The sequence below is a fragment of the Bos indicus genome, chromosome 2, assembly GCF_029378745.1.
Source record: "Bos indicus isolate NIAB-ARS_2022 breed Sahiwal x Tharparkar chromosome 2, NIAB-ARS_B.indTharparkar_mat_pri_1.0, whole genome shotgun sequence".
Lineage (NCBI taxonomy): Eukaryota > Metazoa > Chordata > Mammalia > Artiodactyla > Bovidae > Bos > Bos indicus.
Window position 1 is genome coordinate 3,479,036 of NC_091761.1, and position 144,179 is coordinate 3,623,214.

Genomic DNA, 144,179 nt, shown 5'->3' on the forward strand with positions numbered 1-144,179 from the left:
TCCCCGTACCATTCCTCTGGGTCGTCCCAGTGCACCAGCCCCAAGCATCCAGTATTGTGCATCGACCTGGACTGGCAACTTATTTCACATATGGTATTATACATGTTTCAATGCCATTCTCCCAAGTCATCCCACCCTCTCCCTCTCTCTTCACAGAGCTAGAACAAATAATTTCACAATTTGTATGGAAATACAAAAAACCTGGAATAGTGAAAGCAATCTTGAGAAAGAAGAATGGAACTGGAGGAACCAACCTGCCTGACTTCAGGCTCTACTACAAAGCCACAGTTATCAAGACAGTATGGTACTGGCACAAAGACAGAAATACAGATCAAGGAACAAAATAGAAAGCCCAGAGATAAATCCACACACCTATGGACACCTTATCTTTGACAAAGGAGGCAAGAATATACAATGGAGAAAAGACAGTCTCTTTAACAAGTGGTGCTGGGAAAACTGGTCAATCACTTGTAAAAGAATGAAACTAGACCACTTTCTAACACCATACACAAAAATAAACTCAAAATGGATTAAAGATCTCAACGTAAGACCAGAAACTATAAAACTCCTAGAGGAGAACATAGGCAAAACACTCTCTGATATACATCACACCAGGATCCTCTATGACCCACCTCCCAGAATACTGGAAATAAAAGCAAAAATAAACAAATGGGAGGAGGGAGGAGGGTTCAGGATGGGGAACACATGTATACCTGTGGTGGATTCATTTTGATATTTGGCAAAATCAATAAAATTTAAAAATAAATAAATAAATAAAATATTTATCTCATTCTGTACTTCAAAATAAAAAAAATAAAATAAAATAAACAAATGGGACCCAATTAAACTTAAAAGCTTCTGCACAACAAAGGAAACTATAAGCAAGATGAAAAGGCAGCCTTCAGAATGGGAGAAAATAATAGCAAATGAAGCAACTGACAAACAACTAATCTCAAAAATATACAAGCAACTCCTACAGCTTAATTCCAGAAAAATAAATGACCCAATGAAAAAATGGGCCAAAGAACTAAATAGACATTTCTCCAAAGAAGACCTACAGAGGGCTAACAAACACGTGAAACATCACTCATTATCAGAGAAATGCAAATCAAAACCACTATGAGGTACCATTTCACGCCAGTCAGAATGGCTGCGATCCAAAAGTCTACAAGCAATAAATGTTGGAGTGGGTGTGGAGAAAAGGGAACCCTCTTACACTGTTGGTGGGAATGCAAACTAGTACAGCCACTATGGAGAACAGTGTGAAGATTCCTTAAAAAACTGGAAATAGAACTGCCTTATGATCCAGCAATCCCACTGCTGGGCATACACACTGAGGAAACCAGAAGGGAAAGAGACACGTGTACCCCAATGTTCATTGCAGCACTATTTATAATAGCCAGGACATGGAAGCAACCTAGATACCCATCAGCAGATGAATGGATAAGAAAGCAGTGGTACATATACACAATGGAGTGTTACTCAGCCATTAAAAAGAATACATTTGAATCAGTTCTAATGAGGTGGATGAAACTGGAGCCTATTATACAGACTGAAATAAGCCAGAAAGAAAAACACCAATACAGTATACTAATGCATATATATGGAATTTAGAAAGATGGTAACAATAACCCTGTGTACAAGACAGCAAAAGAGACACTGATGTGTAGAAAAGCTTTATATTTCAATGAGACCCAGTTTTACCATTTTTTTCTCTTAAGGACTATGCTCTTAATGTCAAATCTAAGAATTCTTTCCATGTCCTGGATTCCAAAGCTTTTCTCTTATGTTCTCTTATAAAATTTTTAGAGTTTTACGTTAGAATATATCATCCTTTTTTTTTTTTTTTTTTTTTTCTTTTTGACCATGTCATACAGCTTGTAGGATCTTAGTTCCTCAACCAGGGATTGGACTCAGGCCACTGCAGTGAAAGCATCAAGTCCTAACCACTGGACTACCTGGGAATTCCCTATATGATCCATTTTGAGTTACTTTTGTATAAGGTATAAGCAAGGTTGAGTTTTATTTATTTACTGCCCTTTGAATGCCTTATTCTTCAGCATCATTCTGTGCAAAGGCTGTCTTTCCTCCCTTGAATTGCTTTCAGACCTTTGTTGAAAACTAGTCATGAATGATGTCACAAAAGTTTGTGGAGTAATGAACTCTAAAGTTCCATCTCTCCACTATGATTAAGCAGGCAAAGACTGCCAGAGTTGACTTTCTCAGAACAATGGAATCTATAACAAAATTTACAACATCTAAATGGATGCTTAATGAAAAAAGAAGCCATTAAATTTTGGTAAGAGAGCATTCTGGACTTTAAACTTAAACTTCCACTCTTCCCCACTCCTCTGCTCCAGGACTTAGAAAAGAAGGAAGGAAGAGGTGAGGTCAGGAGGGTAAGGGGCAGGAAAAAGTTGTTAATTTCACTGAGGTGGCAAAATGTTTGAAGGAGAGACCCAGAGGTGAAAATAAGGGACTTTGAAATTAAAATTATAAGTTCAGTGATTGGTAAAGACAAAGTCAGGGTATGAGCCTAGGAGTGTATTTGTACTTTTCCCCTAGTCTGTAATCATACCAGCTTCACTTCCTTCCCTATTTAATGGGGCCTCATGCATGGACAGTGCCCTCAGCCCCTTTGGAACCCTGTCCTAATGCACCTTCCCTACGAAATCATTTCCAGGGCTGATCTCATGTTCCCCTCACCTCCACCCATGCTGCCAGGCTAACATGAAAACTTAAACCCATGACTCAGGTCTCAGTTTGGCTTACCAGTTATTCCACATGCTCCCAGGCCATTCCACTCTCTTTATCCACAGCAGCTCCTCTGACCTTCTCCATCACCTATCTTGATCTTACCAGATGGATGGTCCAACCTTCTCACTCATGTGTAAGAATTCCTGCAATACACATCCTGCTCAAAAGACAGATATATCTGATCTGGTCTTATTTTCTATCCAGTCTACTCCCCCAAAAATTACTCCTTAGAACATAGCATCTTTATAACTAAAGCCATATATTTTCACTATAGATATAGTGGTGTGGTGAAGCTGGGTTACTGGGGCAAGAAGTCATGGGATTGAGAGGCCCAGGAAATCCTGGCGGCCAGGCAGTAAGACAATGAGTGAGCGGGTTCTGGGCATGGAGAGGGTGGTGGTCACAGGTAAGAGTGGGGAGAAAGTGAGGGTCATTAGAGAAAACTAGGCTTATGACCATGAGCTTCACCTTGGGTGATGCAGGGCATGTGGGATTGGGAGCCCAGGGTTAGGGCCCCCATATGGATGTGAGAAGCTCCAGGAACTCTGACAGCTGGTGGAAAGAGTGATAGGAAGGAGATGAAAGGTTGTTGCTGAACCACAAAAGACCCTGGGATTCTTGGCCTCTGGAGGAGAAGAATTCAATCTCCTAGAGATGAGGCTTGATTGCTCAGAGCTTTTGTGTAATAAAGTTTTATTAAAGTATAAAGAGATAGTGAAAGCTTCTGACATAGACATCAGAAGGGGACAGAAAGAGTGCCCCCTTGCTAGTGTTAGCAATGAAGTTATATACCTTTTAATTAGTTATTACAATGAATCTAAAGAATGCCTGGAGATTGTAAAGACCTTACTAGACCCACTCCCATAATTTACATTTTAAGATTACAGGATTAGCCAGAAGGTTTTTTTCCAGAAACTGTCCTCAAGTAGGATACATTATTGTTATATAATCCTAAAGAATGTAGAGAGGAAAAAAGTTTTTCCTTTCCTCATCCTTGAGAATTCCAGACCCCTCTCTCCTTGGGGACCCCCGGACTTCTTATCAACCTGCCTAGGAATTGACTCTCTTATTCCCCCCTTTTCTTTTAGGAGAATTATGTTGCCAGGGAAAGGGGCATCTCATTTTCTTTCCATAACTACTTCCTGCTGTTGAGGGACGTGCTCTCTAAATTGTTGAGGCAATATATTCTCCTAACCTTCATACTGAGGGTCTCTGATCCAGGAGCCCCAAGTAATAGTTTGAGGAGGCTGTGGCACTCGTAGGAGCTTGGACAACCATTTGTAATTTAAAAGCTTTCAGACGGTTAGAAACAAACCCTGTTTTACAGTTACAGATGTAAGGTTATAGATGTAAGATGTAATAGTCATTAAACCAAGTTAAAACCTAATCAAAATTAAAAGTCATATTATGTCCATAGTAAAAGTATAAAGTGTTATACCAGTCCATTTTAGGGTTGTTAGATGTCATCAGTTTAAGAAGAGGCATCACATATGATTGTTGTTGAAGGTATTTGTAGACTTGGAGAAAGTCCTTTCTTTGAAGTGGAGATGTTTGCCATGGGAAGCCTTCCACGGATGAAGAGGGGAGTGCTGTGCAGACCCAGAAGTTAGACCGATTGTGGAATGCAGTGTAGGAATGAGCCCAGGACAGGAAGGCATTGCCTTGAGGGTCAAATGGCAGACTCAGGACTTTTGGCATCAGCAGAAGTAGACTCACATAGATTATCAGGTCCATCTGGAAAGAACAAAGTCAAAGCATAGAAAGTAAAGTTATAAAATGATGTCACTTAGTTCTGGTCAGGGTGCCACTTCTTAACTCGAGTGTGATGCACCCACAAATCAGTTCCTGGCACTTTGATAGCTGTGGGACAAGAAAGATTAACCTGGTAAGGGCCTTTCCAGAGGGGCTTAAGAGATTGGCCCCCAGATCCCAATGTTTTTATCAGGACCTCAGTTCCTGGCTCAAATAGAGGCTTGCTTGACACAGAGACTAGGTCAGTAATCACCTCCCAGAGTTGTATTAATGCCTGTTGAAAAGCTGAGAGCTGAGTTACATTAGTTAATTCCAAGGCTTTAGGAAAACTTTTCCATTGCTCAATGGAATTAGTAATCGTCCATCCATGGACTATAACCATCCTTTATCAGTAATCTTTGTTCCTCTTTTCTCATATCTTTCTAATTCTTCCTCAGTATATTGTGTGTTTTCCTGTTCCATAGGACCTGTCCAGATCAAGGACATTTGCAGTGAAGGGGTTTCAATAAGTGCTGCTTTTCTGGCTTAACAATCAGCCAGCTGATTATCTTCAGCTACTTTACTCCCATCCCTTCTGCGCCCTTTGCAATGCATAACAGCTACTTCTTTAGGACAATATATAACAGTTTAAAGTTTCTTGATCTCTCTGAAATGCTTAGTAGGTTCTCCTGTTGTCTTTATTTCTTTATACCCAAAATAGGAGTGTTGCATGGACTGTTACAGGGAATTAATAGACCCTGCTCCTTTAAATTCTCTATGATGGGTTTTAACCCACCCTTAACCTCAGGTTTCGGTGGATAGTGCTTCTTAATGTGGAAATAAATGCGGGTCTTTGAGCTTGACAACTATAGAAATAGCATTTTGTGCTCGACCCACAGATTTTCCATCAACCCACACTCTAGGATTTACGTTTGTCCGACCTAGATAGCATATTGAAAAGCAGAGACATTACTTTGCCAACAAAGGTCCATCTAGGCAAGGCTATGGTTTTTCCAGTAGTCATGTATGGATGTGAGAATTGGAATGTGAAGAAGGCTGAGCACCAAAGAATTGATGCTTTTGAACTGTGGTGTTGGAGAAGACTCTTGAGAGTCCCTTGGACTGCAAGGAGATCCAACCAGTCCATTTTAAAGGAGATCAGTCCTGGGTGTTCTTTGGAGGGAATGATGCTAAAGCTGAAGCTCCAGTACTTTGTCCACCTCATGCGAAGAGTTGACTCATTGTAAAAGATTCTGATGCTGGGAGGGATTGGGGTCAGGAGGAGAAGAAGAAGACAGAGGATGAGATGGCTGGATGGCATCACTGACTCGATGGACGTGAGTCTGAGTGAACTCCGGGTGTTGGTGATGGACAGAGAGGCCTGGTGTGCTGCGATTCATGGGGTCACAAAGAGTCAGACACGACTGAGCGACTGAACTGAACTGAACTGAATTAAGGGGAGAGAAAGGGAGGGCTCCATATTCATGAAAACAGAGGCATGGACTTTGCTCAGTATATCCCTTCCCAAAAGGGGTGAGGGAGACTCTGGCATGATCAGAAACTAGTGTGAAAATAGCACAGAGTCCCAGTTACAGCTTAAAGAAAAACTGAAGTAATACCTTTTGGCTCATCCAGACAGTCCTGCTACAGAAGCAGATCAGAAAGAAAGTGTGCCAGGGGCTTTAGTAAGCACAGAGTAAGTTGCCCCAGTATCTAAAAGGAAGTCGATGGATTGCTCCCCCCCCCCCCCCCCCCCCCCCCCCCCGCCTCCCACCACCACCACCACCACCAGTTATTAATACCCAGGGTTCCTCAGGTGTAATTAGGACAGGAGGTTGTGTGGGGAGCCCCGGGCACCTTCAGTCCTGATTGTCTTGAGAGTCTCTGACCCCTGAGACCTACGCCTCTGGGGGCAGTCTCTCCTCGAGTGTGGTCCCTTGCAGACCCGACATGGAGCTGGGGGCGGCTTAGATGCCTGAGGGAAATCCGGCTTAAGGTGCCCCTTCTTTCCACAGTAATAGCAAGCCCATCCCTTTTCACCTGGGTCCCTCTGGGCATTTTTCTCAGGCTGTTGAAGAACGGTTCTGACAGCCATTGTGAGGGCTTCCACCTGTTCCTTTGTCTTTTTCTGCCTTTCTTTCTTTTCCTCATATTCCCTACCATAATAGACTGTTTGAGCCAGTTGCAGCAGATTATCTAAAGACTGATTTGGTCCATACGCCTGTTTTAATAGCTTATGGGGGATATCTGGAGCCGACTGAGTGAGAAATCTGTCTTTTAAGATCACTCTCCCCTCTTCACTTCAGGGATCAATCTAGGTGAATCTGCAAAGGGCTTCTCTCAGTCTATCTAGGAATTTACTGGGAGTTTCCTTCTCCTCTTCTATGTTTGCCAATTTGGCATAGTTCAAAGTCTTAGCATGCACTTGCCTGAGTCCTTCAAGAGCACATCAACAAAATGACTCTGATCCCATCTTCCTTTAGCTGTGGTATAGTCCCAATCTTGTTCTATAGTTGGGGCCACCTGAATCCTACTGAAGAGGGCAGCTATCTCATCCTCCCTCTGTCCTACTGATTAATTACTAAGCCATTCATCTCCATAAGCAACAGCTCTCCCCTAAACTCGACTTTTTGAGTCAGGAGTCAGTGTTTGTCCCAAGATATACATCACATCCTCCCAAGTAAGGTCATAAAGCAGTCCTGTAAGGGCTTCTATGTACTTTTTGGAGCCTCTAAATAGTCTCAGATTCAATTGGTACTATTTGAATTTCTACCAAGATTGTGGCAACCCCTACTGGAAGGGTGCCCTGATTCTCAGCCTGTTCAGTTGGGAGCCCCTGATACAGTGGCAAAGTAGGAGGACAGGAAGGAGCTGAAGGTTTCACACCCAAATCTATACCCTTAGGACATAAGTCTGGCATATCTCAAAGAGAGAAAAAGGGCAACACATAGGCTACTTCTACCCACTTCCCTTGTTTTCTACAGAACCGGTCTAATTGTAAAACAGTATTATAATTAAAAGACCCTCCAACCGGCCACCGTTCGTCATCCTCCAGTGGATACTGTGGCCAAGCAGTATCACATAGGAAGATCAGGTGTGTTTTCTTTAAGCTCTGGGGATCAAATCTATCCCAGGTTTTCCAGCATACAGTTCAAAGTAGTGAGGCTGGAATTTTTAGCTCCCATCTGTAAGAGAGAAAAAAAAAAGCGCCAAGTGCCATCTGGAGGCGTCCCTCCCTGCTCTAGATGGGGGTGTAGACAGACTTTACATTGAAGCCTTCCTTCTCCAGTAGGACTTAGTCTGTCCCTTACCGATGCAGGCGTCATACTCGTCCCTCCCGGTTCTACCACCAAGATGGAATGGAGACGCACCATGGGTAGACCTGATGGCGTCCAGTTCCTCGCCTTTAAAATCTTGCTTGCCTCTGATGCCACCCGGAGTGCAATCAAAGTAACCTTCCCGGAATGCCTCCCAGGCTAAGACTGCTGGGGAAAACATTCATCACCTGATTGCCTGTGCACGACCCTGAGTATATTTCTGACCACAATAAGACTGGTATGAACATAAAACTGAGATGTTCCTTCCAAGTGTCACCACACCAGTATAAGCAATAGAAAAAGAGATGGTGAAGGGCTGTCCAGTGAGGAAAAAGTTATTTTTGTCCTCAAGTTATTAGGGCCAGTCTTCCAGTTTATTCCCACAGATTCCACAGAAAGAATCTAAAGAGCTGGGACAAAAGCCATTGGAAAGCCTCCTCTGGTCCACTAACAGCTAGCATTACCAAAGGAAGAAACTCATTGTACTTCCAATCTGAGTAACCTTTAACCTCAGAGATGCTCTTGGAGCTAGAGCTCTGTCTAGTTTCCGAACTTTCAACACCTAGCAAGGTTAGGCGCTTTCTGACTACCAATCCAAGTTTTGGACCTAAGTCACAGTACACAGTAACAGCATAGATCAAAAGTCCCTTGAAAGCCTATGATTCAACACATAGGTTAGTATTTCTAATTCCCAAGAAGTTATGAAATGGTCAATGAGACCTGAAAGTCTGACCAAGAAAGGAGAGTTCGGTCCACATGCTTTGCCCATTTCCTCGGTCCCTGAAGGAGACATTGTGTGCCTCTTGGCATTGGCAGGTCGGTATAAACCCCTGACAGGCTTCTGCCATAAACCATATGAGGTCACCGCAGAACAGCAGAGCAAGGCTCCTCACTTGCTTCATGCACGGCATGTCATTCATTCACACAAGCACACTGTAGAGTTAGTAAAGTACAGCAGAAAACATGTTCGCTAGGAGAACAAAGAGCTAGAGCTCCAAGCATCCTTACCTTGTCCTGAAGAATCCCTTATGAGCCCCCAAGATGAAAGGTTGTTGCTGAACCACAAAAGACCCTGGGATTCTTGGCCTCTGGAGGAGAATTCAATCTGGGTCCAGAGATGAGGCTTGATTTCTCAGAGCTTTTGTGCAATAAAGTTTTATTAAAGTATAAAGAAATAGAGAAAGCTTCTGACATAGACATCAGAAGGGGACAGGAAGAGTGCCCCCTTGCTAGTGTTAGCAATAGAGTTATATACCTTTTAATTAGTTATTACAATGAATCTAAAGAATGTCTGAAGGTTGTAAAGACCTTACTAGACCCACTCCCATAATATACATTTTAAGATTACAGGATTAGCCAGAAGGTTTTTTTTCCAGAAACTGTCCTCAAGCAGGATACATTATTGTTATATAATCCTAAAGAATGCAGAGGGGAAAAAAGGTTTTCCTTTTCTAATCTTTGGGAAGTCCAGACCCCTCTCTCCTTGGGGACCCCCAGACTTCTTATCAACCTGCCTAGGAATTGACTCTCTCAGAGCCAAGTCATCAGGGATGGTTGGAAGACAGGTGAGCTGACTGCAAGAAGGTTGATATGTCAGAAGACCATGGGTTTCCTCGCTGATGCCCAGGGAGGTGCCCAGGGAAGGACACTTCAGTTGGGCCCCATGGAGTCTCTATCGAGTCCAGGACAATGTCATTGTGTCCTGGATCTTCTACACCAAACTTTTCTGTCACTGTATTTGGGTCCTTTTCTCTTTCTCCACTTCTTTCCTTGTGTTACAGACCACCTGTCCCTTGAGTCACAGATCCCAATGGTCTCCATCATTGACCAAACCCTCTGCAAATCCTCATGTCTGGTGGCGATCTTTCTCAGATTTTATCCACACACATCCCACATATCCAAGGTGGAGCTCATGGTCACAAGCCAAGATGTGGTCACTGATGGCCCTCACCTTCTCCCACTTTTACCTGTGACCACCACTCCCTTCCTGCCCAGAATATGCTCCCTCACCATCTTACTGTCTGGCGTCCAGGATGTCTTGGCTTATCCTTCAGTCCCAGCCCAGACTCACACCTTCCATGGGACTTAACTGAGAGGAGGAGGCACTTCTAGCTACATGCTGGTGGGCATTGTATTGCATGTTTGCTTACAGTTGTCAACATCTCTCATCCCCAGAGGAGAGCTCCTGCAGGGTGCCACCAAGATGTACAGAATACTTCCAGAGATGGCTGGGGAAAGGAGAGAGGAAATAAAGGAAGGGGAAAAGGAAAAGAAAAAGGACGATGGGATGAGGGTTAAGAGGTAGGATGTAAGGAAGAGGAAGGGAGAGAGAAGTGGAGGAGAAGAGGGGGGTGGGGGAGAAGTGGGGAGACAGGGACCGATAGAGGGAGTGGAATGGGAAGGAGAAGGAAGCTTTCCTTCCTAATTGTTCTGGAACCTGGGTGCAAGGTGGACTGAGACCTGACTGTTCCTGGACCTCAGTCTCGTCTGCCCTGAGGACTCAGTCCATGCCCCAACCTGGAGTCACATCTCTCTGTAACCCTCTATTTGGCAGCATCAGGCCTTCCTTGCTGACTTCATACAAACCTGCACTCCCTTCAGAACAGGTTACCATTGTTGCTGCAATTCCTCTATGCTCTTGCCTATATTAGAACATATATACTGCTAAGGGCCTAGGAGGAGTTCCACCCATCTTAATATTCCAGAACTTCTTTTGGTGCTAAGACCCCAGCCACATGGCTGGGTGGCCTTGCATTGAAAGTCAGCAGGCAGTGGCAGTCCATCCTGCAACCTCACCTACAGCCAAGACACACTTGCCCCACCCCATCCTTGTGTGCTCAACCACAGGAGCACATCAGCCTCAGCTCTGAGCCCCAGCCCCATGCAGCCCCTCAGCTTTGCCTTCTGAAGAATCCTCTGACCCCATAACACCAGCCAAGCACAAGGAGGCCACACTTTGGTCAATGAGAGTCACTGGTACTACAATCATGGGGCACTGGGCATCCTCTAGGCAAACAGGCTAAACGTAGGTGAGCCAGGCAGGTGGCACCAGTTTCAAATCATACACCACCATAGCACCCTTCCTTCTCCAGAGTGATGGGTAGAAGAGAAGTCATGGCTCCTAGAACTGAGGCTATGAGAATCAGCTGAAAGGGGCCCAACACCTTCTTAGGGCAGTCCTGCCACATAGTTAGGGAGGAATGTCCCTGGGAGTAATATCACCAATGTTCAGACCCCAGATCCTGCCCCTTCCTGAGTTACCTAAGTGTGTGGCTTTATCTGTCTGTGCCTCAATCCTGCACCTATAAAGAGGATGACACTAGAACATACTCACCAAGTCATGCTGGAGGATGTGAATCCCTCAGAAGACCCATTTCTGGTGTAAACCCAACACATGTGGTGTGGACCCCTCTTTCTGTGCATCACCTCAAGGTAGGCCAGGGTCCCTTGCAGCTAAGAGCTCCCAGACTAGAACAGTACTCCAGGGGAAGTTGGCCAGTTCTCTCAAGCAAACTATTGATAGTATTATTTTACTAGAAGGGGACTTGCCCTAGGTAAGTGGGTACCAGATGGTCATCTGGGAGCTTAAAACAGAGATTCTGATTCTTCAGATCTGGAATGGGGCCTGGAAATCTGCATTTTAAAAGCCCACCAGCTGATCTTGATGTTCACCTAGGTTGAGGATTTAATGGCCAGATGACCTGTAAGAGGCTATGGCTCCATTCTTCAGGGCAGTCTCTCTCAGCACCAAGCACTGCTCTGACCCTGGAACACACACCTCATATTGGATCCCTACATTTCAGCAGTGTAATTGCCTCCTGGTTTGTATGAGAAGGGAGAGCTAAGAGCTGATGGTCTAGCTTCAGCAACATGAGCCCCTCCACAGGCCAGGCTCGCTTCCTCAGCAGCACTGTGGAAACCAAATTGGCCTCCTAGAGATTTGATGGCCTGGAAGAGAAGTCTCCCCAAGAAAGAATCATTCACTTCCCAGTCACTGTTCAGTCAGTGAAGTGAAGGTGTCCCATTTCCACTAACAGCTCACACTCTGGTCTTGCTGCCTCTGCCTGGCAAAAAGTTCTTGCTGATGAAGAGCCTCTAGCTAGCATAAATCTGAGATAGTGACAAGAACTTATTCTGCCCCAGGATTGGTTTCCTGGAAAAGTAATTGGCAGTAAAATTTGGGATAATCATTTCCTTTCTTTCCATCTGACATTTTTCAGAATCCCAGGATAATGTACAGAAGGGAGCCCCTCAGCTGCTACTTTTATTTCAAGCAAAGTGGAAATAAAAAAGATTCCCACTGCAGATGCAAACTTCAGTGTGCTTGTGCTGGTCAGATGGCCATGCCTCAGAGGACAAGAGGTACAGCAGGAAGAACCTTTACCTGGAATAGATGAGGTCTGGGTTCCCATCCTATCTTGGTGTTGCTGATTGCCTTTGGACTGATCATGTCCTTGCTAAGGATCCTGGATCCTCACAAGTAAAACAATAGTGTGGGAGGAGATGGTCTCTAGGCTTCCCAGACTCTAAAACTTATGGCTTGCAAACCACTGAACATTTTCTAAACCAAATAATGTGGCATGTGAAATCACTTTGTTGTAACTCATCCCACGTTGTAGGTAGCCAAGAGCTGTTCTGGTGTGATGAGAAGGAAACAGGTTCAGCATATGTCTACTGAATAGCTTCATCAAATAGATTACAGTGCTAGAAGCAGGAGTGCAGGGGTAGGTGGACCATAGTTATAAGTCAATATTATTTAGGATGCTTTTGCTAGCAAGAAACCCTACTGAAAATGAATTAAACGTTGAATGTAATTATTGTTTAAGAAGAGTCCTGGGTTATCTCAGCAATTCAAAATAAAAAATTCAGGCTTTTTCAATTTTCTTATTCCTCGTCATCTGGGTTGGTTATATTTCCCCTCATGACTACTAAGGGCAGCTGCCAGTGATCCAGGCATCATACTGCCACATCATGTGTCCTGAGAAGGAAACAGTGGAGGCTAAAGGTGGAGATTTAATGTCAGTCACCCCTAAAATGTGTCATCTTAATTTTCACTGGCATATACTACACAGGATTATTCATAGGCTCATTTGTCCCTGCCTCTTTCCACTAATCACAACTATAAGCCATGGAAATGATGCATGATAAACAAAGCATAACTCTGAAGGTGGAAGAGGAAGACAAGCTAGTTTGAGACCTTGGGGATGAAATAACAGCAGCAGGGTGTTTTACAACCTCCCACCCAAAGGATGAAGGCAACCCAGATCTATAGCCTAGCAACAGAGGGCAGCCCAGATAGTCTCATTCCTTACCAAGGTCAAATAGGAGTCATGCCAACAACATAAGGTAAGTCAACTCTCTAGTAAGGGGGATCAGGTTGGACACCCATCAGAAGTAAAGGGCCAACAGATGCACTCTATTTTCCCATTAGGCCTGGGATCCCCCTTTCCACTCAGAGATACTGAGGTGGATAATTGGACAGAGCCATCAAAACAGCTACAGCAGGTGGCCTGATCTAAGAAATCCCTTTGTCCCCTGGGACCCAAGACTCCTCCCACCACCCAGAGGCAAGGATCATGAAGGGCACTGGCAGAAGGATCCTACAATCCCACTCACTGACTGGGAGCCTAACCTGTAAAGATCACTCCATCCTTTAAGAAAAACCAACATGAAGCCATAGAAGATCTGCAACAGCACAAAAACCCATCAGTTCAGTTCAGTTGCTCAGTCATGTCTGACTCTTTGCAACACCATGGACTGCAGCACGTCAGGCCTCCCTGTCCATCACCAGCTCCCAGAGCTTGTTCAAACTCATGTCCAATGAGTTGGTGACGCTATACAATCATTTCATCATCTGTCACCCCCTTCACCCCTTGCCTTCAATCTTTCCCAGCATCAGGGTCTTTTCCAATGAGTTAGGTCCTCGCATCAGGTGGCCAAAGTATTGGAGTTTCAGCTTCAGCATCAGTCCTTCAAATGAATATTCAGGACTGATTTCCTTTAGGATTGACTAGTTGGATCTCCTTGCTGTCCAAGGGACTCTCAAGAGTCTTCTCCAACACCACAGTTCAAAAGCATCAATTCTTCAGTGCTCAGCTTCCTTATGGTCCATATCTCACATCCATACATGATTACTGGCAAAACCAAAGCTTTGACTAAATGGACCTTTGTTGGCAAAGTAATGTTCCTGCTTTTTAATATGCTATCTAGGTTGGTCATAACTTTCCTTCCAAGGAGCAAACATGAGCAAATTGAGCAAACATCTCAATGAACAAAAAAAAAAAAAAAAAATTCTGAATGCTCAAAAAAATGAGAAAACATCTTTTTGCTCAAAATTTGCTCAAAAATTAAAAGATGAGCAAACATCTTTTAATTCATGGCTGCAGTCACCATTTGCAGTGATTCTGGAGCTCAAGAAAATAAAGTCTGTCACTCTTTCCACTGTTTCCCCATCTACTTGCCATGAAGTGATGGGACTGGATAACATGACCTTTTTTTTTTTTTTTTTTTTAATATTGAGTTTTTCTTTATAAGAGCCCTGATTTTTTTTTATTCTTTTTTTTAAATTTTTATTTTATTTTTAAACTTTACAATATTGTATTAGTTTTGCCAAATATCGAAATGAATCCACCACAGGTATACCTGTGTTCCCCATCCTGAACCCTCTTCCCTCCTCCCTCCCCATACCCTCCCTCTGGGTCGTCCCAGTGCACCAGCCCCAAGCATCCAGTATCGTGCATCGAACCTGGACTGGCGACTCGTTTCATACATGATATTATACATGTTTCAATGCCATTCTCCCAAATCTCCCCACCCTCTCCCTCTCCCACAGAGTCCATAAGACTGATCTATACATCAGTGTCTCTTTTGCTGTCTCGTACACACCTATCCTTCTCAAACTCTTCCAGAAAATTGCAGAGGAAGGTAAACTTCCAAACTCATTCTATGAGGCCACCATCACCCTAATACCAAAACCTGACAAAGATCCCACAAAAAAAGAAAACTACAGGCCAATATCACTGATGAACATAGATGCAAAAATCCTTAACAAAATTCTAGCAATCAGAATCCAACAACACATTAAAAAGATCATACACCATGACCAAGTGGGCTTTATCCCAGGGATGCAAGGATTCTTTAATATTGAGTTTTAAGCCGACTTTTTCACTCTCCTCTTTCACTTTCATCAAGAAGCTCTGTAGTTCCCTTTTGCTTTCTGTCCTCAGGGTGGTGTCATCTGCATATCTGAAGTTATTGATATTTCTCCTAGAAATCTTGATTCCAGCCTATGATTCATCCAGCCTGACATTTTGCATGATGCACTCTGCATATAGTTAAATAAGCAGGGTGACAATATGCAGCCATGATGTACTCCTTTCCAAATTTTGAACCAGTCCATTTTTCCATGTCTGGTTTTAACTGTTGAACCCATCAGGCAAAAGTAATTCTGCCACAGCTTAGAAAATTGAACTGAAATTGAAGTTACAACCTATATGCTAAGCCTGAACAGTTGACTACTTGATAATAGCATAAAATTTAAATAATACCTGACACACTCCTGAAAATAGACAAAAGGTCCAAGAACAATAAAAAATCACCTGTATACCAAACCCCAGGCTTTCACAGTGGCTTAGTGATAAGGAGATGCATTGCAGGTTTTGTCCCTTGGTTGGGAAGATCTGGAGGAGGTCATGGAAACCCACTCCAGTGTTCTTGCTGGGAAATGTACCAAGGAGCCTGGCTGGCTACAGTCCATGGGATCGCAAAGAGTTGGGACAAAACTGAACTGAAGCAATTGAACACACATGCATGCACCAAAACCCAGGGCAATCACAACTTGACTGAGAAAAATAACTCATACTGATACTAAAAATATATCAAATGTGGGAATTACCTGCCAAGGATCTTAAAGCAATCATTATAAAAATATCTCAGCCTTTAGTTATAAATTCTCTTGGAAAAACAAAAAATAGGAAAAATAGATGTCATTAAAAGGAAGCAAATGGAGATTATTGTACTGAAAAACACAATAGCATAAATGAATGGGTTCAATGATAGAATAGAGATGATGGAGGTAAAGTCAGCAAACTTAGAGACAGATCAATAGAATTCACCCAATCTGAAGCACTGTGAAAGCCTAGACTTAAAAAAAAAAAAAGGGGGGGGGGGGCCACAGGGACCTTTGGAAAAACAACAAAATTCCCAATACTTTATTGTCAGAGTCCCAGAAGGAAAAAGGAGAAAGGCCTGAAAGAAATGACGTAATGGGTAACAGCATGCCAAATATGGTGAAACACACAAACCTAGAGATTCAACAAACTGATTAAATCCCAAACAGGATACAAGCAAAGAAATCCTTGCCAAGACACATCATAATTTAACCTAAAGACAAAGGAAATATCTTGACAGAAGTCAGAGAGAAATGGTGCATTGCATATGTGCATTACACACCAGTTTGAATGACAACAGATTTCTCATCTGAAATTATGGAGGCTGTGAAGAGATCACACACTGTTTTTCAAATGTTACCAGGAAAGAACTTTCAACCACAAGTCCTATAGCTGGTGAAATTATCCTTGAAAGATTGAAAGAGAAAGAAAAATATTTTCAGATGAAAGAAAACAAAGAATTTGCCACTAGTAGATGTACCTTTAAAAAGTAGCTAAAAGAAGTTTTTTCAAACAGAAAGAAAATTATGAAAGAAGGGGTTTTGGAACATCAGACAGGAAGAAGGATCAATGGAAAGAGCAGAAATAATATAGTACTTTTTTGTTTTTAAGTTTTATAACTCATATTTGATAACTGAAACAAAAAGTATAACACCATCTGACACCACAGATATGATATTTAGGTGAGGAAGGAAAACAGATCTAAAGGAAAGTGAGGTTTCCAGAGTTCCATTGATGTAGTAAAGTGTTGATACCATAGTCTATTGTATGTCACATGTGTAAATTCTGTGTGTGTGTGTGTGTGTGTGTGTGTATGTGTGCATGCTCAGTTGCTTAGTCACATTTGACTCTTCGTGATCTCATGGACTGAAGCCACCAAGCTCCTCTGTCCATGGAATTTTCCAGGCAAGAATACTGGAGTGAGTTGCCATTTCATACTCCAGGGCACCTTTCTGACTGAGGGACTGAATCTGCATCTCTTGCATCACCTTCATTAGCAGGCAGATTCTTTACCACTGTACGACCTGGGAAGCTTGCATATTATAATACTCAACCACTAAGAAAATTGTTCAAAGATATATCTCAAGAACATTATAAATAAATCAAATGTAGCCCTAAAAATACTTTCAAGTAGCCATTAGGAAGACATATACACAATGGAATATTATTCAGCCATTAAAAAGAATATATTTGAATCAGTTCTAACGAGGTGGGTGAAACTGGAGCCTATTATACAGAGCGAAGTAAGCCAGAAAGAAAAACACCAATACAGTATACTAATGCACATATATGGAATTTAGAAAGATGATAATGATAACCCTATATGTGAGACAGCAAGAGAGACACAGATGTATAGAACAGCCTTTTGGACTCTATGGGAGTGGGCAAGGGTGGGATGATTTGGGAGAATGGCATTGAAACATATATATTATCATATGTGAAACGAATCGCCAGTCCAGGTTTGATGCATGAGACAGGGTGCTAGGGGCTGGATGTACCAGGATGACACAGAGGGATGGGATGGGGATGGAAGTGGGAGGGGGGTTCAGGATGGGGAACACATGTACACCCGTGGTGGATTCATGTCAATGTGTGGCAAAAAAGTAATTAGCCACAATTAAAATAAATAAATTTATATTTAACAAAAAACAAAATATAAATAAAAATAATCCAAAATTTTAACATATTCAAAATCAATTTCTTTATATTCTAAAGGCATAAATATGCCTGAATGTTTTGCATAATTCTGCCAGAATTTTTCATGTAATGGGATCTGCCTACTGATACATCATGCTTATTACAAAGCACATGAAACAAGAAATGAAGACCAAAGAACTATTTTTTATTAAATTTTCCAAAGAATATATTAGAAAAAATGTTTTAAGACAGTGGAAAATAAAAAATGGTAAGGTTTTAAGCTTTGTTCTACAAAACAAGCAGAAAATAAATCCAGTATTATGAGAAATATGTGGTCCCCACATAATACAAACTGTATATTTTTTGTATAGTCTTAAAGCTGAAAATAAAGTCTTTAGGCATTTTTAAAACAGAAAAGAGAAACAGTAGTGAGAACATAGGAAACAAATAAAAACATAAATAATAAAATTACAGGTGTAAGCATCTTAATAATTAGTTTAAATGTAAATGACCTACTTAGGTGTATTCACACCAATCAAAATACAAAGATCTGCAGAATGAATGATACACATGACAGCTATATGCCTCTTACAGAAGACTCACTTGAAATCAATGACATAGGTAGGTTGAAATTAAAAGAATAGGAAACAATATATCATGTAAAAATTTTTAAATAAAGCAGAACAAGACTGGCTATATTAATCTGATAAAGCCAAATTCAAAACAAAATGAAATTCACTACGGACAAAATGAAACCTATATAATGGTAAAAGGGTCAGTCCACCAGAAACACACAACAATCCTAAATCTTAGTAAACTATAAAGCATAAAATATATTACTGGATAGAAATAATAGGAGAAATAAGCAAATACAATGCTAGACTTTAGGGAATTCCCTAGTAGTCTGGTGGTTAGCACTCTGCAACTTCTCTGTCAAGAGCTCTGGTTCAGTCTCTGGTTTGGGAACGAAGATCCCACAAATCATGTGTCATGGCCAGTGAAATCAAAACCTGACTTTAATTTTTAAAAAATAGAGACTTTAATAATTTTCAACAACTGATAGAATTAGTACAGAGAAATCATCAAAGATATAGCAGATATGAATAACACAAAGAAAGGGATCCAACTGACATAAAGAGTACTACATCCCAGAAAAGCAGAATATACATTTCTCCAAGTGCTTACAGAACTTTCACCAAGAAAAAAGACCATGAATTGAGCCATAAAACAAATAGCAACAAATTTAAAATAATATATACAATGTTCTGACCTCAATGGGATTATACAAAAAAAAAAAAAAATCAATAATAGCACTATCTACAATAGCCAAGACATGGAAACAATCTGATGTCCATTAACAGATAAATGGATAAAGAAGACGTGTTACACATATACAATGGAATATCACTCAGTCATAAGAAAGAATAAAACAATGCCATTCGTAGCAACATGGACAGACCTAGAGATCATCATACTAAATGAAATAAACCAGAAAGAAAAAAACAAATACCATTTGATATCACTTATATGCAGAATCTAAAATGTGATACAAATGAACTTATTTACAAAACAGAAACAGACTCACAGACATTAAAAAACAAACTTATGGTTACCAGAAGGGAAAAAGGGTAAGAGAAGGATAAATTAGGAGTTCTGGATTAACAGATGCAAACTACTATATATAAAGTAGATAAATAAAGACACCCTACTGTATAGCACAGGGAAATATGTTCAATATTCTGTAATAAACCATAATGAAAAAGAATACACACACACACACATATCTATACACACACATATATATAATCACTTTGCTGTACACCAGAAACCAACACAACATTGTAAAACAACTATACTTCAGTTAAAAAAAATTAAAGTAACAGAATAATCATAGGAAAAGCTCTAAACATGTGGAAATTAAGCAACAAACTTCTAAATGACACATGGGTCAATTAGGAAGTCTCAAAGGAAATAAAAATATACATAGGCTGAATGAAAGCTAAAACATAACATATAATACTGAGGTGCAGCTAAAGCAATAATGACAAAAATATATGACACTTACATACATGTAATTCTTTTGTTACAAAGGAGTAAAGGTCTCAGATGAATAATTCAAATTCCTATCTCAAGAAACTACTACAGAAAAGAAAAGAAAAATAAGCATAAAACAAATTTTTAAAAATGATAGCAGAAATCAGTGAAAATACAAATAGGAAAATATGATGAGAGGTCCCAAATCATCCCTAGTCTTAATGATTTACTGGAATACTCAAAATAGCCTTGTATTCACAGCTAAGATTTCTTAGAGTGAAACATCAACTGAAGGGAAAAATGCAGTGGTGAAGTTCAGGAGAGGCCAGGCACAAGCTTCCAAGTGTCGTCTCCCAGTTGAATCATACAGATTGAATTTAATTCCCTCAACAGTGAGATGTGACAAAGTGTGTGATATTTCGCCAACCATAGAAGCTCATTAGAGACCTACTGTCCCAGGTTTTCAGTGGGATCTTGACTACATAAACACCCTCTGCTGAGCACGCTCTCAAATTTCAGACTTCCAAAAGGAAAGCACATGTTCAACAAAACCACATTGTTTGTAAAATTTGGGCATAGGAAGCAATTTTTATCATATCTGAAAATAATGGGAGTCCTTCTGGAATCTAAGGGCCAATTCTGTAACTTCTAAATAAGCCTTTCAAAGAAAAGCAATCTCAAGCTTCCTATGTTAACTTATTCCGGGGGGGAAAAAAAAAAAAGGTAAAAAAACACAATACAGTATCAATGAAACAAAATGCTGTTTCTTTTTTTTAAATTAATACATTTCATAAGTCTGTAGATAGACTGAAAATAGGGAAGATATCAAACAATAGGAAAGCTAGCCTATAGGTAGAATAAAATGCCTTAACACTACAGATAATACAGTCAGTAATGGGTAATAAAAAAGGAAATACTCTGAGTAATTTCATGATCACTATTTTACAGCATAGAAGAAATGATCTACTTCCTTGAAAACCACAAATTAAAATTCAACTAAGGTGAAATAGATTTTCTAAATAATCATGTAAACATTGATTTTGCAATTGAGTTTTTAATTAAAGTCTCCAGAAAAGAGAAATCCCCACGTGCATATGGTTGTATTGAATTCTGCCTAATAATTAAACAGTTAATATAATTTTAATAGTTTTTTCTAAAAATTAAAGAGGAGGAAAGATTTCCTAACTCATTTTATGATAGTAACACCCTGATACAGAAACCAACCAAAGACAGTACCAAGAAAAAAGATACCATAGACCAATATCCCCTGAAAACTCTGACCCAACATTTTTAATGCAGTATTAGAAAACTGAATTCATCAATGCATTAGAATTATAAAGTATGACAAAGTGGAATTATTTTAGGAATACTTCACTTGTTCCATATTCAAAAATTAATATATTCCCCTTATCAACAAGCACAATAAAAATCATATATCAATTAAGACAGAAAAGGTATTTGACAAAATTCAACACTTATTCATTAAAAAGAAAAAAAAAAAACTCTGAGTAAATTAGTAATAGAGGGAAATTACCTCAAGGGATAAAGAACATCCACAACTGATTCTATAGCTTACCTCATACCTAGTAGCAAAAAGTTAAATCATTTTCCCCTAAGATCTTTTACAAAGCAAGGATGTTCTTCCATCAGGTTTGATAAACATAGTGCTAGAATTTCTAGTCATTGTCATGAAATGAGAAAAAGCAACAAAAGACACACAGATTGGGAAGAAAGAAATAAAATTATCTCTATTTGAAGACGACATGATTATCTCTCCCAAGAAATCCTTAAAAAGTGATAATCCAAAAAATATTTCAGAAAAGTTGCAAGATACAAATCAACACTCAAAAATCAATCACGTTTCTCCAGCAATGAGCAATGTTGAGCATCTTTTCATGTGTTTGTTGGCCATTTGTGTGTCTTCTTTGGATAAATGTCTGTTTAGGTCTTCTGTCTATTCTTTGATTGGGTTGTTTGCTTTTCTGATAGTGAGCTATTTGCATATTTTGGAGATTAATCCTTCATCATTGCTTTGTTTGCGGTTATTTTCTTCCATTCTGAGGATTATCTCCTCAATTGTTTATACTTCCCTTTGCTGTGCAAAAGCTTTTAAGTTTAATTAGAGCCTATTTGTTTATTTTTGTTTTTATTTCCATTACTCTCCAAAGTGGGTCAAAGAGGATCTTAAGTGATTTATGTCAAAGAATATTCTGCCCATGATTTCCTCTAAGAGTTTATAGTTGCTAGTCTTACATTTAGATCTTTAATCCATTTTGAGTTTATTTTTGTGTATGGTGTTAGGAAGTGTTCTAATTTTACCCTTTTAGACATGACTCTCCAGTCTTCCGAGTACCACGTATTGAAGAAGCTGTCTTTTCTCCACTGTATATTCTTACCTCCTTTGTTAAGGATAAGGTGCCCATAGATGCATGGGTTTATTTCTGGGCTTTCTATCTCATTTCATTGGTCTATATTTCTGTTTTGGGGCCAGTATCACACTGTCTTGATTACTTTAATTTTGTATTATAGTATGAAATCATGAAGGTTGATTCCTCCAGCTCTGTTTTTCTTTCCAATAAATGCTGGAGAGGATGTGGAGAAAAAAAGAATCCTCTTGCATTTTTGGTGGGAATGTAAATTGTACAGCCACTATGGAGAACCGTATGGATATTCTTTTAAAAATTAGAAATAAATCTTCCAAATGACCGAGTAATCCTATTACCGGACATACAACCAGTTCAGTTCAGTTCAGTTTAGTTGCTCAGTCGTGTCCAATTCTTTGCCACCCCATGAATCGCAGCATGCCAGGCCTCCCTGTACATCACCAACTCCCGGAGTTCACCCAGACTCACATCCATCGAGTCAGTGATGCCATCCAGCCATCTCATCCTCTGTCGTCCCCCTCTCCTCCTGCCCCCAAACCTTCCCAGCATCAAGGTCTTTTCCAATGAGTCAACTCTTCGCATGAGGTGGCCAAAGTACTGGAGTTTCAGCCTTAGCATCATTCCTTCCAAAGAAATCCCAGGGCTGATCTCCTTCAGAATGGACTGGTTGGATCTTGCAGTCCAAGGGACTCTCAAGAGTCTTCTCCAACACCAAGTTCAAAAGCATCAATTCTTCAGTGCTCAGCCTTCTTCACAGTCCAACTCTCACATCCATACATGACCACAGGAAAAACCGTAGCCTTGACTAGACAGACCTTTGTTGGCAAAGTAATGTCTCTGCTTTTGAATATGCTATCTAGGTTGGTCATAACTTTCCTTCCAAGGAGTAAGAGTCTTTTAATTTCATGGCTGCAGTCACAATCTGCAGTAATTTTGAAGCCCAAAAAAATAAAGTCTGACACTTTTTCCACTGTTTCCCCATCTATTTCCCATAAAGTGATGGGACCCGATGCCATGACCTTCATTTTCTGAATGTTGAGCTTTAAGCCAACTTTTTCACTCTCCACTTTCACTTTCATCAAGAGGCTTTTTAGTTCCTCTTCACTTTCTGCCGTAAGGGTAGTGTCATCTGCATATCTGAGGTTATTGATAATGGAAAAAGCAAGAGAGTTCCAGAAAAACATCTATTTCTGCTTTATTGACTATGCCAAAGCCTTTGATGTGTGGATCACAATAAACTGTGGAAAATTCTGAAAGAGATGGGAATACCAGACCACCTGATCTTCCTCTTGAGAAATTTGTATGCAAGTCAGGAAGTAACAGTTAGAACTGGACATGGAACAACAGACTGTTTCCAAATAGGAAAAGGAGTACTTCAAGGCTGTATATTGTCACCCTGCTTATTTAACTTATATGCAGAGTACATCATGAGAAATGCTGGACTGGAGGGAACACAAGCTGGAATCAAGATTGCCAGGAGAAATATCAATAACCTCAGATATACAACCAGAGAAAGGCATAATTCAAAAAGACACAAATACCCAAATATTCATAGCAGCACTATTTACAATAGCCAGGATATGAAAACAACCTAAATGTCCATTGATGAACCATCCTAGATGTCCATGTCCATCTATCCACTGATAGATGAATGGATATAGTCATTGTGGTACAATTACTATATTGTACCACAATGGAATATTACTCAGCCAAAAAAAGGAATGAATGTGAGTCAGTTGTAGTGAGGTGCATGAACCTGTTATATAGAGTGGAGTAGTCAGAGAAAAACAAACATTTTATATTAACATATATATATGGAATCTAGAAAAGTGGTACTGATGTACCAATATGCAGGGCAGGAATGGAGACCCAGATGTACAGAATGGACTTGTGGGGCAGAGTGGGGGGATTAGATGATAGGATGAATTGAGAAAGTAGAATTGACGTATATACACTACTTGAGCAAAAGAGATAGCTAGTGAGAAGTTGTTATATAATACAGGGAGCATGGCTTCATGCTCTCTGAGGACCTAGAGGGATGGGATGTGTGGTGGGGGTGAGAGGGAGGCTCAAGAGAAAGGGGATATATATATATACTTATGGCTGATTTGCATTGTTGTATGGCAGAAACCAACACAACTTTGTGAAGCAATTATCCTGCAATTAAAAATAAAAATGAAAAAATAAAAGAGAAGTAAGTTCAAATGTTTTGAAAAAATCAATCACATTCTTCTATACTAACACAAGATTTCACAAATAAAATCTTAAGCAATATTATTTATAATAACTCCAAAGAAAATAAAGTACTTAAGTATACATTTAACAAAATATGTATAGTGTCTGAAGGCTGAAAATTATGCAGTGCTTATGAAAGCAATCAAAGAACCCTTAAAGAAATGAGACAATATATAGCATTCATAGGTGGGAAGACAACACAGTGGAGGTATCAGTTCTCCACAAAATAATATGTAAGTTTAATGTAATTCCTATTAAAAATTCCATCAAGGACTTTTGAACACATGGATTAACTTGTTCTAAAATTTGTATGGAAAGGTTTAATACATAAAAGAGTGCCTCATCACACCATTTTCTTGCTTTCAAATTTCCCATACCCATGTAATCAAGTTCCCATGATAAATGCCCTCCATTTGAAATACCTTGCATGCACTGTTTCTTCTTTCCTTCCTGGATTTTGACTGATACAGCAGAGTAACAGCACATGCGTATGATAGAACATGGAGCCAGGATCATGGGGTCCAGCCCTCACCTTACAATCAAAGAAAAGGACAGCCAGGGAGACCAAGCATGTAGCACAAAATAGGACAAGGCATTAGCAGCCTAGCTAAAAATAGAGCTCAAGTTTTCTGACCCTCAGCCAGGCTGTTTTCACTCCACCTATCATCAAGTCTAAATTTCCGTAGCTATCCTCAGGAACACAATGTGATTATGGCCTGGATTTAGGAACAAAAGAACTCAGGGAATCCCAGCAAACCCTTCAGCACAGCAAAGTGGCCAGGGTTTTTCTGCATTCCTCTTCAGTAATTTGAGCTCCCACCTGGAAGGAATCCATGGTTCTCCAGTTAGACACTCATTCCTCAGAATTTCCCATGCAATTTTTGGTGAGGAACCAAAGTTAAGAGATTAGACATGAAAATGTGAGCTGAAAATTCAGAAATTCTAAACTCTGAATATTGACTTTTTGTATGGTCTCTTGGAAGCTATTTATTCTGTTTTTCCAATAACAGATACAAACATATCTTGGAAGATTTTAAGGACAGTGACTTGATTCTAATAAATGTGAGCTGAGGATTGAAGAGGTTGGTCATTTGTCAAAGTTCACAAGGTCAGTTGGAGTCAGAAGCAGGACCAGGACTCAGGTCACCTGATTCTCAGACAGATAGTAAAGAAAGTTGGGTAGAAATATTAGGGCCCATAGTGAAGGTTTGATGACTGAAGCAGAGAGCTGAAATGGTAGACTGCCTTCCGGTGGAGTGTGGGGTGCTGACGCATGTAGTGTGAGCTGAGAAATTGTGCCCAGCTACCCAGACCTGCTTCTGCTTGTGGCTGCTGAGATAGAACATCCCCAATAAGGACAAATGGGCCTGTCTTGAGCAGGTGACTGACAGCTGGAGGGCCCTATCACTCCTGTCTGGCTGACCATCCAGCTGGGTGACTGAGAATCCTCAGGCTTTTCCTCAGAGCCTTTGCTGCCTCCATCAGTCCTGGGCTACCTTCCCCAGATCCTCGCTTGTCTTTATTAGGAATCATCTTCTACTTGAGGACTCCAGAGAAAGGACAGGAATCCTCTCCCCAGGATTCCCCAAACCAGCCAGTCTCACTCCTGTATCTCTATTTCTATCTAGCTGAAATCTGTGTCCCCTTCTTTGTGAATTATTACATGGCAACAATCATGAAGTCATATACTTTTGCCCTTATAGTCTTGATCAATATGTGCTTTATATGAGGAAATAAGTATAGCACCAAGAATTGAGTCCCATTGTTTGTTTGTTCATTAGATTTAGTATGTGCTATGGGAAGGCTGGGCTTCCCTGGTAGCTCAGCTGAAACAGAATCTACCTGCAATGCAGACGACCCTCGCTTGATTCCTAGGGCTGAAAGATGCCCTGGAGAAAGGATAGTCTACCCACTCCAGTATTCATGGGCTTCCCTAGTGGCTCAGATGGTAAAGAATCTGCCTGCCATTCAGGAGACTTGGGTTCCATCCCTGGGTTGGGAAGATACCCTGGAGGAGGACATGGGAACCCACTCCAGTATTCTTGCCTAGAGAATCCCCATGGAAACAGAGGTGCCTGGAAGGTTACAGCTAAAAGAGTTGGACATGACTGAGCAACCCAAAGCAAAGCAAATGAGAAAGCTATAGTGCCTTTAGGGAACTCTCTATAGCCAGAGGCCCCACAGCCTGTCGTGACAGCAAGTATCACAAGGCATCACTGCTATAGTTTGCAATGTGAAATGTGGAGATTAACAGCAGCAGCATTGATGACATAAGGCTACATCTGCATGCCCTCCATGTGCAGGATCCCTGCTGTGTATTTGGCAGTGGCTTTTATCCCCTGTAGAACTCTACAGGTAGGTGTGGTTCTTGGCTCTTTTCTCAGAAGAAGACATCAAAGCCAAAAGAAGGTTCTTGCCCTGGCCGGACTCAAGGGCAGATGAAAGAGTACTGTTGGGAGCCCAGAGAGATGCCTCTAGAGCCTGCCTCTCTGTCACACAACAAAAGCCTGGTGTAAGGACACAAGGAAATGAACTCTTCCTCAAATGTCCAACAGCTCTGAAAGCTTAGGAAACTCTTACCTGCTGCCATGTTTCATCAAAATGGTTGCAAGAGCAATTAAGTTATGGACTCAGTTCATTCATTCAGTCATGTCCAACTCTTTGTGAACCCATGAACCACAGCACGCCAGGCCTCCCCATATGTCGACAACTCCCAGAGTCCACCCAAACTGATGTCCATTGTGTCAGTGATGCCATCCAACCATCTCACCCTCTGTCATCCCCTTCTTCTCCTACCCTCAATCTTTCCCAGTATCAGGGTCTTTCAAATGAGTCAGTTCTTTGCATCAGTTGGCCAAAATATTAGAGTTTCAGCTTCAACATCAGTCTTTCCAATGAACTCCCAGGATTGATCTCCTTTAGGATGGACTGGTTGGATCACCTTGCAGTCCAAGGGACTCTCAAGAGTCTTCTCCAACACCACAGTTCAAAAGCATCAATTATTCAGTGCTCAGCTTTCTTTATAGTCCAACTCTCACATCCATACATGACCACTGGAAAAACCATAGCCTTGACTAGGTGGACCTTTGTTGTCAAAGTAATGTCTCTGCTTTTTAATATTCTGTCTATGTTGGTCATAACTTTCCTTCCAAGGAGTAAGCATTTTTTAATTTCATGGCTGCAATCACCATCTTCAGTGATTTTGGAGGCCCCAAAATAAAGTCTGACACTATTTCCCCATCTATTTGCCATGAAGTGATGGGACCAGGTGCCATGATCTTAGTTTTCTGAATGTTGAGCTTTAAGCCAACTTTTTCACTCTCCTCTTTCACTTTCATCAAGAGACTCTTTAGTTCTTCTTCACTTTCTGCCATATGGGTGGTGTCATCTGCATATCTGAGGTTATTGATACTTCTCCCAGCAATCTTGATTCCAGCTTGTGCTTCCTCCAGCCCAGCATTTCACATGATGTAACTCTGCATATAAGTTAAATAAGCAGGGTGACAATATACAGCCTTGATGTACTCCTTTACCAATTTGGAAACAGTGTGTTGTTCTATGTCCAGTTCTAACTGTTGCTTCCTGACCTGCATATAGGTTTCTCAAGAGGCAGGTCAGGTGGTCTGGTATTCCCATCTCCTTCAGAATTTTCCACAGTTTCTTGTGATCTACACAGTCAAAGGCTTTGGCATAGTCAATAAAGCAGAATTAGATGTTTTTCTGGAACTCTCTTGCTTTTTCCATGATCCAGCAGATGTGGGCAATTTGATCTCTGGTTCCTCTGCCTTTTCTAAAACCAGCTTGAACATCTGGAAGTTCATGGTTCTCATATTGCTGCAGCCTGACTTGGAGAATTTTGAGCATTACTTTACTAGCGTGTGAGATGAGTGCAATTGTACAGTAGTTTGAGCATTCTTTGGCATTGCCTTTCTTTGGGATTGGAATGAAAACTGACCTTTTCTAGTCCTGTGGCCACTGCTGAGTTTTCCAAATTTGCTGACATATTGAATGCAGCACTTTCACAGCATCATCTTTCAGGATTTGAGCACTGGAATTCCATCACCTCCACTAGATTTGTTTTTAGTGATGCTTTGTAAGGCCCACTTGACTTTACACTCCAGGATGTATAGCTTTAGGTGAGTGTGAGTGATCACACCATCGTGATTATCTGGGTCTTGAAGATCTTTTTTTGTATAGTTCTTCTGTGTATTCTTACCACCTCTTCTTAATATCTTCTGCTTCTGTTAGGTCCATACCATTTCTGTCCTTTACTGAGCCCATCTTTGCATGAAATGTTCTCTTGGTATCTCTAATTTTCTTGAAGAGATCTCTAGTCTTTCCCATTCTGTTGTTTTCCTCTATTTCTTTGCACTGATCGCTGAGGAAGGCTTTCTTATCTCTCCTTGCTATTCTTTGGAACTCTGCATTCAGATGCTTATATCTTACCTTTTCTCCTTTGCTTTTCACTTCTCTTCTTTTCACAGCTATTTGTAAGGCCTCGTCAGACAACCATTTTGCTTTTTTGCATTTCTTTTCTTGGGGATGGTCTTGATTCCTTTCTCCTGTACAATAGACTGCTGATTAATTAAACCACCACCCTCTCCCCATGATTGTTACTGGTGTCATAGTTCAACCCTCCCTGTAGTTAGAAAGCACTCATCAGCAAACACAGGTTTGCATCCTCCATGATGTGATTTTCTCAGTGGATCAGCATCAAGTTCATTTACTGAAATGTCTCCTGGCAATTTATCCTGTGCTGCTTGCTGTGGCCTTTTATGCACTCCCAGCCAAAACAATTCAGCTTACATCACCAGTGGATCTTTTCCTCCCTGGATCCCATATATTCCTGGTTGTTGCTTTTCAAGAAAACATGAAATCATCATCATCGACAATGACAATTGTATCAAAGTGGACCCCGTGGTTGTTCCCACTCTTTTCTATGCATACAATGAATTTCTATTTCATTGCTGTATATTGTCACCCTGCTTATTTAACTTATATGCAGAGTACATTATGAGAAACGCTGGGCTGGAAAAAAACACAAGCTGGAATCAAGACTGCTGGGAGAAATATCAATAACCTCAGATATGCTGATGACACCACCCTTATGGCAGAAAGTGAAGAGGAACTCAAAAGCCTCTTGATGAAAGTGAAAGAGGAGAGTGAAAAAGTTGGCTTAAAGCTCAACATTCAGAAAACCAAGACAATGGCATCCGGTCCCATCACTTCATGGGAAATAGATGGGGAAACAGGGGAAACAGTGTCAGACTTTATTTTTTTGGGCTCCAAAATCACTGCAGATTGTGACTGCAGCCATGAAATTAATAGACGCTTACTCTTTGGAAGGAAAGTTATGACCAACTTAGAAAGCATATTGAAAAGCAGAGACATTACTTTGCCAACAAAAGTCCGTCTAGTCAAGGCTATGATTTTTCCTGTGGTTGTGTATGGATGTGAGAGTTGGACTGTGAAGAAAGCTGAGCGCTGAAGAATTGATGCTTTTGAACTGTGGTGTTGGAGAAGACTCTTGAGAGTCCCTTGGACTGCAAGGAGATCCAACCAGTCCATTCTGAAGGAGATCAGCCCTGGGTGTTCTTTGGAAGGTGAAAGAACTTTGGGAGGTGAAAGAACTAAAGCTGAAACTCCAGTACTTTGTCCACCTCATGCAAAGAGTTGACTCATTGGAAAAGACTCTGATGCTGGGAAAGATTAAAGGCAGGAGGAAAAGGGGACAGCAGAGGGTGAGATGGCTGGATGGCATCACCGACTCGATGGACATGAGTCTCAGTGAACTCCAGGAGATGGTGATGGACAGGGAGGCCTGGCATGCTGCGATTCATGGGGTCGCAAAGAGTCGGACACGACTGAGCAACTGAACTGAACTACCATTTGCCTGGGGCTCGTCTTTGATTTCCCATTTTTTGGGTATGTGTTTTAATCTCACTTAATACCATAACAAACCACTTGTGGAATCTATGTTCCTAACCAGAGATCAAATCTCAGGCCTTTGGAGTGGGAGCACTGACTCCAAGACTCTTGATTGCCAGAAAACCAACCCTAGGGAGTATGAAATAGTGAGAACTCACACAAAGGAAACCACCTGAATACAAGACCCGGCATCACCCATCCACCACTAGCACCATGTGCAGGACACCTCATTCAAAAAACAAAGACAAAAATACAACCCATTCATCAACAAACAGGATTACCACCTCACTCAGCCTTGCCCATCAGAGGAAAAACAAACAAACAACAACAACAAAAGAAAAAAAACAGCATAAATATCACCCTATACAAAGCTTACACAAACCACTGGACAAAGCTTAGGAGGGAAGAAACCAAAAGGAAGAAAAAATTCAGCCTTGAAGCCTGGGAAATGGAGACCTCAAACATAGTAAGTTTTAAGAAAAATAGTGAAAAGGCAGAGAAATACTGCACAAACGAAGGAACAAACAAGAAACACAGATGTCCAAAAAAATGAAGAGGACATAGGCAAGCTACCTGGAAAAGAATTCAGAATAATGATAGTAAAGATGATCAAAAACCCTGAAAACAGAATGGGGAGAATGCCAGAATCAATTTAAAAAGACCTAGAAGAATTAAAGAATAAACACAATTTCTGAAATTAAAAATACTCTAGAAGGAATCAATAGCAGAATAACTGAAGCTGAAGAATCAGTGAGCTGGAAGATAAAGTGGTGGAAATAAATTCTGAGGAGCAGAATAAAGTAAAAACAATGAAAAGAACTTATGATAGTCTCAGAGACCTCTGGGACAATATCATATGCACCAAAATTTGAATTATTAGAGTCCTAGAAGAAGAAGAGAAAAATAAAAGGCATGAGAAAATTTTTAAAGACATTTTAGTCGAAAATTTCCCCAATGTGCAAAATGAAATAATCAATCAAGTTCAAGAAGTGCAAAGAGTCCCATACAGGATAAATCCAGGGAGAAACATGCCAAGACACATATGAGTCAAACTAGCAAAGATTAAACACACACACAAAAAGAATATAAAAAACAGCAGGGAAAAGCAACAAGTAACATTCAAGGGAAACCCCATATGTTTAACAGTTGATCTTTCAGTAGAAACTCTGCAGGGCAGAAGGGAGTGGCAGGATATATTTAAAGTACTGAAAGGGAAAAATCTACACCCAAGATTACTCTACCTGGCAAGGATCTCATTCACAATTTCTGGAGAAATCAAAAGCTTTTCAAACAAGCAAATGTTAAGAGAATTCAGTAGTACCAAACCACCTTTACAACAATGTTCAGTTCAGTTCAGTTCAGTCATTCAGTCGTGTCCGATTCTCTGTGACCCCATGAATTGCAACACGCCAAGCCTCCCTGTCCATCACCAACACCCAGCGTTCACTCAAACTCATGTCCATTGGGTCAGTGATGTCATCCAGCCATCTCGTCCTCTGTTGTCCCCTTCTCCTCCTGCCCCCAATCCCTCCCAGCATCAAGGTCTTTTCCAATGAGTCAACTCTTCGCATGAAGTGGCCAAAGTATTGGAGTTTCAGCTTTAACTTCAGTCCTTCCAAAGAACACCCAGGACTGAACTCCTTTATTTTATTTTATTTTATTTTATTTTATTTTATTTTATTTTATTTTTAAACTTTACAAAATTGTATTAGTTTTGCCAAATGTCAAAATGAATCCGCCACAGGTATACATGTGTTCCCCATCCTGAACCCTCCTCCCTCCTCCCTCCCCATACCATCCCTCTGGGTCGTCCCAGTACACTAGCCCCAAGCATCCAGTATCGTGCATCGAACCTGGACTGGCAACTCATTTCAAACATATTATACATGTTTCAATGCCATTCTCCCAAATCTTCCCACCCTCTCCCTCTCCCATAGAGTCCATAAGACTGTTCTATACATCAGTGTCTCTTTTGCTGTCTCTTACACAGGGTTCCTTTAGAATGGACTGGTTGGATCTCCTTGCAGTCCAAGGGACTCTCAAGAGTTCTCCAACACCATAGTTCAAAAGCATCAATTCTTCAGTGCTCAGCTTTCTTCACAGTCCAACTCTCACATCCATACATGACCACTGGAAAAACCATAGCCTTGACTAGACGGACCTTTGTTGGCAAAGTAATGTCTCTGCTTTTCAATATGCTTTCTAGGTTGGTCATATTTTTTCTCCCAAGGAGTAAGCATCTTTTAATTTCATGGCTGCAGTCACCATCTGCAGTGATTTTGGAGCCCCAAAACATAAAGTCTGACACTGTTTTCACTGTTTCCCCATCTATTTGCCATGAAGTGATGGGACTGGATGCCATGATCTTAGTTTTCTGAATGTTGAGCTTTAAGACAACATTTTCACTCTCCACTTTCACTTTCATCAAGAGGCTTTTTAGTTCCTCTTCACTTTCTGCCATAAGGGTGGTGTCATCAGCATATCTGAGGTTATTGATATTTCTCCCGGCAATCTTGATTCCAGCTTGTGCTTTTTCCAGGCAAGGGTTTATGTTAAAGGGATTTATGTAGTCAAGAAATACAAGAGAGGAAAATTATCTACAAAATCAAACCCCAATCAACAAAACATCAGAAGGAATATATATATCAATAATTATATGTAAACAGATTAAATGTTCATCCAAAAGACACAGACTGGCTGAATGGATACAAAAACAAGATGCATATACTTGCTGCCTACAAGAAACCCACTTCAGACCTAGAGACACATATGGACTGAAATTGAGAGGATGGAAAAATATATTCCATGCAAATGGACGGCAAAAGAAAGCTGGAGTAGCAATCCTCATATCAGACAAAATATACCTTAAATAAATAATATTACAAGAAATAAGGAAGAGGACACTACATAATGGTCAAGGGATCAACCCAAGAGGAAGACATAACAATTGTAAATATCTGTGCACCCAACATATGAGCACCTCAATACATAAGACAAACACTAACAGACATAGAAGGAGAAACTGACATTAACACAACAATAGTCAGAGAGTTTAACACTTCACTCACTCCAGTGATCATCAAAACAGAAAATTAATAAGGAAACACAAGTGTTAAATGATACATTAGATGAGATGGATCTCATTGATATCTTTAGGACATTCCATCCAAATGCAGAATACACCTTTTTCCTCAAGTACACATGGAACATTCTCCAAGATAGACCATATCTTGTGTCACAAATCAAACCTCAGTAAATTTAAGAAGATTGAAATCATATCAAGCATCTTTTCTGACTACAATGCTATGAGACTAGCTATCAATTGCAAGAAAAAAACTGCAAAAAAAAAAAAAAACAGAAACATGTGGAGATTAAACAATACATTTCTAAATAACTAACAGGTTACTGAAGAAATCAAGAGGAAAATTTTTTTTTAATTCCTAGAAACAAATGACAGTGAAAATACAACACCTCAAAACTATGGCATACAGCAAAAGTAGTTCTAAGAGGGAAGTTTATAGCAGTACAATTCTACCTCAAGAAACAAGAAAACAACCTCACTTTATACCTAAAACAACTGGAAAAAGAAAAACGAAGACACCCCAAATCAGCAGAAGGAAAGAAATCATAAGGATCAGAGCAGAAATAAATGAAAAAGAAATGAAATAAACCATAGTAAAGATTAATAAGACTATAGGCTGGTTCTTTGAGATGATAAACAAAATTGACAAACCTTTAGCCAGACTCATCAAGAAAAAAAGTGAGAAGAATCAAATCAATAAAATCAGAAATGAAAAAGGAGAGTTTACAACAGGCAACACAGAAATACAAAGGATAACCTGGAAGAAATGGACAGATTCTTAGAAAGTTCAATCTTCCAAGACTGAACCAGGAAGAAATGGAAATTATGAACAACCCAATTACAAGCCCTGAAATTGAAGCTGTGATCAAAAATCTCCCAAAATCAAAAGCCAAGGATCAGATGGCTTCACAGGAGAATGCTGTCAAATATTCAAAGAAGAGTTAATGCCTATCTTTCTAAAACTCTTTCAAAAAATTTCACAGGAAGGAACCCATCCAAACTCAATCTACAAGGCCACCATCACCCTGATACCAAAACCAGACAAAGACAATAGACAAAAAAGGGAAACTACAGGCCAACATCACTGATGAAAATAGATGTGAAAATTCTCAACAAAATTTTAGCAAACAGAATCCAACAACACAATAAAAAGCACATATATCATGATCAAGTTGGGTTTATTTCAGGGATGCAAGGATTCTTCAATATAGGCAAATCAATTAATGTGATACATCATATTAACAAATTGAAGGATAAAAACTATATGAGCATCTCAATAGATGCATAAAGAGCTTTTGACAAAATTCAGCACCCATTTATGAGTAAACCTCTTCAAAAAATCAGCATAGGAGGAACCTTCCTCAACATAGTAAAGGCCATATATGATAAGCCCACAGCAAACAATATTCTCAATGGTGAAAAATGGAAATTACTCCCCCTAAGATCAGGAACAAGACAAGGGTGTCCACTTTCACCACTATTATTCAACATAGTTCTGAAAGTCCTAGCTACAGCATTCAGAGAAAAAAAGAAATAAAAGGAGTCCATATCAGAAAAGAAGAAGTAAAGTTCTCACTGTTTGCAGATTACATGATACTATATATAGAAAACCCTAAAGATAGTATCAGGAAATCACTAGAGCTAATCAGTGAATTTAGCAAAGTCCCAGGATACCAAATCAATACACAGAAATCACTTGCATTTCTACATAGTAACAATGAAAAATCAGAAAGAGCAATTAAGGAATCAATCCCATTCATCATCACAACAAAAAGGATTAAATATCTAGGAATAAACTTACCTAAGGAGACAGAAGACCTGTATATGGAAAATTATAAGACCTGATGGAAAAAATCAAAGATGACATAAACAGATATAGAGATATTCCATGTTCCTGGTTAGGAAGAATCAATATTGTGAATATGACTATACTACCAAATGCAATCTACAGATTCAGTGTGATCCCTATCAAATTGCCAATGGCATTTTTCACAGAACTATGACAAAAAAATTCACAATTCACCTGGAAATACAAAAGACTCCAAATAGCCAAAGTAGTCTTGAGAAAGAAGAATGGAGCTGGAGGAATCAACTTTCCCATCTTCAGTCATCAAGACAGTATGGTACTGGCACAGAAACAGAAATATAGACCAATGGAACAAAGTAGAAAGCCCATAAATAAACCCATGCACCAATGGGTACCATATTTTTGACAAAAGAGGCAATAATGTACAATGGGGCAAAGACAACTCTTCAATAAATGGTGCTGGGAAACTGGACAGCTACATGTAAAAGAATGAAATTAGAACACTTCCTAATACCATACACAAAGGTAAACTCAAAATGGATTAAAGACCTAAGTGTAAGACCAGAAACTATAAAATTCTTAGACAGAAACATAAGCAGAACATTCGATGACATAAATCAAAACAAGATCCTCTATGACCCACCTCCTAGAATAATGGAAATAAAAACAAAAGTAAACAAGTGGAACCTGATTAAACTTAAAAGCTTTTCAATAGCAAATGAAACTATAAGTAAGGTGAAAAGACAACCCTCAGAATGGGACAATATAATAGCAAATGAAACAACTGGCAAAGTATTAATTTCCAAAATATACAAGCAGCTCATACAACTCAATATCAGAAAAACAAACAATCCAATCAAAAAGTTGGGAAAAGACCTAAACAGACATTTATCCAAAGACATACAGATGGCTAACAAACATATGAAAAGATGCTCAACATCGCTCATTACTAGAGAAATGCAAATCAAAACCACAAGGAGATATCATCTCACACCAGTCAGAATGGCCATCATCAAAAAGCCTACAAACAATAAATGCTGGTGAGGGTGTGTTGAAAAGGGAATGCTCTTCCACTCTTTGTGGGAATGTAAACTGATACGGCCACTATGGAAAACAGTATGGAGATTCCTTTAAAAACTAGGAATAAGACCACCATATGACCCAGCAATCCCACTCTTAGGCATATATGCTGAGGAAACCAAAATTGGAAAAGGCACATGTACCCCATTGTTCACTGCAGCACTATTTACAGTAGCTAGAACATGGAAGCAACCTAGATGTCCACTGACAGATGAATGGATAAAGAATTGTGGTATATATACACAGTAAAACCAAAAGCTGGTTCTTTGAGAAGATAAATAATATTGACAACCCTTTAGCCAGACTCATCAAGAAAAAAAAGAGAGAAGAATCAAGTCAACAAAATTAGAAATGAAAAAGGAGAGGTATTACTCAGCCATTAAAAGGAATGCATTTGAGTCAGTTCTAATGAGGTGGATAAACACAGAGTGAAGTCAGTCAGAAAGAGAAAGATAAATATCACATACTAATGCATATATACGGAATCTAGAAAAATGGTTCAGTTCAGTTCAGTCACTCAGTCGTGTCCAACTCTTTGTGACCCCATGAACTGCCACACACTAGGCTTCTCTGTCCATAGAAAAATGGTACTGAAGAATTTATTTGCAAGGCAACAATGGAAAAACAAACATAGAGAATAGACTTATGGACATGGGGAGAAGGGAGGGAAGGGTAAGATGCATGAAGAGAGTAACGTGGAAACTTACATTACCATATGTAAAACAGATAGCCAATGGGAATTTGCTGTATGTCTCAGGAAACTCAAACAGGGGCTCTGTATCAACATAGAGGGGTGGGATGGGGAGGGAGATGGGAGGGAGTTTCAAAAGGGAGAGGATATATGTATACCTATGGCTGATTCATGTTGGTGTTTGACAGAAAACAACAAAATTCTGTAGAGCAATTATCCTTCAATTAAAAAATAAATAAATGTTAAAAAGATTCAAAAAAAAAAAAAAAACTACAGGGTAACTGACACAGCCAAAACTGTCCCCAGCAAAATGGAATGTGAGGTTACTGCAGTTATGACCAAGTTCGCATATGCAAGCAATGCCAACCACACCAGAACTGTTATCTCTTGGACACTGTACAGTACATCACATCTAATTGCATAAATGCTAAAAGGTGGAGGGGAAAATGTACATCTAGGGTTAATAAAGGATGATACACAACCTGTCAAAGACTCTCTTTTCTTTTGGTGAGGGCTTCATGCTATTTACAGGGGTCTGCATTCTCTCCATGCTCTTGTCTATCTCTCCCTTGGTCTGTAATGATCACTTTCCATCTTTGGGAGCCTTGTGTCTCCTGACTTGTTAATGCATTGCAGGATGCTGAGTCCAAGTAATGAAAAAGGCATAGCCATTAATGCATTGCATCCACCCTGTTTAGATGATCTCACCCTCAACTATCAATATTAGAGCCAAGCCAAGTCCAGGAGGCACCATTAAGAGTCCCTCAGCTTCATTCACTTCCAACCAAGAGGTAGAGTGATGCCCAGATCAGAGAGCTTCATCTTCTGAGACAGGAGTGAGATGTGGCAACAGGAGGCAGAGGTTGCTACCTCTGTCTTTGACCGCCTCATCCAACCAGAAGTTCTTTTTCCTTCCACGTGACCATTGTACAGCCTCAGTCCCAGAGGAGTGACTGTCCATGTGTGACAGTCTCTTTGCCACAAACAAGTTCAAGGTTAGCTGCAAGTATTTGTTAGCTGTAAATGTTTAAGCTTCAAATCTTTGTTAAGGGTTTCCTCTCTACCTGCTCTTCCTTCTATCTCTGTGTTGCCCCTCCTCCTCCTCACCTAACTCTCTAGAGAGCAGCAGAACCTAGTGGTCCATGGAGTCCCCAACCCAGGTCTCCTCATGCCTTGGCCTTTCACCTATGAGCTGGGCATTTTTAGCTGCACTCACATCCTGGATTTTCTAGGGTTGCAGAATTGATGTAAGTCACTGAGAATAGAGCTAAGGAAATGGTCAGTACAATGTAAGACTAACACTGTTATTAGCACATGTATTTGCTTAGTCAACACATGCAAATGCTCTAACTCTCAGTTCAAATGTCATTTTCCCAAGGAGACCCCCGGCTTCCCTGGACCAGACGAGCCCCTGAGATAAGTTCAAGCTATGTACTCTGAAGTATTTATCACTGTTTGCAATCGAGATTCCACTGTCTTAATTACTTAATCAATGCTTGTCTGCCCCCATGGGGCTGCAGGCCCATGAGGTCAGAGTTCAAGGAAGTTTTTGTTCATCATCACTTCTCCTGTGTCTTCTAGTACACAGTCTGGCATAGAGTGTGTTTACATTAAAGATTTGTTGCTTAAGTGGATGAATGATTAATAGATGCCATATCTATATGTTTTGTATTAAAATAAGTTTGTGGTTTCAGTGACTCAGGTAGGGGAAGATGTGAGCCCTGAGATAAGTAAAGACTCCAATGCAATGGAAGAGAAGCCAACAGAGACCCCTGCACACCTCGGTGCAGCCCACCTACCAGATTCTGTGGCTGCCGTTCTTAATGAGCTGAAGACAGAAGCTGCAGCACATAAGGGGAAAGCCTGTGGGTGCTAAGGAAGCCCCTCATTTCTGAATGCCCTCTTCCTCTTAGCCCACAGGTAAACTTGACCATAAAGTGAAGAATGACAGCAGGATCACCAGCAAGGTCACCTGCAAGGTCAGACTCCTCACCCTGTTACAGTCTGGACCTATGCTATTTGCTTCCCTGATAGCCTAGCAGCTAAAGAATCCACCTGCAGTGCAGGATAACAGGAGATGTGGGTTTGATCCCTGGGTTGGGAAGATTCCCTAGATGAGGAAGTGGAAACCTACTCCAGTATTCTTGCCTGGAGAATTCCATGGATAAAGGAGCCTGGTGGGCTACAGTCCACGGGGTCACAAAGAGTTGGACATGAACCAGTGGCTAAGCACTCACCCATGTCATTTGAAATTTCATACTCTGTCTTTATACTTTCTTTTAAAAATATAAATGCAATTTCTGCTTATTAAAAATACAGATAATACACAATTGCATACAATTTTTTTTTCTCCACAAAAACTCCAATTGGCTTCATGAACTTCTAGACCTTTCTAGCACATGCAAGTGTATAAAGCTGTATCTACCTGTGTGTTGGGGTCACCATCCTCCTATGATGCAACCTCCTGTTTGCTTCTTGCAGTGTCACATTGCTATCTCTTCGTCCAGGCACAGAGATCTAGCTCATTCTTTGCAGTGTGGCTTCTTCATTCTTGCTCATCCCCAGGGAACTCCCTGATTCCCCAATCCTAACTCTCTGCCTTTGTTCACACTGCTCTCCTATCCAGAACAAACACATCACCCACCATCCACCACAGCTCATACCTGGTGTAGTTCCTGAATCTCAGTGCAGACTCAGTGAGCAGACCCTTCCCAGAGATGAGTGGACAGTCCATGGTGGAGGCCTCCCTGTGTTCCTGCATCACTGCCCCTATCCTGTCCAGCAGGGCCACGCACCCCCTCTCCATATCCCCAGGATCGGGGCCTCACATGAGAAAAGAAAACCCCAGAGGAAGGAAGCGAAGCCAGCATGGGCATTGGAAAATCCTCAACACAAGGGAAGGAGCACACAGATTATGACTCAAATGCTGGTAAACAGGGACACCTGTGACACTGATCTGTTTAACATCTCTCTGCTCCTCCTCCCAGGCATCTACTTTTCACCCATCACAGAGGAGTCCCTTGTGCTGAGTGCCTGCCCAGCACTCCTGCACCTGGCATCACTGACCAGGCGTGGGGGAGCTGGAGGAACCAGGAGGGCTTCTGAGACGAGGTGTCCCACAGCGGCCACAAAGGGTCAATAGGATATTCCAAGCAGAGAAGGAGTGGGCAGTCACCTCCTAGCAAGAGGGGGCACAAAGTTCCGGCTGTGAAAGATGGTTAGCACAGGAGATCTAATGTGTAGCAATGTGGCTGTAGTTCACAAAGCCATATATACTTGAAGTTTGCTGCCAGGGTAGATTTTAAGTGTTCTCACCACACACCCAGAAAAAGAAGAAAATAGTAACTATGTGAGGTGACAGATGTGTGAATTAGCTTGAGTGGTGATCCTTTTACAGTGTATACCTATGTCAAAAGGGCTTCCCTGGTAGCTGACCTGGTAAAGAATCCTCCTGCAATGCAGGAGACTCTGGTTCAATTCCTGGGTCAGGAAGATCCCCTGGAGAAAGGATAGGCCACCACTCCAGTATTCATAGGCTTCCCTGGTGGCTCATATGGTAAAGAATCTACAATGTGGGAGAACTGGGTTCAGTCCCTGGGTTGGGAAGATCCCCTAGAGAAGGGCATGGCAACCCACTCCAGTATTCTTGCCTGTAGAGTCCCCATGGACAGAGAAGACTGATGGTCTACAGTCCATAAGGTCACAAAGAGTTGGACACAACTGAATAACTAAACACACAGCATAGCACCTATATCAAAACATCAAGTCGTCCACTTTCAGTTCAGTTCAGTGTCTCAGTTGTGTCCGACTCTTTGCGATCCCATGAATTGCAGCATGCCAGGCTTCCCTGTCCATCACCAACTCCAGGAGTCCACCCAAACCCATGTCCATTGAGTCAGTGATGCCATCCAACCATCTCATCCTCTGTCATCCCCTTCTCCTCCTGCCCTCAATCTTTCACAGCATCAGGGTCTTTTCCAATGAGTCAGCTCTTCACATCACGTGGCCAAAGTATTAGAGCTTCAGCTTGAGCATCAGTCCTTCCAATGAACACCCAGGACTGATCTCCTTGACTGGTTGAACCTCCTTGCAGTCCAAGGGACTCTCAAGAGTCTTTTCCAACACCACAGTTCAAAAGCATCAATTCTTCAGCGCTCAGCCCTCTTTATAGTCCAACTCTCACATCCATACATGACCACTGGAAAAACCATAGCCTTGACTAGACAGACCTTTGTTGACAAAGTAATGTCTCTGCTTTTCAATATGCTATCTAGGTTGGTCATAATTTTCCTTTCAAGGAGTAAGCATATTTTAATTTCATGGCTGAAATCACCATCTTCAGTGATTTTAGAGCCCAAAAAAATAGTCAGCCACTGTTTCCACTGTTTCCCCATCTATTTGCCATGAAGTGATGAGACCAGATGCCATGATCTTGGTTTTCTGAATGTTGAGCCTTAAGCCACCTTTTTCACTCTCCTCTTTCACTTTCATCAAGAGGCTATTCAGTTCTTCTTCACTTTCTGCCATAAGGGTGGTGTCATCTGCATATCTGAGGTTATTGATATTTCTCCTGGCAATCTTGATTCCAGCTTGTGCTTCATCTAGCCCAGTGTTTCTCATGATGTACTGTGCATAGAAGTTAAATAAGCAGGGTGACAATATACAGCCTTGACATACTCCTTTTCCTATTTGGAACCAGCCTGTTGTTCCATGTCCAGTTGTGTTGCTTCCTGACCTGCGTACAGGTTTCTCAAGAGGCAGGTCAGGTGGTCTGGTATTCTCACCTCTTTCAGAATTTTCCACAGTTTATTGTGATCCACACAGTCAAAGGCTTTGGCATAGTCAATAAAGCAGAAATAAGCATACACAATTTTTGTTTTCTTATTATACCTCATTAAAGATGGGAAAAAATAGAGAAGAAAAAATGTTTTAAAACCCTAAAGAAAGTCAACTCTATCTGTAAATTCACATCTAGCTAATTAAACTGTGCAGACCTGACTGGTACATCCATGTAGCATTAAATCTCACAAACACCATTTCATTTATGTCAGAGGACTATCACTGGCTTACTGAAACCTGCAAGCAAATAATTACCATAATTCCAAAAAAAATTTTTTAAAGCCAACACAGCACAGTGTCTTCTGCTCAGGTCACTTCAAGGGCAGGTGATGGCAGGAAGTGGGCCCTCGAGGCTATGGGCAAGGAGGGTGGCTGCTTTGGGAAAGTACAGAATCACAGAAGTGATCACACTTGCCTTCTTGAGAGGTGGCAGTGGAGAAGCGCAGGTGCAAAACCAAGACACTTAGAGGTCCTCATTCCACCTTCCTGAAGGGCAGAGGGGAATAGCACTTCAAGGCGGGTGGGGGCTGGTGAGCCTGGGCAGGGCTGGCTCAGGGCTTTAGTGGGGCCACTCACTGCCCAGGTGAGCCCCAAAAGTAACTTGCTGCGTGGCCAGTCCAAGGAAGCCCTTTCCAGACATCCAACCATCTTCCAGGAGAGCTGCTTCCTCTGGGTCCCTCCCATGAAACAGACAGGTAGTCACCCTCCACTTCCATCCCCCAGGAAGCAGAGAACATTGTCCAGCAAGGCACTTGTGTGGACGAGAGTGGGGAATACAGAAGCTCCTTCCTAGTTGGTGCTCTTTGTGATAGGAAAAGTGTGATTGTGCTTCTTGTTATTTTATTTCTCCAGGCTGCTCCTGGGGTGGGTGGGTGGCCCTGCATTTGAGGAAGGTGGTCTGCCCTTCTCTATGCCCATGTTGGAGACTGACTCAGGAGAAGAAAGAACAGGAGCCCTGCGTGCTCTTCCCCAGGGCACGGAGGGCTCAGTGTGACACATGGAAATATAAATAAGATGCTGTAATTTACTGGGAAACTGTGTCCCATAAACCCTACTGGTTTCCCCTAACTGCAGGCTCTGTAATTGTTGATGTGATTCCACAAATGTCCATCTTAAACAGCCAGTCCATTCTCCCCAAGAAGTCTACACTTAGAGGTGTCCAGACAGATGGGATTTTCTGTTCTAAACAAGCACCACAAACCCACTAAACAACCAAGCAACGTAGGTGTGTGTGTGGGTGGAGAGCTTGGGATTGGGCACTGGTATTTGGTGAGCCACTGCCCTGCATAAGTGTTCACCTGGACATTTCCACATAAGGCCTACTTTCCTAAGGTAATCACACAGTTCAGTAGCAACTCTGACCACATTTCAGTGTGGACCCAGGGCCCCTGGAGGCCTCAAGTGGGTCCTGACCCCCTCTCTCCACTCCATACCATCCTACTCCCCACTCAGGGCAAGGGGCATGGCTATCCCAGGGGCTCAGTGCAGAGCACTTGATAAGCAACTCTTGGGGCTAGGGGCTGAGTTCCAGTCTGATCTGTCCAGGCCCAAGTACCACACATCAACTGACTTAAGTTGAATGCCTCTGTGAGGCTATGAGAGAAGCTTCCAAATCCTCCACCTCTCTGCCTTTCTCTGCCACCTCTTTGTCCATTGGTCAAACAGGTAATATATTTCAAACTACAAATCTAGGTTTCCACACCCAGGTCCACTTAATGCTGTGACTGTAACACAAATGACAAATGGATAAAGAGCTCTGGTAGAGACACTATAACCCTCCTGGTGATAAAGTCCTGACCCCAAGTGTTTGCAGTTCGCAGTTTTCCATTTCTCCCCATGTTCTCCCACACCTGTCATACATCATCTTGTTTGTCTTTGACTGTATATAGCATGTGTAACGACTGAGCAACTTCACTTTCACTTTTCACTTTCATGCATTGGAGAACAAAATGGCAACCCACTCCTGTGTTCTTGCCTGGAGAATCCCAGGGACGAGGGAGCCTGGTGAGAGGACATCTATGGGGTCACACAGAGTCGGACACGACTGAAGCAACTTACCAGCAGCATCAGCATGTGTAAGGGGTCCCCTTTCCTCCGGACCCCTATGGCCTCAGGGCCTCTGTTGTCTGTGCCAGGCAACAGGCTGTCCTCCTAGGCCATGGAATCTTTCCATCTCTCTGGGATCAGATGGGCTGGGCTTACAGACTGCTGCTCCCTGTGCCCAGCTTTGGCCAGATGGCTCAGAATTTCTCCCCCCGGGTTCCTGCTGGAGAACCTGGAATCTGAATGTTAGGCTCAGGACCCTAGAAACCAGGAGTCCTTTTGGAAAACAACTTGTTCCTCTTATGTTAATGATTGTATTTCTCTCTCTGATCAGTGGAGATGAGGAATCAAGTGGGAACTCACCCCAGGGAGGGCGTGTAGTGTAGAAATGACCCCCCATTAACTCACCCCACTTTCCCCACCAGCCTCATTTTATTTTTTAAATATCATTGAATTGTACCCATTCTGAAAACCACCTCAAATCCATGCTTTTTCTTTGCAGAGGTGCAACACACTCCAGTACTCTTGCCTGGAAAACCCCATGGACAGAGGAGCCTGGTGGGCTACAGTCCATGGGGTCGCAAAGAATTGGACATGACTGAGCAACTTCACCTTCACCTATAAATGATTATCAATAATGAAAATTTAGTATTATAGCAACAGAGAAAGAACTGGAGCACACACGACTGGTAGGCTAGACTCTTTCCTCTAACAAAGGCCTGAGGAGGGCCCTGGAGAGGCTGGTGTCATTCTCAGTGATCAGTGCATTCACTCCCTCCCGACTCATCCTTCTCTCCTGAGTGCCTGCCAAGTGGTAAATCCCACCTCAGGGACTCAAATGCATGCAGGCCAATGTCCCTGCACTCAAGAACTCAGACAACATGAGCAATGAGAAAACTGAGTGAGTAGAAATTTGTAGGCCATTTGGGGAGCACAGGGGAAAATCCCCGAGGGAGGAAGGGCCCAGGGGGTGGGAGAGGCTGCCAGGACCAGTGCACAAGGCTGCAAGTGTAGAGCCAAGGGGTCAAAAGAACTCTGTCTTAGAGATGCTAGTAGAGGGTCTTGGCTTTGGCACCTCTGTAGGGAGTGTTTGTGGGTCAATACAGTGGGCATCACAGACATTGGGACCCAGCTCCTTCTGAATGCCATGCCTCTGACATGCCCTGATGGACTCAAGGAGCCAGCTGACTCTCACACATAGTTCATGAGGGCAGGTAAGAATGCACAAATATACACTCACACTTGGGTATGTTTAAAATGCAATTCCATTTTCCAAAAATTAGCAAAACTCCAGATATGCCAGTGTGCTAGAGTGGGTGAGCAAAAATCATTCACATAATTGCACTAAAGGAACATCTAACATTTGGTATCATCTGTAACAACCTCAAGATCCTAGTTAAGACACACTGAAAAGTGGTCCCAACTGAATGGACCAAGTAAAGACAGACAGCAATGGTTCTGGGGGAGCCTCAGAGGGACAGGTGCTGTCCAACTCCAGAGGTGACAGCGGTGTGCTAAACAGAAGGTTGGTGTCTAGGGAGGAGGGCCATGACAAGGGCCAAGTATGTTATGTTACAGGAAAGAACAAAATCTGACTCCATGTTGGATCTGTTTCTTTTACTTTAACCTTTGCTTCTCATTGCTTTTGTTCACTAAAAGGATATTGTCTATACATAATGGCCTGCCTCAGGGAACCCTGCCCTTCTGCCCTGCCCACCTATTAATCCAAAGTGCCTTTGTTCAGGAAAACATTCTGACCCTGCCCACCCATGAACAGCTAAAGGAAGGAAGAAATTAACACACCCCCTCTCAGAGGCCGGCCACTCTAGGAGATATTTGCAAGAATTGATGTATAGAACAGTCTTTTGGACTCTGTGGGAGAGGGAGAGGGTGGGATGATTTGGGAGAATGGCATTGAAACATGTATAATATCATATATGAAATGAATCGCCAGTCCAGGTTCGATGCATGATACTGGATGATTGGGGCTGGTGCACTGGGACAACCCAGAGGGATGGTACGGGGAGAGAGGAGGGTTCAGGATGGGGAACACATGTATACCTGTGGTGGATTCATGTTGATATATGGCAAAACCAATACAATATTGTATAGTTAAATAATAAAATAAAATTTAAAAAAAAAAGAATTACGGCCCTTTTACTTTACTTCCTCACCTCCTACCCCTCTCTATTCTGTGAAAGAACCTGTCATCCAGACCCCAACAAGATGGTTATTCTGAGACACTAGTCTGCCATCTCCTCAATCTGCCAGCTTTCCAAATAAAATCAGTATTCCTTGCCTCAACACCTCATCTCCAATTTGTTGGCCTGTCATGTGGCAAGCAGAGCAAGAATATGTAACTCAGTACAGTTACACAGGTTCAGAATCCTGATTGTCCTTTCCTTCATACATTTTCTTTGAAAGTATTTCCACACAGTGGGACTTGTGATGGTGAAGGAGACCTGCTCTTGGGGAGCTTGTTTGGAGATGGAAAAAGGCGAGAAGTTGCCAAGGAAGGTAATAAAGTTGTGAGTGCTTCAGTCAGAGGGGGAAGCTGCCCACCTCCACTCCAGAAGGCTTCAAAGAGAAGCCACCTCCCAGCTTAGGTCTGAAGACCGGCCACATTAAGGGGCTGGAGTGAGGGAAGTTAGGGATGCTGGAGACCACCTGCGGTGTGACAATCAGTGGCCGGTGAAGCTGGAGTGGGAAATCTGGGTGGGAGGCAGAAGTGGGTGCTCTGAGGAGTGGGGACCTTCATCTGAAGGGATGAAGTCCTTCGGGCATCGAGAAGGCACCTGTTCATCCGTTTGCCAAGTGGGCAGTTAACAAAGATCCCACAGGCTTTTGGGTGGAGAGCAGATGGAGAAGGCTCTAGCCAGATTAAGTACTGGGGGAACCTGGACAAGAGCGAGTTGTCGATAAGGTCACAGTTTGGGAGTGGGTAGAGATGGTGATTTGAAGAGGCAGAAGTGGCAGGGGTGCTTAGTGATAGACTGGAAATGGGCAGAAGTAGCAGGGATCCTGGCTCCAGGCTGAGACCAGTGGGTGGACTAGGTGCCATGGGCTGGCAGAAAGGAGGCAGGGGGCAAGCAGCACTCCCAGCGAAGTGCCTGTGAGTGTCCCCAGGGGGACTTCCACCTCTGAGCTCCCTGAGATCTGCCCCCAGGGATATATATGTGGAAAGATGCCAGCACAATGGGGACTCTCGTGGACAGTTAGGAAATGGAGGTTTGCAGAGACACTGCTCCTTGGAGTCGTCCCCACCACCCCTAGGCAGTCAGCACCACTGAGACGCTATGTTCTTCTAAAGCCTACATGAAAGCAGAGCCCAGCCTTACCTTGTACCCACCTCTGAGTCAGCAGCAGGAAACAGACCAAAACTGCTGAAAGCCCACCAAAACCTCCTGACAGAGTGCAGGGAAAGGAAGAGATAACACATAATAACCAAGAGTCATAAAGTGCTCTACAATTTACTACAGAGCAGATGCTATCAAACTGCACTGGAAGAGTTGGCTTAGTCCCAGTTATAAATGAAAACAATGAAATTCAGGGGAAAAAAATGAGGATGATCACTTCAGTCATTGAGAATAATTCTACCAGGTTGTTCCTCAAAATATTAAAAATAGTATTACCATATGCTCTAGCAACTCCACTTCTGTGTATACAACTAAAAGAATTGAAAACAGAGTCTTAAAGAGATACTTGTACACTAGTGTTCCTGGAAGCTTTATTCACAACAGTCAAGGGCTTGGAAGCAACCCACGTGTCCATGAATAGATGAATAGACAAACAAAATGCAGTATATACATATGATGGAATGTTATTCAGCCTTTTAAAAAAAGGAAATTCTTACATGATCCTTGAGGATATTAAGTTGAGAGAAATGACAAGCACTGTGTGATTCCACTTACAGATGAGGTACCTAGAGCAGTCAAATTCACAGAGACAGAAAGTATAAGGGTGGTGCCAGGGGCTGAGGGAGAAGAATGAGGAGTTAGTGCTCAGTGGATACAGAGTATCAGTTTTGCAAAATGAAAGGAGTCTGGAGATGGTTGGTGGTGATGGTTACACAACCAGAGGCAATGAGCTTCACATTACTGAACACTTACTATGATTCATACGCTCATCTTTATATTATGTATATTTTACCACAATTTTTAAAAGGCTAGTAAAAAAAACGTTGTTTTAGTCACTAAGTCATGTCCAACTCTTTTGTGACCCCCCCGGACTGTAGCCCACCAATTTCCTCTCTCCATGGGATTTCCCAAGCAAGAATGCTGGAGTGGGTTGCCATTTCCTTCTCCAGAGGATCTTCCCAACCCAGGTAGCGAACCCGTGTCTTCTGCATTGGCAGTGGATTCTTTACCACTGAGCCACCAGTGAAAGCTGCCCCTCATGCCCAGGAAGAGACAGCAAATAATAATTACAGTAACAATGTTTTGCAGCCCCAGGTCCTCTCCCCCAACCCTCATGTGTGGCCTGGGGTGATGGCTTCTCACTGTTGGGGTTCACTGGATGTCTTATCAAATCTTATTAATCCTTTTCACCCAACCCTGTAAATAGACCTTTCATTAAGTTATTTTCAGTTAAAAATAATAGCAATGCTGCCAGGAGTCATTTTCAACCACAAACCTGATGGGAGTGGGTGCTCCATCTGGAGAGATGTCCTCAGCCCGGCAACTGAAGCACTTAAGAGTTTCCAAACCACTCTCAGCCAGAGCCCTGTCCCCTCTGCTATTTTCAGACATTTCAGGGAGTCCCCCAACTCCAGAAGCATATCCTTGCACAGAGCTGTTTGTGACACTTTGATTGATAATCCTCCAGGCTCAGCAGAGGTACTAAATCCTGATGATGATGCGGCAGACTGTTGTACATTAGCCCTTCGTTAACTGGGACTCTCCATAATATAATGGGATAAAAACACGACTTGGGACTTGGAAAAGTAGGGACTGTGCAGCCTTAGGGCAGGAAGTAATGAGATGGGGTCCCAAGGGAGAGAGCAGAGTTGGGCTTTGAGAGAAGGTGGCCACTGTGGCTGAGAGGCCTTTTCCAGGTGAGGCTTCCAGTCCTGGTAAGCCAGTAAGGGTTAGCATTTGAACCCATGGCCTAAGTCAACAGCATGGAAGGGCTGAGATGGAAAGGCACCTTCTTCTCTGTTTCAGCAGTAACTCATAGCACTCTGATCGCACCATGCCAAACTCCTAGTTTTACAGCTTTACAAGCACAGAGAAAGTTGTTAACCAAGTGAAGTGAGAAATCCTGGTGGACAACATGGACAGAGAAACAGGTATGACCAAGTGTGCAATGAGGGGCCCTGGTAAGCAACATGGAAAGAGGTGAAACTATGACCTGGGTGTGCCATGAGAAGTCCTGGTGAGCAGCATGGAGAGAGGTACGGGTGTGACCAGGTGTGAAATAAGGGCTTCTAATGGGCAGCATGCAAAAGGCTTCGGTGTTACCTGTTTCTACCCCCTCCCTACTAGGAGAACAACTCATTGGAACTTCATGGGCCTCCACTTCCTCATTTGCAAAATAAAAGTAGTAATTCTGACCTATGATACACACAAAGAACATGGAGAAGGCAATTAATACATGTGCCCACCCCCACCCAGAAAATGGAAGTGTCAGGAGGCAGGGCGTGAGCAAGGGTCCTGAGGGAGCTGAGGGCAAATCTCCCCCAAAGGCCCAGCTCCCATCTGCCCCCATTGCCTCCTTACCTCCTGCTGCAGCACCTTACTCTCTTCCGTTTATTGCAGCCTGCTGCTGCTGCTGCTGCTGCTGCTGCTAAGTCGCTTCAGTCGTGTCTGACTCTGTGCGACCCCACAGACAGCAGCCCATTAGGTTCCTCTGTCCCTGGGATTCTCCAGGCAAGAATACTAGAGTGGGTTGCCATTTCCTTCTCCAATGCATGAAAGTAAAAAGTGAAAGTGAAGTCGCTTAGTCGTGTCCGACTCTTAGCAACCCCATGGACTGCAGCCTACCAGGCTCCTCTGTCCATGGATTTTCCAGGCAAGAGTACTGGAATGGGGTGCCATCGCCTTCTCCGTATTGCAGCCTAGATCTTGCTAAAACTGCCTCTGCCCTAGGACCTTTGCTCTTGCTGTTCCCACCTGCTGAAATAGCCTCTACCAAGCATCACAACGGCTGCCTCCCCACCTTCCCCCTGAGTGCTGCTAAATTCTACCTTATGAGAGGGGCCTTGGATGGTTTATATATACATGTTTGTATCCTATTTACTCTGCCCCAATTCTTTCTCACTCATAGTACTCATTGCTATGCTGTGCTGTGCTGTACTTAGTCGCTGTCATGTCTGACTCTTTGCGACCCCATGGACTATAGCCTGCCAGGCTCCGCTGTCCGTGGGGATTCTCCAGGCAAGAATACTGGAATGGTCGCCATGCCCTTCTCCAGGAACTCATTTCTATAGTGTGTGTATAATATATAAATATGAATGTGGGTTGATGTGATATCAGTCTTGTCTACTGCTGTATGCCCCAGTAGCTAGAAGGGTTTCTGCCTCTACAGATGAGTTTGAATAAAGACAGAAAGAACCAGTGAGCACCAGTCCAACAGGCCCCCTCCCCTTCCTCCCTGATCAGACTCCCCCTCTGCCCCAATCCTGGCTTCTTCTTCTCTCTGGAGCCCCAGGCTCGTGTGTTCACTGCCCATCACACACCATGTGTTCATTGCCTCTGGTGAGGGCAACTCTCAGTCCAGGCAGTTAGGTTCACTGCTCTGAGTGCATCTCAGGGAGATGGAAGTGTGCGCACAGTTCCTCTCTACCCCCAACCTCTCCCCAGGCTCCTACTCTTCACATTTGTTCACCCAGTTCTATTTCCCCAGGATGTCATCCCACCTGTGTCTTTCACAGGGAGCCTGCACCAGCACTAAGATAAAATAAATGATTATTACCATAATCTTAAATTATTAAAGCTTGATTCTGCTGGTCACTTAACAGAAATTTATTTCCTGGTGGAGCCTGAGGTCAATCCTGTCCTTTCCCCTCTTCTGCTCTGACAAAACCTGCAGCACAGTCCCACTCTAGAGGGTAATTATCAGGCTCCCCCAAGGAAGATGGATTCCCACGCTCCTCTGCATAACATATGCAGTGTAATTGGAAAGCAAAAAAGTTTAGCAAGGAAGGAAAACGGGAAGAGAGAGTGGTAAGAGCTGTGAAATTCACATCAAGCCTGCTTTAATCACAATGTGCACTTTATCACCCCAGGTGGCATGAGAAATGTGGTATTTAATGTGTTTCTTTAACAGCCTGCTCGCAGCCCTGGAGGCCTGGAGCACTTGACTAGACATGGAGACATATGGGTCCTCTCTTTGCCAGGCCTCTGCCCCATGGAGAACTCCAAGGATAGCAGGTCTCAGCCTCAGTTTCCCCACTCTTTGATTGGTGCAGGCTGTAGGAGGGAGCCAGAAGCCACACTGTAGCCAATCCTTGAGTAAATACCCTCAGACAAACTCATTGGTGGCTTTTTTTTTCTTTTCAGGTTGACCATCTATTGAAGGTGAGGACCCAGCGGCTGGCTCAGAGGCAGAGAGCCCTGGAACATTGCAGGCCAGCAATTCATCTAACATTTCTGCTGTCTGGTGAAGCATGCTACCTCGAGGAAGGTGGGCCCCAAGACACCTCACTCTCAGCAGGAGCCCTGAAGATGGGCTGCAAGCAGGTGTCCTCCCCCCATGCCCTAAGACTCTTCTTCCTCCCTCTCTACCCACTCTCCTCCTCCCCACATCTTCCTGCTTCTCTGCTCAGCCTGGACCTCCCATGCCTCCAGACACATCCACCAGTGCCTTCTTTTTTTAAGTGTATTTTTTTTGTTAAGTATTATTGATTTATAATGTTTCAGGTATACAGAAAACTGATTCAGTTCTATATCATATATTCTTTTTCAGATTCTTTTCCATTACAGGTTATTAGAAGATATTGAACACAGTTTCCCCATGCTATAAGTAAGTCCTTGTTTATCTGTTTTATATACAGTAGCATACGTTATGGGCTTCCCGGGTGGCATTAGTGATAAAGAATCCACCTGACAATGCAGGAGACACAAGAGATTCAGGTTCAACCCCTGGTTCTGGAAGACCCTATGGAGGAAGGCAAGGTAACCCACTCCAGTACTGTTGCCTAGAGAATCCCAGGGACAGAGGAGCCTGGTGGGCTACAGACTATGGGGTCACAAAGAGTCAGACATGACTGAAGTAACTTAGCACAGATACATGTACAGTATATGTTGTATAAACATATAGTATATGTTTATATATAGTAGTATAGTATATAGGTTGGAGAAGGCAATGGAAACCCACTCCAGTACTTTTGCCTGGAAAATACCATGGATGGAAGAGCCTGGTAGCCTGTAGTCCATGGGGTCCCTAAGAGTCAGACACAACTGAGCGACTTCCCTTTCACTTTTCACTTTCATGCATTGGAGAAGGAAATGGCAACCCACTCCAGTGTTCTTGCCTGGAGAATCCCAGGGATGGGGGATCCTGGTGGGCTGCCATCTATGGGGTCGCACAGTCAGACACGACTGAAGTGACTTAGCAGCAGCAGCAGTATATAGGTTAATCCCAAATTTCCAATTTATGCTTCCTCCCCTTTCCCCCTTGGTAACCATAAATTTGTTTTCTATGTCTGTGAGTTTGCTTATATTATGTAAATAAGTTACTTTGTATTTTTTTTTGACTTTACAATATTGTATTGGTCTTGCCATATATCAACATGAATCCACCACAGGTATACACGTGTGTATGATATCATATATATTCATTTGTCTGATTTACTTCACTTGGTATGATGATTTCTAGGTCCATCCATTTTGCTGCAATTGGCATTATTTCATTCTTTTTAAAGGCTTAGTGATATTCCCTTGTATATATGAACCACATCTTCCTTATCCGTATCTCTGTTGGTGGACATTTAGGTTCTTTCTGCAAACAGTGCTGCAGTGAACACTGGGGTGCATGTATCCTTTCAGACCATGTTTTGTTCCCTGATGTAAGCCCAGGGGTGGAATTGCTGAGTCATGTGGTAGCTTTATTTTTAGTTTTTAAAGGAACCTCTATACTGTTCTCCGTTGTGGCTGTACCAGTTTACATTTCCACCAACAGTGTAGAACTGTTCCCTTTTCTCCATATCACTGGCTCCTTCTAGATGTCTCCTCTCATACAAAGTATCACCTAAACAGAACTCAGATATTCTTATCCTCCTTATCATTCCTGATTGTATGATCTACTCACCAGTTTAAGCCAAAATCCTAGGTGTTCCTCTTGACTCCTCTTTTTCTGACAAGTAGACTTCAATCCATCATCCAGTCCTAGTAACTCAGCCCCCAATATAGAGCCCACTGAGTCCTCTTTCCCCATCTCTCCCAAGAGCCTCTTTGAGGTCAGCACCATCTCCTTCTAAAACCCCCAACAGCCTCCTGATGGTGCAGCCTGCTTCTCTCTCCAAAATGCAAGTCACACACACTCCCTGAAGAAGCCACCCAGGGCCTCCTGACATGATGGAACACTCTCACACTTTGTGGTCCAGGCTACTGGCTCCTTTGAACTGGCCTGCCTGCCCTGCCCACCTCCTGACTCTGCCTACAACCTCAGTAATTTACAGAGAGGTCCTGATTTCACTGAGACTGAAGTATACACAATTCGGTAGCCCCTCTTTAAGAGAAGCATTATGAAAGTCTTTTCCACCACTCCATTATTGATTGCATATCTAACAGGAGATAACTTTTTTTCAAAATGAGTATCAGTGAGAAATGATCCTTACAAGTCCACTCACCTGATCATAGGAAGAGTTGTCCACAGCCTATCTCCTGGCTCCCTACCACTGTCTCTTCTCCAGGACTCACATTTCTGAGGCTAGAGGCATAAGACATCATGCAGTGCCCTCTTGGACCTGTACCCTGGAATCATGTGCCAGATGTTAGGCACAAAACATGGTGGGAATATTTCTAGAAGATTCACTACAGCCAGAGGGCTAACAGTAATAGCCATGTGGACGTGATGGCAATCCCCATGCTGTGATTCTGCTCAACCCAAACTGAGCATATGCCCAGCTTGGCTTCCCCTCTTCTGGATCCCAAAACAATAACAACCCCAGATGTGAAAGGAATTGAAAGACATAGAAAATTGGAGCAGAGAGAGAGCCTTCAGTGATTGTAGTTGAAAATTTAGTGAAAATAAGCCATGTGACACATTGGGAGGGCCGCCCACCACCAGTATCTTGGAAGAGGCCCTGAAAAGTGGAGGTTCTGCACACTGCTACCTTCCAGCATCCATGAAGTGCATGTGAGAAAGTGTCCAAAACACAGCACAGGCCTGCCTCATGGTGGGCCTGCAGGGGATGTGGTGTAGATACAGATATGAATGTATGTGTGTGTACACTCAGAAACACGCAGTAGAGACCTGTGCCCAACCAGGACCAGGAAGGGTGTGTCATCTGCCCGTTTGCACTCACTCACCCACATCTATGTGCCCTCATGCCCCAGTGTTCACCTCCTCACCAAAGCCCCAAAGGATTCTGTGAAGAGAGGGTTCTTTTCTCTAGATCCTATTTGGTAGTAGGATAAGTCATTCCAACAACTCAAAAACACATCAAAGGGGCCCAGACCTAGCAATGGCCTCGCCAATTTGACTGTATGTGCATGAAGAACTTTTTGAGAGCCCTGGACATTGGGAACCCAGCCCCCATCCTAACTGGCATCCCTCCACCATGGTACCATGCTGGCCATCCATCTGGGCCACGTTCTTCCTCACATACCTGTGACTGGTGCTTTCTCAGGTGAAGCTGGAAGGACCAGGCCCATGTCCCCAACCAAGGCCCGACAATCCAGGCTTCTCACTGCCGTCCAAGCAAGGGGCGTGAACCAGGGGAGGGTACCTCTCCGGGGCGGGGGGTGGGGGGGGGGGGAAGCAGGTGACTCTGCACAACCACTGGATACAGCCAGTGTGGAGGTGAGCCCAGAGCAAAAAGACAGAGCTTGTGTCTGCCACAAACAGCACATTGGGGACCCTCGAGGGAAAGCAAGGTCTCTCACACTTCCATTGGGCAACAGGGAAAACCTGTTTGGACCTAGACTTTGGGTCCAACCATTGTGGCAAAGACTCTGATGCTGGGAAAGATTGAAGGCAGGAGGAGAAGGAGCTGACAGAGGATGAGATGGTTGGATGACATCACCACCGTGATGGACATGAGTTTGAGCAAGCTCCAGGAGTTGGTGATGGACAGGGGAGCATGGTGTGCTGCAGCCCATGAGGTGGCAAAGAGTCAGACACAACTGAGTGACTGCACTGAACTGATTGTGTGAGGAACTCAAAGCAAGTTCCCCGTGTCCCCAGAAGCCAGCTGCACCAGGCTTAGAGCTGCCCTCAGTGTAGACTTGCTAATGTGAGAATCAGCCTCCCAGAAGTGGTGTACAGGCTGCTGCCAGCTTTGGTATCATGAATGCAGCAAGCATTTCCTAATCTTGTATGTGCCCATGCTGTGGCATTAAGGACAATAGAAACTGAAGCAGGATGTCTATATTTAAGTTGAAAGATGGGATACAAGTGCCTAAAAACTCTACAGAGAAGACTCAAGGCTGAACTAGGAGCAAATGACTTTAACTGAACAGGTGCTGGCCTCCTAGGCAGGCAGCCTGGGTGAAGTCCTAAGGCAGGTGGACCTTCATGACAGGATGTAAGTAACCTGACCTTCTTAAGTTTCCATTTACTTGCTGATGGAACAGGAATTGTTAAATCTCTGTCCCAAGATCTGAACAGGATGAGGTGCCATATCAGGCAGGACAGGCTGTGTAAACCATGGAGACAAACCACTTGGTCATTCACAGGTGATGTCATTGCCTTCCTCCGTGGTCCCAGGCAGACAGGGACCAACTGATGTTCCCTTCCAGACTACCATCAAGAGGGACACAGCTGCAGAGATGGGGAAAAGGGCGGCCACAAGCAGTGAGCACCAGCCCATTCTTACTCTCCGGGGCCACAGCAAACCCACAGCCCTGCTCTGACTCAGCAGCAGGGTGGGAATGCAGCTCCACAGGGGTCTTGAAGAAAGGAGAGAAACCAGTCTTTGTGACTAGCCCTGATCACACCACAGAGCCTGACTAGGCACTCAGAGGAACAGTAGATTCCTCTCCCTCTATTAAGTGCAACAATGAGACTTAGTACCCTCTTATGCTTGTGGAGTCTTGCTCTTTCTTAAAAACATTCTCTCTCCTGTCACCATTTCAAACTGTTCATGGAGTTCTTGAGGCAAAACCTCAAGGTGATCACACCAGTCAATCCTAAAGGAAATCAGTCCTGAATATTCATTGAAAGGACTGATGCTGAAGCTGAAGCCCCAATACTATGGCCACCTGATGCAAAGAACCAACTCACTGGAAAAGACCCTGACACTGGGAAACATTGGGGGCAGAAGGAGAAGGGGGCAACAGAGGATGAGATGGTTGGATAGCATCACCAACTCCGTGGACATGAGTTTGAGCACACTCCAGGAGATAGTGAAGGACAGGTGCCGGGGTCCAGCCCCGACTGATCCAGGGTATTCGAAGGAGAGACGGCCTAGGCGACTATTTATATGCTAATTAGAGATATAAAGAGTAATAGAATGAGGATAGCTCAGTAGGAAAATTCAGCGGAGAAAAGAGGCTGAGTAGCTTGGTTTACGCGAGAGACCAATAAAACTTCAAGACAAGAAGTTTGCACCACTTACATAGGCCACAGGCGTCCTTCCATTCTCCCAAAGGAGAGGAGACACTGAGGCCTCCCTGGTAGGATCTTAGAAGCCCAGGCATATTTAGTAAGCATGGTGGGTTCCGCGCTCCAGATGGAGACTCAGCTGGAAGTTAAAGGGAAGAATGACATGGGGAGACCAAGCGTTGGTTGGTGAGCAAGGCCTGTAGCTTTATTTTTAACAGGGGCTTTTATACCCTAAGTTACACGTAGAGGATAATAGGGGATGCAAAGTCAGCAGTCTTTGATTCTTATCAAAAACCAGGGTTTCTTTCCTGCAAATTTATCGTGTACAAATTGTTTAGGTGATTTACATCATCTTCTGGCCAGAAGGCCTATTAACATTTTATGACTCTTGACAAGGACTTATCAACAAAGACTTATTTTCTCTAAGAGTAATTATTTTAAGATTTGGCGCCATCTTCCGAAGATAAAATTGCATTCCTATAGGGCGGATGTGTAATGGGTTTACAACAAAGGAAAGAATATATTACCTTAAGGGTCTAAAGTTACTAACACCAAGGCCACTACTTATTTTTTCTACATACCAACTATATTAATTAATACACATTCAAGGATACAATTCAGGGGATGTGAAAACTTGGCAACAAGCATTGGCTCATCAATGAAATCCTTTACTAGTCTTATTCTGACAGTTTCTAACTCTCTGAGAGGCTCTAAGCTATTTGAATATCTTAAGCTTCCCGTGCCTCTCGAGGCTGGGAGACTGTAAACAATCGTATGCATAGCTGTAGGAGTCCGGGTCAACTTGTCAGGTGAGTTAGAGAGCCATCTGAGGGGTTTGGATTTAAACACTCCTAATTGCCCAGGAACTTTATTAATTGGAGCTGTAAGTTAACTCTTTGACAGAGAGAGCGAGATGGTGGTGGGTGACAGCCCCCAGTAAAGTCAGAGGTGAGAGCACAAAGCAATAAAGTAGTCAGACTCTGGTTTTTGGGGGTAGATGCTCGAGAATATCCAGGGGGACTCCTGAGGCTCGATCCCGCCTTTGCATATGCCGAGCCTCCTTCCTCATGAACTTTGTCACAAGTGGAATGTCTCTCGCCGGCTCCTGGCAGACAGGGAAGCCTGATGTGTGCAGTACATGGGGTTGCAAAAAGTCAGACACGACTTAACAACTCCTGTCCCCAGCCAGATCCAGTAGAACCCTCTGAAGAAAAGAGAGAGACCATGGTAGGGAGTATTTCAGAAAAACTCTGGAAAAGGCTGGTGGTCCAGGCTTAGATCAATAGCATATGTGTACAGGCTCAGTCTTGTCCAACTCTTTGTGACCCTATGGACTGTAGCCTCCCAGGCTCCTCTGTCCATGGGGTTACCCAGGCAAGAATACTGGAGTGGGTTGCCCTTTCTTTCTCCAGGGGATCTTCCAGACCCAGGGATCAAACTGGAGTATCCTGCAACTCCTGCCTTGACAGGCAGATTCTTTTACCACTGAGCCATGTGGATGGATAGAGAGGATGGTAAAGGGGTTCCTTATTGGGTGGTTTGAGCAACATAAGTGAGCAGACACTGTGGTGTGATAGTGACAGCTAAGTGAAACTAAATTTAAATTCTGCAATACCTGTGATGAGACTAAACAGAATGTCTTAATGTTGTAATACACCAATACTCCTCCCAAATAGGGCCAGTAATGTAAGGAAATTTGATGAAAAATCCAAATAAGATTGAGTTAGCATGAAATAGAAATACAGTCTCTGCCCTTTTTCTTTCTATTATTTTTTATATTTATTCTGTCAGTTGTACAATATGCACAAGGTAGGTGCTGCTGCTCCAGATATCTCAGCCACATTTTATGCAGGATGAAAAAGGAAATGATGCCTACCAGATAAGTGAGTCCCTCTTAATCAGGAAAACATTTTTTTTTTTTTGAATGCCCCAGCAGGAAGATATCACTTATATCTAATTGGTAAAAACCAGGTCACTTGCCACCCATGCTATGGGGGAGGGGAGTCTAAAAAGAAAAAAAAATTAAAATTAAATAGGCAGCTAGCAATGAGAAGTTTTGAAACTCTGTTGAGTTTGTTAAATAATGCTAAATTTCATCTACGAATACAGAATAAGAAAAAAGTATAATATTCAGGTGAAACAAGTCCTGACAGATATTAAAACATAGCAAGAAGCTAAAATAATTAAAACAATTTGGTGTTGATGGGGGAAAATAGTCAAATCATTAGAACAGAATAGAAATTATAAAAATAATTCAAATATATATATGGCTAATTAGTGCATAAGAATTGTACATTTTAAATAAAGGTGGGATCTATCATTTAGGAAATCAATCATTAGGTTAGATTTCACCCTGGTGCCAATCATTGAATAAATTATAGGGGAACTAATGAATTAAATATAAAAATAAAGCCTCAGAACTAGTTTCAGATACATAGATGGCTGTTTGTATAATATTGGAGTAGGGGGTATGTTTTTAAACATGATGTCAAATATGAAACCACAAAGGAAAAGAATAATAGACTCAATTATATTGAAAGTAAACATTCCTAAGTAGTGAAAACACAAAATCATAAGCAAAGTCAAAAGATAAACATAATTTAGGGAAATACTATGTTCATCAAACTGTTAATATCTTTCAATGTGTAAATTTTTTGAAAAGCAATTTTAAAAAGCAGAAGTAAATGCTTAGTTTATAAAAGAGCGATTTTAAAAGTGCAAAGGAAAACAAAACAAAAGCTTAAACGCTTTAATTGTCAAGGGAATACAAATTAAAGCAACAGCGCTTTGTTATTTTTCACCTCTAATTCATACAGCATTGTTAAATCAGTGATTTGGGAGGTGTTTTTATATTTTTATTGTCTATATGGTCTAACTTCCTGCGATATAAAAATAAGCTATTTTAAACAGTTGAAGAGGTGTACAGGATTCATCCTTGGGGGAGTGAGGATTCTGTCCTTTGGAGTCAGAATTTGACTTCCTTTTCATCCCCAGCAGCTTTTGCTGTACACCTGCAATGGGCAAGGTGCACTGAGCAATCTAAGTGTGATATAAAGATGCTCATTACTGAGACTGGGTGGCCATGCTCCCAGAGACTCTCACCTCTGCTCCAGTGGTCAGCATAATCCGTCAGAATCATGTGCCTTCCCATCTCACAGGTCATCTTGCCCACTGACAGCAAAGCCCCTCCACTCGCTCCCTTCCTTATTATCTGGTACCTTTGTTCATTTAAGATGAGTCACTTGGACCTCCCTTTATCCAGGAAGTTTTCCTGACCATTCCCATGCCACAGATACCAGTGGGGACCCCACCCTTGTGTCTGTACAGCTCGCAGTTAGCAGGGATGGAAGTGGGGGTGTACCTTTTCCATTCTGTACTTTCAGCATCTAACACAGAGTAGGTGCTCACTTGCCAAAGCAGAAGATGGAAGAATAAACACAGGGCAGAGGGAAGGAAAAATGTAGATGCCTGGAATCCAAAAGAAGTTCAGCCCAGACAGGCCCTGGGAGCTCAGAGGAGTGAGAGTCCCAGTGTATGAGAAGGCAGGGGCTGCCAGAAGGACATGAGACCCCAGTTGGATTTATAAACTGAGTGAACTCAGAGAGCAGAGGGGAGAGAAGTGGAGCATGCTTGGGTGTGGTATGGGGCCGAGGGTGGGCAGGAGCCCTGATGCAGGAAGCAGAAAGGAGGCCAGGCACCCCCAAGGACTGCTCCTGGGCTGTCTCTGCTCAGGCTGAAGAGAGGCACCCACATGGTGACAACTCGGCAGTGCACGGCATCCAAAGCTGCCCAGGTCAGGCAGATTCCACCCATCCCCTTCCAGACACTTGGCCAGGTTTTCTCCCAGGGCCTGTGAGAAGCATCCCCTCCTGCCACTGTGGAGAATGGAGCTCCCTGAGCTCCGCAGGAACCAGCTCTATGTGGAGAGGGGAGGAGGGGTGCCTGGGCAGCAGCCTGCAGAGGTGCGATCCTGATTAACCTATTCAGGAGAGATTATGAGCTTTTACATGAATAGACATGCATTTGCTGAAGCTCTCAGACACTACAGGGAGCCAACCCATCGGTGTGCATGGCAAACACAGAGCCTCGCTGTGCAGGCCCCCAGCACTGAGCTAGAAGATGGGGTACAAGACAGAGGGCTTGTGACCCACACTAAGGACCTTAGGGCTGAGTCCTCAGGCCAGGCAGCTCCATCAGTCCTCAACTGGGCAGGTGCAGGTTTTGCCAATATCAACTGGAAGCCGTGTCTAGAATGGATTGGGGACCTAGAAGCTAGTGGTGCAAGATGGCAGAGATCCTAACCGACCAGTACTAGCTGGTGTGGGAAATGCACAGATAGATGTTAGCACTGACAAGAAAGTGTTTAGACAGAAGGGGTGCAGGGAGACAGGGCATACTCAACTCAAATATCTAGGCAGTGCCAGAGCCTAGAAATGGACCTGCAAACCCAGGAGGAGGCCCCAGTCGGGGGGAGGCAGACTGCCGGACCCTACTCTTCCAACATCACAGCAAAGCTAACTCCTGGGCACATGCTGTGCACTTGCAAAATGCCATCCTGTATCCAAGGAAGCAGTGCCCTGGGGCTTCTCCAAGGCAAGAATGCCCCTCAAATGCTCTGACCTGGGCTGGAAAATGTTTCTTTGGTCAAGAGCATGACTAGGATGACACTTCTTACGAGGAGAAGAAAAGGAAGTTTCAAGAGCATTTTCCAGGAAGCCAGTTGTGCTGGGAGAAGCTCACCCAGTCCACACACAGTGAAGAGAAGACTGGACTGGCCCTGTGTGTACTGCGTTCTGTCCTTCCATCCTCAGGCCTGGTCTGGGCATCAGCCCACTTTCATCTCTAGTTTCTCCTTCTCCAGTGGCTCACCCTTCTGGGTTAGAACCATAACCCCAGCTCTATCTGAGCACCCAACGGGGCCACGCATGGATGTCAAAGGAGGTGAGGACAACCCAGATACTCCAGGCTGCATGCTTAGAGCAGGACCTCTGCTCATGGGTCTGGCAAAAGGTGCCATTGTAAGCTCTGCCCCATGAAAAGAGCCTAGTCCCCAGCAAGAAAGGGCAAGGGTCACCCACAATGTGAGAGGCATGGCACTCTCCAGCTGGAACCCCTACCTCACTCAGAAAGCTTCTGCACCAGATGCAGTCAATAGGGCTGGTTCCTCATCTCCAGGGTCTCATCCATCATAAATTTTCTGAGATGGCAGAAAATTATATATTTTGGTCTCTCCACAGGGTTCTTGGAATGGAACCCAAAACGCTTGTAATTTCCTAAATGTTGAGAACACTGGGAACACCTCTTGTTCTAATATTTGTCTGTGACACCAGCCCTTACTCAGGGCTCCTGAAAGTCATGTAATTCCTCAGTAACAACAGCACTGGGAGCATCTCTTGTTCTAATGTGGTGACTCTGTGTGGGTTACTGGGTGGGGGCTTCTCAGAAAAACCAAGCCATAATTAAAAGCGTGGGATTTTCAGCCCCACCTGCCTCATCCTCCAGAAAAAAAGGAATATCAGGAAATGGAGACACTAATGGGTATTGGAGGAAGCCTCCATAAAATTTCGTAATAAGAGGTTCAGAGTTTTCTGGACTGGTAAACACACGGAGGGCATGAAGCCCCTGTACCCACACACAAACCTGGCACTGTGCATCTCTTCCTTATGGCCTTTATCATCATGCCTGTGTGCTAAGTTCCTTAGGTTGTATCCAACACTTTGTGACGCTATGGACTATAGCCCACCATATTCTGTCATGGGACTCTCCAGGCAAGAATCTTGGATGGGTTGCCATGCCCACCTCCAGAGGATATTGCTGACCCAGGGATCAAACAATGCTTCTTGCATGTCTCATGCACTGGTTCAGTTCAGTTCAGTTCAGTTCAGTCACTCAGTCATGTCCAGCCTGTGACCCCATGGACTGTAGCACACTAGGCCTCACTGTCCATCACCAACTAACAGTGTTTACTCAAACTTATGTCCATTGAGTTGGTGATGCCATCCAAATATCTCATCCTCTGTCTTCCCCTTCTCCTGGGAAAGACCTTCAATCTTCCAGGTCTTTTCAGGTGAGTCAGTTCTTCATATCAGGTGGTCAAAGTATTGGAGTTTCAGCTTCAACATTGGTCCTTCCAATGAACACCCAGCACTGATCTCCTTTAGGATGGACTGGTTGGATCTTCTTGCAGTCCAAGGGACTCTCAAGAGTCTTTTCCAACACCACAGTTCAAAAGCATCAATTCTTTGGCACCCAGTTTGCTTTATAGTCCAACTCTCACATCCATACATGATCACTGCAAAAACCATAGCCTTGACTAGATGGATCTTTGTTGGCAAAGTAATGTCTCTGCTTTTGAATATGCTCTCTAGGTTGGCCACAACTTTCCTTCCAAGAAGTAAGCGTCTTTTAATTTCATGGCTGCAGTCACCATCTGCAGTGATTTTGCAGCCCCCAAAATAAAGTCAGCCACTGTTTCCCCATCTATTTGCCATAAAGTGATGGAAGCAGATGTCATGATCTTAGTTTTCTGAATGCTGAGCTTTAAGCCAACTTTTCACTCTCCTCTTTCACTTTCATCAAGAGGCTGTTTAGTTCTTTTTCACTTTCTGCCATAAGGGTGGTGTCATCTGCATATCTGAGGCTACTGATATTTCTCCCGGCAATCTTGATTCCAACTTGTGCTTCATCCAGCCCAGAATTTCTCATGATGTACTTTCAGTTCAGTTCAGTTCAGTTTAGTAGCTCAGTCATGTCCAACTCTTTGCAACCCCATGATCGCAGCATGCCAGGCCTCCCTGTCCATCACCAACTCCCGGAGTTCACCCAGGCTCACGTCCATCGAGTCAGTGATGCCATCCAGCCATCTCATCCTCTGTCGTCCCCTTCTCTTCCTGCCGCGAATCCCTCCCAGCATCAGAGTCCTTTCCAATAAGTCAACTCTTCACATGAGGTGGCCGAAGTACTGGAGTTTCAGCTTTAGCATCATTGCTTCCAAAGAAATCCCAGGGCTGATCTCCTTCAGAATGGACTAGTTGGATCTCCTTGCAATCCAAGGGACTTTCAAGAGTCTTCTCCAACACCACAGTTCAAAAGCATCAATTCTTCAATGCTCAGCCTTCTTCACAGTCCAACTCTCACATCCATATATGACTACAGGATAAACCATAGCCTTGACTAGATGGACCTTTGTTGGCAAAATAATGTCTCTGCTTTTGAATATGCTATCTAGGTTGGTCATAACTTTTCTTCCAAGGAGTAAGCGTCTTTTAATTTCATGGCTTCAGTCACCATCTGCAGTGATTTTGGAGCCCCCAAAAATAAAATCAGCCACTGTTTCCACTGTTTCCCCATCTATTTCATATAAATTTAAATATGCAGCATGACAATATACAGCCTTGATGTACTCCTTTACCAATTTGGAACCAATCAGTTATTCCATGTCCAGTTCTAACTGCTGCTTCCTGACCTGCATATTTCTCAGGGGCCAGGTCAGGTGATCTGGTGTTTCTACCTCTTTAAGAATTCTCCACAGTTTGTTGTGATCCACAAGTCAAAGGCTTTGGCATAGTCAATAAAGCAGAAGCAGATGTTTCTCTGGAACACTCTTGCTTTTTCCATGATCCAACAGATGTTGGCAATTTGATCTCTGGTTCCTCTGCTTTTTCTAAATCTAACTTGAATATCTGAAAATTCATGGTTCACATATTGTTGAAGCGTGGCTTGGAGAATTTTGAGCATTACTTTACAAGCATGTGAGATGAGTGCAATTGTGTGGTAATTTGAGCATTCTTTGGCATTGCCTTTCTTTGGGATTGGAATGAAAACTCACATTTTCCAGTCCTCTGGCCACTGCTGAGTTTTCCAAATTTGATGGCATACTGAGTGCAGCACTTTCAGAGCATCATCTTTCAGGATTTGAAACAGCTCAACTGGAATTCCATCACCTCCTCTAGCTTTGTTCATAGTGATGCTTTCTAAGGCCCACTTGACTTTACATTCCAGGATGTCTGGCTCTAGGTGATTGATCACACCATCACGATTATCTGGGTCGTGAAGATCTTTTTTGTACAGTTCTCCTGTGTATTCTTGCCATCTCTTCTTAATATCTTATGCTTCTGTTAGGCCCATATCGTTTCTGTCCTTTATCGAGCCCATCTTTGCATGAAATGTTCCCTTGGTATCTCTAATTTTCTTGAAGAGGTCTCTAATCTTTCCCATTCTGTTGATTTCCTCTATTTCTTTGCATTGATCACTGAGGAAGGCTTTCTTATCTCTCCTTGATGTTCTTTGGAACTCTGCATTCAGATGTTTATATCTTTCCTTTTCTCCTTTGCTTTTCACTTCTCTTCTTTTCACAGCTATTTGGAAGGCCTCCCCAGACAGCCATTCTGCTTGTTTGCATTTCTTTTCCACGGGGATGATCTTGATCTCTGTCTCCTGTACAATGTCACGAACTTCCGTCCATAGTTAATCAGGCACTCTACCTATCAGATCTAGTCCCTTAAATCTATTTCTCACTTCCACTGTATAAGCATAAGGGATTTGATTTAGGTCATACCTGAATGGTCTAGTGGTTTTCTCTACTTTCTTCAATTTCAGTCTGAATTTGGCAATAAGGAGTTCATGATCTGAGCCACAGTCAGCTCCTGGTCTTATTTTTGCTGACTGTATAGAGCTTCTCCATCTTTGGCTGCAAAGAGTATAATCAAACTGATTTTGGTGTTGACCATATGGTGATGTCCATGTGTAGAGTCTTCTCTTGTGTTGTTGGAAGAGAGTGTTTGCTATGACCAGTGCGTTCTCTTGGCAAAACTCTATTAGCCTTTGCCCTTCTCCGTTCCATATTCCAAGGCCAAATTTTCCTGTTACCTCAGGTGTTTCTTGACTTCCTACTTTTGCATTCCAGTCCCCTATAATGAAAAGGACATCTTTTTTGGGGTGTTAGTTCTAAAAGGTCTTGTAGGTCTTCATAGAACCATTCAATTTCAGCTTCTTCAGCATTACTGGTTGGGGCATAGACTTGGATTACTGTGATACTGAATGGTTTGCCTTGGAAACGAACAGAGATCATTCTGTCGTTTTTGAGATTGCATCCAAGTACTGCATTTAGGGCTCTTTTGTTGACCATGATGGCTATTCCATTTATTTTAAGGGATTCCTGCCTGCAATAGCAGATATAATGGTCATCTGAGTTAAATTCACCCATTTCAGTCCATTTTAGTTCACTGATTCCTAGAATGTCTACATTCACTCTTGCCATCTCCTGTTTGACCACTTCCAATTTGCCTTGATTCATGGACCTAACATTCCAGGTTCCTATGCAATATTGCTCTTTACAGTATCGGACCCTGGAAGTCATAGTCATGGCAATTAGGCATGAAGAGAAAATAAAAGTATCCAGATTGAAAAAAAAAATAAAGCTATTTCTATTTGTATATGAAATGATGTTTTATGTAGAAACCTAAGGAAGTCATACATATTAAAAAACTATGAGAACTAATAAATGAGTTAGTAATATGGTTGGTTACAGGATAAAAACATAAACACCAACTGCACTTCTATACACTACAATGAAGCATCTGAAAATGAAGTTGAAAAAACTAAAACTGGAACAAGCACATGACCCTGTAACCCTACTCCCAGATATATACCCAGAGAAAAACACGATTCAAAAGGATACAGACACCCTGATATTCACTGCAGAACTGTTTACAGTAGCTAGAAGAGGATGTGTGGTGCTCCATCATGTCTGACTCTTTAGTTCAGTTCAGCCGCTCAGTCATGTCCGACTCTTTGTGACCCCATGAATTGCAGAACTCCAGGCCTCCCTGTCCATCACCAACTCCCGGAGTTCACTCAGACTCAAGTCCATCGAGTCAGTGATGACATCCAGCCATCTCATCCTCTGTTGGCCCCTTCTCCTCCTGCCCACAATCCCTCCCAGCATCAGAGTCTTTTCCAATGAGTCAACTCTTCACATAGGGTGGCCAAAGTACTGGAGTTTCAGCTTTAGCATCATTCTTCCCAAAGAAATCCCAGGGCTGATCTCCTTCAGAATAGACTGGTTGGATCTCCTTGCAGTCCAAGGGACTCTCAAGAGTCTTCTCCAACACCACAGTTCAAAAGCATCAATTCTTCGGTGCTCAGCTTTCTTCACAGTCCAACTCTCACATCCATACATGACCACAGGAAAAACCATAGCCTTGGCTAGACAGACTTTGTTGGCAAAGTAATGTCTCTGCTTTTCAATATGCTTTCTAGGTTGGTCATAACTTTCCTTCCAAGGAGTAAGCGTCTTTTAATTTCATGGCTGCAGTCATCATCTGCAGTGATTTTGGAGCCCCAAAAAATGAAGTCTGACACTGTTTCCCCATCTATTTCCCATGAAGTGATGGGACCAGATGCCATGATCTTCGTTTTCTGAATGTTGAGCTTTAAGCCAACTTTTTCACTCTCCACTTTCACTTTCATCAAGAGGCCTTTTAGTTCCTCTTCACTCTCTGCCATAAGGGTGTTGTAATCTGCATATCTGAGGTTATTGATATGTGTCCTGGCATGCTAGTAAAGTAATGCTAAAAATTTTCCAAGCCAGGCTTCAGCAATACGTGAACCGTGAACTTCCAGATGTTCAAGCTGGATTTAGGAAAGGCAGAGGAACCAGAGATCAAATTGCCAACATCCGCTGGATCATGGAAAATGCAAGAGAGTCCCAGAGAAACATCTATTTCTGCTTTATTGACTATGCCAAAGCCTTTGACTGTGTGGATCACGATAAACTGTGGAAAATTCTGAAAGAGATGGAAATACCAGAACGCCTGACCTGCCTCTTGAGAAACCTATATGCAAGTCAGGAAGCAACAGTTAGAACTGGACATGGAACAACAGGATGGCTCCAAATAGGAAAAGGAGTACGTCAAGGCTGTATATTGTCACCCTGCTTATTTAACTTTTATGCAGAGTACATCATGAGAAACACTGGGCTGGAAGACGCACAAGGTGGCATCAAGATTGCTGGGAGAATTAGCAACCCCTTGAACATTAGACTGTCAGGCTCCTCTGTCCATGGGATTTCCCAGGCAAGAATACTTAAGTGGGTTTATATTTTCTCCTCCAGGGGATCTTCCCAACCCAGGAATCCAATTTGCTTCTTCTGTGTCTTGTGCATTGGCAGACAGATTCTTTACCACTGACAGACAGAACATGGTAGCAATCTAAATGCCCATTAACCAATGAATAGATAAAGAAGATATGGTACATATACACTACTGTGTAATGGAATATTACTCAGCCATTAAAAAGAATGAAATAATGCCATTTGCAGCAACAAAGATGGATCTAGATATTATCATACTGAAAGAAGTTAGACAGAGAAGGAGAAATATCATATGATATCCCTTATATGTGAAATCTAAAAAGAAATGATACAAATGAACTTACTTACAAAACAGAAAGAAACACATACTTAGAGAATGAATTTATAGTTCCTGGGGAGAAAGGAGAGGGGGAAGGGATCCTTGGGGAGTTCATGATGTGCATGTACATACTGCTGCATTTAAAATGGATAACCAACAAAACCCTACTGTATAGCACATGGAACTCTGCTCAATATTATTATGGCACTCTGGATGAGAGGTGAGTTTGAGGGAGAATGGATATAGGTACATGTATGGCTGAGTCCCTCTGTTGTTCTCCTGAAACTATCATAACATTGTTAATTGGCTATATCCCAATAAAAAAAATTAAAAGTTTCTTAAATGAGAAAAAAGAGAAAATAATTGCATTTACAATAGCATTAAAAAGAATAAAATATTTAAGAAAGTTAACAGAAGTGCTTTCTATGACACATCTCTGTGACAGTGTTATTTCCCTGTGACACTGCCCGGGTAGCTCAGATGGTAAAGAATCTTTCCCACAATGCAGGAAACATGTGTTCAGTCCCTGGGTTGGGAAGATCCCCTGGAGGAGGGCATGGCAACCCACTCCAGTATTCTTGCCTGGAGAATCCCCATGGACAGAGGAGCCTGGTGGGCTGCAGTCCACAAGGTCACAAAGAGTCAGACATGACTGAGAGACTAAGCACAGCAGCAGAAGTGCAAGACCTGTACATTAAAACTACATACACAACATTGCTGAAAGGAATTAAATAAAATCTAAATAAAGACATTTAATGTTCATGGATTAAAAGACTTAATATTGTTGAGGTGGCAACAGTCTTCCAACCAATCTACAGATTCAATGCACTCCTCATCAAACTTCCACACTGATTTTTTGCAAAAATTTACAAATTGATCCTAAACTTACATGGATTGGAAGGAACTCGGAATAACCAAGACAATCTTGGTGAATAACTCATGTTTCCTAATTTCAAACTGACTACAAATCTACAATATTCAGTACAGTATAATACTGGAATAAGAATGAACATATAGGTTAATGGAATAAAATTAGGAGTGCAGAAATAAACCCTCATATTTACAGTCAATTGATTTTGCCAAAGGATCATGGAATAGCAAAAGAATATTTTCTTCAATAAACAGTACTGGTACAACTGGATATCTTCACACCACACAAAAAAATTGACTCAAAACTGTATTATGCTGCATATTTGCCTTTACCAATGAGACATAAACCCACAAATTTACAGTTAATTAATCTACGACAAAGGGGACAAGAATATACAATAGAGTAAATACAGCTCTTCAATAAGTGCTGGGAAAGTTGGACAGCTTCATACAAAACAATGAGGCTAGAATATTTCCTCACATCATATACAAAAATAAACTCAAAATGGATTAAAGACTTAAATGTAAGACCTTAAATCATAAAACTCTTAGAAGTAAACATAGGCAGAACATTCCTTGATGTAATTGTACCAATATTTTGGGGGGTATCTCCTAAAGCAAAGGGAAAAAAAGCAAGAATAAATAAATGGGACCTAATTAATTTAAAAGCTTTTGCACAGCAAAGGAAATCATTGACAAAATGAAAAACAACTTACTGAATGGGAGAAAATATTTGCAAATAGTATTACCCACACAACTCAGCATCAAAAACCAAACAACCCAATTTTAAAATTAGATATAACAACTTAATTTTGAAAATGGCCAAAGACTTGAATAGACATTTTTCCAAATAAGACATATAGACTGCCAGCAGACACATGAGAAGGTGCTCAACATCATTAATCATCAGAGAAATGCAAATCAAAACCACAATGTAATATCACCTCACACCTGTCAAAATGGCCATCAAAAATGGGCAAATGTTGATGATGAAGCGAAGAAAAGGGAACCCTTGTACACTGTTAATGGGAATGTAAATTGGTGCAACCACCATAGAAAACAGCATGGATGTTTCTCAAAAGACTAAAAAGAGAATTACCGTATGATCCAATGATTCCACTCCTGGGTAGATAAAAAACACTAATTTGAAAAGACATACGCACCCCAATGTTTATAGTAGCACTATCTACAATAGCCAAGGTATGGAAGCAAGCTAAATGGGCATTTAGCATAAAGAAGATGTTGTACATATACAATGGAACATTACTCAACCATATAAAATGAAATTTTGTCATTTGCAGCAACATGGATGGACTTGGAGGGTATTGTGTTTAGCCAAATGTCAATGACAAAAAGACAAATATTGTATAATATCACTTATATGTGGAATCTAAAGGAAAAAGAAACTAGTTAATATAACAAAATGGAACAGACTTACAGATATACAGAACAAACTAGTGATTACCAGTGGGTAAACAAGAGGGGTAGAAAGTAGAGGTGAGGATTAAAAGGTACAACTACTATGTATAAAATAAATGGAGTACAAGAGCGTATTGTACAGCAAACAGCACAGGAAATACAGCTAATATTTGGTAAAATTATAACAATAAGCTTTAAAAATTGTAAATCTATATGTTGTACACCTGAAACTTATACAGTACTGTAAGTCAACTATACCTCACTAAAAATATACTGAGTCATAGGCCTAAAGGTAAGAACTAAAGTTATACAACTCTTTAGAAGAAAATACAGAGTAAATATTCCTCACCTTAGACTTGGCAATGGTTGCTTAGATGCAACACCAACACAACATCAACACAAGCAAACAAAAACCATAAACACATTGGACTTCACCAATTTTTTTTAAATTTTGAGCTTCAAAGAACAAGAAAGAAAAGGGCCACCCACAGAATGATAGAAAATATTTGAAAATAATATATCTGATAAGGAAGTTATTAGCAGAATATGTAGACTTCCCTGGTGGTCCGGTGATTAAGAACCTCTCTGCCTATGTAGGGAGCATGGGTTTGATCCCTGGTATGAGAAGATTCCACATGCTGTAGAGCAACTAAACCTATGCTCCACAACTACTGAGCCCAAGCTCCAGAGTCTGTGTGTCGCAACTACTGAGCCTAAGTGCCTAGAGCCTGTGCTCTCCTACAAGAGAAGCCACCACAATGAGAAGCCCATGTACTGCAAAGAAGAGTAGCCCCTGATCACCACACCCAGAGAAAGCTTGCACACAGCAAGGAAGATCTACAGCAACCAAAAATGTAAAGTAATTTTAAAAAAGAATAAAGAATTCTTACAACTCAACAATGGAAAGATAAATAATCCAATTAAAACAGGTAAAATATTTAAGTAAATATTTACTGAAAGAAGACACACAAATGACTAAATTCATATAAAAATTCTCAAACATCATTATTTATTATGAGTATGCAAATCAAAACCATAGTGAGATATCACTTCATGCTCATTAGAGGCTAAAATACAAAAGACTGACAATAGCAAGTGTTGGTGAGGATGCAAAAAATTAGAACCTTCACATAGTACTAGTAGGAATGAAAACTGGTGAAGTCACTTTGGAAAACAATTTGGCAATTCCTGAAATTGTCAAACACAGAGTTACCATATAACTCAGCAATTTTATTCCTAGACATATATTCAAGAGAAATTAAAACATATGCCCATATAAAAACTTGTATAAAATGCTCATAAAAGCATTATTCATAGTAGCAAAAAGTAGAAGCACCCTAAATTTCCAACTGATGAATGGATAAAGAAGATGTGGTATATCGGTACATTGGAATATTGTGCAGTAATAAGCAAAATATTGATATCTGCTATAACATGAAGGAATCATGAAAACAGGCTAAGTGGGAGAAGCCAGGCACAAAGTGTCACATATTGCATGATTGAGTACATATATACTTAGTGGCTGCCATATGCCAAGCACTGTTCTTGGACCTGGGGATTAATGACCAAATACAATAGACTTAATAGTTATCCTCCTGAGGCCTTCAATCTAGTGCAAAAGAAACTTGAGAAACATGATTGTGCACATAATTAATTAAATAGAATTACAATTGTGATGGGTAGTAATAGGCATCAGTGGTCACAGGACTAGAAAAGGCCAGTTTTCATCCCAATTACAAAGAAGGGAAGCAATAAAGAACATTCAAACCACCAGACAATTGCCCTCATCCCCCATGCTAATAAGATTATGCTGAAATCCTTCAAGCTAGGCTTCAACAGTACATGAACCAAGAATTTCCAAATGTACAAGTTGGATTTAGAAAAGGTAGATGAACAAGAGACCAAATTGTCAACATTTATTGGATCATAGAGAAAGCAAGGGAATTAAAAAAAAACACATCTACTTCACTGACTACACTAAAGCCTTTGACTATATGGATAACAACAAACTGTGGAGAATTCTTAGAGAGATGGGAATACCAGACCACCTAATCTCTCTCCTGAAAAACCTGTATGCAGGTAAAAAAGCAACAGTTAGAACATGACACGGAACAAGTGATTGGTTCAAAATTAGGAAAGGAATATGACAAGGCTGTATATTGTCTCATCACCCTGTTTATTTAACTTATACACAGAGTACCTCATGTGAAATGCTGGGCTAGATGAATCACAAGTCAGAATCAATATTGCTGGAAGAAGAGTAATGGAAATAAAAGCAAAAACAAACAAACGGAATCTAATTAAAGACTTCCCCGGTGGCTCAGATGGTAAAGTGTCTGCCTATAATGCAGAAGACCTGGGTTCAATCCCTGGGTCGGGAAGATCTCCTGGAGAAGGAAATGGCAACCCACTCCAATATTCTTGCCTGAAACATCCCATGGATGGAGGAGCCTGGTAGGCTACAGTTGCAAAGAGTCGGACACGACTGAGTTACTTCCCTTTCCTCCTCGATGAAGAAGAAGTAGCTTGGCTCCTGATTTAAACTTAAAAGCTCTTGCACAACTAAGGAAACTGTAAGCAAGGTGAAAAGGCAGCCTTCCGAATGGGAGAAAATAATAGCAAATGAAAAATGAAACATCTGACAAAGAGTTGATCTCCAAAATATGCAAGCAACTCATGCAACTCAATACCAGAAAAACAAACAACCCAATCAAAAAGTGAGCCAAAGAACTAAACAGACATTTCTCCAAAGAAGACATATAGATGGCTAACAAACACATGAAAAGATGCTCAACATCACTCATTATCAGAGAAACACAAATCAAAACCACAATGAGGTACTATCTCACTGGTCAGAATGGCTGCCATCAAAGTCTACAAACAATAAATGATGGAGAAGGTGTGGAGAAAAGGGAGCCCTCTTACACTGTTGGTGGGAATGCCAACAAGTACAGCCACTGTGGAAAATGGTGTGGAGATTCCTTAAAAAATTGAAAATAGAACAGCCATATGACCCAGCAATCCCACTGCTGGGCATACACATCAAGGAAACCAGAATTGAAAGAGATACATGTACCCCAATATTCATTGCAGCACTGTTTACAATATCTAGGACATGGAAGCAACCTAGATGTCCGTTGGCAGATGAATGGATAATGAAGTTGTGGTACATATACACAATGGAATACTATTCAGCTATAAAAAATAATGCATTTGAGTCAGTTCTAATGAGGTGGCTGAAACTGGAGCCTATTATACAGACTGAAGTAAGTCATAAAGAAGAACACCAATATAGTATGCTATGCTATGCTATGCTAAGTCGCTTCAGTCGTGTCCAACTCTGTGCGACCCCATAGATGGCAGCCCACCAGGCTCCGCTGTCCCTGGGATTCTCCAGGCAAGAACACTGGAGTGGGTTGCCATTTCCTTCTCCAATGCATGAAAGTGAAAAGTGAAAGTGAAGTCGCTCAGTCGTGTCTGACTCTTAGCGACCTCATGGACTGCAGCCTACCAGGCTCCTCCATCCATGGGATTTTCCAGGCAAGAGTACTGGAGTGGGATGCCATTGCCTTCTCCACCAATATAGTATATTAATGCATATATATGGAATTTAGAAAGATGGTAATGATGATCCTATATGTAAGGCAGGAAAAGACACACAGATGTAAAGAACAGACTTTTGAGCTATGTGGGAAAAGGCGAGGGTGGGATGATTTGAGAGAATAGCACTGAAACATTTATCTTACCATATGTAAAATAGATGACCAGTGCAAGTTCAATGCATGAAGCAGAGCACTCAAAGCTGGTGCTCTGGGACAACCCAGAGGGATGGGGTGGGAAGGGAGGTGTGAGGGGGTTCAGAATGGGGGGGACACACATGCCCTCAGATGATTCATGTCGAAGTATGGCAAAAAACCATCACAATATTGTAATTATCCTCCAATTAAAATCAATAAATTAATTTTTTCAAAAAAAGAACATAGACACAATCCATCACTCTCATTTTGTTTGGAGGATAAAAAGATGATAGAGTCTGAGACCCCTGCCTGTTATCACACGAAATGGATGGAACTAATGTTAAAGCAAATAATCAATAAACAATCTGTAATAAAAACATTTTTTAAAAGATTGCTGGGAGAAATATCAACCACCTCCAATATGTAGATGATACCACTCTAATGGCAGAAAATGAAGAGGAACTAAAATGTCTCTTGATGAGGGTAAAAGAGGAGAGTGAAAAAGCACGGCTGAAAAACAAAGATCATGGTATCTGGTCCCATCATTTCATGGCAAATAGATGGGGAACAAATGAAAACAGTGGAAGATTTATTTTCTTGGGCTCCAAAATCACTGTGGACAATGAGTGCAGCCATGAAACTAAAAACCACTTGCTCCTTGGAAGAAAAGCTATGACCAACCTAGACAGCATATTGAAAAGCAGAGACATCACTTTGCCAACAAAGATCCATATAGTCAAAGCTACGGTTCTTACAGTAGTCATGTACGGATGTGAGAGTTGGACCATAAAGAAGGCTGAGTGCTAAAGAACTGATGCCTTTGAATTGTGGTACTGGAGAAGACTCTTGGAGAGTCCCTTGGACAGGAAGGAGATCAAACCAGTTAAACCTAAAAGAAATCAACCCTGAATATTCATTGGAAGGACTGATGCTGAAGCTGAAACTCTAATACTTTGGCTACCTGATAGGAAGAGCCAACTCTGGAAAAGATCCTGATCCTGGGAAAGATTGAAGGCAAAACGAGAAGACAGTGACAAAGAATGAGATGTTAGATAGCATCACTAAGTCAATGGACATGAATTTGAGCAAAGTCCAGGAGACAGTGAAAGACAGGGGAGCCTGGTAGCTGCAGTCCATGGAGTCACAGTCAGACACATCTGAGCAACTGAACAACAACAAGTAATAGGCAGAAGTGTAGAGGACAGTTCATAGTCTGGGAGTTCAGGGAAGGCTTCACTGCAGCAGTGATCCAATTGTGTTTCCTGTTCTTTTTTCACATCTCATTATATATAAGAATTTCTTCATAAATAAGAACTCTTTATATACATAGTTTCCATATCTTCATAATATCCCTTTTATGCTGTGTCTCACCATCCTCTGGACAATGGAAAGTTAATTGCTTTCCATTTTTTCCCATTCTACATATTGCTTCAAGAAGTGTCTTTATGTGATATCTTTGTCCAGATTCCTAATTAGAGTTTAAGGATAAATTTCAGCTAAAGTAATTGCTGAGCCAAAAGATAGGAGCTTTTTAAAGTTCTCCACATGTATCATCAAAATGTTTTTCATGAAAATTGTAGCTTTCACATACTTCATTCTCACTGCACTGCATAGTGTAAATTGGAAAGTTCTCCTTTCTCTCTCTGAATTCAACACATGGGTCTGCTGAGCCTCCTGACAGTCATTCCATCCTGTAGCAGAGGTCCAAAACGAATCTCCTCTTAAGTGTCATTAATGGGTCCAATTCTACCCCAGGGAGTGAGAAAAAATACATCTAATTGCCATTCCTCCTCCCAGCTCTCCATTGCAGAATAATTGGCACTCAATGCCAGATCTCAATATACCCATCCTTCTTCAGTATAATCCTTCTTGCCCCTTTTTTCACTCTTTTTTATGCTGTTGCTGTTGTTCATTTATTATTCCTATTATAAATCATGCAGTGATCGTTATGGTTTAAATACATAAAATTTGCTCAAGTTCTGGTAGAAGAGAGTTGAATCTAGACAAAAGAAGCAGATAGGTAATTTGGTTTCAGAACTGACAAAACTTCATTTTTCTAGCCTCAAAGACTGATCTCAGACAGGCTGGCCTTCAACTCTCAGATCTTCTCAGTAGTACAGATACCTTGGGCTCATTCATCTTAACCTCTCTGAGTTTCTGAAAATGTAGATAGTCCCTGTTGCAGCGGGGCAAGTGAAAATGAAATCAGAAAGCATATCCAAGGGCATTGTCTAACATGCTAATTCTCCTCTCCCACACTACTTTCTAGGCTCCTCCATCCATGGCATGGAGCACCCATGCATCCCCCATAGACAAGGCCTCTGGGGCTTGTACACAGATTCACTGTGGCTGTCACAGAGTCAACTGTGAGCCTCCACTGAGTCCACTTGGCACAGTACCTTTTGAACCTTTGTGAGTATGCCTAATGAATGCAGGCCATAGTCCTTGAGAGGGGAACATTTTCTGGCCTAACTGGGCACACATAAAATCCTGAAAAACAAGTTCAGAAAGAGCCTTCTGAGAGAGATTTAGGGGTAGGGGTAGGGGTAGGGTTAAGTCTGGGGTTGGAGTTAGGGTTAGGAAAACACTCAAGAAACCTGTGGGGTGAGGATGGAAGTGACCCAGCCTGAAGGATGGGTTGGGTTTCTCCAGCAAAAGGAAAGAAAGTGTTCTCTTTCCATTTTTCTGAAAGATTTTCTCCTTGGGACTTATCATGTTGAAAAGCATAATACTTCCCACTAAGTGATCTTTGTTATTATCTGTCTCTCCCCAAAGAAGAAGAGAAGGCACAGATTTTTGTGTTTTTCTCTCTACTGTATACCCACAATATGTGGAACATGGGTGGAGTTTTGACCTTCAGTTAGTATTTGTTGAGTGAGTGAATGAATGAATGAGGCAGCTGAGTGAATGAATAAGGAGCAGGAATGAAGGCATGCATGTATGCATTTTCAGAGAGAAGAGGAAGTGCTCCTGCACCATAGCGCCTCAGGGAGCTGGCAGACCAGGGGCTTTCATGGAGCTACAATACCTCAGCTGTCCCAAGCCCCAATACAGGCACATACACACATAAATCACCACTTCCATCTCAACCACTCTTTAGTGGATAGCGCCTTCCTCCAGCCACAGGGTCTGAGCCACCTGCCCTTTCACAGAAAAGCAGTCAATCACAGCCACTGGGAAGAGGCTGTGCTTGTGAACACCTGCATTGTTGTTTACAAGTAATGGAGAATTCTTTGGGGGGAAAGGAGGCATGGTCAAATCTGGTGACACCTCACCAGGTGCCAGAGAACTCATATGGAGGTGAGGGGTGTGTGCTGTGCCTGATTTAACTCCTTAGTGCAAGGTTCATTGTTCTGCCTTTACCACAGTAAGAATGGAAATGCATGGAGCTATTTAGGTTGCTATGCTTCCTCTCCTTGGTGTTGGAGTACTATTGCCCTGAATTTATGAATAAGCATTAGAAAAGTCCCTTCACTGGGGCATTTCTCCTGGTTCGTTTTGTGCCTTAGCTGCACCTGCCTGAAGAAACCTATGGCAAATGGGAGGAACTCTCTTGGAAAACTTGCTAAAAGCTCCTATGGAGAAAAGATGCCTCACCTTCTAGGACTGATTGAAAAGTGACCGCCTTAGACACGGGAGGCCCCCAGGACCAGCAGCGGGTCCAGGTGTTGTTTAGTTGCTAAGTTGTGTCCAAAGATACTATGGCAGACCATAGGCAAGTCCAGCGAGCAGAGGAGAGGGGGTTGCTTTATAGAGGAAAGGAGGGAACTGGACTGGGGTTGTCTTCATCAACTGCCGGTGGTGGGCAGCTCATTGTTGCTGGGTAGGGAGGAAATCTTCCTTCCTGCTGGGGTTAGTAAACTGCAGCTGATGCATGTGTGAGATTTTCCCCTTCAGGGCTTCCCAACTCCACTTTCAATGAGGTTCCTTTATCCATTTTCACAGACTCTTTTTTGCTCCATCTACCTGAATAGTTCAGCCCCCTCCCCTCCCCTGGGTGCCCTGCATACTTGGGAACAACCTCCCTCATCTTCTGCTCTCTGACCCCCTGATGGCCACACCTCCAGAGAAGCTCTGCCTTGAGAATATTGGGGGTCTGCCTCACCCCAAAGCCTCCTGAGGCAGAATCCCCTTCCATCTGTTGATTTACAGAGAAGGTCTGCTGTCCTCATTCCAGCGGGGTGGTTTCATCTGGCACAAGGTGGAAGGAAGGACCCTATCCCAGGTCAAAGACACCAACCTGTAAGCTCACTCCCTTCATACTGGGTTGGCCCAGGCTTGAGAGGCTGATTGGCAACATAAGAGTGAGGAATTGGGTTGTGGAAGCAGGAGGGAGCTGTGGGGTAGCAAGAGAGAGAACCAGGCTTTCACATCTTTCCAGAGGGATTTGACCATGAGTTTTGGCGGCCAAGAGGAGTTACCCCACGTCCGAGGTCATGGGCAGTGGCCGAGAGTGCCAGGCTGCAATGGTGCAGGAACGGCCGAGAGGAGCTACTCGGTGTCCGAGGTCAGGGGGGGCGGCCAACAGGAGCTATCCCGCATCCGAGGTCAGGGGCAGCAGCTGGGAGGAGCTACCCCATGCCCCAACGCCCGAGGCCAGGGGCGGCGGCCAGGAGGACCAACCCGACGTCCAAGGAGCCGTGGCTGCGTGGGTGCAGGAGGGCCTAGAGGAGCTATCCCACGTTGAACGTCAGGAAGGGAGGCGGTGAGAAGATATCCCTCGTCCAAGGCAAGGAGCAGGGGCTGCGCATTGCTGGAGTAGCCCTGAAGAGATACTCCATGACCAAGGTAAGAGAAACCCAAGAAAGAGGGTAGGTGTTGCAAGAGGGCACCAGAGGGCAGACACACTGTAACCATACTCACAGAAAACTAGTCAATCTAATCAAACTAGGACCACAGCCTTGTCTAACTCAATGAAACTAAACCATGCCCGTGGGGCAACCCAAGATGGGCGGGTCATGGTGGAGAGATCTGACAGAATGTGGTCCACTGGAGAAGGGAATGGCAAACCACTTCAGTATTCTTGCCTTGAGATCCCCATGAACAGTATGAAAAGGCAAAATGATAGGATACTGAAAGAGGAACTCCCCAGGTCAGTAGGTGCCCAATATGCTACCGGAGATCAGTGGAGAAATAACTCCAGAAAGAATGAAGGGATGCAGCCAAAACAAAAAGAATACCCAGCTGTGGATGTGACTGGTGATAGAAGCAAGGTCCGATGCTGTAAAGAGCAATATTGCATAGGAACCTGGAATGTCAGGTCCATGAATCAAGGCAAATTGGAAGTGGTCAAACAGGAGATGGCAAAAGTGAATGCCGACATTCTAGGAATCAGCGAACTAAAATGGACTGGAGTGGGTGATTTTAACTCAGATGACCATTATACCTACTACTGCGGGCAGGAATACCTTAGAAGAAATGGAGTAGCCATCATGGTCAACAGAGTCTGAAATGCAGTACCTGGATGCAATCTCAAAAACAACAGAATGATCTCTGTTCATTTCCAAGGCAAACTATTCAATATCAGAGTAATCCAAGTCTATGCCCCAACCAGTAATGCTGAAGAAGCTGAAGTTGAACAGTTCTATGAACACCTACAAGACCTTTTAGAACTAATACCAAAAAAAGATGTCCTTTTCATTATAGGGGACTGGAATGCAAAAGTAGAAAGTCAAGAAACACCCCCAGGTGTTTGGCCTTGGAATACGGAATGAAGCAGGGCAAAGACTAATAGAGTTTTGTCAAGAAAATGCACTGGTCATAACAAACACCCTCTTCCAACAACACAAGACAGACTCCACACATGGACGTCACCAGATGGTCAACACCAAAATCAGTTTGATTATACTCTTTGCAGCCGAAGATGGAGAAGCTCTATACAGTCAGCAAAAACAAGACCAGGAGCTGACTGTGGCTCATATCATGAACTCCTTATTGCCAAATTCAGACTGAAATTGAAGAAAGTAGGGAAAACCACTAGACCATTAAGGTGTGACCTAAATCAAATCCCTTATGATTATACAGTGGAAGTGAGAAATAGATTTATGGGCCTAGATCTGATAGATAGAGTGCCTGATGAACTATGGAATGAGGGTCGTGATGTTGTACAGGAGACAGGGATCAAGACCATCCCCATGGAAAACAAATGCAAACAAGCAGAATGGATGTCTGGGGAGGCCTTACAAATAGCTGTGAAAAGAAGAGAAGTGAAAAGCAAAAGAGAAGAGGAAAGATATAAGCATCTGAATGCAGAGTTCCAAAGAATAGCAAGAAGAGATAAGAAAGCCTTCCTCAGCGATCAATACAAAGAAATAGAGGAAAACAACAGAATGGGAAAGACCAAATATCTCTTCAAGAAAATTAGAGATACCAAGGGAACATTTCATGCAAAGATGGGCTCGATAAAGGACAGAAATGGTATGGACCTAACAGAAGCAGAAGATATTAAGAAGAGATGGCAAGAATACACAGAATAACTGTGCAGAAAAGATCTTCACGACCCAGATAATCACGATGGTGTGATCACTGACCTAGAGCCAGACATCCTGGAATGTGAAGTCAAGTGGGCCTTAGAAAGCATCACTACGAACAAAGCTAGTGTAGGTGATGAAATTCCACTTGAGCTCTTTCAAATCCTGAAAGATGATGCTGTGAAAGTGCTGCACTCAATATGCCAGCAAATTTGGAAAACTCAGCAGTGGCCACAGGACTGGAAAAGGTCAGTTTTCATTCCAATCCCAAAGAAAGGCAATACCAAAGAATGCTCAAACTACCACACGATTGCACTCATCTCACATGCTAGTAAAGTAATGCTCAAAATTCTCCAAGCCAGGCTCCAGCAATATGTGAACCGTGAACTTCCTGATGTTCAAGCTCATTTTAGAAAAGGCAGAGGAACCAGAGATCAAATTGCCAACATCCGCTGGATCATGGAAAAGGCAAGAGAGTTCCAGAAAAACATCTATTTCTGCTTTATTCACTATGCCAAAGCCTTTGACTGTGTGGATCACAATCAACTGTGGAAAATTCTGAGAGATGGGAATACCAGACCACCTGACCTGCTTTTTGAGAAATCTATATGCAGGTCAGGAAGCAACAGTTAGAACTGGACGTGGAACAAAAGACTGGTTCCAAATACGAAAAGGAGTACATCAAGGCTGTATATTGTCACCCTGCTTATTTAACTTATATGCAGAGTACATCATGAGAAACACTGGACTGGAAGAAACACAAGCTGGAATCAAGATTGCTGGGAGAAATATCAATAACCTCACATATGCAGATGACACCACCCTTATGGCAGAAAGTGAAGAGGAACTCAAAAGCCTCTTGATGAAAGTGAAAGTGGAGAGTGAAAAAGTTGGCTTAAAGCTCAACATTCAGAAAATGAAGATCATGGCATCCGGTCCCATCACTTCATGGGAAAAAGATGGGGAAACAGTGGAAACAGTGTCAGACTTTATTTTGGGGGCTCCAAAATCACTGCAGATGGTGACTGAAGCCATGAAATTAAAAGTTGCTTACTCCTTGCAAGGAAAGTTATGACCAACCTAGATAGCATATTGAAAAGCAGAGACATTACTTTGCCAACAAAGGTCCATCTAGTCAAGGCTATGGTTTTTCCTGTGGCCATGTATGGATGTGAGAGTTGGGCTGTGAAGAAGGCTGAGCATCAAAGAATTGATGCTTTTGAACTATGGTGTTGGAGAAGACTCTTGAGAGTCCCTTGGACTGCAAGGAGATCCAACCAGTCCATTCTGAAGGAGATCAGCCCTGGGGTTTCTTTGGAAGGAATGATGCTAAAGCTGAAACTCCAGAACTTTGGCCACCTCATGCGAAGAGTTGACTCATTGGAAAAGACTCTGATGCTGGGAGGGATTGGGGGCAGGAGGAGAAGGGGACGACAGAGGATGAGATGGCTGGATGGCATCACTGACTCAATGGACGTCTGAGTGAACTCCGGGAGTTGATGATGGACAGGGAGGCCTGGCGTGCTGCTATTCACGGGGTTGCAAAGAGTTGGACACGACTGGGCAACTGAACTGAACTGAACTTTGTGGTCCTGGAGAAAGGGGTGCATATACTCTGCAACAAGGCAGTTCCAGTGGCCCCCAACACAGCAGCTAGGCTGTCTGGGGAGGCTCAGAGGGACTGGCAAGCTGTTTAGGATTAATTCATGCAGAGATCTCAGAGGAATGCATTTCCCCTTCCTCTACCCAAGGGCCCCAGGCTCTGGACCAGATTGATCTCAAGCATCCTGCCTGACCCCTTCAGCTGGAGCGTGCCTCCTATTGGGACAGGTCTACTCTCAGAGAGAAGGTCTAGTCTCATCATGGAAGCAGTTTTCAGCCTCCTAAAGTACCAGGAGCCTCCCTGGTGAACAAGGGTTTGTCTCTTTTCTGGTCCATCTCCCTATCAGAGTGGGTCTTCCTTCAAGTCAGCAGTCCTGAGTGTCAATCACAGGAAGCCTGGCCCTCAGCCAGTGAGGACCAGAGTGTTTCCTGGATGCATGACTGTGACCAAGAAGTTCTGAAGGGGAGGCTCAGGTCATGGATTCTAACTCTTCAAATGAAGAAACAGGCAAAAAGAGTGAGGAGGCCCGTCTATCCATCCTTGAAGTCATGTGGCATATATTCACTATTGTATTATTAAAGATGAGCTTATGCTGTGACTTAGCAATTCAGTTTCTGGGTATGTCCCATAAAAAGAAAAAATTAGAAAAGTGGCAACTTTCAAAGCTCAAAGCCATTCATTACAGAATTATTGTTGATGACCAAAAAATGAAAACAGTCTAAATATCCAAAAATAGGAAAGCAGTCAGATAAATGACAAAGCAGCCATGAATGCAGTCAGTACAATCCCTTTTGCAGCAGAAGGCTATTGACATGTAGAGGTTCACAGCCCAGTGTCAAGTGTAAAGGGAAGCTACAAACACCATCACTGCAGTTACATAAGTGGCTACAGGAATGACTGAGGAAACACACACAACATCAAACAGAAATGATGGGCATATGGTGATGTTTTGTGTTTTTCAAGAATGTTCGCCTTTAGTTTGAGTGTATTGACTATGTAATTAGAAAAATGATCTACTTTTTAGAAAACTCAACCACAGTGGAGAGATAGCCAAGCTTTTCCCATAAGATCCCACACTTGGTTAGTGGCAGAGTATGGACTGTAATTTAGGACATGACCTTTCTGTCCTGTGCTTATTTTATTGGTCCTTGTGGGCCCAGTAAGGGCCTCAAAGCTTCCTTCTACCTCAGGCTGAAATATTTCTGTCCCTTGTCCCTCTTGCTAAACCTCTTCTTAGCTGATAGACAAGGGATTAATAACACTTTGGCATGTGTGCTTACATGTCTCAAGTAGATGGTTACATGTCTCAAGTAGATGTTTACATTTTAATATGGCTAATTCCTCAATCCCACTTGGAAAACAAGTTTAGGTTTTGCCAACCAGAACCTCACTCTAGACTGCTATAAGTATTCATTTATGCATCTCTAATTTTGTCACCGAACTCATGTATTTCACATGCCAAATAAATCAAAATGTTGGATCCTAAAGCAGAGAAAGGTTTATTGAAGGTCCATGCAAGGAAATGGGTGGTTCATGCCGCCCCAAAACCCCTAACTCCTAAAAAGGTTTTAACAAAGCACTGTTAAAGTCAAGGCGAGGGAGGTGAGTGGTTGGTTGTTGCAAATGTCTTGTTGAAGGAATCCTTTGTGCTTGCAGCTGTCCACATAAGTCAGATAATGATGTAAACGTCCAAGGCAAATGTTATTCTCTATTCTACAACCTGTTATCTCTAAATAAATGAATCTTAAAGGTCAGGGCTCTGAGAGTAAGCTATCCTGTATACTTCAGGCTAGAGGGAACATTGTTTTACAAAAGGTGCAGAGCCAGTATCACTGAGTACAGGCAACAGAGCAGAAGAATAAAAGCTAAATTAATAGATCTAATGTGGAGTCAGGTTTGTACTTTCCTATTACAGTTTGATCATACAGGTTCTGCACATTTCTGGTTGACATCATTCCTGGGATCTACTCTTTCCCTGAATGGACACTGTTTCCCACTTTATTTCTTAACTGGTTTTGTTAGTATATAACAAACTTTGGTTAGTGGATATTGATTGTGTAAGTGGCCAATTTATGTGCCCTGTGTCTCTTGGCACCCAATCAGCTATGGATTTCAAGTCCAGTTGCAATTCAGAATATCCTGGGAAGTTTGCCTGCACCTAACCATTGGAAAATCTGATTCAGCCAGTCTGAGGCAAAGCCCTAAGTATTTAGCAGGTGTGCTACATGATTCTGACGGACGTAAACACTTCCTAGGCAGGCATCAGGAGCCAGCTAAGTGCTTTTTAATATTACTACTGTGTCTTCTTTTCATAGGTAATCTTTCCCCAGCTTGGTCCAGATATGCACTAAAATATATCTTGGTCTGGATCTCTTTCAATTGATTTTATTTGGCCCTTGGTGATATCTTTTGATCTCAGCCTTGATGTCTTTGCTCAGCTCAGGGAAAATGTTTCATTAGTTCTCAGTTAATATAGTCCAAATATCCTGAGGGTACCAATGGGACTCTATTCTGTCTCTTTATCTTCATCATCAACTTCCTCTCCTTTGTTTTAGGAGAATTTTAGTAATTTGTCTTCTAATTCACTGGTTTGGTTTCATTTCCCATATCTAATTCACTGTCTAAAATCTATTTTCAATTAAATTCATTGTATTTTCATCTGAAAATAGTTGCATTTTCATAGTGCAGCAGTCTCTCAACTTAAGATTTCTGGCAATATCTCTGACTTTTTGTTTGTTTGAAGGAGGGGATAATGCCTTGGCATCTTAGAACATTTTCCTTAACTCTTCAAATTGAAACATATTTTGAATAATGGGGTTTTTCCTATTATCAATTTTTTTTACATTTATTCTCTCTTAGAGGGTCTTGGAGGCTCTATGTTTATCAAGTGTTGGGTATAGATATGGTCCTCTAAAAAAGCTCTAGGTTGTTTCATATCATTTGGGGTCAGATGAAAAGAATGAAATGTCAATAAATGTTATGTTTCAGTGACAATCTTGGGGAAAATTCTAATTTTCTAGTTGTATGACTTTATACATGTAGCCTAACTTTTTTTCTTACATGTTATTGTCTCTTTCAAGGGGTAGACCTATGTGGAAAAAATGCCTGTTAACACATTACAAGGGAATAATTTCAAGACAGCAGAAGAATAAGATGGGGAGTTCAACTTTCCCCTGATAAATACATCAAAACCTCATCTGCACGAGGAACAACTTCTACAGAACACTTTCTGAATGCTAGGACTCCAGACTTCCATAAAGGCAAACCAGTCTCCTCAGAATGAGTGTGTACGTATTCTGGGTGTTCTTGGCTTTTGAGTGTTGCTTTCACCATTAGTATTGGGGTTTTGTTTTCTGTGCTATGTGGCCTGTGAAGTCTTGATGCTACGGTAATAGGTCGGGCCTGAACCCCCAAGGTGGGAGACCTGAGTCCTGGACTTTGGACCATCAGAGAACTCCCAAACTGACAGAACATTAATTTTTTGATGAGAGTTCTCCCAAAGGCCTCAATCTCAACACTAAGATCAAGCCCCCCCAACCCCACCCCCCCACAAAGGCCAGAAAGCTCCATGCCAGATTCCTCACACCATACTTTTAGTGAAACAGAAACACAGTACTGTCCATTAGCAGAAAGGCTACCCAAAGCCATACCAAGCCTATAGACTCCCCAAAACACACTACTGAACACAGCAGTGCCCTTCAGAGAGACATGATCCAGCTCCATCCACCAGAACACAGGCACAAGTCCCCTCGACCAGAAAACCTTCACAAGTTACTGGTCCAAAGCCACACATGGGAAGCAGACTCCAGATTTAAGAGGAAATATGACCTTCCAGCCTGCAGACAGGAGACCCCAAACACAGTAAATTAAATTAAAAGACAAAGAAATACACACCAGATGAAGGAACATGGTAAAAAACAAAACCCCACAGGACCAAACAAATGAAGAGGAAATAGCAGTTTGTTTGAAAAAGAATTCAAGGTAGTGATAGTAAAGATGATCCAAAACATGGAAACAAAATGGAGTCACAAATAAATAGACTGAAAGCAGAGGCTTAGAAGATACAAGAAGTGTTTAACAAGGACATGCAAGACTCAAGAATAGATAATCAGCAATAAACAAGATAACAAATGAGATTAAACATTCACTAGGGGCAACAAATAACAGAATAACTGAAGCAGAAGAACAGATAAGTGAGCTGGAAGACTGAATGGTGGAAATAACTGATGCAGAGCAGAATAAGGAAAAAGAATAAAAAGTAATGAGGACAGTCTCAAAGATCTCTGGGACAACATTAAACACACCAACATTCAAATAATAGAGGTCCCTGAAAAAGAAGAAGAAAAAAAAAAAAAGAAAGAAAGCGTATGAGAAAATATTTGAAGAGATTATAGCTGAAAACTTCCCTTACATTGGAAAGGAAATAGCCACCCAAACCCAGGAAGGCCAGAGAGTCTGATATAGGATAAACCCAAGGAGAAATATGCCAGTAAAAGTGAAAGTTGCTCAGTCGTGTCCAATTCTTTGTGACCCCATGAACTATATAGTCCATGGAATTCTCCAGGCCAGAATACTGGAATGGGTAGCCTTTCTCTTCTCCAGGGGATCTTCCCAGCCCAGGGATCAAACCCAGGTCTCCCACATTGCATTCAGATTCTTTACCAGCTGAGACACAAGAGAAACCTTGGAATACTGGAGCCTATACCTTCTCCAGCAAAAATTAAACACAAAGAACAAACATTAAAAGCAGCAAGAGAAAAGCAACAAATAGCATACAAAGGGGTCTCCATAAGGCCAACAGCTGATCTTTCAACAAAAACTCTTCAGACGATATACTTAAAGTGATGAAAGGAAAAAACTTAAAACCAAAATTACTCTATCCAGCAAGGATCTCATTCAAATTTGAAGGCGAAATCAAAAGCTTTACAGACAGGCAAAAATTAAGAGAATTTAGCATCATCAAGCCAGCTTTATAAATAATGGTAAAGGAACTTCTCTAGACAGGAAACACAAAAGAGAGAAAAGGCCTACAAAAGCAAACCCAAAACAATAAATGGAAACAGGATCATACATATCACCAATTAGCTTAAATGTAACTGGACTAAATGCTCCAAGCAATATCTACAGTGCATTTCATCCTAAAACAGTAGACTTCACTTTATTCTCAAGTGCACATGGAACATTCTCCAGGATAGATCACATCTTGGGTCACAAATCAAGTCCTGGTAAATTTTAAAAATCTGAAATCATTTCAAGCATATTTTCTGATCACAAAGTTATAAGATTAGATATCAACTACAGGAAAAAACTTTAAAATCACAAATCCATGGAGGCTAAACAATATGTTTCTGAATAACCATGTGGTCACTTAAGAAATCAAAGAGGAAATTAAAAAAAAAAAAATACTTAGAAGCAAATGACAATGAAAACATGACAACTCAAAATCCATGTGATAGTCACTCTTTGCAACCCCATGGGCTACACAGTCCATGGAATTCTCCAGGCCAGAATACTGGAGTGGGTAGCCTTTCTCTTCTCCAAGGGATCTTCCAACCCAGGGATTGAACCCCGGTCTTCCACGTTGCAGGTGGATTCTTTACCAGCTGAGCCATCAGGGAAGCCCATGTGGGATCCAGTAAAAGCAGTGCTAAAGAGAAGTTGATAGAAACACAAGTCTACCTCAAGAAACAATAAAACCATTAAATAAACAACCCAAGCTTACATCTAAAGCAACTAGGAAAAAAAAAAAAACTCAAAGTTAGTATAAGGAAAAAAATCATAAAGATCAGAGCAGAAATAAATAAAGGAGAAATTAAGGAAACATTAGAAAGATCAATAAAACTAAACCTGGCTCTTTGAGAAGATAAAATTGATAAACAATTAGCCAGAGGCATCAAGGGAGAAAGGGAGAAGACTCAGCAATAAAATTAGAAGTGAAAAAGGAGACATTACAAGGAATAATACAGAAATACAAAGGATCATAAGAGACTACTACTGTTACTGAATTTACAAGTCCATGTGCCTGATGCACAGTGAGGCCCATCAATACTAAAACATTAGAGTTTGGAACAGAAAAAGGTTTATTACAAATCCATACAAAGAGATGGATGGCTTATGCCCTAAGAACCCTAAAGTTACTGAAAATTTTCAGCAAGTCCCTTTAAAACCAAAAGGTGAGGGATGGGCATGGTTAGTTGTTGCAGAGTTCTCAGTGTCAGATCCTTTGTTCCTGAGGTCAGATCATGGTCAGCTAATGACAATCCTGTAAATCTCTACCAGATGAATGGTATTCTCTGTCTTGACAAGAAAGGGAAAAGTCACAAAACAAAATTTTCACCCTCCAAGGTCCCAATCCAGGCTAAGAGATGGCAGATCTCAGTTGACAGCTCTTTTTGGGTCAGATTCCCACACCCTGCCCAGCTGTCATCCCCGAAGGAGTCAGGCACCCCACCTAACTGTCCCTCAGTCTCCTCAGGCTGCCCAAATGAGGAGACCAAGTTTCACAGACTGCAACCCACACAGACAGCCACTGCTATTGGGTCACAGAGACTGGGATAGGAGACAGGTTCACCTTTGCCTCAAGGCTTGAACCACAGCTAGTGGAGGCCTTAGTGAGGGCTCTGGAGCCTTGTAGGACATAGTCCCCAGTCTATTCCCTGGGCCTTCCAGCTCATCCACTGGCCCAAGTCTGGGTAAGCTGGAGGGGCTCCAGAAGGCCTGAATCTGTCTCTTACCTCACTCTCCACCTGATGACCACCACACCACTGACCCTTGACTAAATCACTTCCCCAGTGTTTCCTCACTGACAGTTACCAGTAGGCAGGGCTCACTGTAGTGCTGACCAATTGCTGAGCAGGACAGCTAAGGATTGCTCATTGATAGTTGGTTGCTTATGGGAGGGACCCACTGAGGCACCAAGCAATGGCTGAGCAAGACCTATTGCATAGGAAGGGTGCAGAGTAATGAAGCACAGCAATGGCTACCTGCTAAGGGCTCTGCTGATTTTGCTCTGTTAGACTATGAACAATTATATGCCAACAAAATGGACAGCCTGGAAGGAATGGATAAATTCTTAGAAAAGTATAACTTTCCAAAACTGAACCAGGAAGAAATAGAAAATGTAAGCAGACCAATAACAAGCATGAAATTAGAAATTGTAATAAAAAAATCTTTCAACAAAAGCCCATGACCAGATAGATGGCTTCACAGGTGAATTATACCAAAAGTTTAGAGAAGAGATGACTCCAATCCTGCTCAAACTCTTCCAGGAAACTGCAGAGGAAGAAAACTCCCAAACTCATTCTACAAGACCACCATCATCCTGATACCAAAACCCAACAAAGATGCCACAAAAAAAGAAAACTACAGGCCAATATCACTGAACATAGATGCAAAAATCCTCAACAAAATTCTAGCAAACAGAAATCAACAACACAGCAAAATGATCATACATCATGATCAAGTGGGCTTTATACCAGATGCAAGGATTCTTCAACATACACAAATCAATCAATGTGATATATGATATTAACAAATTGAAAGATAAAATACATATGATTATTGCAATAGATGCAGAGAAAGCTTTTGACAAAATTCAACATATATTTATGATAAAATCTCTCCAGAAAGTAGGCATAGAAGGAACATACTAATGACAAACCCACAGAAAACATTGTTCTCAAAGTGAAAAACTGAAAGCATTTCCTCTAAGATCAGGAACAAGACAAGGGTGCCCATTCTCACCACTATTACTCAACACAGATTTGGAAGTCCTAGCCAAAGCAATTAGAGAAGAAAAAGAAATAAAAGGAATCCAGATTGGAAAAGAAGTAAAACTCTAACTGTTTGCAGATGACATGATGTTATACATAGAAAACCCTAAACATGTCACCAGAAAATTACTAGAGCTAGTCAGTGAATATAGTAAAGTTACAGGATATAAAATTAATACATAGAAATCCCTTGCATTCTTATACAGTAACAATGAAAAATCAGAACAAGAAATAAGGGAAGCAATCCCATTCACTACTGCAACAAAAAGAATAAAATACCCAGTAATAAATGTACCTAAAGAGACAAAAGATTTATGCATAAAACTATAAGACATTGATGAAAGAAATCAAAAATGACAGAAAAACAGATGGAGAGGTATACCATGTTCTCGGATTAGAAGAATTAATATTGTGAAAATGTCTATACTACTCAAACTAATCTACAGATTCAATGCAATCCCTGTCAAACCACCAATGGTATTCTTCACAGAACTAGAACAAAAAATTGCAAATTTTGTATAGAAACACAAAAGACCACAAATCACCAGTGCAATCTTGAGAAAGAAGATCAAAGCTGGAGGAACCAACCTTCATGACTTCAGATTATTTTACAAAGCTATAGTCATCAAGACAGTATGGTACTAGCAAAAAACAGAAATATAGACCAATGGAACAAGATAGAAAGACCAGAGATATATCCATACATCTATGGGAACAATATATTTCACAAAGGAGGCAAGAATATACTATGAAGAAAATACAGCTTCTTCAATAAGTAGTACTGGGAAAACGGGACAGCTATATGTAAAAGAATGAAATCAGAACACATTTTAACACCATACACAAAGATAAACTCAAAATAGATTAAATACCTTAATGTAAGACCAGAAACTATAAAACTCTTAGAGGAAAACATAGGCAGAATACATTTTGACATAAATAACAGCAACATCCTCTATGATCCACTTCCTAGAGTAATGGAAATAATTTTTTTTTAAAAAATAGCACCTAATTAAACTTAAAAGCTTTTGAACACCAAAGGAAACTATAAACAAGGTGAAAAGACAACTCTCACAATGGGATAAAATAATAACAAATGAAACAACTGACAAAAGATTAATCAGAAAAATATACAAGCAGATTGTGCAGTTTAATACCAGAAAAATTAACAACCCAATCAAAAAACGGGCAGAAGACCCAAACAGATATTTCTCCAAAGAAGACATACAGATGGCTAATAAACACATGAAAAGTTACTCAATATGACTCATTATTAGAGAAACGCAAATCAAAACTACAGTGAGGTATCACCTTACACTGGTCACAATGACCATCATCAAAAAGTCTACAAACAATAAATGCTGAAGAAGGTGTGAAGGAAAAGGAACCCTCTTGCACTGTTGGTGGGAATGTAAATTGATACAGCTACTATGGAGAACAGTATGGAGGTTCCTTAAAAACTAGAAATAAAAATACCATATGAGCCAACTGTTCCCCTACTGCACACATACCCTGAGGAAACAATAACTGTAAAAGGCATTATGTCCCACAATGTTCATCTCAGCACTATTTGCATAGGATATGGAAGCAAAGATAAAGAAGCTGTGGTACATAAATACAGTGGAATATTGCTTAGCCATAAAAAGGAACACATTTGAGTCAGTTCTAATGAGGTGGATGAACCTAGGGTCTATTACATAGAGTGAAGTAAGTCAGAAAGAGAAAAACAAATATTGTATATTAACCCATGTATATGGAGTCTAGACGGAGAAGGCAATGGCTCCCCACTTCAGTACTCTTGCCTGGAAAATCCCATGGATGGAAAGATGGTACTTACTGATGAACCTATTTGCAGGGCAGCAGTGGAAATGCAGACATAGAGAAAAGATTTGTGCACATAGTGAGGGAAGAAGAAGGTGGGACAAGTGGAGAGAGCAGTATGGAAACATATAAACTATTTTACAATACATACGTAAAATAGATAGCCAATGGGAATTTGCTGTATGATGCAAGGAGCTGAAACCCGGTGTTCTGTGAAAATTTAGGTGGGTAGGTTGAGTGGGAAGTGAGAGGGAGGTTCAAGAGGGAGGTAATATATGTATACCTGTGGCTGATTCATGTTGATGCATGAGAGAAATGAATACAAGACTATAAAGCAATTATATGCAATTGAAATAAATAAATTAAAAAAAAAAAAAAAACATATAAGATGGCTCCTGACTCCTGGTGGATAATTAAACATTGAGGTGGGTTATCATGTAGTCATTGTGGATGCTGCTATTACTTGCTTTCTGTTTCAGTTAGGTATCTGATTATCTTGGGAGTTGCTCTGTGTACAGATAAAGATCAGACCAGAGAAGGGGCCTGAATTCTGTCCTGGGATTTTCTGCATCATCCCGTACTTCATAGATATGCAGTTGGGAGAAGGGAGGGGTAGAGTGTTGGACTAGCCAGTAGCAACAACCACCTGTTATTACTACTTCAAATTAATTTCTGCTTCTCTACTACAGTCATTTTTCTTAAATTAGCAGCTAGCATTGATGACAAAAAGAATATTCTTATAAACAGATGGTCCCTTTAACTACTCACTCACACAACCCTTGTGTTCTGTTTGGGATCTGATAATCCATCTAACAGAGTTTTGTCAAGAAAACACACTGGTCATAACAAATACGCTTTACTAATAACACAAGAGATGATTCTACACATGGACATAACCAGACAGTCAATACCCAAATCAGACTGAATAGGTTATTTGTTGCTGAAGATGAAGAAGATCTATACAGTCAGCAAAAACAAGACCTGGAGCTGACTGCAACTCAGATCATCAGTGTCTTATTATAAAACTCAGGCTTAAATTGAAAAAAGTAGGGAAAATCACTAAATCAAATCCCTTATGATTATACAGTGGAAGTGACAAATAGATTCAAGGAATTAGCTCTGGTAGGCAGAGTGCCTGAAGAACTATGGACAGAGGTTCATAGCATTGTACCGAAGACAGTGACAAAAACTATCCCAAAGATAAAGAAATGCAAGATGGCAAAGTAGTTGTCTGAGGAAGATTTAAAAATACCTGAGGAAAGAAGAAAAATGAAAGGCAAGGAAGAAAGGGAAGGATATGCAGAGTTTCAGAGAATAGCAAGCAGAGATAAGAAAGACTCCTTAAATGAACAATGCAAAGAAATAGAAGAAAACAATAGAAAGGGAAAGACTAGAGATCTCTTCAAGAAAACGGAAGCTATCAAGGGAACATTTAATGCAAGGATGGGCGCAATAAAGGACAAAAATGGTAAGGACCTAACAGAAGCAAAAGAGATTAAAAAGAGGTGTCAAGAATGCAGAGAAAAATTATACAAAAAAAGTGTTAATGACACAAATAAACATGATGGTGTTGTCACTCACTTACATCCAGAAATCCTGGAGTGTGAAGTCAAGTGGGCCTTAGGAAGCATTACTGTAAACAAAGCTAGTCGAGGTGATAGAATTAGAGTTGAGCTATTTCAAATCCTAAAAGATGATGCTGTTAAAGTGTTACACTCAGTATGTCAGCAAATTTGGAATACTCAGGAGTGGCCACAGGACTAGAAAAGACCAGGTTTCATCCTAATCTCAAGGAAGGATAATGCCGAAAAATATTTGAACTACCATACAATTGGGCCAATTTAACATGCTAGCAAGGTAATGCTCAAAATTCTTCAAGCTAGGCCTCAGCAGTGGGAAAACTGAGAACTTCTAGATGTACAAGCTTGATTTAGAAAAGGCAGAGGAACCAGAGATCAAATTACCAACATTTGTTAGATCATAGAGAAAGGAAGGGAATTCCAGAAAAACATCTGCCTCATTGATGCACAAAAGCCTTTGACTGTGTGCTATGGATGGAGGTTCGTGACATTGTACAGGAGGCAGGGATCAAGATCACCCCCAAGAAAAAGAAATGCAAGAAGGCAAAATGGTTGTCGGCGGAGGCCTTACAAATAGCTGAGAAAAGAAGAGAAGCAAAAGGCAAAGAAGAAAAGGAAAGATATACCCATTTGAATGCAGAATTCCAAAGAATAACAAGGAGAGATAGGGAAGGCTTCCACAGTGATCAGTGCAAAGAAATACAGGAAAACAACTGAATGGGAACGACTAGAGATCTCTTCAAGAAAACTAGAGATACCAGGAGAACATTTCACACAAAGATGGGCACAATAAAGGACAGAAATGGTATGGACCTAACAGAAGCAGAAGATATTAAGAAGAAGTGGCAAGAATACACAAAAGAACTATACAAAAAAGGTCTTCATGATCCAGACAATCACGGTGGTGTGATCACTCACTTAGAGCCAGACATCCTGGAGTCTGGTGGGCCTTAGGAAGCATCACTATGAACAAAGCTAGAGGAGGTGATGGAATTGCAGTTGAGCTATTTCAAATCCTCAAAGATGATGCTGTAAAAGTGCTGCACTCAGTATGCCAGCAAATTTGGAAAACTCAACAGTGGTCATAGGACTGGAAAAGGTCAGTTTTCATTCCAATTACAAAGAAAGGCAATGCCAAAGAATGCTCAAACTACCACACAATTGCACTCATTTCACATGCTAGCAAAGTAATGCTCAAAATTCTCCAAGCCAGGCTTCAACAGTATGTAAACTGTGAACTTCCAGACATTCAAGCTGGATTTAGGAATAGCAGAGGAATCAGAGATCAAATTGCCAACATCCATCGAATTATTGAAAAAGCAAGAGAGTTCCTGAAAAACATATGCTCCTCCTTATTGACTATGCCAAAGCCTTTGATTGTGTCGATCACAACAAACTGTGGAAAATTTTTCAAGAGATGGGAATACCAGACCACCTATCCTTCTTCTTGAGAAACCTGTATGCAGGCCAGGAAGCAACAGTTAGAACTGGACGTGGAACAATAGACTGGTTCCAAAATGGGAATGTAGTATGTCAACGCTGTATATTGTCACCCTATTTATTTAACTTGTATGCAGTTTACATCATGAGAAATGTCGGGCTGGATGAAGCACAAGCTGGAATTAAGACTGCTGGGAGAAATATCAATAGCCTTGGATATTCAGATGACACCACCCTTATGGCAGAAAGTGAAGAAGAACTAAAGAGTCTCTTGATGAAAGTGAAAGAGGAGAGTGAAAAAGTTGGCTTAAAACTCAACACTCAGAAAACTAAGATCGTGGCATCTGGTCCCATCACTTCATGGCAAATAGATGGGGAAGCAGTGGAAACAGTGACAGACTTTATTTGGGGGGCTCCAAAATCACTGCAGATGGTGACTGCAGCCATGAAATTAAAAGACACTTACTCCTTGGAAGAAAAGTTATGACCAACCTAGACAGCATATTCAAAAGCACAGACATTACTTTGCCAACAAAGGTCCATCTAGTCAAAGTTATTCTTTTTCCAGTAGTCATGTTTGGATGTGAGTTCTACTCTAAAGAAAGCTGAGCACCAAAGAATTGATGCTTTTGAACTGTGGTGTTGGAAATGACTCTTGAGAATCCCTTGGACTGCACAGAAATCCAACCAGTCCATCCTAAGGAAATCAATCCTGAATATTCATTGGAAGGACTGATGTTGAAGCTGAAACCCCAATTCTTTGGCCACCTGATTCAAAGAACTGACTCACTGGAAAAGACCCTGATGCTGGGAAAGATTGAAGGCAGGAAGAGAAGGAGATGACAGAGGATGAAATGGTTGGATGGCATCACTGACTCAATGAACATGAGTTTGAGTCAACTCTGGGAGTTGGCAATGGACAGGGAGGCCTGGCGTGCTGCAGTCCATAGGGTCACAAAGAGTCAGACATAACTAAATGACTGAACTAAACTGATCTGTGTGCATTACAGCAACCTTGGAAAATTCTTAAAGAGATGAGAATACCAGATCACCTTTCCTGTTTCTTGAGAAACATATAGGTGGGTCAAGAAGCAAAGTTAGACCTTGTATGAAGCAACTGACCTTCAAAATTGGAAAAGGAGTAAAATAGAGTTAGATATTGTAGCCCTGATTATTTAACTATATGCAGAATTGTTGTTGCTGCTGTTGTTGTTCAGTTGCCAAGTCGTGTTCAACTCTTTGTGACCCCATGTATTGCAACATGCCAGACTTCCCTGTTCCTCGTCATATCCCACAGTTTGACCAAGTTCATGTCCATTGAATCAAAGTTGCCATCCAATCATTTCATCCTCTGTTGCCCTCTTCTCTTTCTGCCTTCAATCTTTCCCAGCACCAGGGTCTTTCCCAATGAGTCTGTTCTTCGCATCAGGTGGCCAAAGTATTGGAGTTTCAGGTTCAGCATCAGTCCTTCCAAAGAGTATTCAGGGTTGATTTCCTTTAAGATTGATTGGTTTGATCTCCATGCTGTCTAAGGGACTCTCAAGAGTCTTCTTCAGCAACACAGTTTGAAAATATCAGTTCTTTGGCACTCTCTTCTAACTGTCCAGCTCTCATATCCATACATGACTACTGGAAGGACCATAATGTTGACTATATGGACCTTTGTTGGCAAAGTGATGTTTTTTATTTTTAACACAATCTAGATTTGACACAGCTTTCCTGCCAAAAAGCAATTGTCTTCCTATTTCATGACTGCAGTCATAATCCACAGTGATTTTAGAGCCTAAGAAGAGGAAATCTGTCACTGCTTCCACCTTTTCCCCTTCTATTTGCCATGAAGCGATGGGACCGGATGCCTTGATATTAGTTGTTTTTTGTTTTTTTTTTTCAAATTGAGTCTGAAGTGGGCTTTTTCACTCTCCTCCTTTACCTTCATCAAGGGTCTCATTAGTTCCTCTTTGCTTTCTGTCATTAGAGTGATATCATCCACAAGTCTGAGGTTGCTATTTCTCCCTGCAATCCTGATTCCAGCTTGTAACTCATCCAACTTGGCATGATGTGCTCTGCATATAAGTTAAATAAACAGGATGACTATAAACAGACTTGTTGTACTCCTTTCTCAATCCTGAACCAGCCAGTTGTTCTGTACAGGGTTGTAATTGCTGCTTCTTGACCCACATTCAGGTTTCTCAGGAGGCAGGTAAGATGGTCTAGTATTCCCATCACTTTAAGAGTTTTCCAGTTTATTATGATCCTCACAGTCAAACAGACATGATTGAGTGACTAACACACACATAGTCAAAGGTTTTATCATGGTCAGTGAAACAGAAGTAATATTTTTCTACAATTCCCTTGCTTTCTCTAAGATCCAGCAAATGTTGGCACTTTGATCTTTGGTTCCTCTGCCTATTCTAAGCTCAGCTTTAACATCTGAAAATTCTAGGTTCACTTAATGCTGAAGCCTAGCTTTGAGGATTTTGAATATATATAACCTTACTGGCATGGGAGATGAATGCAATTGTCTGTATCTGACTTCCTATTTTGCATTCCAGTTCCCTATGATGAATAGGACATCTTTTTTGGTGCTAGTTCTAGAAGGTTTTATAGGTCTTCATAGAGAAGGGCAGTAGTACTGCCCTTTTTGGAAATTGGAATGATGACTGACCTTTTCTAGTCCTGTGGCCACTGCTGGGTTTTCCAAATTTGCTGACATATTGAGTGCAGCAGTTTAATAGCCTCATCTTTTAGGACTTTTAAATAGCTTTGCTGGAATTCCACTAGCTTTATTGGCAGAAGTGCTTCCTAAGGCCCATTGACCTCACATTCCAGAATGCCTGGCCCTGAGTGAGAGACTACACCATTGTGGTTGTCTGTGTCATTAAGATCTAGTTTTTATATAGTTCTTCTCTGTATTCTTTCCATCTCTTCCTGATCTCTTCTGCTTCTATTAAATCTTTACTGTTTCTGTCCTTTACTTGCCCATCTTTGGATGAAATGTTCCTTTGATATTTCCACTTTTCTTGAGGAGGATTATAGTTTTACCCTTTCTGTAGTTTTCCTCTGTTTCTTTGCATTGTTCATTGAAGAATGCCTTCTTTTCTCCCCTTGCTATTCTCTGGAACTCTGATTAGTTGGGTTTACCTTTTGCTTTCTCCCTTGCTTTTCACTTCTCCTCCTTCCTCAGCTATTTGTAAAGCCTCCCCAAACAATCACTTTGCCTTCTTGCATTCCTTTTTTTCTTGGGATGGTTTTGTTTGCTGGTTCCTGTACAATATTACACACCTCTGTCCATAGTTTTTCAGGCACACTTTACTAGATCTAATCCCACGAATCCATTGGTCACCTCCACTGTATATTCATAGGGGATTTGATTAAAGTCATATCTAACTGGCCTATTGGTTTTCCCCACTTTCTTTATTTTAAGCCTGAATTTTGCTTTGAGGAGCTGATGATCTGGGCCACAGTCAGCTCCAGGTCTTGTTTTCACTGACTGTATACAGCTTCTCCATTTTCAGCTACAAAGAATGTAATCAATCTGATTTCACTATTGACAATTTGGTGATGTCCATGTGTAAAGTTATCTCTTGTGTTGTTGTAAAAGAGTGTTTTCTATGACCTGTTTGTTCTCTTGGAAGAATTCTGTTAGCCTTCACCTTGTTTCATTTTGCACTACAAGGCCAAACTTGCCTGTTACTCCACGTATCTCTTGACTTCCTACTTTTGCATTCCAATCCCCTATGATGAATAGGACATCTTTTTTGGTGTTAGTTCTAGAATTTTTTATAGGTCTTCATAGAGCTAATGAACTTCAGCTTCTTTAGCATCAGTGGTTGGAGTGTAGACTTAGATTACTGTGATACTGAATAGTTTTCCTTGGAAATGAACCAAGATCATTCTGTTGTTTTTGAGGTTGCATTTCATACTCTTTTGTTGATTATGATGGTTATTCCATTTCTTGTATGGGATTCTTGCCCACAGTATTAGATATAATGGTCATGTGAATTGAATTCACCCATTCCCATCCATTTTAGTTCGTTGATTCCTAAGATGATGATGTTTTTCCTTACCATTTCCTGCCTGACCACATCCAATTTACCTTGATTCATGGATCTAACATTTCATATTCTTATGCAATACACTTCTTTACAGCATTGGATTTTACTTTCAGCACCAGACACAACCACAAATGAGTGTCATTTCCACTTTGGCCAGCTGCTTCATTCTTTCTGGAATATTAGTAGGTGTCCTCCTCTCTTCCCCAGTAGCACACTGGCCACCTTCTGACCTGGAGGGCTCATCTTTTGGTGTAATACCTTTTTTCCTTTTTATACAGTTCATGGGGATCTCACAGCTAGTTTACTGTAATGGTTTACCATTCCCTCCTCCAGTGGATCACATTTTGTCAGAACTCTGTACTGTGACCCATCCATCTTGGGTGGCCCTACACAGCATGGCTCATAGCTTCATTGAGTTATGCAAGCCCCTTTGCCACTAGGCAGTAATCCATGAGGGGGATCATCATGCAAAATGCTGGGATGAGTGAATCACAAGCTAGAATCAAGATTGCTGGGATAATTATCAACAACCTCTGATATGTAGATAATACTTCTTTAATGGCAGAAAGTGAAGAGGAACTAAAGGGCCTCTTGATGAGGGTGAAAGAGGAGAGTGAAAATGCTGGCTTAAAACTCAACATTCAAGAAACTAAGATCAAGGCATCTGTTCTCATTACTTCATGGCAAGCAGAAGGGGAAAGAGTGGAAGGAGTGACAGACTTTATTTTCTTGGGCTCCAAAATCACTGTGGATGGTGACTGCAGCCTTGATATTAAAAGACACTAGCTCCTTGGAAGGAAAACTAAGACAAGCCTAGACACCATATTAAAAAGTAGAGACATCACTTTGCTGACAAAGTTATATATTCAAATTGTGGTGTTGGAGAACACTCTTGAGAGTCACTTGAACTGCTAGAAGATGTAGTCAGTTAATCCTAAAGGAACTCAACCTCGAATATTTATTGGAAGGGTTGATGCTGAAGCTGAAGCTCCAATTTTTTGCCCACCTTATGTGAAGAGCTGACTCTTCAGAAAAGACTCTGATGCTGGGAAAGATTAGGGCAAAAAGAGAAGGGGGTGGCAAAGGATGAGATGGTTAGATAGCATCACCAACTCAATGGACATGAGTTTGAGCAAACCAGGAGACAGTGAAGGACAGGAAACCCTGCTGTGCAGAAATCCATGTGGGTCACAAAGAGTCAGACACAACTTAGTGACTGAACGATAAGAAAGCTATCTCTCCTCTGGCCCAGTCCTATAGCTGCTGCTGCTTCACAATCTGTGCTGAATAAGCCTTGAGCCCAGCCTCCTCCTTTCAGGTGTCTCTCATGTTGTATGTATATTGCATTTTCATATGATCAAAAGTGACCTTAACACCTTTCCTCCTTGTGTGGAATTTAATTTCTTAACTGCAGTTTTATACAGTGCAAAATGAAGATGTTGTGTCTCTGATCTTGCAAGAAAAAACCAGTTCCTCACCTGTGTGGGGAGTGTGGGATTGATTGATATGTTAATGTAGGAGGATGCAGTCCTGAAAGGATGTCAGGTACTTCTAAATATACACTGTGTGCGGCCCAGTTCTGCCTGCTGCAGGCTTTGATGTCGAATAAAATGGGATAAGGGTAGGAGAGTGATGCCATATCACAGATCTTCTTCCTTCTAACAGAAGAGCAAAGGTCAGCAAAATCCTAGTCAGCCGCTTCCAAGCAAAGCAAAGGGTACCTCTTTTGATAGCTTGAAATAGGAAAGTCACATTAAAATTTAGAGTTAAAATGCTCAGCAAGGCACTCTGCCTCACAACCAAAGGCCCCACTGGACAAAGAAGTTAAAGACAATTTCAGTAGTTCTCCTCATAGCCCCTACATATGATTATGGTGTAAGTAGGTGACTGTGGAAAACACAAAGATCAACCATAGCAAAGAGAAGGTGGCCGGCCTGGTGCTTTTTGGTTCTCAGAGGGAGAGGGAAGCACCCCAGGATTCCCTGTCACTGAGCGCTCCCAAATGAATAGCTTAAAAATATTTTGCCATGGAAATGGGATTAATAGTGCATAAAACACAATTCAGCCCTAGAACCAAGACCCTTTGAAATGAGACTCAGCTCTGATAATTAATATCAGCAAAGGAAAAAGAGCTGTCAAGGAAAATTTGCCCAATTATATTAGAGCAAATGGAATTAGGGGCAAGCAGAGAGAAATGACACAGTAACTAACAGATGAACATGTTTCAGGGGAAATTAAGGAAAGAGAAGATAGCTCATAGCAAAAGACTAATGAAGAAAGTAAGTTGAGCAAATATAAAACCTGAAGACAAAAAAATGTTCCAATAACCCTGTGTACAAGACAGCAAAAGAGACACTGATGTATAGAACAGTCTTATGGACTCTATGGGAGAGGGACTGGGTGGGAAGATTTGGGAGAATGGCATTGAAACATGTAAAATATCATGTATGAAACGAGATGCCAGTCCAGGTTCGATGCACGATACTGGATGCTTGGAGCTAGTGCACTGGGACGACCCAGAGGGATGGTATGGGGAGGGAGGAGGGAGGAGGGTTCAGGACGGAGAACACATGTATACCTGTGGTGGATTCATTTTGATATTTGGCAAAACTAATACAATTATGTAAAGTTTAAAAATAAAATAAAATTTAAAAAATAATAAAATAAAATAAAGGAAAAAAAAAATGTTCCCATGAGTCCTTCACACCAGGGAAAGACAATACAGAAATGTGAATGAGTAAAAGATGAGACTAAAATGCAGAGAATAGGCCTAAAAGAGAAGTTTTTAAAATTTAATATCAAAGAACATCATTAACAGAACTAGTAAATTAACAGAAGTGGAAAGGGAAAAGGTAATTCATTGCTGACATAGAGAAAGACAGATTTGAGATGACAGCTATGAACACCCAAGAAAAGACCTAGAGATTAAAACAATCACAAAAAAAGCAATAGAAATGAAGGACAGGCCAGGGAGACTAACTGGGGTCCCTGAAGTGTAAATCTCCCAAAAGGGGAAGAAAATTTTCATGAGCTTAAGAACAAGGACTGAAACCAATCTAGAAGGTAAAATCTACACCCCAGGAAACATTAATACATAATGAGTGCCATTGAAATAGTTTCTGCTTAAGTTAATAAACACTAAGGATAAAGGCTTGTTTCAGGCATTTAGACACAGAGTGCAACAAAGAGAGCTGGCCAAGAACAGGCCAGACCATGCAGACAAATCTAAGGCTGCCCCCTTAGCAGCATTCAGAATTTTAAAGACAAAGACATGGAAAGAAAATTCTGAGAGCAATAACACATTAACCAAGAATGTTATACCCAGCCAAACTGGCTTCCAAGAATCATAGTCACAGGTAAAAATACCAAAAACAGGCTCTTTTCATGAGACATGACAAGAAAAGTCAGCCCACTAACATGAACAGAGGAAGGACAGGTAGACCTGGGCAACATTTAAAATCAGTGGGCCAATGGTTAAAACTGTACATTTTATATTATGTATATTTTACCACATAACTTTAAAATATCAGGGAAAAAGAAAAAACAAAAACAATGGAGTACATGGAATGAAAAGTTAGGCTAAAAAGTTCTGAAGGAAATAAAACATTGTTTATCCACCCAAGTTTTTCTTTGATTACAAAGGCCACAGATAATTTTGGACTAGCAAGAATTTCAGAATCCAACATCTATGAGACCTTGGGACTCCTCAATGATAAAATGCAGCCCAGCAAGCAAGTAAACCAAATAGAAACTCAGCCAGAAGAAGGAAAGCTATTAGAAGTAGGACCCCAAAGTATCAAATCCACTCAAATGTAGGTAGAAAAGGGCTAAACAACAATGGGAATGATTGTTATAGGATAGACTGAAACTCCTATTAACCTTGCAGATATCACCAACAAAAATCATGAGAAAATCATGTGAAAATAGACAAATGTTTATTTCTTCATCTTTTATAATAGACCATAATTAAAATTTTCTGGAATTGAAACAGGGAGTCAAAAACATAAAAAAGGCAACCTTTCAATGCTTTTCACATTCTTGTTCTTGATCTTAGAGGGCTCTTTTACAAAATAATATCTTTTTTGCCAAGGCAACGTTTATTTGAAGATCTGATGTTCCTTTCATTTAAATATCACCCCATTTTCTTCTCTTAAAGTAAAATTTAATAAAATACTTTTATATTAAACATAGTTCAGGTTCAGGTCAGTCGCTCAGTCGTGTCCGACTCTTTGCGACCCCATGAATCACAGCATGCCAGGCCTCCCTGTCCATCACCAACTCCATAGTAGGTGTCACTAATTCCATTTTTATTGACAGGTCTTTTTTTTGTTGTTTGCTTATCTGTACCTGCCCCTTTTATAGTTGATATGGGTACAGAGATGTCTAAGGTGAGGGCCACGTGAGGCTGATATGTCTGCTGCAGAGCAGCTGGATCTGAGGTCATTTTAAAACTTTCTCTTCCTGTATTTTTTACTATTCTTTATAATGAACAGCCTTCATTTCTACCACATCAAAACGACTTGAGATCTAAATGAATAAATTAGAGGAAATCAAAAGTTTGAAAATTAGGATTGTTTGCAAATTTTACTTGGAAAAACTTTAAAACCATCCTAGCAGATAAAGGAAACATTTATTTCTGCTGTGTCTGGAGTAGGTGGGTGAGAAATGGCTACGTGGCTCAGCTCCACATGCAGGGTCCAAGACTACCTACCAGACGGTTTTGGATGGCCTGGTTGGGGTGACCATACACACTCTGCTCCATAAGTCCCTTGTCCTTCAGGTGCCCCATCCCAGGCATGTTGTCAGGGCAGAGGCAGTAGTACCAGGATAGGAAAGCCAATCACACAAGTGCTTTTTCATGCTTTTACTTGCAACAAACCTGGTAACAGCCAAAGAAGTCAACCAGTTAAATTCGGAGTCAGATGGTAGATAAATAGACTCTGTTTACATTGGGGAAAACTGCAAAGGTCATAAGGTACAATTCATGTATACAGGGAGGAGTGAGGAGTTGGTTTCATTATAATATGGTTCAGGTAAGCTGTTTCTGCCTATTTTTGAACTGAAATTAACAAGCCAGTCAGTTTTATCCCAACATCTCTGTCCCAGTAAGATTGAAAGGGAATCCTAATGGCTCCCTAATCCATTTACTTAAGAATGAAAAAAAAAAAAAAAACAGACATTTTTGTTTCAGAATGTTCAGCTAGAAGCTACCAGGTTTTTGTTTTTTTTTTACTTCAGGAAAATAGATTAGAGATCCATCGAAGCTTGGGCAAGGAAGAGCAAGCAAAAGATTCCAGGAAGAAGATCTTGGCTTCAAATAACAAAATCCAGGGCAAACCCTATTATGGGTAAGGAGATAACGTCCTCTGATGGCTGGTTGTGAAGGCAGCAATGCATCTGAGAACTTGGGGAAGGCAAGGACAGGTTTCCAGCTGAGACTGCAATTTTCAGAGAACAACACAGAACTTTCTGTTCCTGAACAAATTGATGGCTGCTTTGGAACTGTGAATGAGCAAACTGATGAGGGGAGATACAAGAGTGAGTTTTACTAACCTGTGAGATATTAGACAATGGTTAACTTCTTCAGGATGCACATATTGGGGACAGATTCTCTGAAGAGGTCTGACATTTCCTAGAGTTACACTTAAACTAGGTCCTGCAAAATGGAGAGGATTTCACATATGGGAGAATATTTCAGCATATTCCCACCAAGTACATACACTCATAGCTTTAGATTGAGTTTTATTCCTGACTTTGCTGTTTATCTGTCACAGGATCTTGGACTAGTCACATAACTTTTCTAAACTTCAGTTTCATCATCTGTAAAATGAGCATAACACAATAACCAAGTCTCAGGGTTATTCCAAAATTCAAAGGAGATGCTGTTTCTAAACTGGCATATGATTAGCCCTCAACTGATGGCAGATACCATGATTACTAATAAGTAGATGTCAGGGCTGAGATGAAGGACATGGCAAAGATGGGAAGGGCAATGCATGCTGATGCATCTGCATTTGAGATGCATTATTTGGAACTGTACTTAATTTTTTCAGTGCCTTTATGGGCTGGTTCTCAGCAAAGTAAAAGGAATCTGTCCCTGCCTTCTTCAACCTCTCCTATATTCTGAAGCATTTAAAGGACAATTAAACTGTGACAACTCACTGATGAATAACTGCGCTCTCTGCTAATCTTGTCACATTGGGCCCTGACTGGAGACACAATTAATACAACATGGTTGAACAGCTTACACATTAATTATGTGCCCCAGTAAAGGTGACAGGGCTGGGAGACCTGCAGCATCTTAATTCCCCACCCTCGGGGACTTTCCCAGTGAAAGTGAAATTCCAGTGTTGGCACAAATCAACTTTGTCACACCAGAGCTCAGAGCTACATCAAGGGGGACTTCCTCCTCTGTACCTCAAACCTTCTGTGTACAGACCCAGGTCCTGTAGCAGCTGGGTAGAAGTGATTTACAGTGAGCCCTCCAAGGTGATGTGTTAGCGCTCAAGGTCAGTGAATTGAAGAGTGTGGCTTAATAATGTGCAGCACTTTGAGCTTCACCCAAAACCTCAAAAAGAATTTGCAAAAATAAGGGGCTCTGTGATCGGTGCTTCACCGAGGCTCACTCAGTCAAGCCTCAGAGCAGCCTGGGGGCTTCAAACAGCACACCAATCAGGAACCTGCTCCCTTCCCCCAGCCTCTGGGCTCCTCACTGTCAGCCAGGCCGGATGCAACTTCAGACCCTTTTCTATGCAAACACATACCTATTTGTATAAGCATTTATCATTTTCAATATCATTTAAAATTTTTAAGTAATAGAACTATTTACACATAGTTTTCATTTTCTCAATATTTATTTTCTTGTCGGTCCACATCATTCTAATTAATGACTGCACCATACTCCAGAATAGATGTTGGTTGACTGAAAGAAAAACACACAACATGGGAGTTGTAACTGAAGTTGTATTCAGATTCTCGGAGAAGGCAATGGCACCCCACTCCAGTACTCTTGCCTGGAAAATTCCATGGGCAGTGGAGCCTGGTAGGCTGCAGTCCGTGGGGTTGCTAAGAGTCGGACACGACGAGCGACTTCACTTTCACTTTCCACTTTCATGCATTGGAGAAGGAAATGGAAACCCACTCCAGTGATCTTGCCTGGAGAATCCCAGGGACAGGGGAGCCTGGTGGGCTGCCGTCTATGGGGTCGCACAGAGTCGGATATGACTGAAGTGGCTTAGCAGTTACTGAGGACGGTGACCTAAGAGAGTGCCTCTAAGATATCTCTGAGAAACTGCTTCAGAGAGGTCCTGGGGAGACTACTTTACACAGATTTTTGTTGTGGAATACATACAGTCAGTGAACATCTTGGTAAAAGATTACTGATGGTCACAGAGAACAGACATCTCAAATTAGTGTTTACAGTAATTTTCTGTGTATGGGAAGATGCAAGAAAAGAAGTTCATTAAAATTCTTCCTGAAATGTATTCAACTATCTAAGGACCTGTTTGTGCAGAGAGCATGTGTGTGCACAGAGCCAGTCCAGACAACACATTTTACTCTTTCTCAGGGTTTCTTTTCCACAAACCTTCTACAACTTACTTTTTTAACTTCAGGTTTTGTCCTATGCTTTCCCTTTTTCTTTCTCTCTTAACCTCTCTTTAGGACAAAATTATTTTCCCTTAACAGATTGCATTTCTATTCCTTATACTCTAAAATTTTCCTTGCCTACAAAGACACTTTCCTTATTAATTTTAGTAGTTTTATTTACATAATCCGAATTCTCAACCCTTAAAAACACCAGACTCTAGTGAAAACCAAGGAGAAAGAAATCATAAACCTTCACACCAGCATTTCCTGATTGGCAGACTTACATGCATACTCCATAAGCTCTTTGTTGTTATTCAGTCACTAAGTTGTGTCCGACTTCTTGGGATCCCATGGCCTGCAGCATGTCAGACTCCTCTGTCCTCCACTATCTCCTGGAGTTTGCTCAAATTCATGTCCATTGGTTTGGTGACGCTATCCAATCATCTCATCCTCTGCCACCCCTTCTCCTTTTGCCTTAAATCTTTCCAGGCATCAGAGTCTTTCCAACGAGTCAGATCTTTGCATCAAGTGGACAAAGTATTGCAGCTTCAGTATCAATCCTTCCAGTAAATATTCAGGGATGATTTCCCTTAGGATTGACTGGTTTGATCTCCTTGCAGTCCAAGGGACTCTCAAGAGTCTTCACCAGTACCACAACTCAAAGCATCAAATCTTTGGTTCTCAGCCTTCTTTATGGTCCAACCCTCACATCAGTACAGGATTACTGGGAAAACCATAGCTTTGACTAAACAAACCGTTGTTGGAAAAGTGCTGTCTCTGCTTTTTTATTTATATTTTGATAGTTTTTTTTTTTTTTTTTACTGAAGCATTGTTGATGTACAATATTTCAGGTTTATAGCAAAGTAATTCAGTCATACACACACACACACATATATATATATTCTTTCTCAGATTATTTTCCATTATAGGTTATTACAGGATATTAAAGATAGTTCCTCATGCTATACAATAGGTCACTGTTCTTTATTTAATTTATTTATTTTTAATTAGAGGATGATTGCTTCACAATATTGTGTTGGTTTCTGACATACATCAGCATGAATCAGGCATAGGTATACATACTTCCTCTCCCTCTTGAACCTCCCTTCCACCCAACCCACCCTTCTGTTGTCACAGAGCACCAGGTTTAAGCTCCCTGCATCACATAGAAAATTTTTGCTGCTAAGTCACTTCAGTAGTGTCTGACTCTGTGCGACCCCATAGACAGCAGCCCACCAGGCTCCCCTATCCCTGGGATTGTCTAGGTAAGAACACTGGAGTGGGTTTCCATTTCCTTCTCCAATGCATGAAAGTGGAAAGTGAAAGTGAAAGTGAAGTCGCTCAGTCGTGTCCGACTCTTCGCAACCCCATGGACTGCAGCCCACCAGGCTCCTCCATCCATGGGATTTTCCAGGCAAGAGTACTGGAGTGGGGTGCCATTGCCTTCTCTGAGAAAATTCTTACTGGCTATCTATTTTACATGTAGGAATGTGTATGTGTGTATTCTACTCTCTCAATTCGTCCCACTCTCTCCTTTCCCCCACTGTGTCCACAAGTCTGTTCTTTATATCTCCATCTCCACTGCTGCCCTGCAAATAGGTTCATCAGTACCATCTTTCTAGATTCCATATATATGTATTAATATATGACACTTGTTTTTCCCTTTCTGACTCACTTCACTTTGTATAATAGATTTTATGTTCATCCATCTCATTAGCACTGACATGAATGCATTCTTTTTATGGTTGAATAATATTTCATTGTACATATGTACCACAGTTTCTTTATTCATTTATCTGTCAGTGGGCATCTAGGTTGCTTCCACATCCTAGCTATTGTAAATAGTGCTGCAATGAGCATTGGGGTACATATATCTTTTTCAGTTATGGTTCCCTCAGGGTATATGGCTTCCCTCTGGCTCACAGGTTAAAGTATCTGCCTGCGTCTGCCTGCAATGCAGGAGACCTGGGTTCAATTCCTGGGTCAGGAAGATCCCCTGGAGAAGGAAATGGCAACCCACTCCAGTATCTTGCCTGGAGAATCCCGTGCACAGAGGATTCTGGTGGGCTGCAGTCCACGGGGTTGCAAAGAGTTGGAGACCACTGAGTGACTTCACTTTCACTTTCACTTTGAGGGTATATGCACAGTAGTGGGAGTGTTGGGTTGTGTGGTAGTTTTATTTCTAATTTTTAAAGGAATCTCCATACTGTTCTCCATAGTAGCTGTATCAATTTACATTCCCACCAACAAGGGAGGTGGGTTCCCTTTTCTCCATACATTCTCCAACTTTTATTGTCTGCAGATTTTTTGATGATGTCTCTGCTTTTGAATATGCTGTCTAGGTTTGTCATAGCTTTTCTTTCAAGGAGCAAGCATTTTTTATTTTCAGGCTGCAGTAACCCTCCACAGTGATTTTTGGAGCCCAGGAAAATAAAATCTCTCACTGCTTCCACCTTTTCCCTTTCTATTCACCATGAAGTGATGAGACAAGATGCCCTGAGCTTAGCCTTTTAATGCTGAGTTTCAAGCCAGTTTTTTCACTCTCCTCTTTCACCCTCATCAAGAGGCTCTTTAGATCTTCTTCACTTTCTGCCATTAGAGTGGTATAATCTGTATATCTGAGATTTTTTTATATTTCTCCCAGCAATCTTGATTCCAGCTTGTGATTCATCCAGCCTGGTATTTTGTATGATGCACTCTGCATCTAAGTTAAATAATCAGGGTAACAATATACAGTCTTGCCGTACTCCTTTCCCAATTCTGAATTGGTCAGTTATTCCATGTCCAGTTCTAATAGATGCTTCCTGACCCACACATAGGTTTCTCAGGAGACAAGTAAGGTGATCTAGCACTCCCATTTGTTTAAGAATTTTCTACAATTTGTTGTGATCCACATAGTCAAAGGCTTTAGCATAGTCAGTGAAGCAGAAGTAAATGTTTTCTGTAACTTCCTTGATTTCTCCATGATTCAATAAATGTTGGATATGATCTCTGGTTCCTCCACCTCTTCAAAACCCAGTTTGTACCTCTGAAAGTTTTTGGTTCACTAAAAATGTTTGTGTTTACTGGACACATGTCTTGTATCACTTTGAGGAAAGAAATTGTGCTATGATAAAATGTATGCCCATAACCTCAACAAGACACATTTTATCACAACATGATTTCTTCCCTCAAAGTGGTGCAAGACGTGTGTCCAATAAACACAAACATCTTTAATTTTTCTCTAATAGGAAGACAAAAGTAGGTAAACTAAGATTTTTTTTAAGCAAGTAATATTTCTTACTTGGAAATAATATGGATATTCAATCAATTTTCCATCATTTAACTTAGCAAAACTCCAAAGTTTTATATTATAGTACCAAAGAGATTTGAAGAAATGATTTTTAAGTAGATATGCCATAGAACATTTTTAAAGAGTTCACCTAAAAACTCTTGCCTCATTTGCATTTTACTTCACTTACAAAATTATCAAATTATATCAAGTTATTTTTCTTCCTGATAAATTTTGTAACAGACAACAGGATCTTATTTGACTTTCAGTACACTTAGGTACAATGAAAGTTCTACATTTAATGTCATTAACTCTAAAGACAGTTTGGTTTATTTAATTAAACCAAAATACTTAAACTTATCTTTATTCATTAAAGATTTATCCCATGTAATATAATCTTAAAAAATATTTGAGCTAGTTTCTATTATACTCTTGAATTTATATAAGTGCTTAATTTTCTTTAATACAATTAGAGATATTTTACAAGTTAATTTTGATAATACCATCTGAAGGTAGAAATATATCTTATCTATAATGTAGATACAAATAGACATGATCAGAGATCTCAAACCTTCATTCTGAGGCTTAGTCATTCAAGTATTACAATACAGAACTCACTAGTCTACAATAGAAGCTGGAATAAATTGTCTACTCACTTGAGTTTTTAAAAAATCCTATTTTAACTTTCTTTCTTCCTCAGTCTCAGAAAATTGAAGATGTCTAGATAAGAGTTTCCTGAGAGTCCCTAGTAGGAAATTTATATCTCAAAAGCACAGGGCAATCATTGTAAGCTCTCCTAGAAAGACTTTAGTTTTCTTAGGGTCAGAAATTTGAAAAGGTGTTTTATCAAAATGGTGTTCTCTAACTGTTTATATAAAAATCAGTTTTAGAATGTCAGAAGAGCCCCATCTTGGCCATTTTCAGGGTGAGGTTTTCTTTAGATTCCAATTAAGTACTTGCAAGTATGAGCTTCATATGTATATAAACACAGCTGATGTCTCTATTCTGACTTGAAGGCTTTGTTTTCCATTTCAGTGTTGGTTGTTTGGTCAGGAAAAAATTACTATTGAAAATTGTGTTATGCACCTGTGTGCTTTTTGTGGGCTTAAATTCCCTGGGTGTTATCCTAGAGCCAGTTCAGGTCTTTTACACGTCTCCGTTTCTCCCTCCTTCAGTCTAAAACCACCGTGGACACTCAGAGCACTGGATGGCCAAGCTTTATATGTGCATATTCCAGAACAAGTGAGTTTTTAAATCAAGAGTGGGCTTCCCTGTGGAACCACTGGGAGGTATGAGAATTCAACTCTACAACTCTTGCAAACTTCCCAGTTCCCTGAGAAAGCCATACCTGGCCTGGAGGAGCTGTGTCTTCTATCTTTGGAGCTGAAAGCTCTCATATAGAATCTTTATTCTGACAAACTACTTGTGAAGGTAGTGAGTTCAAGGATAGATGCCAAGCTAGCCCCACACCTAGTCACCCAGCCCAAACCCTCTCAGTGTCTTTCAACTTAGCAAAATCATCGCAGTGTCTTTCAACCGAGGAACCCAAGTACCTCTTCTTGAACCTAAATTCAAGGAAAACATATTCCTCATAGAAAAGAGCTCATAGCAAACACAAACCATTCAATAGAACTCAGGAGTGTCAATCAAGAGGAGAGACTTGAGACAAGGGAAGACTCACCTAGTCATCTGGACTCATTGAGAAGATGATTTGGAACAACTGGCCCTTATTAATACCAAGGCTCCAGATCCTCTGGCAAAGGAAAGAAATATGCTTTTCAGTTCAGTCACTCAGTCGTGTCTGACTCTTTGCGACCCCATGGACTACAGCATGCCAGGCCTCCTTGTCCATCACCACCTCCCGGAGTTTACTCAAACTCATGCCATTAAGTCAATGATGTCATCTAACCATCTCATCTTCTGTCGTCCCCTTCTCCTCCTGCCTTCAATCTTTCCCAGCATCAGAGTCTTTTCAAATGAGTCAGGTCTTCACATCAGGTGGCCAAAGTATTGAAGTTTCAGCTTCAACATCAGTCCTTCCAATAAATATTCAGGACTGATTTCCTTTAGGATGGACTAGTTGGATCTCCTTGCAGTCCAAGGGACTCTCAAGAGTCTTCTCCAACACCACAGTTTAAAAGAATCAATTCTTCGGTGCTTAGCTTTGTTTGTAGTCCAACTCTCACATCTATGCTTGACTACTAGAAAAACCATAGCTTTGACTAGACGGACCTTTGTTGGCAGATTAATGTCTCTGCTTTTTAATATGCTGTCTAGTTTGGTCATAACTTTTCTTTCATTTAATTTCATGGCTGCAATCACCATCTGCAGTGATTTTGGAGATGAAAAAAATAAAGTCTGTCACTGTTTCTATTGTTTCCCCATCTATTTGCCATGAAGTGATGGGGCTAGATGTGATGATCTTAGTTTTCTGAATGTTGAGTTTTAAGCCAACTTTTCCACTCTCCTCTTTCACTTTCATCAAGAGACTCTTTAGTTCTTCTTCACTTTCTGCCATAAGGGTGGTGTCATCTGCATATCTGAGATTATTGATATTTCTCCTGGCAATCTTGATCCCAGCTTGTGCTTCCTCCAGCCCAGTGTTTCTCATGATGTACTCTGCATAGAAGTTAAATAAGCAGGGTGACAATATACAGCCTTGACATACTCCTTTTCCTATTTGGAATCAGTCTGTTGTTCCATGTCCAGTTCTAACTGTTGCTTCCTGACCTGCATACAGATTTCTCAAGATGCAGGTCAAGTGGTCTGGTATTCCCATCTCTTTCAGAATTTTCCACTGTTTGTTGTGATCCACACAGTCAAAGGCTTTGGCATAGTCAATAAAGCAGAAGTAGAGGTTTTTCTGGAACTCTCTTGCATTTTCAATGATCCAGTGGAAGTTGGCAATTTGATCTCTGGTTCCTTTGCCTTTTCTAAATCCAGTTTGAACATCTGGAAGTTCATGGTTCATGTACTGTTGAAGCCTGGCTTGGAGAATTTTGAGCATTACTTTGCTAGCGTGTGACATGAGTGTAATTGTGCTGTAGGTTGAGCATTCTTTGACATTGCCTTTCTTTGGGATTGGGATGAAAATTTACCTTTCCCAGTCCCTTTGTGATCACCAAAGTTGCCAATTGAAAGAAAAATGCACAACCTGAGAATTGTGAGTTAAATTTTTTTCAGGATCTTCCTGAGAAAGATAGCCTAGAAGAGAGCCTCTCAGATAGCTCTGAGAAACTGCTCCAAAGTAGTAGGTTGGAGACTAATTTAGATGTAATTTTTGTTATGGAGTACATGCAGTCACACTTACATCTTGGTAAAAGATTACTGCTAGTCACAAAGAACAAATATATTGATTTTAATGATTATAGTGCTTTCCTGTGTATGGGAAGATGCAAGAAGTATAATTCATTAAAATTCTTCCTGAAATGCATGCAACCCTCGAAGGACCTGTTTATCCGAAGCACAGGGCATCCTGTTAGTCTCCAATTTCTTCTGTCTGAAGCATAGAATAATTCATCCTATTTCCTTCATCTCTTTGTCTGAAGCACAAAGTACACTGTTGGTCAGAGGCTGCATGGGTTATAGTTCATGGGGGTTGCAGAGTCAGATAAAACTGAGCAACTGAGCACTCACACAGTGGGTTAATCTTTGTGGAGTTGGATAGTGAGCAAAATGTTCTTTGTTCTTCTTTTGTTTGCATGCTGTTATATTGCTTCACATTATCTGTTTATAAAAATTTCCAGAATAAGCATCCTTTTGTCTATATGTTTATGTGCATGTAAAGGCTTTTTTTAAGACTTAAGTCCTAGAAGTGAAATTTCCTCATCAAAGTATATATGCATTTTACATTTAAACACACTGGCAGTAAACTGCCAGGAAACTTCACTCCCAGGAAACTTCACCAACCTGCTTTTTCACCTATTTCATACAAAAAGTCTTGGTTCTACACATTCTTGTCATCAGCAGGTATTATTAGTCTTTTCAGTTTTTACAAACCTGAGAAACAAAGCAAAATACAGTACAAAACCCTTTAAGTTGAACATCTTTTCATATGTTGTTCTTAATATGTGAATTTCCTGTTAATAATCTTTGTCCATTTTTCTTTTCACTTATTTGGATTTTCATATTGATTTTTAGAAGCTCTTCATATATTTATGAATAGTAATCCCTATAACTTGAAAAATATTGCTTTCCAGAAGTTTTAATTTGTCATTTAATTTATTCATGACTTTTCTCTCTTCTAGAAGTTATTCTTAGCTTTTGTTAAATTCTCTGTATATGTTTTAGAAAAGGTATCTAGGTTATATGTGCTTCCCCAATTTTTTTATACATTTTCTTAAATTTTTTCTTAAAGATTATATCTTTAAAAAAAAAAAGAGCTCTTAAATGCAGCTACTTTATTTTATGGCATGAGCTATGTGTGTCATTTTGTTTTACCAAATGCATAGTCAATTATTCCAGAAGTGTTAAAATGATTCCGTGTTTCCCCCATTGATTTGAGATACTACTTTAATCACAGATACAAGTAAGAGTACTACAAATCCTGAATCTATTATAAAAACTTACCATTCTGTTCAGTTAATCTGTTGAGCCTTGTGCATGTAGCATGAGGTTTCAACAGTGAACCTTATGGTCTTCTCACTGCTGCAGTGGTAAAGAATCCACCTGCCAATGCAGGAGACAAGGTTTGATCTCTGGGTCTGGAAGACCCCCTGGAGTAGAAAATGGCACTTACTCCAGTATTCTTGCCTGGAAAATTCCACAGACAAACGTGCTTGGTGGGATACAGTCTACAGAGTCACAAAGAGTCAGACGTGACTGAGCGGCTGAGCACGTATGCGTGAACATTATAGTATTTATTAATCATCTATGTCAAATGTTCCCTGGTTATTCTTACATATTTTCTCTTCCATTTGAATGTCCATGAAAACTCCAGCAGAAATTTTGTTTTGTTCTACAAGTTGGTGGGAAGAAAGATAACATCATTAAATATTGAGTTTTCCATCTACACACATCAGTTCAGTTCAGTTCAGTTGCTCAGTCATGTCCGACTCTTTGCAACCCCATGGACTGCAGCACTCCAGCCCTCCCTGTCCATCACCAACTCCCAGAGTTTACTCAGACTCATGTCCATTGAGTTAGCGATGCCATCCAACCATCTCATCTTCTATTGTCCCCTCTCCTCCCACCTTCAATCTTTCCCAGCATCAAGGTCTTTTCCAATGAATCAGTTCTTCACATCAAGTGACCAAAATATTGGAGTTTCAGCTTCAACATCAGTCCTTCCAATGAATATTCATGACTGATTTCCTTTAGGATGGACTGATTGGATCTCCTTGCAGTCCAAAAGACTCTCAAGAATATCCTCCAATACCACAATTCAAAAGCATCAATTCTGTGTTCAGCTTTCTTTATAGTCCAGCTCTCACATATAGACACATAATGTCTGTTTATTACATCTCCCTTAATGACATAACGTTTTGTTTCATAATTTTGCAGTTTTCTTTCTATACATCTTGTATATGTCTTTTAAGGTTTATATCTAATGTTCTGTGTTTTGTGTTGCTAAATGCAGGGGATTTTTTTCATTTCAAATTTCATTTCTAATCCTAATTTTCTAATTTCAGTTTCATTTCTAATCAGTTACTGTTAACATGTATAAGAAAGCACTTCATTCTTATATATTTATTTATATTTTGCTGATTTATCAAAATTTTTAAATTTCTTTCTTTGGATATCCAGTATGTAGATATATGCAAATGTTGTCTCCTCTTTCCAATACTATAATTCATTAAAAATTTTTATTTGTTCTCTAGCCACTTTCAGTATAATGATAATAGTGGCATTCTTGTTCCATTCCTGTCCTTAATAACAATGCAGTAACATTATATGTAATACTTATTCTATGTTACTGATAAATGTTCTTTACTGAAATTTTTGCTCCTGTTCAAGCCTATTGAATTATGTTTTTAAAATCAGAAATGATAACTCAATTGGAGCCAACATTTAGGCAAATATAGAGATGGTCAAATGATTTGTTTTTCTAATAGTGGTTAATATGGTGAACTATCTAGAAATTACCCCTGATATAGAACTGTTCATTCATAATTAGGATGCTAATACTTGGCTTTAATTTATCACTTATTATGTACCAGGGACCACTATAAATACCATACATGTATCATCTTATTTCCCAGTTATGACATATTATATTTTTAATGCAGTGCTGGGTCTAGTTTGTTAACACATTATTGAGGACTTTTGCCTCTATGCTCTTAAGCAGTTGGATATTTTGTTGAGGTTGATTTTTTGTTTTGGGGGGAGGGTTTGGTTTGTTTTTTTTGTTTTAATCACTTCTTATCTGGGGAGATTTCCAGCCTCATAGAATGGTGAATCTTTTTAATCATTTTCTATGCTCTGTGCTCTGGGATTTTAAATTAATATACAGTGTGTCTTTTTAGTTACAAACCAGAATTAAGATAGGCAGGAGCAACATCAAAAACATCAGATATGTGGATGATACCACTCTAATGGCAGAAAGCAAAGAGGAACTAAAGAGCCTCTTGATGAGGATAAAGGAGAAGAGTGAAAGAGCCAGCTTAAGACTAAATACTGAAAAAAATAAGATCATGGCATCTAGCCTCATTACTTCATGGTAAATGGAAGGGGAAAAGGTGGAAGTAGTGGCAGATTTCCTCTTCTTGGGCTCCAAAATCACTGTGGACAGTGACTGCAGCCATGAAATCAGAAATAGTCTTTTAAAATTAAAAACTTTCTTGCCAGGAAAGTGATGACAAACCTAGACAGTGTATTGAAAAGCAGAGACATCACTCTGCCGACAAAGGTCCATATAGTCAAGGCTAAGGTTTTTCCAGTAGTCATGTATGAATATGAGAGTTGGACTATAAAGAAAGCTAAGCACCAAAGAATTGATGCTTTTTAACTGTGGTATTGGAGAAGACTCTTGAGAGTCCCTTGGACAGCAAGGAGATCAAATCAGTCAATCTTAAGGAATATCAACCCTGAATATTCATTGGAAGGACTGATGCTGAAGCTGAAGCTCCAAGATTTTGGTCATCTGATGTGAACAGACAACTCATTGGAGTTTTATAGTTTTATAGTTTATAAAACTCTAAGAGTTTTATAGTTTCTGGTCTTATGTTTAGATCTTTAATCCATTTTGAGTTTATTTTTGTGCATGGTGTTAGAAAGTGTTCTAGTTTCATTCTTTTACAAGTGGTTGACCAGTTTTCCCAGCACCACTTGTTAAAGAGATTGTCTTTTCTCCACTGTATATCCTTGCCTCCTTTGTCAAAGATAAGATGTCCATAGGTGCGTGGGCATATCTCTGGGCTTTCTATTCTGTTCCATTGATCTATATTTCTGTCTTTGTACCAGTACCATACTGTCTTGATGACTGTGGCTTTGTAGTACAGCCTGAAGTCAGGCAGGTTGATTCCTCCAGTTCCATTCTTCTTTCTCAAGATTGCTTCACCTATTCAAGGTTTTTTGTATTTCCATACAAATTGTGAAATTATTTGTTCTAGCTCTGTGAAAAATACCATTGGTAGCTTGATAGGGATTACATTGAATCTATAGATTGCTTTGGGTAGTATACCCATTTTCACTATATTGATTCTTCCGATCCATGAACATGGTATATTTCTCCATCTGTTAGTGTACTCTTTGATTTCTTTCACCAGTGTTTTATAGTTTTCTATATACAGGTATGTAGTTTCTTGATTGCTTCTGTAGTTGTTCTCTTAGCAGTTGTGGCAGCCGCAGCCTGGCTGACTGTCCCTATACCGGCTCTACCCTAGAGACAGCAGGGAGAGATACTTAGGCTTAGGAATTTGAATTCTTTTTGTCTGATGTTAACATTGTTACACTATCTTTACTTTTGTTAGTATTTCCCCACTTTAACTTCCCTAATTTTTTTATTTACAACTTTTCTTTTGTCGTTCCACTTTAGGTATCTTTCTCACGAACTTCAATTTCTATTCACAAGAAATGCTCAAATGCAACCGTTTTGACAGTCTTATCTTTTGATAGGGAATTTACCTTATTCCCATTAATAATGGTAGTCCATATGTTTAGATTTATTCTTGCCATCTTATGCTTTTTTTAACAAATTTTTCTTATTTATTTTTTCTTTCTCACCTTTGTTGGGAAAATCTCATTTTCTTTATCAATTTTTTTCTTTTTCTTCAGAATTTATTTGCCATTTTCCTGTGGTCACACAAATTTTTAACAGTATTCTAAAGAAAATCAACTTATTTTAAATTCTATATGTGAAACTATTTGACAGAGTTTTTTATACTCAACTCAAGTTTTAATAGTTTCTTTATTTACCATTTTTTTATTAATTGTTAGGTCTTTTCCTAAGACACTGAAACTATTGTTTTCTTTATTCTCCTCACAATGCTTATGATATCAAAAGTGTGGGTTTTCACACCAAGAAATTCTACATTTCTCAGCAGACACCAATTAGATATCCCTCAAATTAACTCCATTCTGATACTGCCATGCTAGGTCGTATCAGTCAGATCCGACTCTACACGACCCTATGGGGTGTAGTCTGCCAGGCTCCCCAGTCCTTTTGATTCTCCAGGCAGGAATACTGGAGTGGGTTGCCATTCCCTTTTCCAGGGGATCTTCCCAACCCAGGGATCAAACCCACATCTCTTAAGTCTCCTGCATTAGCAGGTGAGTTCTTTATCACTAGTGCTACCCAGGAAGCCCAATTCTCATGCTTTCCTCAATCATTCACTGTAATGCTTTTCTCTCCTGCTTCTTGTGTCTATTATGTTTGAAATTAGCATATTTCTAATAGTTCTTCCACTGTCACTGTATAATTGTAAGATTTAGGTCATACCTGAATGGTCTAGTGGTTTTCACTACTTTCTTCAGTTTAAGGATGAATTTGGCAATAAGGAGTTCATGATCTGAACAGTGGAAGTGAGAAATAGATTCAAGGGATTAGATCTGATAGACAGAGTGACTGAAGAACTATGGAGGGAGGTTCGTGACACTGTACACGAAAAAGTAATGCAAAAAGGCAAATAGCTGTCTGAGGAGGCCTTACAAATAGCTGTGAAAAGAAGATAAGTGAAAGGCAAAGAAGAAAAGGAAAGATACACCCATTTGAATGCAGAGGTCCAAAGAATAGCAAGGAGAGATAAGAAAGCCTTCCTTGGTGATCAGTGCAAAGAAATAGAAGAAAACAAAAGAATAGGAAAGACTAAAGATCTCTTCAAGAAAATTAGATATACCAAGGGAAATTTTCATGCAAAGATGGGCACAATAAAGGACAGAAATGGTATGGACCTAACAGAAGCAGATGATATTAAGAAGAGGTAGTAAGAATACACAGAAGAACTATATAAAAAAGATCTTCATGACGAAGATAACCACAATGGTGTGATCACTCAACTAGAGCCAGACATCCTGGAATGCAAAGTCAAGTGGGTCTTAGGAAGCATCACTACCAACAAAGCTAGTGGAGGTGATGGAATTCCAGTTGAGCTATTTCAAATACTAAAAGATGGTGTGAAAGTGCTGCACTCAATATGCAAATTTGGAAAACTCAACAGTGGCCACAGGACCGGAAAAGATCAGTTTTCATTCCAATCCCAAAGAATGGCAATGCCAAAGAATGCTCAAACTACTGCACAATTGCACTCATCTTACACGCTAACAAAGTAATGTTGAAAATTCTCCAAGCCACGCTTCAACAGTAAATGAACAATGAACTTCCAGATGTTCAAGCTGGTTTTTGAAAAGACAGAGGAACCAGAGATTGAATTGCCACATCCATTGGATCATCATAAAAGCAAGAGAGTTCCAGAAAAACCTCTACTTCTGCTTTATTGACTATGCCAAAGCCTTTGACTGTGTGGATCACAACAAACTGTGGAAAATTCTGAAAGAGATGGGGATAGCAGACCACCTGACCTCCCTCTTGAGAAATCTGTATGCAGGTCAGGAAGTAATGGTTAGAACTGGAAACGGAACAACAGACTGGTTCAAAATTGGGAAAGGAGTATGTAAAGGCAATATGTTGTCACCCTGGTTATTTAACCTATATGCAGAGTACATCATGAGAAATGCTGGGCTGGATGACACACAAGCTGGAGTCAAGATTGCTGGGAGAAATATCAATAACCTTGGATATGGATATGACACCACCCTTATGGCAGAAAGCAAAAAAGAACTAAAGAGCCTCTTGATGAAAGTGAAAGAGGAGAGTGAAAAAGTTGGCTTAAAACCCAACATTCAGAAAACTAAGATCATGGCACCTGGTCCCATAACTTCATGGCAAATAGATGGGGAAGTAGTGGAGACAATGACAGACTTTATTTTGGGGGGCTCCAAAATCACTGCAGATGGTGACTGCAGCCATGAATTTAAAAGACACTCCTTGGAAGGAAAGTTATGACTAACCTAGACAGCATATTAAAAAGCAGAGGCATTACTTTGCCAACAAAGGTCCGTCTTGTCAAGGCTATGGTTTTTCCAGTGGTCATGTATGGATGTAAGAGTTGGACTATAACGAAAGTTGAGTGCAGACGAACTGATGCTTTTGAACTGTGGTGTTGGAGAAGACTCTTGAGAGTCCCTTGGACTGCAAGGAGATCCAACCAGTCCATCCTAAAGGAGATCAGTCCTGGGTGTTCATTGGAAGGACTATTGCTGAGGCTTAAACTCCAGTAGTTTGACCACCTCATGCCAAGAGCTGACTCATTTGAAAAGACCCTGATGCTGGGAAAGATTGAAGGTAGCAGAAGGGGATGACAGAGGATGAGATAGTTGGATGGCATTACTGACTCAATGGACATCAGTTTGAGTAAACTCTGGGAGTTGGTGACGGACAGGTAGGCCTGGCATGCTGCGGTTCATGTGGTTGCAAAGAGTCGGACACGACTGAGCAGCTGAACTAAACTGAACTGAACTGAGATATGTGAACAAGATTCACTCCTGCACCAGTTTCTAGACAATCTCAGCTGACACACATCTAGAGAAAAATGACCCCCTTTAGAATAATCTCTTCTATAAGCACCTCAGACCCGTTACCACAAGCCCTTTAAAACCAGACCCATTAGAGGTAACACAAGGCAGATCAAGGCAGCTTTCCTTATGGTTGATTGTGTAGGGAAATTTTCAATTTCCTAGTGGGTTATTAAGCTTTTTGCTTAAGCTGATAGCTAATCTCACCTACCTTGTTAATAAGGCTGCTTTCCTAGCTTCAAATCCTCTGACTTCTGGGGCCAGCCTCAGATATTTCATCTCAGAATCCCTCGATCCCTCCACCAAGCCAAGCATAATCTCCCCAGGCTTTTATTAGTCAGCTCAATGTCATACTTGTCCATGAAGTCTGCTGGGACCAACACAGCACACACTCACTTGCCTGAATTCCTGCGATATTCACATAATAAAAACACCTACCATATGTTCACTTGCTATAAATCTCTGCCATTAAAGGTTGGGCTCCTTGAAAGAAAGGACCTTGTCAGCCAGCACTAAGCATGGCCCCTGGTGAAGAGTAAGCTTCAGAGAATGTTATCTGGGGCTCTCGGTGCCCTGATGCTGAGCACACATGAGAGCTGTGCAGTCATGGGGAAGGTGGGGCTGATATCAAGGTTAGCTGCCAAAGTTGAGTCAATGCTGAAATCAAATCTGGGAGCTACAGTGCTCAGAAACAAGTGAGTCCAGCAGACAAAGGGCACAGCAGTCTGGGAAAATCCCTAAAAGTTCCCTCATCTCACCACCCCCTAAGTTCTCTAACATTCTTAGAGAACCCACAAAAAGTGCCTTTAAACCCCTTGCCGGCTTGTTCTGCCACTGCCAAAGCTCCTGTGCCTATTTGATTCACCCCCGTGTATTTAGTCATTACATGAGCAAACACTGTTGACATGACCCCCTATCGTAGTTCATACTGGCTTAACAGATGCATACAACTGGCCTGTTCTCTTGGTTCCTGCAACTCCATCCCCAAAGCTGGTCATATTCTCAAGGAAACACTACCACAGCACACTGCACTTCCTAATACCAAGTGCTAGTGGTGTTGGAGAAGACTCTTGAGAGTCCCTTGGACTGCAAGGACATCCAACCAGTCGATTCTGAAGGAGATCAGCCCTGGGATTTCTTTGGAAGGAATGATGCTAAAGCTGAAACTCCAGTACTTTGGCCACCTCATGCGAAAAGTTGACTCATTGGAAAAGACTCTGATGCTGGGAGGGACTGGGGGCAGGAGGAGAAGGGGACGACAGAGGATGAGATGGCTGGATGGCATCACTGACTCGATGGACGTGAGTCTCAGTGAACTCCGGGAGTTGATGATGGACAGGGAGGCCTGGCATGCTGTGATTCACGGGGTCGCAAAGAATTGGACACGACTGAGCTACTGATTGGATCTGATCTGATCTGATTCACATTGCTCATTTCCCTTCATTTTGTGAGCAATGCAAGACATTGAATACATCTTTTTCATCTTTGCACCTCAAGAGCCTGGCATGACAGTGCTAAGCCTGATGCTTAGGAAAGTGTCTGGCACATTTTGCTTTTTTCCTGAGGTTACTACTAACAGATTATTTTTAAAACCTTTTTTATTTTATATTGGAATATAACCAATTAACAGTGTTATGATAGTTTCAGGTGGACAAGAAAGGGACTCAGTTCAGTTCAGTCACTCAGTTGTGTCCAACTCATTGTGACCCCATGGAGTGCAGCATGCCAGGCTTCCCTGTCTATCACCAGCTCCTGCAGTTTACTCAAACTCATGTCCATTGAGTCAGTGGTGCCATCCAACCATTTCATCTCTGTCATCCCCTTCTCTTCCTGTTTTCAATCTTTCCCAGCATCAGAGTCTTTTCCAATGAGTCAATTCTTCACATCAGGTGGCCCAAGTATTGGACTTTCAGCTTCAACATCAGTCCTTCCAATGAATACCCAAGAGTGGTTTCCTTTAGGATGGATTGGTTGGATCGCCTTGCAGTCCAAGGGACTCTCAAGAGTCTTCTCCAACACCACAGTTCAAAAGCATCAATTCTTCAGCACTCAGCCTTCTATATAGTCCAACTCTCACATCCATACATGACTGCTGGAAAAACCAGAGCTTTGACTAGACTTTTTGGCAAAATAATGCCTCTGCTTTTTAATATGCTGTCTAGGTTGGTCATAACTTTTCTTCCAAGGAACAAGCGTCTTTTCATTTCATGGCTGCAGTCACCATCTGCAGTGATTTTGGAGCCCCCCAAAATAAAGTCTGTCATTGTTTCCACTGCTTCCACATCTATTTGCCATGAAGAGATGGGACCAGATTCCATGATCTTAGTTTTCTGAATGTTGGGTTTTAAGCCAACTTTTTCACTCTCCTCTTTCACTTCCATCAAGAGGCTCTTTAGTTCTGAGGTTATTGATATTTCTCCCAGCAATCTTGACTCCAGCTTGTGCTTCATCCAGCCCAGTGTTTCTCATGATGTACTCTGAATATAGATTAAATAAACAGGGTGACAATATATAGCCTTGGCGTACTCCTTTTCCTATACCTGGACCCAGCCTCCCAATGTTCAGGGCTCACCAACTTGCTCCTTTCAGGCCTTCTTGCCCAAACTGGCGATGAATTCATGGGGAGAACATCTGTCTAAAGACATCTAGGGGAACAGTCTCTGGGATAGAGCTAGCAAGGGAATGACAGGAGGAGCCAGAGACCAGAGAACATCAGATTCTGGTGTGCAAGCAGGATAGGACTGCCTGGAAGACAGGTGAGCATCAGCCAGTGTAGGAGGGACAATGGATTGGGAATAGGAGACTCAATGACATTCTTTGAAAAACAGTTTTGGTAGAAACTGAAGCCAAGCCCTGCCTGCAAAGGAATGAGCTGTGACTGGCTGGTGAAAAAGTAGAGCATGGGAATGAAATTTTCAAGAGCTGAGATAAAGGTAAGGAGAGAATTATGGTACCACCCTTAAGAGGAAACAGGATATGTAATGGAATGAAATGGCAACTCTACCCTCAATACTACCGGTGGACATTGACCTGGAATGCTGTCCTATACTGATGTGATTGCTGCATGTCATATGGAAGAGATGGGCTTCCCAAAAGGAGACAAGATCCATTGGGAGGATCCAGGAATAACTTTATTAGAAGTAAAAGCAGATTGCTTGAGTGAGGGCCAGTCAGCTGAATGGTGCCCAAAGAGATGTTTAGCTGACACAGTAATTTTTAAAATATGAATACATGTTAGGTAAAAATAAGAACAGTTTGTGGGGGAAGAGGTCGCACTACTATCTATTTTATCAAATTGTCTGCACACTTTATATACATATGTTATTTGCTTGACCGACCTTGAAGGCTGAGATGGTTGGATGGCATCACCACTTCAATGGACAAGAACTTGGGCAAACTCTGAGGTGATGAGGGATAGGGAGGTCTGGTGTGCTACAGTCCATGGGGTCACAAAGAGTCAGATACAACTTAGCAACTGAACAACAACAACTTTGAAGGCATCTGAACTTCTGGCACTTACTTTACAGTGTCCAGGGAAGTGAAATGGAAGTATTGATTAGGGCGGGGAGGAGCCAAGATGGCGGAGGAGTAGGATGGGGAGAACACTTTCTCCCCCACAAATTCATCAAAAGAGCATTTAAACGTCGAGTAAATTCCACAAAACAACTTCTGAATGCCAGCAGAGGACATCAGGCACCCAGAAAAGCAACCCAACTCTTCGAAAGGAGATTTTTAATTTTCGCTTTTTGGTATATGTTATCAATTTTGTACCTATAGTTTTTTTTTTATATAATTTCTGTGACTTTTTTTTTTTTTTCTTCTTCTCTGTTTCTTTCTCTTCTTCTTTTATATAACATTGTATATCTGAAATTCCAAACTTTACTCTAGATTTTTAATTTATGCTTTTTGGTATTTGATATCGATTTTGTACCTGTATTTTCTTTATAATTTTTGTGACATTGTTCGTATTTGTTTGTTTTCTCTCTTTATTTTTCTTCTTTTTTTTTTTTTTTTAACATTGTATTTTTGAAATTCCAAACTCTACTCTAGATTTTTAATTTTTGCTTTCTGGTATTAGTTATCAATTTTATACTTGTACTTTCTTTATAATTTTCGCGACCTTGTTTGTTTTTGTTTGTTCGTTTTTTCTCTCTTTCTTTTCCTTCTTCTTTTCTTTAACATCGTATTTTTGAAATTCCAAACTCTACTCTAGATTTTTAATTTTCGCTTTCTGGTATTAGTTATCAATTTTGTACCTGTACTTTCTCTATAATTTTCGCGACCTTGTTTGTTTTTGTTTGTTCGTTCTTTCTCTCTTTCTTTTCCTTCTTCTTTTCTTTAACATCGTATTTTTGAAATTCCAAACTCTACTCTAGATTTTTAATTTTTGCTTTTATGTATTTGTTACCAATTTTGTACCTATAAGGACCCAATCTTCAGGACCCATTTTTCACTAGGGAGTGAGATTACTGGCTTGACTGCTCTCTCTCCCTTTGGACCCTCCTTTTTCTCCACCAGGTCGCCTGTGTCTCCTCCCTAACCCCTCTCTACTCTACCCAACTCTGTGAATTTCTGTGTGTTCCAGACGGTGGAGAACACTTAGGGAACTGATTACTGGCTGGATCTGTCTCCCTCCTTTTCATTCCCCCCTTTGATCCTTCTGGCCACCTCTGTTACCTTCCTCCTTCTTCTCTTCTCTGTATAACCCCATGAACATCTCTGAGTGGTCGAGTTGTGGAGTGCACATAAGGAAGTGACTACTGGCTAGCCCACTCTCTCCACTATTGATTCACCTCATCTCATTTGGGTCACCTCTAACTCCCTCCTCCCTCTTCTCTTCTCCATGTAACCCTGTGAACCTCTCTGAGTGACCCTCACTGTAGAGAAACTTATCATCTTTAATGTAGCTGTTTTATCAATGGTGCTGTATAGAAGGAGAAGTTTTGAAACTACTGTAAAAATAAGACCGATAATCAGAAGCAGGAGACTTAAGTCCAAACCCTGACTCCAGGGAACTCCTGACTCCAAGGCACATTCATTGACAGGAGCTCATCAAATGCCCCCATACCGACACTGAAACCAAGCACCACACAAGGGCCAATAAGTTCCAGGGCAAGACATACCAAGCAAATTCTCCAGCAACAAAGGAACACAGCCCTGAGCTTCAAGATACAGGCTGCCCAAAGTCACCCCAAAACTATAGACATCTCATAACTCATTACTGGACATTTCATTGCACTCCAGAGAGAAGAAATACAGCTCCACCCACCAGAACACCGACACAAGCTTCCCTAAGCAGGAAACCTTGACAAGCCACTTGTACAAACCCACACACAGTGAGGAAACGCCACAATAAAGAGAACTCCACAAACTGCCAGAATACAGAAAGGACACCCCAAACTCAGCAATTTAAACAAGATGAAGAGACAGAGGAATACTCAGCAGATAAAGGAACAGGATAAATGCCCACCAAACCAAACAAAAGAGGAAGAGATAGGGAATCTACCTGATAAAGAATTCCGAATAATGATAGTGAAATTGATCCAAAATCTTGAAACTAAAATGGAATCACAGATAAATAGCCTGGAGACAAGGATTGAGAAGATGCAAGAAAGGTTTAACAAGGACCTAGAAGAAATAAAAAAGAGTCAATATATAATGAATAATGCAATAAGTGAAATTAAAAACACTCTGGAGGCAACAAATAGTAGAATAACAGAGGCAGAAGACAGGATTAGTGAATTAGAAGATAGAATGGTAGAAATAAATGAATCAGAGAGGATAAAAGAAAAACGAATTAAAAGAAATGAGGACAATCTCAGAGACCTCCAGGACAATATTAAACGCTACAACATTCGAATCATAGGGGTTCCAGAAGAAGAAGACAAAAAGAAAGACCATGAGAAAATACTTGAAGAGATAATAGTGGAAAACTTCCCTAAAATGGGGAAGGAAATAATCACCCAAGTCCAAGAAACCCAGAGAGTACCAAACAGGATAAACCCAAGGAGAAACACCCCAAGACACATATTAATCAAATTAACAAAGATCAAACACAAAGAACAAATATTAAAAGCAGCAAGGGAAAAACAACAAATAACACACAAGGGAATTCCCATAAGGATAACAGCTGATCTTTCAATAGAAACTCTTCAAGCCAGGAGGGAATGGCAAGACATACTTAAAATGATGAAAGAAAATAACCTACAGCCCAGATTATTGTACCCAGCAAGGATCTCATTCAAGTATGAAGGAGAAATCAAAAGCTTTTCAGACAAGCAAAAGCTGAGAGAATTCTGCACCACCAAACCAGCTCTCCAACAAATACTAAAGGATATTCTCTAGACAGGAAACACAAAAACGGTGTATAAACTCGAACCCAAAACAATAAAGTAAATGGCAACGGGAACAAACTTATCAGTAATTACCTTAAATGTAAATGGGTTGAATGCCCCAACCAAAAGACAAAGACTGGCTGAATGGATACAAAAACAAGACCCCTACATATGTTGTCTACAAGAGACCCACCTCAAAACAGGGGACACATACAGACTGAAAGTGAAGGGCTGGAAAAAGATTTTCCATGCAAATAGGGACCAAAAGAAAGCAGGAGTAGCAATACTCATATCAGATAAAATAGACTTTAAAACAAAGGCTGTGAAAAGAGACAAAGAAGGTCACTACATAATGATCAAAGGATCAATCCAAGAAGAAGATATAACAATTATAAATATATATGCACCCAACACGGGAGCACCACAGTACGTAAGACAAATGCTAACAAGTATGAAAGGAGAAATTAACAATAACACAATAATAGTGGGAGACTTTAATACCCCACTTACACCTATGGATAGATCAACTAAACAGAAAATTAACAAGGAAACACAAACTTTAAACGATACAATAGACCAGTTAGACCTAATTGATATCTATAGGTCATTTCACCCCAAAACAATGAATTTCACCTTTTTCTCAAGCGCACATGGAACCTTCTCCAGGATAGATCACATCCTGGGCCATAAAGCTAGCCTTGGTAAATTCAAAAAAATAGAAATCATTCCAAGCATTTTTTCTGACCACAATGCAGTAAGATTAGATCTCAATTACAGGAGAAAAACTATTAAAAATTCCAACATATGGAGGCTGAACAACACGCTGCTGAATAACCAACAAATCACAGAAGAAATCAAAAAAGAAATCAAAATTTGCATAGAAACTAATGAAAATGAAAACACAACAACCCAAAACCTGTGGGACACGGTAAAAGCAGTCTTAAGGGGAAAGTTCATAGCAATACAGGCACACCTCAAGAAACAAGAAAAAAGTCAAATAAATAACCTAACTCTACACCTAAAGCAACTAGAAAAGGAAGAAATTAAGAACCCCAGGGTTAGTAGAAGGAAAGAAATCTTAAAAATTAGAGCAGAAATAAATGCAAAAGAAACAAAAGAGACCATAGCAAAAATCAACAAAACCAAAAGCTGGTTCTTTGAAAGGATAAATAAAATTGACAAACCATTAGCCAGACTCATCAAGAAACAAAGGGAGAAAAATCAAATCAACAAAATTAGAAACGAAAATGGAGAGATCACAACAGACAACACAGAAATACAAAGGATCATAAGAGACTACTATCAACAATTATATGCCAATAAAATGGACAACATGGAAGAAATGGACAAATTCTTAGAAAAGTACAACTTTCCAAAACTGGACCAGGAAGAAATAGAAAATCTTAACAGACCCATCACAAGCATGGAAATTGAAACTGTAATCAAAAATCTTCCAGCAAACAAAAGCCCCGGTCCAGACGGCTTCACAGCTGAATTCTACCAAAAATTTAGAGAAGAGCTAACACCTATCCTGCTCAAACTCTTCCAGAAAATTGCAGAGGAAGGTAAACTTCCAAACTCATTCTATGAGGCCACCATCACCCTAATACCAAAACCTGACAAAGATCCCACAAAAAAAGAAAACTACAGGCCAATATCACTGATGAACATAGATGCAAAAATCCTTAACAAAATTCTAGCAATCAGAATCCAACAACACATTAAAAAGATCATACACCATGATCAAGTGGGCTTTATCCCAGGGATGCAAGGATTCTTCAATATCCGCAAATCAATCAATGTAATACACCACATTAACAAATTGAAAAATAAAAACCATATGATTATCTCAATAGATGCAGAGAAAGCCTTTGACAAAATTCAACATCCATTTATGATAAAAACTCTCCAGAAAGCAGGAATAGAAGGAACATACCTCAACATAATAAAAGCTATATATGACAAACCCACAGCAAACATTATCCTCAATGGTGAAAAATTGAAAGCATTTCCTCTAAAGTCAGGAACAAGACAAGGGTGCCCACTTTCACCATTACTATTCAACATAGTTTTGGAAGTTTTGGCCACAGCAATCAGAGCAGAAAAAGAAATAAAAGGAATCCAAATTGGAAAAGAAGAAGTAAAACTCTCACTATTTGCAGATGACATGATCCTCTACATAGAAAACCCTAAAGAGTCCACCAGAAAATTACTAGAAATAATCAATGACTACAGTAAAGTTGCAGGATATAAAATCAACACACAGAAATCCCTTGCATTCCTATACACTAATAATGAGAAAACAGAAAGAGAAATTAAGGAAACAATTCCATTCACCATTGCAACGGAAAGAATAAAATACTTAGGAATATATCTACCTAAAGAAACTAAAGACCTATATATAGAAAACTATAAAACTCTGGTGAAAGAAATCAAAGAGGACACTAATAGATGGAGAAATATACCATGTTCATGGATTGGAAGAATCAATATAGTGAAAATGAGTATACTACCCAAAGCAATTTATAGATTCAACGCAATCCCTATCAAGCTACCAACAGTATTCTTCACAGAGCTAGAACAAATAATTTCACAATTTGTATGGAAATACAAAAAACCTCGAATAGCCAAAGCGATCTTGAGAAAGAAGAATGGAACTGGAGGAATCAACCTACCTGACTTCAGGCTCTACTACAAAGCCACAGTTATCAAGACAGTATGGTACTGGCACAAAGACAGAAATATTGATCAATGGAATAAAATAGAAAGCCCAGAGATAAATCCACGCACATATGGACACCTTATCTTCGACAAAGGAGGCAAGAATATACAATGGATTAAAGACAATCTCTTTAACAAGTGGTGCTGGGAAATCTGGTCAACCACTTGTAAAAGAATGAAACTGGACCACTTTCTAACACCATACACAAAAATAAACTCAAAATGGATTAAAGATCTAAACGTAAGACCAGAAACTATAAAACTCCTAGAGGAGAACATAGGCAAAACACTCTCCGACATACATCACAGCAGGATCCTCTATGACCCACCTCCCAGAATATTGGAAATAAAAGCAAAAATAAACAAATGGGACCTAATTAACCTTAAAAGCTTCTGCACATCAAAGGAAACTATTAGCAAGGTGAAAAGACAGCCTTCAGAATGGGAGAAAATAATAGCAAATGAAGCAACCGACAAACAACTAATCTCAAAAATATACAAGCAACTCCTACAGCTCAACTCCAGAAAAATAAACGACCCAATCAAAAAATGGGCCAAAGAACTAAATAGACATTTCTCCAAAAAAGACATACAGATGGCTAACAAACACATGAAAAGATGCTCAACATCACTCATTATCAGAGAAATGCAAATCAAAACCACTATGAGATACCATTTCACACCAGTCAGAATGGCTGCGATCCAAAAGTCTACAAATAATAAATGCTGGAGAGGATGTGGAGAAAAGGGAACCCTCTTACACTGTTGGTGGGAATGCAAACTAGTACAGCCACTATGGAGAACAGTGTGGAGATTCCTTAAAAAACTGGAAATAGAACTGCCTTATGATCCAGCAACCCCACTGCTGGGCATACACACTGAGAAAACCAGAAGGGAAAGAGACACGTGTACCCCAATGTTCATCGCAGCACTGTTTATAATAGCCAAGACATGGAAGCAACCTAGATGTCCATCAGCAGATGAATGGATAAGAAAGCTGTGGTACATATACACAATGGAGTATTACTCAGCCATTAAAAAGAATACATTTGAATCAGTTCTAATGAGGTGGATGAAACTGGAGCCTATTATACAGAGTGAAGTAAGCCAGAAGGAAAAACATAAATACAGTATACTAACGCATATATATGGAATTTAGAAAGATGGTAACAATAACCCGGTGTACGAGACAGCAAAAGAGACACTGATGTATAGAACGGTCTTATGGATTCTGTGGGAGAGGGAGAGGGTGGGAAGATTTGGGAGAATGGCAATGAAACATGTAAAGTATCATGTGGGAAACGAGTTGCCAGTCCAGGTTCGATGCATGATGCTGGATGCTTGGGGCTGGTGCACTGGGACGGCCCAGAGGGATGGTATGGGGAGGGAGGAGGGAGGAGGGTTCGGGATGGGGAACACATGTATACCTGTGGTGGATTCATTTTGATATTTGGCAAAACTAATACAATTATGTAAAGTTTAAAAATAAAATAAAATTGGAGGAAGTATTGATTAGGTGCCTGAAGGTATCCAATACCTGGGATCTTAGGCTAGGGGAGGAAGACAAAACATATGGAAGACATATTCATTCTCAGAGAAGAGGAAATGTTTGGGCCTGAGAAGAAGTAGAAGAGTCTTCTCCCTGGTCCTGTTCTGGGGAGCAGAGTTGGCAAAGTGACTGGTCTTTAAGCAGCATGCCTTCCAGCCATCCTTAGGGCATGGGAAGCTCTAAAGAAGGGGTTCCCAAGTTTGCCTGAAGGACAGAGATTACTTCCAGTATTACAACATTTGTGTCCATATGAAAAAAGGAAGCATCACTGGGGTTTATACGGTGCGGGGATTTTACATGCTTTTCAACTATAGCCTTTCTTTCCAGAAACTCAAACATGAGCAGCTGGCTACACAAGAACCACTGAAGGGGTTCAGTTGGAGGGCACACTCTACATCCTGACCGTGACCTTCTTTGCCCAACACCTCTGATTCTTTTCATATCCTAATTGGGAACACCCAGTAAACAATGACTGGTTAAAAAAACATTTTAAGGCTCTCTCAGTTATTGACGTTTAGAAGGTTGATGCAATCAGAAGTGATTAGCACTACTAAAGCTTCTAGGAGCCTTTCCACTCTCAGACTTCAGTGAATAGCAGAGCTATAGTCAGCCAGATCTCTGCCACTAAAAATATCTGGTCTGCCACCCAGCAAACTTGAGCCTAGAGTAGCATAAGTCAGGAGTTTCTGGGGAGTCTCAGGGTTAGAAGTTGTTCATTGTTGTTCAGTCTCTAAGCTGTGTCCAGCTATTTTCGACCCCATGGACTGCAGCTCACCAGGCTTCCCTGTCCTTCACTATCACCCAGAGTTTGCTCAAACTCATGTCCTTTGAGTCAATGATGCCATCCAACCATCTCATCCTCTGTCATCCCCTTTGCTCCCTGCCCTCAACCTTTCCCAGCAACAGAGTCTTTTCCAATAAGTCAGCTCTTTGCATCAGGTGGCCAAAGTATTAGAACTTCAGCTTCAGCATCAGTCCTTCAAATGAATATTCAGGACTGATTTCTTTTAGGATTGACTGGTTTGACCTCCTTGAAGTTCAAGGGACTCTCAAGAGTTTTCTCCAGTGCCATAGTTCGAAAGCATCATTCTTCAGTGCTAAGCCTTTTTTGGGCTTCCCTGGTGGCTCAGCAGTAAAGAATCTACCCACAGTGAGGGAGCCACAGTAGACATGCATTCAATCCCTGGGTCAGGAAGATCCCCCGGAGAAGGGCATAGCAACATGTGCCCTGGGGAATCCCATGGACAGAGGAACCTGACAGGCTACAGTCCATAGGGTCGCAAAGAGTCAGACATGACTGGTGACTTAGAAGACTTAGAAGGCACAGCAAGCCTTCTTTATTGTCCAATATGAGGTAGCAGCAGCAGCAGCACATCAGTTCAGGACTACTGGAAAAACCATGGCTTTGACTAGACGGACATCCGTCAGCAAGGTGATGGCTCTACTTTTTTATAAACTATCTAGGTTATTTCATGGCTGCAGTCACCATCCACAGTGATTTTGGAGACAAAAAAATAAAGAATAAAGTCTGTCACTGTTTCCATTTTTTCTCCATCTATTTGCCACGAAGTGATGGGACCGGACGCCATGGTTTTAGTTTTTTTTTTTTTAATGCTGAATTTTTAGCCAGCTTTTTCACTCTCTTCTTTTCACCTTCACCAAGAGGGTTAGAAGTAGTTGAACTTAAAGTCGCAGAAGCAAAGAACCTGATGCAGAGGAGAAGAGTCCATCTTCTTGGGGTGCTGGGTTCTGCTGCAGTAATGCTCAGGCAGTGCTTTCAAAGGGACTTTCCATTCATGTCACTTTTGCTCTACAACAATGCCCAAGTCTTCCACCAATCTCTCTAGCAAGGAACTTACAGGTTTTACAGTTTTGCAGACTAGAGAGTGCTGACATGTTATGGTCCAACAGATGGAACAAATGAGGGGCTGGGAAGCATCTGATACAACAGGCAAGGTACTGGAAAGGACAATTCTGGTTCTGGCATGCACCCCAGACTTTTTCTAGAGGCAGAATGTCAACATGCACATGGAATGCATGCACTCCAAAACCATCCAAGAAATGAACCCGAACATTAGAGTGTTTAGAAATCGTAATATACTGGGTAATGGATTCCAGGAAATTGACTCTGAGGTCAGTGGAGGAATGTGCAGCCTGTTCTGGGTAGATGAGCTGGCACTCAGAAGGTGGTGTGTGATTCCCACACTTTACTACTCCACAGGACTAAGCATCTTTAAGTTCCAGGTTCATGGGTCATAAAATACAGAATGTGCCAATTGATGTTGAAGGGTTTAGAAGTCAGGGACATGGGAAAGAAACAAATGTCTGCTGAACAATTATTTGTGAGGCCCAGGCATTTTATCTTCATATCTATTACATTTTATTTAATTACTTTCCTCATTTAGATGAGGAAACTGAGGCTCAAAATACTGAAGATTATCTTGTCTTCACCAGCTCTGAAGGGTCAGAGGGAGGAACAGCAGAAGGCTTGATGCTCTGTGCATCCTCATAGGAGTGCCCTTGCCTTGAGTGTGGCATGAGCAGAGAGGCAGACATCCAACTGTTCACATTCTTCAGAGCAAAAGGGACACTAAGGATTGTGTGGGCTTGGAAAGATTGCAGTTGCAAATCAAGTTCTGAGTTAATAGAAAACTTATTAGAGAAACCTTGACTTTCAATAATGAAATTAAAAGTTCATGCAAGTAGCGCAATTGATTGTCCTCAGAATGAATCATAATTTACATTTAATTACAAAAGCAGAGCTCAGATTGGGAGCCAGTTAAGTTACCTGTTTTTCGCCTGCTATATTTTAGGATTTTGCAGCTGCACAGGATTGGTTTTTGAAAAATGTACATTAGCATGGTGCATTTAAACAGCATCCACTATTTGTTTTTAGTCAATGATTAAACACCTACTGTATGTGGAAGATAGGATTCCAAAGGAATCGAAGAGAAGCACAAGAAATCCTTGACTGCCTCCTTCCAGAACTCTACCACTTTTCTGCAGAGAAATCACAATGACAGTTATAACTGTTACATCCTGGGTACCTGGCACTGATAAATGAATAGTTAGGAATGGAAGTCTCAACCAGGGCTGACATTTTCAGAGAGGATCCATGGAGGGCTTGGGACTTGAGATTAACAAGGTGATTTATTTAAAATCTGAATCCAAGTATGATCCTGCCCCCGGTTAAAATATCTCCAATAATTCCATTCCTCCTAGGTTTGGGCATGACCTTCTCAGCATTGGGCTCAAAACTCTCTGTATACTGAGCACTCTATCTGGACCCATATTTCATCTCTGTTCACTGTCAGGCATCATGTCCCAGCAATATCAAATTATTCAGGTTTCTTGTCCACACAAATCTTTCCTCATTTTGTCCTTCTCTATGCCCCTCCCCTTTTCTCCTGACTCAAGCCTGGCCATCCTTCACCCCTCAGGAAGGGTATCAGTACATGACTGCTTGCATGTTGCTCCACTCACTGCTGCATCACACATGTCATTCATGCCTACTCTCACCCAGAAACACCCTTAACAGGAGGATGTGGCTAAGACATGTCTCTTTAACACCTGCTTTGGATCTAGGCTTTCAAAGAGTCCTACAAGCCTGCCCATACACTGAGACTTGGTCTCCCAGGGAAGCTCTGCATGGCCACGTGAAGTCTAGTATATGGGAGGCCACTTCTGAAAGAAGCCCACATGCCTTAGCTCAGCACATGGTAGTCAGCAACCAGCCCTTCTCATGCAGAGCCTGCATCCAGGGCCTGTGGACTCTGGTGCCTAGGACACTGCCTGGACAACTAGAAAGAAGTTGGCCATATAGATACCTTGGGTTGGATGCTGTTCCTACCAGTTACTGGCTGAGTTACCTGGGCCACACCTCTTGGTCAGTCTCAGTCTGCCTTTCTATAAAATGGAACCAGAAGAATTAACTACCTTATCTCAAAGGCATAAGCTAAGCCCCAGGTCTCAGACTACACTTAGAAAAATGACAGCTCTTATTCTGTCAGACCAAAGCACCCTGGGTGAACACTGCTGGCTGGCCAGAGTCTGTAACCACAGCTATGACCATGGCCATCTCCAATGTTGACCCTGTCAGGCCTCAGTTCAGTTCAGTCACCCGGTCATGTCCGTCTCTTTGTAATCCCATGGACTGCATGGACTGCAACACTCCAGGCTTCCCCGTCCATCAGCAGCTCCTGGAGCTTGCTCAAGTTTATGTCCATTGCCAGGCCTGGGTAGAAGCAATATAATTCCTCAAGCCCATTTCCCTGGTACCATCTTGAGGCAGAGACAGGGATTACAGGCCCATTTCCAGAGCTTGCTAGCTCTCTGGTGCAGGACTGTGAGGAGGATGCGGGTAGGGCACTTCCGGAGCTGCCACCAGACAGACAGTTTTGGATTTTAATTGAGGTTAAACTTGGCCATAGGCTTCTATGATTACAAAGACCTATGGCCCTAGTATAGGCTTTGCCACACAAGGGCATGTTTCTAAGTCACCCATGGCTGTGGGCTCAGGGAATTCCTGAGAACCCAGTTGCCAGGCAGGGGGTACTGCTAGCATTCCAGGCTCTATCTACACTTTGGCTTAAAATCCAGGAGGAACAAGGAATCTCTACCATGGTTTTCCTCCTGTCTGTCCAAACGAGGCACTCTAAGGGTAACTTGCATCCTTTCTTTGCTAGCGCATTGCTCCAAGGTCTACAGTGCCCATAGAATGGCTTTGCAAACACACATGCAATCTGAGCCAGCAAGCCATGGCCCAGGACAGATAGACTGTCAAGACAGAGATGCAGAGAGATGGCAAGTGGGGAGAGAGAGCCTGAAGCTGGATCCCTGGCTCGGTGCCTCTCTTGAAATCTAGGCTCCCAGATCCAACCTCTGATGGCATCTCAACCTGTGTGACCAGAAGCTGATGTGTTCAGCTGACCTCGCCAGTGCCCCAGACCTAAGCTCCTCCAGGACACCCAGTTCAGCACATGGCACACCTAGGACAGGCAGCCTGAGCCAGCCCTGGAGCCCCAGGAGCTAAGCCTGAACAACTGACACAGAGTTGCACCATGCTTTTCCTTAATTCCAGAAGTGTGAGCTGGTTCAGGGTGACATTGCATCCAAATAAAGATTTTTGTTTCACCAGATGCTGTTTACACACAAGCTCTGGGAAGTTTCTCCTATAATCAAAGGAAAAGTTAGACTGGAAGGAGCCTACTCTTTTCTGCCTGGCTTCCAGTCTAACAAGCCCAAGCCCTAAAAAGTCAGGGTCATTTGGTACACCCTACCCTGGGGAAAAGGAGTACAACAAGGCTGTATATTGTCACCCTATTCATTTAACTTATATGCAGAGTACATCATGTGAAATGCCAGACTAGATGAATCATAAGCTGAAAAATCAAGATTCCCAGGAGAAATACCAACAACCTCAGAAATGTAGATAATATCACTCTAATGGCAAAAGTGAAGAGGAAATAAAGAGCCTCTTGATGACGGTGAAAGAAAAGAGTGAAAAAGCTGGCTTAAAACTCAATTTTCAACAAACTAAGATCATGGCATCTGGTCCTATCACTTTATTGCAAATGGAAGGGGAAAAAGTGAAAACAGTGACAAGTTTTATTTTCTTGGACTTCAAAATCACTGTGGATGATGACTGCAGCCAAATATTAAAGATGCTTGCTCTTTGGAAGGAAAGCTATGACAAACCTAGACAGCGTATTAAAAAGCAAAGACATCATTTTGCTGACAAAGTTCCATATAGTCAAGGCTATGGTTTTTCCAGTAGTCATGTATAGGTATAAGAGTTGGATCTTAAAGAAGGCTGAGTGCCCAAGAATTGATGCTTTTGAATTGTGGTGCTGGAGAAGACTTGAAAATCCCTTGGAAAGCAAGGAAATCAAATCAATTAATCCTAAAGGAAATAAACCCTGAATATGCCAAAGCCTTTGACTCTGTGGATCACAACAAACTGTGGAAAATTCTGAAAGAGATGGGAATACCAGCCCACCTGACCTGCCTCTTGAGAAATCTGTATGCAGATCAGGAAGCAACAGTTAGAACTGGACATGGAACAACAGACTGGTTCCAAATAGGAAAAGGAGTACATCTAGGCTGTGTATTGTCACCCTGCTTATTTAACTTATATGCAGAGTATATTATGAGAAAATCTGGGCTGGATGAAGCATAAGCTGAAATCAAGATTGCCGGGAGAAATATCAATAACCTCAGATATGCAGAGGACACCACCCTTATAGCAGAAAGTGAAGAAGAACTAAAGAGCCTCTTGATGAAACTGAAAGAGGAGAGTGAGAAAGTTGGCTTAAAACCCAACATTCAGAAAACTAAGATCATGGCATCCAGTCCCATCACTTCATGGCAAATAGATGGGGAAACAGTGGCTGACTTTATTTTGGGGGGCCTCCAAAATCACTGTGTATGGTGATTGCAGCCATGAAATTAATAGGTGCTTACTCCTTAGAAGAAAAGTTATGACCAACCTAGATAGCATATTAAAAAGCAGTGACATTACTTTGCCAACAAAGGTCCATCTAGTCAAGGCTATGGTTTTTCCAGTAGTCATGTATGGATGTGAGAGTTGGACTATAAAGAAAGCTGAGCTCCAAAGAATTGATGCTTTTGAACTGTGGTATTGGAGAAGACTCTTGAGAGTCCCTTGGACTGCAAGGAAACCCAATCAGTCCATCCTAAAGGATATCAGTCCTGGGTGTTCTTTGGAAGGACTGATGTTCAAGCTGAAACTCCAATACTTGGGCCACCTGATGTGAAGAACTCACTCAATCGAAAAGACTCTGATGCTGGGAAAGATTGAGGGCTGAAGGAGAAGGGGATGACAGAGGATGAGATGGTTGAATGGCATCACCGACTCAATGGACATGAGTTTGGGTGAACTCCCGGAGTTGGTGATGGACAGGGAGGCCTGGCATGCTGCAGTCCATGGGGTCAGAAAGAGTTGGACAAAACTGAGAGACTGAACTGAACTGAACTGAATTCATTGGAAGGACTGATGCTGAAGTTGAAGCTCCAGTACTTTGACTACCTGATGTGAAAAGCTGACTCATTGGAAAACACCCTGATGCTGGGAAAGATTGAAGGCAGGAGGAGAAGGGGGAGACAGAGGATGAGATCATTGGATGGCATCACCAACTCAATGGACATGAGTTTGAGCAAACTCCGGGAGATAGTGAAGAACAGGGAAGCCTGGCATGCTGTAGTCTATGGGGTCACAAAGAGAAGGAGGGCATGACTTAGCAACTGAACAACAACCCCAGGGTCAGCCAGCAGGAGGTGCAGGCCTCTGTGTGGAGGGCCATGGAGCAGGAAGATGTGAAAACCGTGTTCCCAGGTGGAGCCACCATCCCAGCCTGGCTCCCCACCTGAAGGCCTCCCTACAGTGAACGCACACCAGACTCCAATCCTATACTGTGGGAGCAGAGTGCACTCCCAATGATGGGGGGACCCTTCTCATCCTCCTTGTCCACTCTCCTTGTGGCTAATTCCAACCCTCCCCATCCTCTTCTCTCATCTCACGTACAGTGATCACAATTCAGCCATATCCTAACCACACTTGAGTCTTCCCCCAGCCACATGATACTAGGAATATCTCATAGACATTAACACCAATAGTTAGCAGAGCTTGGATCTGGGTCCAGAGGGTCCCAGACCAGGCCCACTGTATTCTCACTTCTTTGCAGGTGTCCACTTTACCAGCAAGCCAGGTGCCATGTGGGATGATAAATGAGCAAGAGACAAAGAGGAGAGTGCTAACTGTCCTTGGGTATCCATCCTTCCCCTAATTCTTTCAAGAACAGACTCATCCAATAGCCACCAGTCACAAACCCTATCTGTATTTTCAGCGATGTGTGGCCACATGACCCCTGTGACACCACGGAGTGTAAGCAGGGTGCACGTGTGCAACTTCCAGAGCAATCCCTTGAAAGGAAGTCGCTTGGCCTCTGTTCCTCTTCCCCTTCTCTTTAGGGCAGGAATGGAAAGGGGGCAGAGCTTAGGCCCTGATGATGAAGATGGGCTGCAAGGGAACAGAAGCAACAGGAGAGCAAGGACCTGGGTGACTTCTCAGAGTGGCGACATCTACCCACCTGATCACCTACCAATGTCCACTTTAACAGAAGAAAAACAGCCTCTCTTTCTCACTTAAGCCACCAGTGTTTGGCCTCTGTTAAAGCTTCTGACAAGGGGCTTTGAATCTACTTGGAGAAATAGGATTTACAGATGAGGATTCATTCACTGTGCTGAGTTTCCTCCATTTTCCCCTCCCAAGCAGCTCTCCATCATCTTCCCCTGGGATCTGGTCCCTAGGATCTGGAGGGTGACCCGGACAGCTGCACCAACTGGCTTCCAGTTTGGCTTATGGATGGTGGGGCAGGGGGGTCAGGGGTAAAAGGAGTGCAGCAGAAGATCAGAAGGCAAAGGGCCCTCCCTGCCTGTAGGCCACTTTATTTCCCAAAGTTTACAGCTCTTAGGGGATGCCCTCTGCAGGTTCAGCTGCCAGTGAGGAGCATGCTCCTTGCTCAACACTAAGGTATAACTGATTAGCCATTACCGTATGTGATACATCTCAGAGTATTTTGCATTTTATAATAAAATGGGTAGAAATTACTGCCTTAGCCACATGCAACTGTCTTAACTGAGAACCTTTATAGATGTTGACCCCTTAGCTGGATTCATACTTTTCTTTTAAATGTTGGAAGCATAATATTATATGATATGGACAGACTTGTACACTCCCAAAGTTCATATGTTGAAGCTTTAACCCTCAGTGTGATTGTATGTAGAGACAGGGCCCTTAAGAGGTAATTAAGATTAGATGAGGTCATAAACTATAAGGGCCTAATAGGGTAAGATTCAGTTCAGTTCAGTTCAGTCGCTCAGTCATGTCCGACTCTTTGTGATCCCATGAACTATAGCATGCCAGGCCTCCCTGTCCATCACCAACTCCCGGGGTCCACCCAAACTCATGTCCATTATGTCGGTGATGCCATCCAACCATCTCATCCTCTGTCGTCCCCTTCTTCTCCTGCCTTCAATCTTTCCCAGCATCAGAGTCTTTTCGAATGAGTCAGCTCTCCACATCAGGTGGCCAAAGTATTGGAGTTTCAGCTTCAACATCAGTCCCTCCTATGAACACCCAGGACTGATCTCCTTTAGGATGGACTGGTTGGATCTCCTTGCAGTCCAAGGGACTCTCAAGAGTCTTCTCCAATACCACAGTTCAAAAGCATCAATTCTTCAGTGCTAGCTTTCTTTATAGTCCAACTCTCACATCCATACATGACTACTGGAAAAACCATAGCCTTGATTAGACAGACCTTTTTTGGCAAAGTAATGTCACTGCTTTTTAATATGCTATCTAGGTTGGTCATAACTTTCCTTCCAAGGAGTAAATGTCTATTAATTTCATGGCTGCAAACACCATCTGCAGTGATTTGGAAGCCCAGAAAAATAAAGTCAGCCACTGTTTCCACTGTTTCCTCATCTATTTGCCATGCAGTGATGGGACCAGATGCCATGATCTTAGTTTTCTGAATGTTGAGTTTTAAGCCAACTTTTTCATTCTCCTCTTTCACTTTCATCAAGAAGCTCTTTAGTTCTTTTTCACTTTCTGCTATAAGGGTGGTGTCATCTGCATAGCTGAGGTTATTGATATTTCTCCTGGAAATCTTGATTCCAGCTTGTGCTTCATCCAGCCCAGTGTTTCTCATGATGTACTCTGCATGTAAGTTAAATAAGCAGGGTGACAATACATAGTCTTGATGTACTCCTTTTCCTATTTGGAACCAGTCTGTTGTTCCATGTCCAATTCTAACTGTTGCTTCCTGACCATGTTACATACAGGATACCATGGAGACAGTCATGTTGTGTTCCACACCAGCACAATAAACTGAGTCATATGGATTTTTTGTTTTCTCAGTGCATATAAAAGTTATGTTTACACTATGAAAGTGAAATTAAAAGATGCTTGCTCCTTGGAAGAAAAGTTATGACCAACTTAGACAGCCTGTTAAAAAGCAGAGACATTACTTTGCCACCAAATGTCCGTCTAGTCAAGGCTATGGTTTTTCCAGTAGTCATGTATGGATGTGAAAGTTGGACTATAAAGAAAGCTGAGCACCAAAGAATTGATACTTTTGAACTGTAGTGTTGGAGAAGACTCTTGAAAGTCCCTTGGACTGCAAGGAGATCCAACCAGTCCATCCTAAAGGAGATCAGTTCTGAGTGTTCATCAGAAGAACTGATGTTGAAGCTGAAACTCCAATACTTTGGCCACCTGATGCAAAGAACTGACTCACTGGAAAAGACTCTGATGCTGGGAAAGATTGAAAGTGGGAGAAGGGAATGACAAAGGATGAGGTGGTTGGATCGCATCACCAACTCAATGGACATGAGTTTGAGTAAACTCTGGGAGTTGGTGATGGACAGGGAGGCCTGGCATGCTTCAGTCTATGAAGTCACAAAGAGTTGGACGTGACTGAGCAACTGAACAGACTGACAAAAGTGAAAGTGTTTGTCATTCAATCATGTCCAGCTGTTTGTGACCCCATGGACTGTAGCCCACCAGGCTCCTCTGTCCATAGGCGAGAATACCAGAGTGGGTTGCCATTCCCTTCTCCAAGGGATCTTCCCAACCCAGGGATTGAACCCAAGTCTCCTACATTGAAGGCAGATTCTTTACTGTCTGAGCCACCAGGGAAGCCCCTTGTTTACACTATACTGCAGTCTATTATGTATGTAATAGCATTATGTGTTAAAACACAATGTACATATCTTAATTTTAAAAGACTATTTCAGGATTGGAGTGAAGATGGCAGAGTAGGGCTACCCTGAGTTCACTTCTTCCCACAGGTACACCAAAATTACAACTACTTACAGAGCAACTAATGATGAGAAAGACTGGAGTGTAGCAGAAAATATCTTCTGCAACTAAAGGTGTAAAGAAGAAACCACAATGAGGGTCAGAGATGCAGTATAGTCAAGAACTGTATCCCAAGGTGGGTGACTCACAAATGGGAGGATAATTAAAATTGCAGAGGTTCTCCCCAAGGAGCAATGGGTCTGAGACCCATATCAGACTTCCCAGCCTGGGATCCTGCACCTAGAAGATGAGCCCCCAGAACATTTGGCTTTGAAGGCTAGCAAAGTTTATTAGGAGACCCAGAGGGTTGGGGGAAAGGGTTTAAAGATTCCACTCTTAAAGGGTGCACACAAAATCTCACACAATCATGGATAGAAGCAGTGATTAGAAGGGAGCCTGGGTCAGACCTGCCTGCTGATCTTGGAAGATCTCCTGGGAGCAGGAGGCAACTGCAGCTCAGGAGACACAGACAGTGGTGGCCGCCGTCTTGGGAGCCTATTCTACCACATGGACACTGGCGCTGGCAAGTGCCGTGTGGAATCCTCCATCTAGCTTAGTTGCGCCAGAGCTTATCCCTGCCCACCAGCCTGTTGACAGCAGTACAAAGATACTCAGGCTGAGCAATGAGCTGGGCAGGGACACAGCCTCACCCACCAGCAGGCCTGCTGCCTTAAAGCTCCCAGAGCACATAAACTCCTTAGGATACAGGCTTGTCCACCAAAGAGCTCAGGACACTGCCCCCCACACAAATGCACAGACATTAGCCCCAGGACCCCCAAGCCCTGCAGCCAGAGATCTTGGGAGCTGACTCCACCCACCATCAGAACACCACCACCTTGGACTTCTTGGACTCCACAGCCAGCTGCCTGGGGATCCAGCTCCTCTCACCAACAGGCCAGCACCAGCTTTATAGGATACACTGGAACCCGCAACCAGCCATGTCAGCAACCAATCCCCCTTATCAGCAGGCCAACACTAGATCCTGGAACCCTGGCTCTGTAACCAGCCAACCCACAGACCAGTTCTGTAAACCAGCAGGCCAGCACTAGATCTGGGACCACCTGAGATTCCACAGCCAGTTGTGACCTGGCCCCACCAACCAGAGCTGGAAGCCTCCACACAAGGCAAGGACTGGTAACCAAGTGGCTAAGGAAAGCCATACCTGCCAGACCATCCACAGCAGTCAAACTGCCACAATGGAAGGACCCACACAGCCCACTGAGGGGGCACTCCTAGAAAATAGGATGTCTCCTACAAAAGGCTACTTCTCTGACATCAGGAAACATAACCAAACTACTAGATCACAGAACTAAAAACAACAAATTAGGCAAAATGAAGTGATAGAGTAACGTGTTTTAAATGAAGGAACTAGATAAAACTCCAGAAGAAGAACTAAGTGAAGTGGAGAGGGAGACAACCCACCCAACAAAGAGTTCAAGGTAATGATTGTAAAAATCAAAGAACTTGAGAGAAGAGTGGGTGAACTGATTGAGAAGCCATAAGCTTTTTAAAAAGAGGAAACATAAAGAAGAAGCAGAGATGAAGAATACAGTAACAAAAAATTTAAATGCACTTTGTTGTTATTGTTGTTCAGTCACTAAGTTGTGTCCGACTCTTTGCAACTGTATGGACTGTAGCCCTCCAGTCTCCTCTGTCCATGGAATCCTCCAGGCAAGAATACTGGAGTGGGTAGCTAGTCCCTTCTCTAGGGGCTCTTCCTGACCCAGGGATCAAATCCAGGTCTCCTGTATTACAGGTAGATTTTTTTTTTTACCATCTGAGCCACTAGGGAATTCCATAGATTAAATGATACAGAGAACCATAATCAAGACAGAGTAATGGAAATCACTGGAACTGAACAGAAAAAAAAAAAAAAAAAATGAGGACAGTTTAAGAGACTGCCAGGACATCATCAAGTTATAGGAGTCCCAGAAGCAGAGGAGAAACAGAAAGGGGCAGTAAACATACTTTAAGGTATAATAGCTGAAAACTTTCCTAACTTGGGGAAGGAAACAAACATCCAGGTTCAAGAATCACACAGAGATCCAAACAGGATAAACTAAAAGAGAAAACACCAAGACATACTGTAATTAGAATTGCAAAAAATTAAAGGTAAGGGGGGAATATTAAAAGCAGCAAAGGAAAAGCAACACATTACATATAAGGGAGTGCGCATGAGACTATCGGGTGACTTTTCAGCAGAA